Here is a 144,179-nt window from a genome sequence, read left to right as displayed (position 1 = left end):
AATTCTTTGGTCCTTAATTTCTCACTAATAATTCCTGCCTGGTTTCCTCCAACGCTGTTCTGAACATTTCAAAAGTTAGAGATCTTGAAGTCAGACATACTGACTTTGGTCTCTGGTGTTAGAACTGAAAGAACAGGGCCCCTGGAGTTCGCTAACCCCTGCAAGGTCACTGAGGCTCTGAGGTCATCGAAGTCCTGATCAATGACACAACCAGGGCCAAGCTTCAGGTCTTCCTGGAAGTTCCTTCACTGTTTAGCTTTGATAAATACCACAGAGACAGCACGCAATTATTTTATTAATTAATAGACTGTACTTTGAGTCAACAACACTAATGAAATATTTTTCATGCCTTGACAGGACTGTAGGTTGGTAGGAATTTCTGAAGACAGAAAAAAAATGTGTGTCAGAAGACAAATTCTTCCTCTTCCAGTAAATACAAGGGAAGCAGCAATTTTATCAAGAGCTGCTTAGGCTCAGCCTCCTCCAGCAACCATCTTATTGCTTTCTTTAAAGATTTGGTATTGAGATGTGTTTTACATAAGTTCCCCGTGTTCTGGCATACAGTTCAGTGGCATTTATATATAAGCAAGATTATGTTTCCGGCACCACTCTGTAACATGTTTACCATCTTGCTGCTTTCTGATGGCCATCCTTGCCAGGCTGAGGGTAATGTCACTCATGGATGGTACTTAATTCAGGCGATTGCGTCCCGTCCTTGTGTAGACTTCATCTTGTCTGAGATGATCAGCTATCTCAAGGGACTCTCTCCCATGGAAGGTCTAATTCCCTTGGCCCTGGGCTGGGAGTAGAGATAGCAAGGCCCTCGAAGTAATCCCTAAGCACATTTGTCTTGTTTTCCAAAGCAGATCGTAGCCATCAAAGAAGGCTGCCCTGCAAGGAGAAAAATTGCAGGCTGAGGATAAGTAGAGCTAGAAGTTAAAGGGATGGCTAGCGTCAGGACTGGGGGGGGGGGAGGGTAGCGTCAAGACTATGGGGGGGAGGGTAGCGTCAAGACTATGGAGGGGGGGTAGTGTCAAGACTATGGGGGGGTAGCGTCAAGACTATGGAGGGGTTCTCCAAGAGTTATTCTTTGAACAACACTGCTGCCTCCATTGTGGATCTCATGGATGCTGAAATCACCCCCTCCCCAGCACCATCTCATCTCATGTTTGTTTGATCTAAGTCTTCCGGGATTCATGAGTACACATTATGAGATGTCTCCACTGCCCCCATGCTGGCCTGTCTCACTCTGTGCCTATACGAATACCTACATGATTGTCTGCATTCCTTAACAAACCGCAAGTTTCAAAGAGGAAGAATTAGCTTTGCCTCTTTCTGTTGTTGTCCTGGTTAGTTTTTTGTCAACCTGATAAAAGCTAGAGTCATCTGGGAAGTAGGAGGGATTTTTTGGTTTTGTTTTTTTAAGAAAATGCTTTCATCAGATTGTCCTGTAGGCAACTCTGAGGGACATTCTCCTAATTAGGGATGAGGAGGGAGGACCCAGTCCACTGTGAACGGCACCATCCTTGAGCGTTTGGTCCAGGATTGTATAACAGAGAAGGATGAGAAAGGCGTGGAGGGAAACCGGTATGCAGGACTCCTGTATGACTTCTACTTCAGGTCCTGCCTCCAGGTCCTGCCCTTTTGTCCCTCAGTGATGGAGTGCGACCAGGACATGGAAGCCAAACAAGCCCTTCCCTTCTCCAGTTGTTTTTGGTTGTGTTGTCTTTATCACAGCAATGGAAAGTCAACTAAGACCAGCAGCCTGTCCACCCTCCTCTCAATGTCGTCTGGCATCAGGACCAGTAACAACTTCTTAACCAGGTAGCTAATTTGAGCACGTGCCCTCTTGCCTTTATTTGTTCCTCCAAAATTTCAAATCGGGTGCTGAGAATGTGCCCAATCTCCACAGTACTTTTCAAAGCAATAACAGTTCTGAGTAGGAGCCATGTTTCTGTGTCTTTCCCTAATCTAGTTCTATTCTGCACACCAGAGGATGAGAGGGCTCTGCCCGCTACTCTGTGATAATTCTTCAGGTGTTGAAACAGAGCTGCCTCATCTCTGTGTCTTGTTTACCTGTGCTAACCGTCCCTGCTACCGTCAAGAAGTACACATAAAGCACGGTTGTATACACACTCATTCTATTGCACAATGGGGTCAAGACACAGACCCTGTCCTGAAGTACCTAGGTTCATTTTGGTTGTGCTTCCCCATGCTCTGGCCTTTCTCTTAATTGATTAACATTCCTTTCCAAACATGGTTTCCAGAATTCGACAGTATATTCCCCAGGGGTCTGATGAGCGCGGGATTCAGGGAGAAGATGACTCAGGCCCTCATGCCACAGACCTCCTGCTTGTAAGAGCTTTCAGTCATTCTCCCTAGGGAGTGCTCAAGACTCATTGATATCTCTCTCTCTCTCTCTCTCTCTCTCTCTCTCTCTCTCTCTCTCTCTCTCTGTGTGTGTGTGTGTGTGTGCGCGCGCGCACGCGTGTGCATGTATGTTTCTGTAACAGAGAAAGAGAGATTATTAAAAGACATTTTGTGAAAATTTTATAAGCTCTTTGTGTGTGGCAGGATTTCTGGCGATCAACGTTTGGTGAATGTACATCCTCACCATGAGCCCCTTCTCTGCAGCACACAAAAACCTTTAAGAGGAATCAAATGGCACTGTTTTGTCAGATTGAAAACATAAGGATGGACAGATTAAAAAATAAAGACAAGCCAGGACATTTCACACTGTCGCTAATGGTTCTTTATGATATTTCTGAAAATGGAAGGGAAGCCCAGACATCTGGCATGTGACTAAAGCTGTTTCTAATTATGGGGGGATGTTTGTCTTCAAAGCAGAACAGACACTGGGGTGTCCTTGCATGTGCTTTTCTTTAATGATACTTGCTCAGGACCTGGCAACCTCCAACAGCCTGTTCAAAGCACAGCAATCGACTCCCCTCCCCCCATTTTCACCTCTGACCTGAACAATTTGGTTCTTAACTTCTTTAGAGTTTGAGTTTTTTTTCTTTTTTTTCGGGGGGGGGGGAGTGTTACTTTGAAGCTGAAAATTGGAGGGGGTGGTTGTGCTGTTTTTGGGTACTTTCCGTCCATTTGGGACACAGCATCATCTGGGGCCAGCAGGTCAGCGGAAGAGAAAGTGCTCCTCCTCAAACAGACTTGGATGAATGTCGGAGAAGTCTGCACACTTGGGTGGGCAGTGACCAAGGAATGGTTCCAGAAGAAGGCATGATGTACTCTGACAAAGTTTAGAGATGGCTTTGTGTGGAGTAGATATAGAAGGGCTATTTCACTAGTTAATATGTTGTCTCTATTTTTTATATCTATCTATCTATCTATCTATCTATCTATCTATCTATCTATCTATCATCTATCTATCATCTATCTATCTGTCTGTCTATCTATCTATCTATCTATCTATCTATCTATCTATCTATCTATCTACCTACCTACCTACCTACCTATCTATCCATCTATCTTTCTGTATCTATCTATCTATCTATCTATCTATCTATCTATCTATCTATCTATCTATCTATCTTTCTATCTTGTGTGTATGCGTGTGTGTACCCTACAAGTGTCAAAGGACAACGTGCAGGAGTTGGTTCTCTCTATTTACCATGTAGTCTCCAGTGATCAAACTCAGGTTTAGTGACAAGTGTTTTTACGCACCCAGCCATCTTGCTGACCCTAATCAATATTTTAAAATAATTTTTCTTGATTCGATATGTTTCTACTTGGCAATTATCTATTAGGTACTGAATATGTGCCAGGAACTTGAGCCTCCAGGGGAAAAACTTCCAAAAACGATTTTCACAAAGGTGGCTTTATGAAGAACCTGTAGCTTCCAGTCCTGTGCATCACCCCGCAGTGCACCAAGAACCTCAGTCGTTACCATGGAGACTTCTGGGGACAGATGAGGCGGAGGTCTCGGAACTCTCCCATGGGGTAGTCTTGTTACAGGATTTCACTGATGTGTGAAAGACGGCAGGGGAGGCTCTCATAATCCCCAACTCTCTTTCAGAAATTACTCCTGGGCTTTTGAGGTACATCTAGCTATGCCCGAAAGGGGGATGGTTGGATTTATAAAATTTTAAACAGACTTTGTCCTGATTATAATGTTCTCACCAAATTCATTCTTCATTAGATATTCTAATAAAATAGTGATAAATAAGGAGGCAGCATTGTCTTCCTCCTCCCGTCCTTGCTTTCTAACTTCTTATATTGTACTTTATTGTCAGTATGTGTCTAGACTGCCATTTTATCTCCACTAATAGCAATGATTCTCTTTTTGTGGGTCACTGTCCCTTTGGGGAGGTCACATATCACATATCCTGCATGGCAGATATTTACATTGTGATTCATAACAGTAACAAAATTACAGTTATGAAGTGGCAACAAAATAATTTTATGGCTGGGGGTTGTCACAACATGAGGAGCTGTATTAAAAGGTCGCAGCATCAGGAAGGTTGAGAACCGCTGCTGTATAACGTTAGTTCTGGCCACCAGCTTCTTTGTGTTCTTTCTCAGTAATATGAAATGTTTTAAGTCCCTTACAGATTTTTTTAAAGTCTTGTATCCTGTTCTTTCCCATTTTTTTTAAAGTCTCAAATGAATACTTAAGTGGAAAGGAGAGTACTCATATCACCTGTCCAGAAATGTCTCAGTTTATATGCAAAGTAATTAAATATTTACTAAACCCAAAGGGCCCCAACTGGGCCTTCCAATTTGGACATAGAATCAGTAGAGTTTTCAAGTTGGAAGAAAATTTGGTGCCCCGAAATTCTGATCTCTGTTTGTAGATGAGGAAACTGAGGTTCAGAGAGACACAGTACAAAGCCGTGTGCTCCCCAGGCAGCAGCTGCAGGAAACCTTCATGGCACCCCAGCGTGTCTACTGCTGTTTCCGTGGGAATATGCACGCCAGAACACATCACAGCTGGTCCTTTCAATCTTGTTTTCCGGTAAAAACCAATAAATAAATCTACCCTTTAGGACTGGAGAGATGGCTCAGTGGTTTAGAGCATGGGCTGCTCTTCCAGAGGATCCAGGTTCAATTCCCAGCACCCCCATGACAGCTTACAACTGTCTGTAACTCCAGTTCTAGAAAATCTGACACTTCCACGGCAATGCACATAAAATAAAGTTAAACAACTAAAAGAAAATCTGCCCTCCGTAGCAAGAATGTAGAGAGCAATACTTCTGCCTGCTACACTAGAAGTCCAAGCTGTTCTCTTGCTCCTCTCTGAGTCTTTCTGGAAGTCCTTGTCCCGCTGTCAATGGCCCCACAGCCATACAGGTGCCATCCACATTCAGAGGGTGACAGTCCTGTGAAGGTTCTCCTGCTGTCATTCTGGAGTCACTGGGTTCCCACTAGCTCAGGTCAGCTGTTTTAGTGGGTATCCATCATGGTCTTGACCCCTTTGCTCATATTATCGCTCCTCCCTCTCTTTGACTGGACTTTGGGAGCTCAGCCCTTCTAGAATAATTTCTATAGGAATATTAAACACAGGTTAGAAGATCAGTGGCCCCAGGAGAAATTTAACTCTTAGAGGGACTTTAAGTCAAGAAAACATGTAAAATGATGTTTGTGGGAGCCCTGTGCCCCCTTCATCTGTTTCACTCTACCTATGAATTCTGTTGAGATAAGAAAGGTCTTTCCATTACACAATGGCACATGATACTTAAGATGTAAATACCATAAGAGCCTTATTTGCAGACCAAGGAATAAAGTCTGAGGATGAAGAATTCACCAACTGTAGACGCTGACAGAGACCATGAATCACCTAGCAACGTCTCTATCTTATGGATGAAGAAACTGGGTTCAAACATGTACTCGTGGAGAATCCAGAGTCTTGTACATGTTAGGCAAGGGTTCTACTATCGAATTCGTCCTGGATTCTTATGAGAAGTGTGGTTAGATTGCAAACTGGAAAGCCATAGAGACTTCCCAGAGGATAGTGGCGCTGGGGTAAGACCTTCCTCTCCTGTCCCTACGCTCTTGTCCTTTGTATGGGTCAGTGTCTGTAGGGGAAATGGCTTAAACCAGTTGTCTCTCTGCTACTTTCTGCCTATTGAAGGCAGAAGTTTCCCCCATGTGTTGTGCAACTATATAAGTAAAGATGTTTCTGGATCATTCTCAATTATTTATGATAGAGCCCATGCTGAGGAGAAAGTTGGAAGATCCGTTCAAAGCCACTGTCAAGAGGGGGACCGTTTAGATGAAGAAAGAATTTGGGGGAAGTACCTGGTGCCCAAGGGAAGAAAGAGTCAGTCGGAGGGATGAAAGAGGAAGGTTAGGACTAACTGAAGAAGGTCCACTGTGAGCAGAGAGCAGAGAAGGCTCCCTGCTGAACTGAACCATCCATTGGGGGCTGAAGAGAGCAGACAAAAGCTGGAGGAGCTCACAGCAAGAACTGTAACGGCTCCTGTGGAGAAAGGTAGGCATGAGGCATCAGAAGAGGTATATGATGCCAGGAAGAATTCGAATGGGAAACCATGAGCCCCGCTGGGCAAAATTCACCTTCTGCTTGGAACCCAGGGAAGCTGCTCAGTGTGGCTGAATGAATGTGGTCTCTGGGAATCGCTGCAGACACCTCACTATTGAGAAACCACTTTCTCCCAACCTTTCCGTGGCATTCTTCATTGAGCCCATGGCCAACCATTGAGCCCCAAGTTTTGATTGAAAAAGGATGCTCCCTCTAGGGAAATGAGGAGGTGAAGAGAGTCATAACAACAAGGAGGACTCACAGGGTCTTGGGAGGTGACAACAGAGTTGATATTTGTATGAGTCAAGGACATCCCACTGGGGGTGCGTGTGTATGAACCTGCATACCCTAAAACCCCCTTACACTCTATTTTGTTGTTGTTGTTGTTGTTATTTTTTCAGCTTGGTCACATCTGGCAGCATTTAGTCTCCCTCTCTAAGCTAATGCTTTGAAACACTGAGACAACCTGGTGTCACTAATTGTCACCAGCTGTATCTAGATTTTGAAATCTGTTATTAATCTCAGAGCTGGATGTTGCTTATTAACCAAACACGGCTTATTAATTATTTACAGGTATGTGGCGATGATCAGACTTGGGCCGCCAGAGACACTGCCTTGGTGGCTAAGGATATGCAGGCTTTTTACCAAAAAAAAAAAAAAAAAAAAGTACTAGAATGTGAGAAAGGACCTCCCAGACGCAAAAGGAAAGGAGTATGGGAAAACATATACCGTATACTGAAGTCCAACACTCTGTCCTGCTGAACTGTCTTAGAAAAGGCATAAGAAAAGAAAGGAGAGAATGCTGCTAATGCCAGAAGAAACCCAAACCTCAGATAGTAACTCTAGAACAGGGAGTCCCGCTCCCTACACTGAGTCTGAGGGTGCCCACGCTGTAGTATGTCTCAGAGTACCCTTGAAGCTGGGCAGTTTTAGGGTTTCACTCTCTTGGAGTGTCCTCTTTATATTCTAAAAATGTAGGAATCACTTTTAAACACCCCTGTTAAAGGGTTTATGAGCCAAGCTGTAGGCTAGCTTCCCAGAAAGTAACCCTGGGACTCAAAAGCAGGGTCCATGATGATCCTATCCAAGCTGAGTTTGGGAATGGCCACCTTCTAGAAACCTTCACAAGAAGGCAGGAGTTTCAGTCCTTGGAGTTCATCTTTCCAGAAAAGTGGTCTGAGTGTGTGGAGGATTGGAGAGTTGACAAGAGGCCAAGAGGATTCTTGTAGAAATGGAAGGTGGAATCCAGAACTTTGGAACATGCAGACACATGAACACCACATACATGTGAGCACCTCATACATATGAGCACAGCATACATGTATATGCACACATATAGTGTGTATTACCATGTCAGAATATTAATGGATAGTGGAGAAATAAACATAATCATGAAATCATTCATCTAACCAAAAATTTCTCAAGTTTGACTTCTCAGATTACAGTAGAAACATATGGTTATTTAGGGGAAATAGTAAAAGTACAAAGAAGAAAACAATCCCATCACCAAGAGAAACATTTCCCACTTTGTATTTGGCAAATAGAGAGTTCTTTATTTTTCAGGATTGGAATCCTACTGAATACATTGTTTTACTTGCATTATGGATGTGCTCTTCCCCTGTTTTAAGTTAAGAATGCATAGCAAATGTTTCCCTACATTTCCATATATCCAACTGGACCATCATCGGATGAACACATTTCCTCATAGGTTAGCTTGACGATATTAGTAAAAATGATTCTATCTCTAGTTAGGTTGATGGGGTCCTAATCTAGAGGCCTGACCCCGGGGTTTCCAGTGTCAGAGTTAGCCACTCATGACAAGCAGAAACAATGGTGAAAAGGCAGGAAAGGGTTTTAATCAGCAGAGCTATGTGGGGAATATGATTAAGAGTAAGAAGCGAGTCTGGTCTCAAATGGAGGCCATAACCCAATGGAACCAGAACAGTTGAGGGAGCTGTTTATTGGGGATCTGAGCTTTGGAACCACAGATAGCAACAGTTTAAGAGGACATTCTGAGAAATGGAGCATGCTTGCAGACTATGTGATAATGAGAGATCCCCAAACACAACGTCCCAGGGACTTTGGTTTGTGACTTACTCATGTATTGAAGAGGTGGTTGCTGTGAAGTGTGCTTGGTCACACAGGTTGATGGGCGTGTGCTGGAACCAAAGACAGCCTTTTCTAGGAGGGGTGTTCTGTAAAGCCCCGTGCCCTTCCAACAGTAAAGAAAATGTTTGTTAGTGGTATTCAAGAAGATACAGAAGAATAGAATCTGAGAGACTACTTTGAAAAGTATGGCGAGATTGAAACCATAGAAGTTCCGGAAGACAGGCCCAGTGGAAAAAAGAGGGTTTGCTTTTGTAACTTTGGATGATCATGGCACAGCTGATAATGTTGTTTAAAATGCCAGAGAGGTCAGTGGGCAAAATTGTTAAGTGAAAAAGGCCCTTTCTAAATAAGAAATGTAGTCTGCTGGATTATGGAAGCTGTCTTTGGAGTTCAGGAGAAGACACTGGATCCCCCAGAGCTAGAATTACAGGCCATCGTAAATGGAACTATGTGGGTGCTGGGGATTGAACTTGGGTCCTCTGCAGGAGCAGCAAGTGATATTTACCACTGAGCCATTTCTTTAACCCCCTTCATTTTTTTTCTTGATTATTGGTTGATAGCTACACTTGCAAGGTCTCCCTACAGATCCTTCTGATAATATAAACAGACTTGGTGTTTTTAAATGGTTACATAAATTACAACAGAGGTCTTCCAAAGATCCTGGCTCTTTAACATTCCTTGTATTTCTTCTTATCTGATCTGATGGAATTTTAAATTTCCTTGTCAAAATAATGAAAGAAAGAAAGAAAGAAAGAGAGGAAGGAAGAGAGGAAAGAAGGAAGGAAGGGAGGGGGAAAGGGAGGAGGGAGGGAGGGAGAAAGGAAGGAAAGAAAGAAGGAAGGAAGGTCACCTTCAAACAAAGGAAAGAAATGGTTTATTCCCAGAATAGACCAACAGAACTCTAATGACAAAGAAACAAGAAGCTGACTACAATTCCTACAAATTTTCAAGTTTTTATTTTTAAAAAGCATATGCCTAGAATACGCTCCAAGGAGCTCAGACAACAAAAAGTCAAAAGAACAAAGCCCCAAGTGTGTGTTTAGGAAAGACAACTCAGCAGGGGTCTTATGTTAAAGGTCTCTGAATTCAAACACTCTCTTCCTGACTTCACCGGGTAATGGGATTTAGATAATGCCAGCCAAAGTGGAAAGATAAAACAGAAGTCTCTGGAATGACAGAAATCCTAGCAGCTGTGTGGGTTCATTCAGCGTTTCCATTCAGTGTCAACTTTCTGCAAGTGGTCAGTGCTCAAAGGTTTGCTTTCTTCTACCTGGCTCAACAGAGTGTTATTGGAATATGGGAGCAAAAGTTGCAGCTCTTTTGGGAGCCCCAGGAACTAGGCTTGGTCTCTGATTCCAATGTGCCAAGTAAAAGGATAAGGAGTGTTGAGAGGCAGAGAAAAGAGATGTAATCAATGTGGCCATGTTCAGAGTAATGGATAAAGGGGTCTAATGGCCCCAAGTTTCTTTAAGGGACAAATGAGATCACTGAGTTTTTTTTACAGGAAAGGGAAACAGGAGGGCTTTTTGGAGGGTATGTTCAGTGGATGGAGAGGTGATCTTTTGGGGTACAGTGTCTAACTGATGGTTAACTCTCTGCTAGTTCTATAAGGACCTTGGTCATCTCTCAAAGGGAACAATTTCAATCCCACAAAATGATTCCATCTGCTCCAGGACACAGCTTCACCACCATGGGTAATCAATCACCCTTATTTGGAGGGTGGTCTGTCCTGTTAGTTGCTGTTGTTTGACAAGGCCCCTTGTCATGAAGAAGCTAATTGCTCAGTCCTATAATTCCTGGGATTCAAGGTTACTTCAGGAGAGGTAACTCAAGGAGAAATTTTTAAAATTAAGCTAGAGAGGAACAAAGTCAGGAACTCTTCAGGCCAATCACTGGGATGCTCTTTCAGTCGGGCAGTTTAACCTCTGAAGTCCCAGGACTCCTGTGTGTGTATACAGACATAAGTGCAGAAAAGCAATAATACACACAAAATTTAAAATAATAAGACTTTCAATGCCACCCTAAACCCACCACCCCTTTATACACCAAGTAGATAGTCTTTCAGCTCCGGTTGTTGGTGGAAGGCCAGCATCTCTGGCCCTGCATAAGCGTTGTGGCTGGCCTTTCAGAGCCCCCAGAACACTGAGCTAATGGATTCAATGAATAAGGCAGAGAATAAACCGAAGAAGGAAGGAGAGAGCACCAAGTAGGCGAATATGTCCCTCCTTCCACATATTTTCTTTAAAATGTCTGCTGTGGAGTGTGTCAGCCCACCCGAGAGAAGAGAACGAGAGATTCAGGTGGATTTCTTTCCTTATCTTTCTCTGTGCTGAAGCTCAGAGACATAAGCAGTGATGGAAGCACGCGAGTGTTACTCTATGCCCTTCTTGGAAGCTGCATTCTCTTTGGCTCCATAGCTCATTACAGTTGTCTATCCTTATCGATAAATATGAAGCATCTTTCGTAGCTGCAAATGATCCCGTCTTATTGATATCTCTAATTTATTGCTCGTATGCCTGGATGGTTAGGTGTTACACTAGCTGCTTTTCTTACTCCCATGACAAAGGATCTGACAAAAGCCCTCTAAGGAAGGAGGGTTTATTTGGTCATAGTTTGAGGATATTGTCCACCATGGCAGGGAAGTCTTGGGGCCGAGAGTGTGGGGGCAGCTAATCACAAGCAACCACAGTCAGGATGCAGAGACAACATGGCTGATCAGCTCACTCTCTTCCTTTTGTTCAGTCTGAGACCACTGCCCATCAACAGTGCCTCCCACATTCAGGGTGGGTCCTCCCACTTTGGTTAAGCCTTTCTGAGAAAAACCATATGGACAAACCATAAGTGTGTGTGTCTCCATGGAGATTCTAAATTCAGTTATGATTGACAGTGAAGATTAGCCATCACAGGTGCTTTACAGCTATTTGTTACCAATTATAAATACTTTATTAAATATCTTTGTTTATGTATCTTAAACATGGCCAGTTCTCTGTAGGCTAAATTCCTAGTAAAGCTACTGAGTCAAAGGCACGGCCTTCCAGAAAAGAGGTAATCATATTGGGTCCCATCTCAAGTATTGGGGAACGGTCCTCCATTATTGCTGTCTCATGCATGATGTGCGGCTTAAATGGAAACATTTACTCTTACAGCACACATCACATTCTTTCTTAATATTTGCAGCAATTCTTTTAGCCCTTTTCATTTCGAATTAATTCTATTGTATCCTTTCCTCTTTTCACATGCTTAGCTGATGTTTTGATTTCAAACTTTAACAAAACAATTTTTACACATATTTTGTATTTCTTTTTTTATTCAACAGGGACATCCAAGTGTACAGAGGGAACAATCTCAGAAACACAAAACATTTCCTAATCCATCATATCGTGCACAGTGTAGACACTGGAGCAGCCACGGCATTAAGTCAGGTGACGTCTTGGCTCTGATGGAATTATATGTTCATTCATGGTAGGGGAGAATATCTCAGGTTCCCACCATTTATTAGCAGCAAACTGTGAAGGAAAAACAGACTGGTATGTTGACCCTGTGAAAGCAGTAACAGTTTCTAATTTCCATGTGCCCTCTGTGGCGTGTGAAACGTTTCAGAAACTCACTTAAAATTGAGAAAATAAGCAGTTCCTTAAGTAACACAAAACAGCTCATTTATGAATCTGAGAACTATAGAGAACATTAACCTTGTCTGTCTAACACACATACACACATACAAACACACAGATACCACATACAGACACAGTCACACATCACCCCACATCCACCACACAATCATACCATACCATACCATACATGCATACACCACAACACACACACCACACTACACACACACACACACACCACACACCATACTACACCACACACACACACACCACACTACACACACACACACACACACCACACCACACACACACCATACTACACCACACACACACACACCATAGCATACCACATATGTTTTCTCTGACTTCACCATGGAAGAATCTACATGGAAGACATTGATTGACACCTTTCTTGAACCACATTTGTTCCATGAGTCATGGATTTCTACTTGGTAGTTGCCATGTAAATTTGATAGCATAGTTGAACAAGAAGCCCACTGATATTTAGGGGTGGAGGGAGAGGAGGTCCAAGAGTGAAGCACAGTTTCTGCTCAGCTCTCATGAAGCCCATTGGTGAATGGCGTTACAATGCCCAGGATCATGTGTGGAACAAGGCTATCTCGGGGTAGATGAGGGCAAGCCAGACTTCCCTCTATAATGACCTACTGTCAAGGGAGTGAACAAGAGTCCCCCAAGAATGACTAATCCTTCCAGAGGACAATCCCCAGTGATCTATGTAACTCCCACAGGGCGCCCCCTCTGAACAGTCCAGTACTTTTTAATTCTTATAGAACCCCGGGCTACTGACACAAACCTTTGAGAAACCTGCTTGTAAGATATCCAAACCCACAGATATAAACCAATCAAGAAAGATGCGACCATGGTAATGGGTGCCAGGTAATGAGAGAAGGACAGGACAGATAACAATGGGGAGGATGTGGGACACCTCTTCAGAAAGAAAGGACAGGAAATAAGTGATGAAGGCAGCCGTGAAAGGACCAGGGAGGCATGTTCTAGACAAACAAGAGGAAGTCTGGCTGAGGATGTTCCAGGCACTGTAAGGGGGCACAAGGCTAGCTAGACAGCAGTTCACAGTAAAGAGTGGTCAGAGTCCCGGTGCTGTGGGCCCAGATAAGAAGGCTGTGCTTCCTTACAAACCCAGTGGGAACTCATTGCAAAATTCCAAGCAACAAGGTTGAAATTTAATTTTTTAAAAGGAATTCTTGTGGAAATTAAATCATATGAGAGGATAAACAACTAGCTGCAGAATGCTCTCATTTTTATATTAAATCATACAGAACTCTAATAATCCAATGATGTAATCATAAAAATCAACCCTAAAGATATATATATATGTATATATTTATATATATACATATATATATATAATCCCACTCTCAAAACTAAGGTGAATTACTTGTGAAGATCTCTGAGTGTTACAGTCTATAAAACCTCTCTCTCTCTCTTTTTAAATACTTGGTTAAAGGCCTTTCTTTCTTTCTAGAAAAGAAAAATCAGATTTGTCCTTCTGAGAGGAAAAAGTTTGGCACAGGTTCTAAACAAACACAGTAAAACCATATTCTTTAATCTTCTTAGACTCATAAATGAGCTGTTTTGTGTTACTTAAGGAACGGCTTATTTTCTCAATTTTAAGTGAGTTTCTGAAACGTATCACATGCCACAGAGAGCACGTGGAAATTAGAAACTGTTACTGCTTTCACAGGGTCAACACATTGGCCTATTTTTCCTCCACAATTTGCTGCTAATAAATGGTTGTGGTTGGAACCTGAGATATTCCCCCCACCATGAATGAACATATAATTCCATCAGAGCCAAGACATCACCTGACTTAATGCCGTGGCTGCTCCAGTGTCTACACTGTGCATGATATGATGGATTAGGAAATGTTTTGTGTTTCTGAGACTGTTCTCTCTGTACACTTTGGATGTCCCTGTTGGATGAAAAGAGAAATATAAAGAGAGGACTTGATTGCTCCTAGATATGCTGGAGAAGAGGGTTTATTATAGATGAAAGGGAGAGCATTGTCAGAGTTCAGAGTGAGAGTTCAGGAGAAGGGGAAGGGGAGAAGGAAGAGGGGAGAGGAGAGCCTGGGCAAAGAAACTAGCCAAGAAAGGGGCATAGCCAAAATGGCTGAGTTACATAGGGGCTAGAGGAGCTGGTGGGGTGGGTGAGAAGGAAGCCCAACCCAATATCTGAGCTGGAGAGTTTAGGGTAGGGGGGCAGGGTAAACCAGCCAGAAGAACCTTCCTGTGACAGGAAGACATTGACCGAGATTTCTGTCCCGCCTGGTTTCACAGCCGTTCAGTCCCAAAGAAACACACAGAGGTCTACATTAATCATAAACTGGTTGGCCTATTAGCTCAGGCTTCTTATTAACTCTTATAACTTAACTCATAATTCTTGTCTGTGTTAGCCACATGGCTTGGTACCTTTCATCAGTGAGGCATTCTCATCTTGTTTCCTTTGTGTCTGGCTTCCTCTGTGATGACTGCAGACTGACTCTTTCCTCTTCCCAGAATTCTCCTGTTCTCCTCGCTCCGCCTCTACTTCCTGCCTGGTTACTGGCCAATCAGTGTTTTATTAAAATACAAATAACAAATCTTTACAAGGTACAAGACCATTGTCCCCCAGCAGGTAGAGATTGAGGGAGGCTGGAAGAACCAGCATCCACTTTGATATGTTAATGGATACCTGGGTTACCCATTTGTCCATGAGTTAGAGAAACCTGTAACCTTGCTTTAAGTAAAAATAAGATGGGTGGTGTGCGAGCAGGTCTGGAGTTGCTTTCAGCCAACACACATTTGACTAAGTATATAGAAATGGAGTTATTTTCTTTACAAGTCACTGTTTCTCGGTGCGAACCACTGGCGGTAGAGTTTTCGCATGCAGGAAGGCTGAATTCCCTTGCTCCCAAGGCTCTCATATGTGGCTCGCATCCCTGCAGACTCAGTGTGGCCATCTTTGGTCATGAGTTTTCAAGGCTAAATTTTCCAGCAGTCGGAGCCTTGATAAGGGTTTTGGGTTTCTGTGACTCTCTGAGATAAACGTTCCCGCCTCCTCTTTATTTAGGTTCCAGATCTTCATGGGCGATCAGAAACTTTCCATCTCTTAGAACCTCACAGATTTGGAGGTGTCGTTGTTCCTGTGTCACCTAGGTCCACCTTGGCAGCCTTCCGTTACCACAGGCGCCTGTGAAATTCTGCAAACAAAGCTAATTTCCCGGCCCTGGAAAGGCAACCATTTATCTAATGAAGGTGAAGGGACACTGTCACAGACCGTCAGTCACTGTAGAAATTCTTGTGGGGGATTTTAAGTCAGGTAATTAGAAACCTTCCAGGCATGGGGGTAGGGCCATCCCCCACCCATTCCTAAAATAATTCTCAGCACAAATTTCCCTTTCGGGTTAGAAAGAAAAACTGCACCCCCACCCCCACCACCCCCACCAGGTCACATGTCTCTGACTCTAGCAAACTTGTTCTGGGGTTTACATCCCTCTGCTCTGGCCCATCCACATCCCCAGAATCCTGCCCGCTCCAGCCAGGGCACACTCTTCTACAGGTCATGGTGGTCTCCAGCTTCCCCCTGCCATTACCCTCCCCCTCACTTCCTTGCCTTCTATAGACAGCTTTGCCACATTTATGAACATTTCTGAAATGTTAAGGTTAAGACCGTATTCCAGAACTGAGCCTTTCCCTTCCTTTAAGCCTTAATCGCAGTCAGCCATGGGGGAAAGAGCAGGGTGGAGTGGTTTCTCCCTGCTAGGACCTCTCCCGATAGGTAACTTCAAGCCTCCTCTGTACCCTGTGAACCTGGGAGAAGCGAGATGCACAGTTCTCTTGGCCACTGCGCAGGAACCATCACACAGACTCTTGTTAAGCACCACTTATTGGTAAGAAAGCTCATATTTCTTTAAGGAAATGAAAGGGTCCTCCAAGGACATGCACTATTTATCTCCACACTTCCTTCGGTGGTCACATGTTTATCAAGCTGACCACTGTAATCCTTTCCTGAAGAAATGGTCAAAGCTGGCTATTGTGACCTCACCATTCCCGCTGGCCAGCCTGAAAGAGCATCCTTGGAGAATGGGGCTTGTGCTCTCTGCCCAACGTGGCGCACTTCTATCCCAGCCCCGTGGAGCTTCCTCTCTCTGCCGTGATGAAATCCGCAGGGTTCAGCAGTCAACTCATCAACAATGGATGTGCGGGAGGGGGGGTGGGGGGGGTGGGGGTGGGGGAAGAGACAAAGACGGAGGAGGAGACCACACAGAAAACTCAGTCCCCGAGGCTGAGGAGATACACTGGAATCACATGAGACAGAATGAAATCAGTGGAGCGGCAGGCCAAGGCTGCTCTGGTGTTGAAATGGTTCTACATGGAGGAAGGGAGGATGGGGGCAAGAGTTTTCCCAGTGGAGGGTTTTGAGGAAAAGTACAGCCTCAGGCAGGCCGTGGAGCCTGTATTGTTGCAGATACAGAGTAAACTGAAAGAGGGTGAGGGGGGGCTCTTACTAAATCAGAGTACTATACTCTTCCTCACCTCGAGTCACTAGAGAGAACACTTTAAACTAAGAATCTTAAAGGAATGGCATGGATGGTGAGGTCCTTGGAAATGATCATAATAATAACGGTCATGATAACGTGATTCGTGTTTGTGAAACAGCAAACGACAGCACTGTAGCGGAGGACCAGCTCACCCATCGTGCAGATGAGCTCACTGGAGCGCTGAGGTCCTTGTCTCATTAGCGGCAAAGCAGTGCTGAGCTTCTTCTGCACCTGACCTCTTAAGTGAGATCGCTGCCACTGACGTATGTCCCCTGCAGGGCCAACATGTCCTGTATCTCAGAGGAGGCTAGACAGTGCTTGGAGGTGTGATGTCCTCTCAGGTAGAGCTCAAAGCTGGGGTGTTGGGGGGTGGCACAGCGCACACCGTTCTGCAAACTTTCTCAGCCAAAGAAAAGCCAGTTGCGAGTGATGGGGTATGAGCCAGACGCATAAGGCCTGTGTTTAGAGCCTTCTGTCTCCGAATCCCCAGTCACGACCTGATTACCAAGCACAGGGGGCTGGGTGGGGGTCTGTTGTGCCTCAGCTGTCATCCGTCCAGCCACACACCAGCTAAGCTTCGCTCCGGAGCTTACCAGCAATCTGGTTCCAATCAGATATGTTCTGCCTGAGTAGAATAAATCACTTAGGTGATATGCTGACAAAAAAAAAAAAAAAAAAAAAAAAAGGAACAGTCTGCATGCTTGGAAAGCTTAGGAGGATTTAAATTATGTGCTGTCACTTCAGAGAGGCTCCTCTGTCCCCCACACCACCACCTCGGAATCGCCTGTGGGAGGGAGCCACGGAGCCTTGCGTGCAAGCTCTGCCATAACCCAAGGCTTAACATAAACTTCAGGCTCTCAGGTCATTGGGAAAGAACAGGTATATCCGGTTAGGTCTTTTGTGCTTGTCTGCACGCAAATTGAAAAGCGCAAGCGCGTGCAAAGCTAAACTCCTCGGAGCCTCTGGTTCCGGAGAAGGGAGGATGCCTTGGAATGGAATTTGTTCACAATCTCCCCCTCTTTTTTTTTTCATGGAGTGAGGGCGATAGAGCTTGTTTACGGGACATTCTTGCGCCTCTGAGAGGCTGAGGTCAGAACGGGTGGGATGTGAAAGTGGGCCTGGTGCCAGACAGCCTTGCTGGGCAGGAGGCTGCAGAGAACCAGGGGCCAGGGCTTCGAAGGGGCATGGTTTTATGGGGGAGGAGGCAGGGGTGCCGGACTTCAGCTGGTGCCCACACTGCCAAGTTGGCTTGGTCCTGAATGGAATTCACAGATGGAGGTGGGTTGGGAAGAGTGTGAAAGGACTCCCGAACCTTGGGGAACCACGGCCTTCAGCTCCCCACTTCTCTACCTCCCCTAAGTCTGTCCTGTCCCTAAAGCCGTTGGTCTCTGAGCCCTCCAGGAGGATGTCTACACTAGGAGCAGAATCCACTCTGTCTTCATGCTCTCTCCAACGGGAAGCAGGAACACTGCTCTAGCGGCGACAATAGCCTTCCGTTTCAACAGCGTGCATTTGGCCCTCTCTTAGTGACATTTCCACTGTCATCAATTTTCCCACTTGGTATGGCAGAGCAGCAAGAGAGCTCTTAGAACCTGGTAGATGAAGCCAAATTCCAGGTCAGCCATAATAGAGACTTGTGATTTTGATGGATAACTTCACATTTTCCTGCCTTGTTCTGTTTCTCTATAAAAGGGGGATTAGGATAGTAGCTATTTCCAGTGGTTGATTGTGAGGGATTAAAGTAAAAGATTTATATCAAGCGCTTGGCACACCACCTGCCTCAAAGTGCTCAGTCTATAGTAGCACCTAATATATTATTAGTAATATATTATTATTGTCACCCTTAGTATTATTGGCCTCACTGCCAACCAAGATGCCACTGCAGTTTTAGGCTTTGGCTCAATGCCTGCTGGCCCCAATCTGAGAGTACCCCCTTCTTCTCCAGCCCACCTGACTCAGGTACCTCCGGGCTCAGAGCAACTTGGATTTGCGGACTAGATCTCTCTATTTCCTTCCTCGCCCTTCCTGGGCTTACAGGCCATCAATCAGGTGAGTGGTTGCCATGGGAAGGTGTCATCTTTCTGGTCAGACCCCTGCTGAGACCCCTCTTGAGGTGCTGCCTGAATGTACCCACACTTGTCTTAGGAGCTTGTCTCAGAACATCAGTATTTGGGACATCACTCCTTTGAGAGCCACCATGTGCCTGGCAACTTTCTACATCACAAGAAAATGAGACTGCTTGAGGCGGGGGTCCCCAAAGGGTGGTCCAGGAGCCCCGTGTCTCTGAGGCCCTCTTTTTGAGGGACCCATCAGGTTGAAACTCTGATCATATCTTTTGCCTATCTTACTCTTACCTCGAGGTTCCCCAGGGATCTCTGGAATATTTGACATCATTAGCAACTGGATGCAGAAACAGGAGAATCCAGCTGTTTTCTGTTAAATTGGAAATTAAAGAGATTTGTAAAAACACAAAGCGATGTCCTTCTGACTAAATATTTTGGTTTTGGAAAATATAATCATTTCCTTAAAAGATTTGTATTACCATGCACTATCTTTATTGTTTTTAATGGACTAATGTGTAAATATTTTTTAAATTTTTTAAGCCTTCATTTCTAAAACTGTAAATATTGATAGTTATAACTCAAGATAAACAATAGTTCCTTGGACTCTAGTAATTTTTCAGAGTATGAAGAGGTCATGAAAGAAAAATGTTAGAGAAATATTGAGCTAAGCTTTTGGCACCATGACCCATGAAGTCATGGTTTTGCTCGTCTCCTCCTGAATAAACCTGTCACCTCTGGGGACTGGAAGAGTGTGAACTTTATGAGGCTTTCAATATAATGGGTTTGAGTGTAGCAGATCTAGCTACAAAGCCTTCGTTTTTAAGTTCACACCAACCCTCTCATCTTTCTAGCCACTGTTTTAAAGGAAGCTTTGTAATGCTCACTCAAGATTTGTCCAGAAATTACAGACTTTAAGTTGTACCAGCAAAAGATTAAAGCTATCCCAGGTCGGGAGAGGAGGGGAGAGCTCGATTCACGTTCACCACTGGAACAAAGATGGTTCCTGTTTGGAGTCTTAAGCTCCTGTAGGGAGTCACCTTATCTGACCATGGAGGGCACTTGTATGGCCCAGATCCTTAATAGACTTATGAGAGAAGCCTATACGTGGTGTGAGGTTGGAAGGGAGAGGCTTGCCAAGTCTTGGTGATGAACAGTAAGTCAATGATTGCTTGCTTACTGGTATAGTAGTGGTGGCCTTTGGAGTCGGCTCACCTGAGTTCAAGCCTCATCCCCTGCTACGATGTGACTGTGGATTGTACTTTGAAAGTTCACCCTCTCAAAGCTTGATCCCAAGGGTGGTGATGTTAGTGTGGTGGAACCTTTGAGGGGTGGGGCTTAGGGAAAGGTAATTTGGTCATAGCAGCTCTATTTTCATGGACAGGTTAATGGCACCCTGAAGAAGTGAACCAAGTCCCACAAGTTTGATTTGCAGATCAAAGTTGCCCCCAGCCAATCCTTCTGAATGTTGCCTTTCTGCTACACGCTGCTCTCCCATGTTGTGATGAAGTTAGAGGACCTTTGCCGGGGTACTTCACTGTGTTATTGGGATCCTCCAGTCTCCCGACCTGCAAGTCAAAGAAACCTCTTTATGTTTCCCCACGTTGTGTATTTTGTGCTAGCAACACAAAGTGGACTCATTGCCACCTTCCTTTGCAACCCACACGACTCTAGACAAACACAAAAAACAAAACAAAACAAAACAAACCCTTTATGTATGAAATAGGCTAACATACCAATCTCTTGAGGGTGCTTTGGAGAAATATGAAGCAAGATTTAAACACAGAGGATAATGTCCATCACTTGGGGGTGCAGTGGGAATCTAGTTCCTTTCCTTTCTCTGTCTCCAACTAGTTTTGTTGTTTGGGGGGGATGCTAAGGGAGTAGCTAGAGGAATGCAAGCCACAGGCCCTGTCTTATGATTATGATTATGACATGAGAGGAACAGTTTCATCCTTGGGCATAGTGGCCTGTATGTAGAGCTCAAAATGTTGGTGTGTGCCTTTCTTGTTCAATGATGTATGCAATTTGATTTTGACCTCTTTAATTTTCTGGAAGGAAACCCAGGGTAGTACTCACATAGCCTGGCAGTAAACGAGTAGAGAAATAAGTCCTCTGCTAGTGGAGAGTCCCTTACACGTCCCTGTGGTAGCTCATACCCCAGAGAGTCCACTGGGATGTGGCTGGACCTCAGAGGACGCCAGGCACAGGCACATCCCTACTGCATGAGGCGTCCCTGAAACAGGAGAGTAAGAATCGAAAGGACATGACTGCTGGCTGGAGGCCCCAGCCAGCCCCAAGCAGGTCACAGTGCCAGGTTGTCAAAACTTGGATGCTAACAAACCCATCCCTCTTCACTTAAATTCTTAAAACGGATGACCCAGCGGGGACTGACTCAGCACAAGGGGGAAAAGAAAATTGGAGGTTAGTCAGTGCCAAAGTACAGACTGTTGCTTGTAATTTTTCCAGTTTGGACTGGGAAGGCTTCTGGCCACTTTCCTCCCTGGCATTCAGGAGGGAGAGCTGAAGATCTCCATGCCCTGTTTTCTGCTGCAGGCGCCCGTGACAGGATCATGGTATGGCTGTCATATGGGTCATACGTCCCATGTCTCAAATCATGTGCATTTCTTCCCAGGGCTGGAAGAGAGGCAAGCGGATGAACCTTCTAGAAAGCAGCTCAGTACTGCTCCTTGGTGTCCATCCTCAGGATGGCTCCACAACACATCCTTGAGTTTTCACCCAGTCTAGCTCCCTTATCTTTGCTGCCAGGGACTGTTGAGTACTACCCTGGAGCTTTCTTTAAGCTCTAGGCTGCAAAACACACCCATCAAAGTCAACAGAGAGCCTGGACAAGAGCCTCAGAAGGAGGAAGCCAGCACGGTCCCTCCAGGGGCTTTTGGGAGCGAGCACACAGCTCCCACAGAGGCAAGCCCGGGTCAGGTAAGATGGGACAAGATAGGGTGAGGAAGAAGTGCCGCAGAGCCACCAGCTGGAGTTGGTGGAAATCACAGGTTGGCCCCTGCTGCTGAGCCTGTCTGCCAAGAGTAGACGGTTGAGCGAGAGCCTTTGAAAGGCTGCAGCAAATGGCCTCCCACAGGACAGCGACAACGGATGCTGTCTGAGTGGCTGCCACGGGACAGACACCAGTCTAGAAGCTTGGCATGAGCTCGCTCGTTCGTCCTCACACAGCTCTGGGAACCAGTTCCTGCTGTCATTGCCATTTTACAGACATCTAAACTGGGCTTAGAGGAATGACGTAAAGCAGGGGAGCCACTCAGCTCTACATGAAGAGCAGCATTCAGACCCTGGGATTCTGGCTGGCACTCAGTGCAGTACCTAAGAAAGATACTACCCAGAAACTCAGGGTTCTGAGTCTGGGCTGGCAGAGCTGACAGATTAGGTGCTTATTCCTGTGACAGAGAATAAAGCACTCCTTCAAGACCATGGTCGGCAGCTCAAAAGTAAAGACGTCGTAAGAGTAGGCATAATACTGATACCACTACCGCTACTGGTTGATTTTTTTATTGAGAGTTCATTTTGTCATGCACTATAATAATTGACTTTCTCATTCACTCCTCATGACCACTTATCGTGGTTGGGATCTTTTTTTTTTTTTTAGACCCTAACCTTAACCCTAAACTGGGGAAACTCAGGCTCAGGAGTGCTTAACAGACCTAAAGCCACTATTTATATAAAGAACCCAGCCTTAGACCCACGAGTGTCAACCTCCTGATGAGTGGCGTGTTGGATGCATGGCTTCTAGTGTCCTGTAAAGCTTTAGAAGATCTTGAAAGGCATCTGGGCCTGGGCCAGTGGGGGGCATGTGAAGAACTGTAATTATTTTAGAGTGGGTCTGTGCGGGGTGCTGATGTTTCTCTCCCCAGACTCCGGGAAGCCTCCCTTTGGGATGAGGAGATCTGGAATCCCCCCTTCTATTGTTTCACCATCTTGAACCTGGGGTTTTCCTCATTTGTCAGGAGGGAAAGATCTTCTGAACCCAGGCACACATCTCCTTTGAAATAAGAACGAGTTTGGAAGACAGCTGATATTTGTAACTTTGTGTCCTGTGTTTGCAGAGCTAATTTAAAGTAACAGGGCTCTGTAGGGGAAGCAGTGAGTGCTCTGGCCACAAGCTACCTGGGACAGAACTCAAGAGTTGTGGGCATGCACCTAGCAGGCCTTTGCAGGAGGTAATCGGGTGAAGTTATTCTATATGTCTGGGTAAGCTTCAACACTTGCAGATACCTACAGAAGCAGAAGGAGAAGCGAACTCACTGAAGTGGAGTCAATAGTATCAGAGTCAAGGACAGCACAAATTATTACCTAAGTCATTACTTAGGGTTAGATCATGTCAGAACTGTTCTCCAGGGTCGTCTAAAAGCAGCAGCTCTACATCTTCCTTTGAAGTCAACACTGCTCAGCGGGAAAAGGTCACCAAATAGTAATAATCTGAATAAGATCTATTCATATATATATATATATATATGTGTGTGTGTGTGTGTGTGTGTGTGTGTGTGTGTGTGTGTGTATGCAAATAGCTAGAAGGTCCAGGGTTTCTACTCCTGGGGTCTGGGAAGCAGTGAGAGCGATGCATCTTTCCAGTTGTTCTGTGTCATCTACTGGTTGGCTCTTGCAGCAGGAATCTACTTATGGACTGTGCAGGCATGCTTTAAGAATGTGTTTCTGGGGCTGGGGTGATGCTTACAACCAGCTGGATGTCCAGGTCCCCGTGGTCCAATGCCCTCTTCTGACACACATGCATATATGCATAAATAAAAAGCTTTAAATGTCTTATCTCATCAAAACAGAAAATAAGAAAATGTGTATAACATTGTGATTATAGGATATTGTAAGAGCAGAGCACAGTGCAAACCACGGCCCAAAGCTCATTGTCTTGAAAAAATCAAGAGGAGGCCACAGTCACCTGGACATAGACAGGTTCTTCAAATGCTTTTACTGTCCTGAGCTAGTCTCCATTTTTCAGGGTTGACAAAAGCATAAATATGGTTTTTCTAAACAGATGCAATGACAGGTTTCCTTCTAAATATTTATCTTAATAACCATGGCTCCATGCAGCCTCTCGGGCCTCATCAGGGCTGCTTCATTTTGCAGGAGATAGTAAATATTACTATTATTAATATTACTGTCGTAAGTGGTAGAGGGCAGAGAATAAGTGTCCTTGCAGTGTTCAGCCCTAAATGCCCGCAGCACACCAGCTCCCTCCAAGGCTCAGGGAACCAGAGAAGGGGTAGGGAGAGTGTAAGAATTAGAGCTTACTAGTTCTTACTAGGAAGGCTGTTGCAAAACAACGTGTCTGGTTAGAACAGCGGCTGTTGGACTTTTGTTGAAATCACAGCAGCTGTGGTTTGCCTGGACAAGACCTACACAAGATGAAGCCAAGTACTATCACAGCACGGACGTGGCTGGGACTCTGGCTCTCTCTCTCTCTCTCTCTCTCTCTCTCTTTAAACTTGCATTGATTCCTTGTGGATTTCACATCATGCATTCTGATTTCACTCATCTCCCCATCCCCTCTCATCATCCCTCTGCCCTTGCAACACTCCTAAACAAAAAGAAATTTAAAAGAAAAACAAAAAAAGCAAAGAAACAAAACAGAAAGAAAAACTAAACAGAGAGGGAGAGAAGGAGAGAGAGAGAGAGAAGACTCGTGTACTGAAAGCTGTAGTGTGGCCCGTTGAGTCACAGTTAACCCTTTAGCCCGTTCATCTCTTCTTGGAAGTGTTCATTGCCACAAGCCATTGGTCTGTCTTGAAGCCCCTGGCTTCTGGCTTCCGACACACCACCATCAATGAGCTCTCACTGGGGCCCCTCTTGAATATTCTGTTGTCCCGTGTCATGGAGATCCTGCTGTTTTGAATCTGTAGGCTCATCCCCTTACATGCTCCAACATTCATAGATTCGGTGGATGTTGGGGTGGGTCAACTCATAGCCCTGGTTCTGGGCTAGGTCAGCCTGCCAGCTTTCCCTCATTGTCACTAATGGTGGGGCAAGCTCTCCATCACTGCCTGGCTCTGGGGTCACAAGAGTGGGAGAGCTGGCCCTGAGCCTCACTAGCTGTAGCCCACAAGACAGTGGGCTCTGTGCCCATCTGAACATCTGGACTGCACACTAGAACTGACCCTGCTGTTGGGGACATGGGTAAGCCAGCCCTGGGGGCATGAGAGCAACAGAGCTGACCTCCCCATTTGGGCACGGATAAGGGGATGATGCCCTCCCTCTTTGCCCCTTGTTTCCTGTGGCAGGCCAAAGGACTGGTTGGAAAGTTCTCACAAGAATGAGAGAACCAGCCCTGCCTGTCACCAGCTGCAGCCCCGGGCACAGGAGAATGGTCCTGCAACCCACCTGGGCCAAAAGGTAGAGCTGGCCATGGTGATGTGTGTAGTATGGATGACCTGAATCTGGAGACGTGAGAGCAGGACAACGGGCCCAGTTCCTTGCTTCAGGCTGCATTGGGTGAGGTAGGGGATGCAGTGAGTGGGGACTCTTGATGTCCAAGCCCGAGCTGAGCAGCTATTGGTAGCCTATGGCTGCTTTAGGATGAGCAGCCAGTATTCTTCAGGAGAGTGGCCCTTAGTACGCTGCCCATACTCCTGTGGGTGGCTCTGTGATCATGCACAACCAGACAGCACTAATTGGCCTCAGTGGGTTATTCAGAGAGAGAGAGGGAGGAAGGGACAGAGGGAGGGAGGGAGGGAGGAAGGGAGGGAGGAAGAGAAGGAGGGAAGGAGGGAGGGAGCGAGGGGGAGAAAGGGAGAGAGAGACAGAGAGAAAGTTGGGAAGGTATTGTGAAGGATTTCAGACCAAGTTGGAGGAATGGAGTTGGGGGTTGTAGATGATAAAAATACATTGTAATCGTGTATGAATTTCTTAAAGGACAAATAAAAAATAGTACACGCTTAAAAAAACCAAACAGAGCAAAACAAAACCAAAAACCCCAAGAGTATCAACATGGCCTCCAGGGCTAGAAAATTATCCTCAAGCTGTAAGATGTGTTTGGGAAGAATAAAGGTAAAGTTTATATTGAGAAAAATAAAACATTGGTTGAAAAATGGGCAATTCAAGGCTGCGCCAGCTCTCAGGTGCGGTCTCACAAGGTGAGGGTGCTTCTCGATCGCAACCTCAGCCAAGTGTAACTATTCTAACTGGAGGCACTTAGATAGGTCAGGACAGCAGACCTGGGATGTGTTCAGTTCCAGGCATTTGCTTCAACAGGAATATTAAAAACTCACATTGTCCAGGAGACCCAGACACTGGACACAATGCTGGAAACCAGGTTATTCAAATGTTGACTAAGGGACCAGGACATTGTGTCAGTGACGGGAGAATAGTTCAGAGGCAACATGGTGGCTCTCCTCAGGCATGTCACTTGAAAGGTATGTTCGTTCAGATGGATGTCAAAGAGTAGCTCAAGGTTTATTATACTTTAACAAAGTTCATTCTGGAACTTTCTTGCTTCTGAAAAGAGCCTCTTAGTATCCAGAACTTTCTCACTAAAGAAATGGAAAGGCAGTAGCGTCTTTAATAGCAGAAGGGGTGAATTCCATTGAGGTCAAGGCCAAAAAATGCTAACATGTAATTATCCAGCTCTTATGTTCTCTCTGGGATTATGAAGGAAAAGCAGCCACTTAGGTTATTTAACTACCAATTATTTTTTTTCAAACCTTGGGCATGAGTACAACTTTTTTTTTTTCAAGCCTGAATTTTTATCTCATTGTGGTAAAAGAAGAAAACTTGGGAGAAAAAAGACAAATATAATATCAAAATTAAGAGGCTAAAGGAACAAAAATAAAAGCCTGGCCCTGAGGCTGGGATCTGCTGTTCGCTTTCCCGGAACCAAGTGTACATTCTCTCTCTCTTTTTTTTTTAAATGGGAACTTTGTCGAAATATATATTTTCTTAGTAACCTAGTAAGCACTTAACTTTTGAAAAGGAAAACGAAAAACAATATCCCCCGTTTGTCTACAGAGTTTCATGTGAAGTCAAAGGATCAGGGGGAACAGGAACACTTCAGAACTGGACCAGGCTGTGGCAGAACCCCAGAGGATAGATGCGCAAAATCAACCATAGACCATGGCATCCTTTCTTTTCCCATGGCCCCATTGCTGTGCCCAGTTGTTCTAGTCAATGGCTGGAACACTAGATGAAATGATCACAAAGTTTAATATTTAGACCGACTAGTTTGCATTCCGCTCCCTTTCTTTTTTCTTAGTCCCTCTTTCCCCTACTCCTCCTCTTATTTGCTTTGTTCCCACTTTTCTGCCCCCATCCTGGTCTGCTCTTTACTCTTCCATGAGAAAGAAAAGGGTTCAAAGAAAGTAGAAAGTATGTGGGCATGGGTTTGTATGGGGTGTGGGGTGGGCAGAGAGGCCAGGGTGTGTGTAGCTCAGTGATAGGACACTTGTATGGCAATGTGTAAGGTGCTGGCTTCCGCCCTTCAAATGGAGGGGGAAAGGAAGAAAGAAGAGAAGGGGAAAGGAAGGAAGGGAAGGAGGGAGGGAGGGAAGGAGGGAGAGAGGAAAGGAGGGGAGGAAGGAGGGAGGGAGGGTGAAAGGGAGATAGAGTTACAGAGAGAAAGAACTGCAAGGTAGGGAAATTGGAGAAAAGTTTGCCTTAGAGGAAAGAAGACACGGAAGCTGGAAATGGACCCAGGGAAAGGGAAAATGAGACCGCAAGAACAAAGGAGAAGAAAAAGGGCCCTAAAGGAAGGCAGCCAAGAAAAAAGGAGGAAGTGAAGTGGCTGGGGAGGCTGTTGTTGGTACAGGCAGCTACAGGGTCACTGCACCAACTGCTGTGTCTATGTCTTGGAACCTTGAATGGGAGATGTGAGAAGGATTCTGAGAACAGAGTCAGGATTCTGTGCATGGATGGAGAGATGGGGTGGATTGTGGTGGCTCCTTATCTTCCTGGTGTTTTGCCCATCTTTCTTTTTCTGATTATAAAACAAGTTCTTAACTATAGTGTGAAACCCAAATACCAGCCTGGCCTTTCAGAGTCCTTCTAGGACCTTGGAAGAGATGCTTTCCTTCTCTCAGGGTTTCCAATGGAAGGCTGCCTGTGGCCAGCTTCCCCACCAAGCATGTGAAGGAATTAGAAGAACGAAAATCAGCAGAAGTAGAGGCAAGAAAGAGCCACTTTGCCTGGGTTGTTCCAGTATGTGAGCTGTCTTAACTAATCCTCTGAGCTGGTGCATTTTTGCCCTGTGTAAACTTCAGCTGGGTCTTGGAGTCAATACACTATAAAGCATTTTAAAAAAACTCCACTTTAAACCGGGCGGTGGTGGCGCACGCCTTTAATCCCAGCACTCGGGAGTGAGAGGCAAATGGATCTCTGTGAGTTCGAGGCCAGCCTGGTCTACAAGAGCTAGTTCCAGGACAGGAACCAAAAGCTATGGAGAAACCCTGTTTTGAAAAATAAAAAAACAAAAAACAAACAAACAAAACCAAACAACAACAACAAAAACCCACAAAAATCCCCACTTTAAACCATTCTCTAACTTAACTGCTCTTTCTGAAAGTTAGTTTCAGGAAAGAAAAGAAAGGCAAAAAGAAAATAAATCAAGTTTGAGATTTCAGAGGGCAAAATCCTTCACCCTTTCTGTTTTGTTGACGGAGAGGGGATTTCTAAGCTAGGATCCACAGGTTGGCTGAGAAATTCTGATGGTTATCCCAAAGCCCCAACACGGATGCTTGGCTAAGAGAGAACAGAACCCCATTTTGAGATGGATTAGGAATATATATATCAGTACTTTGGATGGATCTATCTATATACTTATCTACATTTATGCTAAAGTTTTAATTGAGGACTGAGTAGTCAGCCCCTACGGTGACATTTGTACTAAAAAAAGCCTGGAAGAGACTGAGACCTGATGACGGTGCACTCTGGCCAGTCACATCAGTGTCTACGTCTTCTTTGGTAAGAACCTGTCTCCCTGACAGCATTGGTCCACCTGGTTCCTCTACTTTTTGAGACCCTGTTCTAGCAGAGGAGCTGTGCTCAAGAACAACATTTTGCTGTGGCAGGCAGGCGTGCACACGGTGATCAAAAAGCTACCCAGCATTTGTAAAACAGGAGTTCTAGCCTTGCTTTATATTTTAAAACAGCAGTTGACTTGGCTTGAAGGCAGCTTCCACCTTCTCTACTTCTGGCAGAGATGCTGTGAGATGCACTCGGAATGTGCACCAGCCGGTTGTAGATTCTTATCTCCTAACCTAGTGCTTTGGTGGGAGCCGAGTCCCAGGTCACTAGTCAGGGTCCTGCAAAGCTGATCAAAAGTTGCCACAAACCTTCTTTGGAAGTAAGGTTTGCACGTGTCTCCAAAGAGTGCATGGGTGCCCCTTTAATTCCTCAGTGTAGTGCTGGTGTCTCCTGGGAACTTCTAGGCACTGGGAGCAAAGAACATGCTGCATTGTGGCCGCTCCTGGTGCGTTCTGCTCTAAGGGACTGTGGCCGTGGCTGCCCCCTTCCTTCTCCCTCTTCTCAGGAGCTGGGATAATGCTCTTGGAGGGCTGGCGTTCCTGCTAACTGAACTGTGATCCCAAATAAACCTATTTTCTTCTGTAAATGGGCCAGTCTCGAGCCTTTTGTTACAACATGAGAAAAGCAAGCTAAGACACACATTGGAGGAGTGCAGCTCTGAGAAACCAAGGCTTACTATTAAACTAATGCTCTTGCCCCGCAGGCCAACTTCATCTCTGGTCTGAGTACTTGACCATGGTGTCTATAAAATCCCATTCAGAAAATAGCAGAAGTTACCGAAAACACTTATAAAAAGGCATTTTCTTAGCAGGCCAGGCATTTCATTCACAGATGTTAGACACTTTTCCAGACACCTTCGTTAAGTTTCTTTAGAATGTACTCAGTTATCCCAGCGTCAGCTGTGAGGCACCGCCCACTGGCCTCTCTCATAAATGCCAATTTAAGTGTAGTAAGCATACCTTTTCTTTGTGAGTCTTTCAACCCTCGGCCATGAACAAAGAACATCAGATTCTTCCCTCTGATCGAAAAGGTATTGCATTTATTATGTGTGTGTCTGTGTGTTCTGGCACAGGTGGGGAGGTCTAAGGATCACTTGTTTACGTTGGCTCTCTCCTCTCACCTTGTGAGAGCCAGGCATCCAGTTCAGGTGGTCAGGCTTGTTGGTCAGGGCGCTTTGCTGTTGAGCCTCTGGCTAGCTCTTGGCTGATTAAAAAACTATCTATATTTATATATTATATAAATTATATATGATATATTATTTATTTTTAGCAAGAAAGACAATTTTGGGCCTCTTAAGTATGCTTTTACTCCGTATAAACCTGTATGAGGAATTTGGAGTGGGACTTTGGGAGTTCAAATCCTGTCTCCACTTCTAGAGAACTGTGTGACTTAAGTGCCATAATCTCTCTGGATCTGTTTTTTGTAAGAGACAATAACACAGCATTGGGAGTGGGTTGTCCGGGGATCACACCAATGGCCTGGAGCTACAATTCCTGCTTGATTAACAAGAAGCAATCTATCTCTTCTACGGCTGGCCCTTTCCAGAGCCTGACAGAAACCTTGTTCTCACAGGTGTTTTGAAAGCACGATTCTATGCCTTAACCGGTAGGAACAGGAGCAACTGCTTCCAGGACCTTGAGTCACCCTGGGAAGCGTCCCTATGGTCCGCAGCCACGCATTTGGCAACCAGGCTGCGGGAACGAGGGTCGAGAAGCCAGCTGCGATCAAGCATCCTTCGGGCAGGCCCTGCGGGCACAGCTGTGCGTGCGTCGCCAAGGGTGGTGGCGGCAGGCACCCCGCCCTTGGCCGCCGCCTCGGCGTGTCAGGTGGCGTGAGAAGCGCGGGAGGGGCGGCCAGGAGCAGCGCCCAGGGAGATGACTGGAGCCCTATTTCCCAGAAGCGGCGCACGCAAGGCACAGCTCCGCACGCAAGGGGGAGGTGACAGCAGAAACTTTTCAACCCGAACGTTCGCAGGCTTGCAGAGCTGCCTCCTCCTCCCACTCACCGCCCCCTCTTAGGTCTCGCACTCCAGAACTGCCTCAAGCTTGGCTCAGAGCCTGAGTGCGACCAGAGCGCGTCCAGCAGGTGGCGTGGCCCTTATCTTTTCAAAACCGGAACCCTCCAGGCCTGCTGTGCTTTGTGTGCCGCCGAAAGGTGGTCCGCGCCTGGAGCGGTAGGGCAGCCGCTTTCAGGGTTTCCTGATCTCGCCAGCAGAGGTGGAAAGAGATCTGTGCACACAAAGGGCCACGACTGTAGGGCCAAATGGTTTGCAAAACCTTCAGATAAAAATAAATGCCAGACAAACCGTCTCAAACCAAGCTACCCCGGTACCTAAAAAATGACAAGTTTCCTTTTCTGGCTTGGTGCCTAAGGATCATGAGCAAGGCACCAAGCTCGAGTCACCTGGAGAAGGAAGGCGTGCTCTTGGGTGCTTTCTGCTCAAGCGCGCAGAAGCGTGGGAAATTCTGTCCCAAGCTCGGTTCTGGGGAAATCGTGGGGTCTTGACTGGGGGGATAACTGATGACAAGCTCTTATCGCCACGGGAAAAGTTTTCAAGGAGGCTTCCAACGAAACTGCCAGCTACATTTTTTCAGAACGGTCCGAGCACGCGGAGCGGACTTCCCATTGAACCATCCTTGGGTCACCCTGAGCGTGGACATGAGACCTGAGAATCCGAGTCCAAGTCCCAGACTTTCACGGCGCCCCGCCCCTCACGCCCCACCCCTCAGGGTCCCGTTTCCTCTCTACCCAGCCCTTAAAACCCCGGGTAGAGGGATGGCGCGTGTCACCTCTGGGGCGCGTTGCAGATACCTCTGCGACGCCAGCTTGAAAGTCTCCCTCAGCCTAGGATTTGACTCCAGTTTACCAACTCCTAGCCCTCGCCCATCTCAAGCGCAGCTCCAATTCCGTGAGAAAGCCCCAGGTGCAGTGGAGCTCGGCAAACTTGAGACACTTTTTCCTTCCTTTCCTCCAACCCATTCCAAGTTTAGTTTCTGACTGAGCCAAGAGTGGGTGCTAAAGCAGCGGGCATCAGGTGTCTAGGGCGGGCCTCCAGGTCCCTGGGGGGGGACTCTCAGGTTGAAGTCTTGCCGTGGGCAGAGGCTTCAGGGCTTCTTTCAGAGCCGGTTGCTCTGCACCGCTGGAAAACCACGCTTCATCGCAGGTCAGTCTGTCGGCGGAGCCACCTTCCTGGGGCCTCTTTAGACCAGTTCTTGAAAGTCAGGGGTCCGGGGTGTTAGGCACTTTAAAAGAAACCTTCCTCTGTGTCTGCCACTGGCCTTGTGTCGAAATTCCGGGAACCGTTAGGCGGCTGGGGATTCAGAAGTTGGCGTGTTTCTGCCGGAGGCTGGGTTGGGTATGGAAGGGTATCTTAAGCATCTTGTCCAGAAAGCCATCCTTGACCGAGGTAGGCACCGCCTCCTCTCTATTCAACAGGGTTCTATAGTCCCATGCTGATGCTGGGACCCATTCTTCTCTCTCTCTCTCTCTCTCTCTCTCTCTCTCTCTCTCTCTCTCTCTCTCTCTCTCTCTCTCTGCACATCTGAGTGTCACGTTTTGCCTTTGTGTCCCCAGCATGGCCACCAGCCTTAGCGCAGACAGCCCGCAGCAGCTGAACCCGTTGTCTACCCAGCAGACCACACTTCTGCTACTCCTCTCTGTCCTGGCCGCTGTGCACTTGGGACAGTGGCTGCTGCGACAGTGGCGGCGGAAACCGTGGTCCTCGCCCCCGGGTCCTTTCCCATGGCCACTGATCGGAAACGCGGCGTCTGTGGGCCGGGCGTCGCACCTGTACTTCGCTCGCCTTGCGAGGCGCTATGGTGACGTTTTCCAGATCCGTCTCGGCAGCTGTCCCGTGGTGGTGCTGAATGGTGAGAATGCCATCCACGAAGCCCTGGTGCAGCAGAGCAGCATCTTCGCCGACCGGCCGCCCTTCGCCTCTTTCCGCGTGGTGTCTGGCGGCCGCAGCCTGGCGTTCGGCCCCTACTGCGAGCGCTGGAAGGCGCAGCGACGCGCGGCCTATGGCACGATGCGCGCCTTCTCCACGCGCCACCCGCGCAGCCGCCGCCTCCTTGAGGGCCACGCGCTGTGCGAGGCGCGAGAGTTGATTGCGGTCCTGGTGCGACGCTGCTCAGGCGGTGCCGTCCTGGATCCGACGCAACCGATCATCGTGGCCGTGGCCAATGTCATGAGCGCCGTGTGCTTCGGCTGCCGCTACAAGCACGACGATGCCGAGTTCCTGGAGCTGCTCAGCCATAACGAAGAGTTCGGGCGCACGGTGGGCGCGGGCAGCCTGGTGGATGTGCTGCCCTGGCTGCAGCTCTTCCCTAACCCGGTGCGCACCACCTTCCGCGAGTTCGAACAGCTCAACCGCAACTTCACCAACTTTGTCCTGGACAAGTTCTTCAGGCACCGAAAGCCTGGTACCCGGAGCTGCTCCCCGTGACATGATGGACGCCTTCATCCTCTCCGCAGAAAAGAAAGAGGCCGGGGGAGCTGGCGACGGTCCCTTTGGGTTGGACTTGGAGAACGTGCCGGCCACTATTACGGACATCTTCGGAGCCAGCCAGGACACCCTCTCCACCGCGCTGCTCTGGTTGCTCATCCTTTTCACCAGGTAAAGCCTCCAGGAGGGATGGGTCAGTCCTTGCGCTTTTCGCCTTTGAAAAGGGGCGTGTGGCTAAAAGGTCACTAGCTGGGCGCGGGGTTTGAGGTTTCACCCTGCCCCACCCCCTATTCCTTAAACCTGAGATCTCAGGGAAGATAAGTCCCGATCAACGGGGCCAATGGCGATGCCTTCCCCACCTAGCGTTGCCAGCCAGCTTCTTTAGCGTTGTCTCTGTCCCTCCCCCCTCCTCTTGTGACTGGGAACAAATTTATGAAGAGCCCTTGCCCGCAAAAACAAGATCTTTTTGTCATTTGCGGCAGATCAATCTTGATTCTTCTGTGGCTCAATAGAAACAGAATTGGACCCGTTCCAAGGTTAAGGAGGCGCAGTAGAATGTTAACTAAACACGGCGGCGCACGGCTGGCACTTCCGAGGCTGTCCAGCCCCGGTCTTAACACCCAGCTACCGGGCAGGGTTTTGTTACCAGGTAAAGGAAGCCAGCATAGGCAGGCCCTCAGAGGACAACCTGAGAATAAGGTTTACCCGAAGGCTGACGCAAAGAAAGTCGGAGCAGGCACTTCTGTGACTGCGACAGCCTCTAGAGAGGAGTCTCTGGCACCGGGGCCATCCTAATCTCTGGACCAGGGCCCAGACCTCTACAGTCCTGCAAGGCTGCCTGCAAGGATTAAGAAGTCTCCCCCACCTCCGCTGTCAGGTGATCTAAGCAAATGAATCCTTTGTGAGAATTTGAAGATCACCTATTGTTTACCTGAAATTCTGATTTAGCCTGTATTTTATCTGGAAACCCTACTGCGTTTCTTAGCACTTAAGGGATACTGAATATGCGTGGCCCTCGGAGTTTAGCAGGAAGAGTCCGTTTCCTGTTGGGATTTACACAATTCGTATTTCTTTAGATGTTCTACGTCACATTTTTATTATATTTAAAATAACTTTTTAGTAGTAAAGTCAAATTGTGAAAACATATATTGGAAATATTGCGACCTAGGGGCAAGGGAGGCCGAAAGAGAAGAAAGGGAATTCAACCCAAGATCAAGAAAAAGGCCTTGGAGTTTAAACTCCCCATTCCAAAATAACTGTGTACCCTTTTTTTGGGGGGGGGGGAATCTGTATTGAGCTGTATAAGCAGCTTTTCACGTGTTCCGAAGAAATAAAAATAATTTTGGGGTCGTTGCCAGTTAAAGATGACATTATTTTTTTCTTTTTCGTGAAGAGGCAATATAATCAGTGGGCAAATTACAACGCCTGTTTAGAGTGTAAATTTCACTGACGCAGCGGGTTGATCCACTCCTATAATAGTGTCTGCGTTCACACTACAGGGTGGACTAGTAGCTGTTGGTGGGAGGGTTTGGTCCATGCGGTCAAAATGCTTACCATTTGGCCCTTCGTGGGAAGCTTTGGGAAGTTCTGATTTTAGCATCTCTCAGTATTTAAACACCACTTAAAGGGTTGCTGCAGCTGTTCTCCTCCACCCCCGTTCCTTCGGAGCCTTCCGTTTAAACTTCCTGGGCGGTTAGCATTGATTTTAGTATGTTTTTTTTCTTTCAAAACGATTTTTAAACTTTGTTTTGACATATATGAAGGTTTTGCCCGAGTGTATGTCTGAATATCCAGCGCATGCCTGTTGCCTGAAGAGGCCAGGAGGGCGGATCCCTTGGGACTGAAGTTACAAACTCCAGTTAGTGGTCACGTGTGTGCTGGAAATTATCTCAGGAAGTCTGCAAGATCAGCTGGCACCCTTAACCACCAAGGCATCTCTCCAGCCTGGATTTTAGTGAATTTGAAGGCTACCTAATATCTTGTACTAATATTGTACATATGTAAAATCAGTTTTGAGCTTTAGTATTAATTGTGGGTTTTGACTGCATTTTAAGTATTGTTATGATTATATATATATTATACCAATAAGTTATTTTCTGAAAGGAGGCCCCTAGGGATAAATAATTGGGCTTAAAAATGAAGGACCAAGGGATTGTTGCCTTATATAGAGTTTACTGTGCTTTGTCTTCCAAAAGAACTGTCCCAGTTTCTATCAGCAACACTGCAGAAGTAAAACGTGTACCCCCATCTGAAAAACTGGAGCCCTGCTCTTTAAATTGAAGAAATATGTAGCTTTATCTATCAAGAGACCAAAATTGCTTAATAACATAGGAATGATGGGGAGGGAGAAGGAAGGATGGGGGACAGAGAAAATAAATAGCTTAATAAAAACAATAAAAAATAAAGTAAAAAAGAATTAATTAAAATTAAAAAAGAAACAGCTACCTGTGAAATTTTCAATTTAATTTTATATGCCTTAGTGCCTTTAACTATTAAATAAACTGCACATGTTTTCATGAAAAAAAAAGACAATGAATTGCCTAAAGATCTAAGGGAAGGAAAAGAGTCTGCTTTCAGGGCAGCATTTTAACTTTTGTTGGGGGGGGGGCCTTTAGCTATAAACACACTGAAAAATACCTTATGACTACATTGGTGTAAAATGAATATGTGAAAAGTGTGTTATGTGGGCTTCTACTCATAAGTCCATTTGTTTAGGTCTACAGGCTTTACAAGAGAGACAGATATTTTCCTGGTGTCTAAAATGTATTGTGGGCCTAGGCGCTGTGCCCAGCCAGGACATAAGTAGGTCTGGCCACTAATGTGCATCTTTAGACTGTAAAAACTTAAAGGTTTTATCTTCTCACAATGGGAAATAAATCCTAGGCCATAAGAGGCTTATTACAGAAAAAATAAGATTGTTGTTGTTTAACTTGCAATATTGAGAGAGCGAAATTAGCCTGTTTTTTTATTTCTTTCAGAAATTGTAATTCAGTCACAGACCTAGATAGTTTGTGTAATTACAGTAGAATTGCGGTGTGCTGTAGGTGAAAGGTAAATTAAACTAATTTCTCTCTCTCTCTCTCTCTCTCTCTCTCTCTCTCTCTCTCTCTCTCTCTCTCTCTCTCTCTCTCTCTCTCTCTTTCTCTCTCTCTCTCCATTTTTCATACTGGAATCCAAACAGATACCCTGATGTACAGGCCCGGGTGCAGGCTGAGCTGGACCAGGTTGTCGGCAGGGATCGTCTGCCCTGCATGGATGACCAGCCCAACCTGCCTTATGTCATGGCTTTTCTTTATGAATCGATGCGATTCACCAGCTTCTTGCCTGTCACCATTCCTCACGCCACCACTGCCAACACCTTTGTCTTAGGCTACTACATCCCCAAGAACACGGTGGTTTTTGTTAACCAGTGGTCTGTGAATCATGACCCAGCCAAGTGGCCCAACCCAGAGGACTTCGATCCAGCCCGATTCCTGGACAAGGACGGCTTCATCAACAAGGAACTAGCCAACAGCGTGATGATTTTTTCGGTGGGCAAACGGCGGTGCATCGGCGAAGAGCTCTCTAAGATGCTGTTGTTTCTCTTTATCTCCATCCTTGCTCACCAGTGCGACTTCAAGGCTAATCCAAACGAGCCCTCAAACATGAGTTTCAATTACGGCCTGACCATTAAGCCCAAGTCGTTTAAAACCCACGTGTCTCTCAGAGAGTCCATGGAACTCCTTGATAGTGCTGTTCAAAAGCTGCAAACTGAGGAGGCTCGCCAGTGAGAAGCCAGGGTAGCAGAGATGTTACAAGAAGATCTGACTCATTACCTGGGGAGGGAAATACGGGTTTTTTTTTCCCCCCAGCTCCATTTTTGGTATCACTTCTCTAAGTGAGCAGAGGCCAAGTGGCCTGAAGGTGAGGCATGTTTACCAGTTCATGGCTCCTCATGTGTATCGGCGTAAATGAATTTAGACAGATTGTAATAATATATACAGCTTTAATGGGGAAACAGACTTACAGAACCACCGGTTCCCACGGAGAACAGGGAAGCAGAGAGCGGTGGGGCTCATGCTTGCTAGATTTATAAGTAAACATTAGCCCGAGGTGAACACGCCCCCTAATGGGCTGGGCTTATCCCTACACTCATGGGCTCATGCTGCCCTTCCTGGAAGTATTTTTGAGTCAGAGTAAAAGGGTCTAAGGATTTTTATTTTTTACAATTAAACATATGCACATATACCAATAGATGTGTACAACTATCTAACAAAGTATTTCAGTAATTCTGCCCTTGTAGGTGGATTTGAAATGGAACCTCTATGTGCAGAAATTTACGCTTTCAGAACCTACACTAAACAAAGGTTTAGGATATACTCAAGATTCAAAGATGAGTGATTTCAATGAAAAACTGTGAAGACCAGAAATTCTCCACCAAGAACCAACTTACTTGAGAAACTACTTTAATTCCTTTGTAGTGGCCTGGCTGAGGTTTGCTTTCTGCCTGAAGACGTTCCTGCCACTTTAGGATGGACCATAAAGTCAGTTACTCAAAAAGAAATTCGTAGTTAATTCAATAACTGTAGCAGGTTTCAGAGATTAATTAAAGGTAAATTTTTTAGATGGTAAAATTTTTTTTTTTTTACAAGTTAAAGTTACATGCCATTTGGCTGCTAAAGTGAACTGTTCCAGTTGGGAAGAGAAAAAAGATTTGGCAGGCCAGCTTACACTGTCAAATATGGGACTGTAATAAAGTGGTCTCAGTAGTTAAGTCTCATAAATAAAAACAAACAACAAAAAAAACCCCTAATGTCACCAGACAGTAGTCAATGCCTATAAATTTGTTATGTAGTAATTCATAAACATCATATGAATATGATTTGATCAGAAAAATATTTGAATAGTATATTTCTTATGTCATATTATAAACCAAAAAGTATAATCATTTGAAATCTGTCCAAGGTCAGGGAATGAGCTTGACTAAATCAATCTGTTTTGACATCAGGAAACCAAGTAACAGATTTTTTTTTTTCCTCATTCAAGGTTCAGACAAGGGACAAATCTCAAAACCTAAATTAGCAAAATATGTTCTTATCTGGTAATTGTTATAATACAGATACTTCTTTTGGGATTGGCCCCATTAATTTGTTAAAATTCCAAACTCTTGACATACTTCAATTTTAAGTGAGCTTAAAATCCACCTTGATTATTTCATTTCAGTTGAAGCTAGAGGAAATACAGTCATTATTTCATCGAAGGTGAGACACCTAACCTTTGTCTGAGAACAAATGCTGAAAAAGGTGGGAGGGGGGCGTGAAATTTCTAGATGTTCTTTATATTCGACAACTGAGAAGATTCTCTTTAAATGTTATTATTATTGGTAGTGTTTTTAAAATTGAGTATTAAGGTCTGTGATTTTGTTTGTTTTGTCTTTGGAGGCTGTTTAAGTGATTGCATTGTGAGCCGGTAGAGATAGCTAAAATCAATCCTTTTATTTAGGATGGTACACTATGAGCAGTTAATTTTTGGTAGCTGGGAAAGAAGAAATCTGAGGTTTTGGATTATGTAAACAAGTCGGAAAAACCTCAGGAAGGGCTAGAAGAATGGGCAAGGAGGCCCACGGCTGATGGGGGGGGGTGTCCCATTTCCGTTTTCACTGCAATTAGAAGGTAACAAAAGAAGCCTGCAGCACTCCAGAGAGCATGCTGCTTGCTTGGTTTCCTTGGGCTTTTTGGAATTTTCAAATCAAAACGACAAAGGAAGGAGTGTGTGGAGACCGCCGGAGCTGCAAGACAGAGAAAGAATGAGTACGAGGAAAGATGTGTAAACCGCTCCCATTCGCTCCAAGTTAATTTACTGAACTATAAAGTTTGAAGCATGAACGTTGAGGAAAAAGTATGTTTGGAGTGGCAGTCCTTAAATTTCAAGGGTATCTCTAGAATCGCCCTAGTCCTCCTCTACCTGCCCTCTCCGCATCTATTTTGTAGTTGGAAATTGAACTATAAAAATGTAAACTTTATTCAACAATTTTCATAACAGAACCCCTTGAATTTGGAACACAGATTGTGTCAATATTTCAAAGGCCTTAATTTCAACTACAAAAGTCAGGTCTTTCAAACATTTTTTTTTTTTAGATATCTTAAAAACATGTGCCTCAGCAGGGCTGGGACAGTGATTTGGGCCCCCGTGGCCTCTTTACTCTAAGAAATTCCTAATGGTGAAAGTCGTCGTGTACCACTCTGGACCCCTCATTACGTTAACCAGACCCAGATGTTTGTTTTGTGAATGTAGGCACCGTTTCCATCTAAGGCTCTCAGTGAACGGGAAAGAGGCAGTGTGTATGTGCGTGTGTGTGTGTGTGTGTGTGTGTGTGAGTGAGTGTGTGTGTGTGCATGCCTGAGAGAGAGAGAGAGAGAGAGAGAGAGAGAGAGAGAGAGAGAGAGAGAGAGAGCTTTGTCGAATATACTTAGAACTCAGTGAAAGGAAGGAGGTTGCAAACCAGAAACAAGTAATAATTACCAAATCTGGAGGCTATCGAGATAGATTCCTGGTTTCATCAGAAAGCCTGATTTTTTTTCTGCCACAGACGGCTTCATTTGCTGATCCCCACATAAGTCAGAATGTCCACTTCAGCTCAGCGCAGCAAAAGTGTGTTTTTGTTAAATGCGTATTAGAGCTCAGACTTCGTCAGAACATTCCTCCCCCACCCCCCACCCCGCCCCAAAACAAAAGAAGATGCCTTGGGTATGTTTTGTGGATTAATCAACAGAGTTCATGCCCCAGAACTTAGCCTTTACCTGTGAAATGTTACCACACCCTTAATATTTTCACACTTGGGCTGTGCTAGATCAACTCGATACTCCACCATGTGTGTTAATTGGTATGTTTTCAGCCGTGACGTGATTGTGTGATAATGAGTATATATTATGTGATGACTAGAACCCAAGGATAACTTCCTGTTTAGCCTTTTCCTATGTTTTTGTACTTTAACATATATATTCTTAGTATGTATATAGCTGATACAGTGCACAGTCATAACCAAGACAGATCCTACGCACACAGCATTAACCGATGTATAGCCTTTACTTTTGATGTACTAAAATGTAAAGAGTTCTATTGGTCATTATCTATTACCAAACACCATTACCTAAACAATAAAGTTCACTTTCATAATTCTGTGACGTTCCTTTTTATGTTACAGCAAGGTCTCATTGGTCATGTATTTCTGCTCTTATGTGCTCTTGCATTGAAACACTGAGGCGTGTGGTCCTCGCAGCCCCTGCGGGTGTCACTTCACACCTCTCTGCGGCGTGTGCCCGCCTTCAACTTTGCTATACACCCGTGCTCTACTCCCTAAAGAAAATGCAGCATAAACATTTTGTTTGATCATTCATACTTTAGCCTGTTTGATTATTTTTTCCAATTTATTTTTTATTTAATACTTTTTTTTTTTTTTTTGGTTTTTCGAGACAGGGTTTCTCTGTAGCTTTGGTGCCTGTCCCGGAACTAGCTCTTGTAGACCAGGCTGGCCTCGAACTCACAGAGATCCGCCAGCCTCTGCCTCCCGAGTGCTGGGATTAAAGGCGTGTGCCACCACCGCCCGGCTATTTAATACTTTTTCAACATCCAATTTTCTTGAGCAAATCCATGGTCTTTATATTGTTGAATTTATAAAGACCAACAAAGAGTTAATTATTCCTGGTGATCAGCCAAGCAAAATAAGAATTAACTTGCAAATTTGAACGGATTGGATTGAGGTCTTATCATGCTGACCTAATATTTCTTCTTTGCCTGGGAAATGTAGGATATGCTTATCCCCTCTTGGCAGCAAGCTGACCCCTTCTCTGAGCACGCCATCCATTCATTTGCGAGATTTATGTCCCTTGATTAGTAAGAGAAGCTGATGTCCAGTAAAATAGATTGGATGAAAAAAATTCTGCAATGTGCTGTGTGGAAATATTTTTCTGCTGTTTATTTGATAAGCTACATGGTGTCACAGACACAGCCAGGGCCTCACTGTTCCTCACACACAGGTGGTAGGGCCATGCAATGCCAGGGGTCCTCATTTCTTCCAGACAACCGCTCCTGTTACTGTGAAAACAGGAAGGGAAGCAGGAAAGCCAAAGTGGCGCTCTATGTCACCGATGCTTTGCCTGGGAACATCAGTTTAGCAGCCCGGAAGCAACGGCTGTGAGTTGGTCTTAAGGAATATTCATTTATTTTCCAGATATATGCAAAAAAAAAAGTGCCTGGAAAATGGTCATATCCATTCAGGACAAGGGAAAAATACTTTCCGGGGGAAAATTAAAATCCCAGTGGGGTCAGGTTTTTTGTTTGTTTGTTTGGGGGAGTAAGCTCAACTAATCCAATAGAGTCCAGGCTAGGTGCAGGCGGGGAAACCAAGGCAGCTTTGGGTGTCATCCAGGTGTGCTCACCAGAGGCTTCTAAAAGTCACCCTGGCACTTAAATCCAGTCCACTCTGCCGTATACATCTTCCAGAAACCAACTGGCTTTTCGCTTTCTGTTATTTTAGCTCAGGCATCTGGCTTTCTTCTCTTAGTTATCCTCAGAAAAGGAGGAAGAAGAAGGAAAACTAAACATGTTCAGATACAGAAACCATTCTCAGTTGGCATTTTGAATTAAGGCGCTTGGGGGGATAAGGAGATGGTTCAGTGTGCAGAGTGCTTGCTATGCTAACATGAAGACTGACTTTGGATCCCAGTCCACCCACAAAAGCCAGGTGAGGCAGTGCCCATTGTATAACCTTGGTGCTGGGGGACAGAGATCAGCATAACTCTGGGGACTCATGGAACCAGTGCAGCTGGAACACTGAGCTCCGGGTTCAGTGAGAGACCTTGTCTCAAAAAGTAGGGTGGAAAGGTGATTGAAGACATCCCAGTGTCATCCCCTGGCCTCCAAATCATACACATACTTGCACATGCATGACAAAACGCACGGAAAAACTGTCCATTTTGGACATCTATGGGCAACCTTGAAGTATCAGCTTGTGTCTCACTCCTTTATTCGCCAAGTACCAACTTTAAGAAAACAAAAAAGGTCATTACTGCTTTTCTACATGTGTCAGGTAAGAGAGTAAGAAAGAGAAGGAAGGAACATTAAACACTTAGGAGTTTTGGGTCAGAATATTTAAATAATCTCTTAAACACATTCGAGTGTGGCAGCCTTACAAGGGGGTGGAAATATACAAAAATAAATTAGCAGCATCCTCATGTGGACTGTCTCTGAAAGCTGACTTCCTTGCCTTGGTGCCATCACTGCGGTCTCTTCCCAGCTGGCCTATGATTAGAAGCACAGGGTAGTTTGCTAGTTTTTGAGAGCCGCGATCTTCAGTAGTTTCACAAGCAATTTCCTTCCTTCTGGGAGACACACTGTTGCAAATTCATTCTAGTGGCTTAATTAATTAGCTAATTAATTAATTTTGAGGCAGAGTCTCTCTGTGTAGCCCTGGCTATCGTGGAACTCTATGTAGATCAGGTTGGTCTCGAAGTCAGGAAGCTGTCTGCCAAGTGCTGTAAAGGCGTGTAACATGACTGCTTGGCTGCTATACACACACACACACACACACACACACACACACACACACACACACACACACATATATACCTGGTAATAGTAAGAGCTAGGGAATATGTGAAGCTCCTGGAATTCTCACAGTCCTGAGAGGAATGTAAAATGGTGTGGTCTGAGCCGACTCCGAGATGTTTATTCTCTATAGGGGAAATAAGTGCATACAGAAACGACCTGAGTGTTTGCGGTGGCTCCACTCACAATCACCCAAACTGGAAATGACTGTTTTTCAAGGATGATTAGCTAAAGTGAATGTGGTACAGTCACATAATAGGATACGAGTCAGCAAGAAAAGGAGTAATTGTACATAAACCCCAAAATGTGGACACTTGTCAAGGGAGTTATGTTGGTTTAAAAAAAAAAAAGTTAGCTTCAAAAGACTATACACTGCATGTTCCCAACAGTTCAGCGGGGAGAAAGCTGTATTCAGTTCTGTACCAGACTTTTTCCTTTAGACCACCAACCAGTTCCCAAATCACGACACGGAGACTTATTCTTAGTTGTGAACACCCAGTCTTAGTTTAGCTCTTATTTTAATCTGTTTCTCTTTATCTACATTTTGCCCCAGGGCTTTTTACTGTCTTTCTGGATTGCTTCCTTTCACTGTTTCTCTTGTCTGCCTGGCAGCTCCCTGACGTCTGGCCCCAGGCCTCTACTTCTCCCTCATCCTCTCTTCTCGCTCTCTCTTTCTCTCTTCTGTGCCTAGGTTTCTGCTCCTTATGCCCCTCTGCCCCGCCTACCCTGCTCTCTGCCTAGCTAGTGGCTCTTATTAGACCAATCAGGTGCCTTAGGCAGGCAAGGTGAAACAAATGTAACACATCTGTACATAGTTAAACAAAGGCAGCAGAAACAAATGTCACACATCTTAACATGGCTCAATACTATTCCACAGCATAGTTCTTCATGATGAAAATAGTTACTTGGACATATAGTTTTATGGAAATAAAATGATAACAAACAAAATTGTAAAAGTTTTAAAGGGTAATCGGTGTAAATGACTCCATTGACTGAGGTAGGTTTCCGGAGCTCATGACAACCATTTTTGTTAAGCAACAAGATGGAAGCTCTGAGGGAGGAGGGCAAGCCAAGGTTTGTAAAGAAGGATCGAGGCCTGTGCTGACACTATTGCTGTTTGCCGGAATCTCCAAGTTCAGCAGGAAATGGACTGGTGGTCTTTGGAGTAAAACCACCACAAGTCAGAGAAATTTTACTTTGATGCCTTTGGGTGTTAATTGTCTATCAACCAGGCACTGCTGTAGGAATTGAGATAGAACGATGACCCCCAGACCCTGAGCTCATGGAGTCAATATTCTTAGTGGGATGGATGGGTGGGTGAAGGGAAATAACATTTCAGTTAATTCTGCTATAAAAACAGAGTGGTGTATGTGTGTGTGTTTGTGTATGTGTATTCATGTAAGGGTGGTGTGTGTATAGTGTGTGTGCATGCATGTATGTGTATAGTGTGTGTGTGTTTATGAGTGTGCACGTGTGTGAGTGTGTTGGGAGACTGTTTACAATGAGTAGTCAGGAAAGGCTCTCTATGGGAAGCAATACCAAGGGGTGAGCATTGAGGATGGCAATTTCTGCCTAAGCTCCTCACACACAAAGGAAATTCAGAAAGGGAGGTATCAGACAACACATTAATTACCTCAGCACTAACAGAAAGTCTGGTTCCACCCATTAAGTTGATTTCACAGTCACTTAAAATCTGGGCAATCAGAAATAAAACAGTCAGATCACACCCTGTGACAGATGTTGTGGGTAAGTCCTTAATCTGCCAACTTCTGCTTTGCCAAACGGCATTGCTGTGGTCCAGACCATTCCCTGACATCAGTTCACTGGCTCATTCTAGAAATGAAGAACCAGACAGCAGGCTTTTGGAACTATACCTTTAAAATACAAGTTACAGTGGATTTTAGTGGTGCATGCCTGCAATCCTAGCACTCAGAAGTAGAGGCATGAGTTTGAGGCCATTCTCCCACTCACAGTGAGTTTGAGGCTGCATGAAACCTCAGGAACAAAAATAGAATAAAAACAAAAAGTGTGTTCTAATGATCTGTGGGATCCTTTAATGTGGCGTGTACTGAATTGATTCTGTGTGTCCCAGGAGTTCCTCTGGTCTTCTTCATACTGTGCCATATAAACACACTTTTATTATATATGATTGAAAAGATAGTCACCCATCCCCATAGAGTTGGGTCTCCTGGAGAGAGACTGGATGCGGGATCACACACCCTCTGGTGGTGAGTAGCCTGTGGAGGGGGGACCACACACCCTCTGGTGGTGAACAGCTTGTGGATCGGAGATCACACACCTTCTGGTGAGCAGCCTGTGGATGGGGGATCACACATTCTCTGGTGAGCAGTCTGTCGATGGGGGACCACACATCTGGGAGTAAGCAGTCTGTGCTGGGCCTTCTCCTCAGGCATTGCTTTATTGTTTTGCCCACACAGTCTTTGGGACACCAGGCATCAGGTTACATCCACCTCAGAGAAGCCTCAGGGAAATCTGTGTTGATAAAGGGCATGACATTCTGCCCTCTCTCTCAGCCTCCGTCCATTCTGTTCTCTTGGCTCATGACTCACAGCTATCCTCACGCAGTCAGGCTAAAGGGCCACCTTTGTTCTCTTCCCATCTCAGGCCTCATCATGTTAATTTAAGGCTCTCTTTCCTCAGTGTCCACAGGCCCACAGCAAATCCAGCTGCACTCAGATTGGCCCTTACACTGGAAGAAGAGGTGGAAGAAAGGGGTTGACATTTCACTGTGTTTTGCAATGTGGCTTCCAGGAACCAGTTGCTATAGAAATAAGGTGAGCCCATTTGTCCCCTCTTCCAAGCTCTTTCAAATCCCCAGCCTTGCTCTATTGTATCTCTGTCTGGCAATCCCGGTGTGTATCTCAAGACAGAATAAAGGTAACATAATTTAGTTTGGGTTTGTTGTCTGTCTCTAGTTCCATCGCACTCCTCAGAATGTAGATCTGGGGATCCAGTGCCCCACTAGAACAGAGCTGGGGGAAACAGATGGGATCGCCAGAGTCTTTATGATCACTCCTCCTGTCCTTCTCCTGATAGGAAGAGAACCGCCATCCTGGGAGGGATGTCTCTAGATGGCTTCTTCTTCCAAGACTAAGCATGAAGCCTTGACCTAAAGGTATGTGGGAGGATGATGAGCAGTTGAGTGTAGTTTCTCATCTACTTGGGATCCTCCACCCTGCGTTTCTCCACCCCTTCCCCTATTCCATCTGGTTGACTCATCTTGACCTGGCCTTCACCTACAGGCAGACAAGTCAACACCCCCATGGGAAAACAGACTCAAGCTCAAAGAACAAAGCACGGGAGAAGTATAGGTATGTTGAAGCTGAATTTGCAAGAGCTAAGGTCTCTCAAATACTGCCATCACAAGGGGAGCATTTTCCCGAGTTGTTCCTCTGATATGGTGATTCCACTGGCTCCCAGCCATCTTATATAACGTCAGGGGTCAACAAACTACAGCCAATGAACTAAATCTGATCTACCACCTGTGTTTATACAGCTTGCGAGCTAGGAGCAGCTTTGGATTTTTAAATGGTTGAAAGAAATCAAGGGACGAATAGTATTTCACAATGCAAGAACGTGTTATGAAATTCCAGTTCTTATATCTGTGAAAAAAACTAGCTGGACCACTGCCACATTCATTTGCTCTCTTATTGGTCATGACTGCTTTCATGGTACAACGGCAGAGCTCAGTAGCTATGACAGATACCACATGGCTTTCAACGCCTAAAATATCTACTATCTGGCCATTTACAGAAAAAAAAATGTCAATCCTGGTCTACACGATCAGCTTCTCAAGGCACCGACTCCTCACAAGGATAGCAACCTCTTCACGCTTTAGAGCACTTTTGGGCTGACAAAGCACTTCCATATGATTGCTTCTGCCTGGGTCTTGGCTGGCCTTGGACTGTGCTAGCATCCTGATGCGACTGACGCTGCTTCACAGAGACACACATCTGCAAAGCCAAGATCCCCAAAGGAGGCACCAGGCAAGAGAAACACATCAATTGTGGTTTTCACAAAGGCAATATTCAAGACTCTTTGAAAATGTCAGCCTCGTATCACAAATCCAGCAGCTAGAAGGCCCACATGTGATAACAGCATTAACGCAAGTTGAAGGAAGGTTGTGGCTTGGGATTTTGAAGGCTTTTTTTCTTTCTTATTGATTCTGACTTTCTGATTTTTAGGACTAAACTCTTACTTTATCCTATTTTTAACCACCCAATCATTTTATACGTATGATGAGTTTACAAGGTAATGTTTTGGCTCATTGTTTATTGGCTAAGGGTCAACTCTGTAACTAGCACATCCATCATCTTCAAACCCTTTTCATTCCTTTATGGTGAGTACATCCAAAGTCCTCATTTCTAATCTAAAATACTTGATGTTGCTTGAAGAAGCTGAGACTAGACTAGCAGTAGCCAGTGGCTGGGGAGAGTAGCAGAGAGAGAGAGTGATGGGAAGGGGCTGGCCAATAGGCACAGTGCTGAAGCTAGGGGACATAATTCCTGGTGTTCTATGGGCTTCATGATTTTATAGCTTCTGTGGCTGGCTATAGCTTCAGAACTCTTGTATGTAAACTAAAATATTTGATGGTACCTATCACATATGTTTAATCCTTTCCTCTGAACTGTAGTTTGGAGAATTTTCACATGTTTTTACAGTTGTCAAATACAATATAACTTTATATACAGTCAGGTCATCCAGCCCATACTTTATTCAGCATCTAAGTCATATTTCTAAATGTTGCTGGACACGATAATAAACTGTTATGGAAGGGAACCTTATAAAGATAACATAGACATTGACTCAGAGTTGCCTTTTCTACTTGAAGGAACACATTTAAACATCCCCAGCCCAGTTTGATGAGTGTTTAAAAGGAGATGTTTATTAAGAGATTTGGGAACAAAGATGAGGAAGTATCGAGAGCTTGTGGGGAGAGGACCATTAGGAAAGGCTCCAACAAGGAGGTGTTATGGTGTCACTTGAGTTGAAGAAGACACACACTCAGCAGTTGACCAGAGAGATACAATGTTGAGGTAAGAAGGAAGGTGGGAAGGCCATAGACAGCCCTAGAGAACCCACCGGCAGAACTCCAGAATCCTACTGTACAGTGAATACTCAGGAAATAGTTGCAAGGTGAGTGACCAGGCTGTGTTTAGGGGTGGTAACAGTCTAGGTACAGTGGGGGATTAGTGTATACATCTGTGTGCAATGTATGGGCGTGTTGGATTGAGAGAGTGTGGCAGGTCCTGTGGGTACTTGGGCTACTCAAACCATTCTTCCTACTTGCTAAGAGGGTCTTGGGTATAGGTCATATGGATTCGGTGTAACTTTAGCCATCTTGGAACTAGCTCTGTAGACCAGGGTGACCTTGAACTCAGAGAGATCCAGCTGCCTCTGCCTCCTGAGTGGTAGGATAAAAGGGCACCATGGCCCAGCTTCTGTATGGACATTTTCAGGCTCTTCAAATATGTCTGAGTCCTAAGGTTAATTGTCACAATCTATATGACTTGCTTTCTCAGAAACATGAAAAGAAAAATTGAAAAGTCGAGGCTGTATGTGGGGTTCTACAGAAGGAATCCACGGTTAAGGTGTCTTTAGGCATGTACACGTACTCATCCTAAAGGGAGCAAGGAAAGGATGAAGGAAATGTGTATATGAGAAAAGTCCCTGGGAAGAAGGAAGCCAAGAGGTCTCTTATTTCGGGACATGGTACCAGATCTCATGTAATGTGGGTTTAAGAACTTCCTTCGCATCTTGTGCTCAGATCCCACCCTTTCCAGGCTATGAAAGTGCGTGAGCATGCTATACCTGTAGCTGTTTAAAGTGAGTGTTTAATGTTAGGGAACGATGAACTTATCAAGCCTCGGGTTCCAAATAAAATCAGTGCATGCCAAAACCTTAGCACAGTAACTGCAGCAGAGAACCACAGAACAAAACACAGCTAGAGTAATCATCATTACTGGGAATGTTAGGCCTAGATGCTAGGGAAGACCACAAGATATCTAACCACAGTTTGCCAACAGAGATTTGAAAATTCAGCGTGGAAGGGAAATATGTGAGTCACGATACTGAGGATTAACCAACCCTTCTTTTCCACATCTTCCAAACTGCACTCTCAGACCCTCAGAAGGTATTTAGAGGCCCACGAGAAATCTGGGGATCATTTGGGATAAGAACAGGGCCCTAAGGAATCCATTTGCCCTTCCTCTTCCCGTTTCACAGCAGACTGTCATTGAGCTCATTTGCAATTCTCCAGCCTGATCATCTCAAGTGCTGGAATTACATTCATGAGCCACTGAATCCAATGCTTGGCTTGACCCGTTATTTTTCTTCTGTGGGAATTTTTAAAAGCATATATGGAGAAAATAACTAAAAGATTTGTAAGTATAATTGTACTTGCCATTATGTAAATGTCCAGGCATCCCTCAAGCCAACATAGTGCTAACTAAATACTTCCTCTTCATTTTCTTTCAGAAGCAAATTGAGACATGCATTACGTCATTCCTCTTCAAGTCCATTAGCATTCAGAGTCATGTAAATGTAACATGTGTCAAAATGAATGCCACAAACAATTATACTTTACTATTTGAAAGAATGAAACTGAACTTTTACACCCTAAAAATTCTAAGAATGAGTCAGAGCTTTATAATGGGACCATATCATTCCATAAACTTTTCTGGTACGAATGCCTATATGGCACCTGCCAAAGCAACAAGCAACCAGAATACCACTTCATGCCTCTACGTTAATAAAACTTAGGTTTTCTTGTTACTTCTAGACTATGACGGCATGGTCGAGAAACTTTATTTACACCTATGTAGCAGTCTTTAATGGAAAACCAGGTGACATGTAAGATAAGATTATTAACATAAGCAGAGAGAATAGAAAGCAATGAACATATATCACACGGTTGTGATATATATGAACATGGTTGATATGTATCCAACTATAACAACTGTCATCTTAAACAGGAAAATGTGGGTGATCTGTAATATCAACTAGCAAATGAATAAGAAAATCTTGGAGCCAGTGACTGGTAGGACCATAGGAGGCAGGCAACCGCCTGGAGCTGTGAGTGACCTCTGAAGCAGTAAATGACTTCCGGGAGTGGCAACAACAGCAGCTTCCAGCAGTGGCTTCCAGAAGCTATTGTAAGAAGCTCCTCTGGGAAAGAGCACCTGTGTCCTAGCCAGCAACCACTGCCATTCTCTGTACTAGGAACCCCATCTGTGCAGTGACCACTGCCATTCTCAGTACTAGGAACCCCGTCACTGCAGTGACCACTGGAACCTCAGCCCCTGCCTGCACCTAAGAAAGTGATCACGGGAACTGTGGCCCTGCCTGCACCTGGAGAAGCAACCACCAGAGCCCTGGCTGCACCTGCATCTTGAGGAGTGACCATCTAAGCCTTGGGCCCACCCACACGTGGAAGAGCGACCAATCTCCAGAGGCTCTGCTCTGCCTGCACCCAAAGGAACATTCAACAGAGCCACAGCCCCCAACTACACCAACTGGAGAAGAGGGACTCCCTGAAGCACAGGCTCCACCTATACTGACTAAATGGAGGAAGTGATGGGTAGACAACAAGATAGGAATACACCCAACATCATAAAGAGCAATACAGCGCCACCAGAAACTAGTGGCTCTACAACAGCAAGACCTGAACATCTCAGCACAGATGAAGAAAAAGAAAAAGACCTTAAAAATAACTTAGTGAATGATTGGGACCCTTAAAGAGGAAATAAAAAATACTTTTAAAGAAGTGGAAGAAAAGACAAAGAAAAACTTGAAGAAATCAACAAATCCCTTAAGAAAAAAAACAAGAAAAAGCAATAAAACATGTGAAGGGAACAGCTCAATAGTTGAAAACTGAAATAGAGGCAATAAAGAAAACACAGAGGGGAATTCTGGAAAAGAAAAATCTGAGTAAATGATCAGGAACCACAAATGCAAGCATAAAAAATAAAATACAAGAGATGGAAGATAGAATCTCAGGCGTTGAAGATACGATAGAGGAAATAGATACATCGGTCAAAAAAAATGTCAAATCCAAAAAGTTCTTAACACGAAACATCCAGGAATTCTGGGACACCATAAAAAGACAAAACCTAAGAATAATAGGAATAGAAGTCCAACTCAATGGCACAAAAATTTATATTCAACAAAATGATAGAAGAAAACTTTCCCAACCTGAAGAAGGACATCCCTATGAAAGTACAATAAACTTACAGAATACCAAATAGAAGACAAATAAGTCCCCTTGCCACATAATAATCAAAACACTAAACATACTGAATAAAGAAAGAATATTAAGAGTGGCAAAGGAAAAAGGCCAAGTAAAGTAAAGGTAGACCTATCAGAATTACACCTGACTTCTCAATGGAAACAATGAAATCTAGAAGGCCCTTGACAGATGTTATACAGACACTAAAAGTCCACAGATGCCAGCCCAGACTACTATGCCCAGCAAAGCTTTCAATCACCATCAATGGAGAAAACAAGATACTCCATGACAAAACCAGATTTAAACAATACCTATTCACAAATCCAGCCCTACAGAAAGTACTAGAAGGAAAACTCCATCCCAAGGAAGTTAGTTATATTCACAAAAACACAGGCAATATATGATGTCCCAGCAGCAAATTCCAAAGAAGAAAAACACACACATAGTGCCGCCAGCACCAAAGCCAAAAATAACAGGAGCTAGCAATCAATGACCATTAATATCTCTTAATATAAATGGACTCAATTCGTCAATTAAAAGACACAGGCTAACAGATTGGAAACAAAACCAGAATCCATCCTTCTGCTTCATACAAGAAAACACTTCAACTTCGAAGATAGATATTTCCTCAGAGTAAAGGGTTGGGAAAAGATTTATCAATAAAATGAACCTAAGAAACAAGTGGGTGTAGCTATTCTAACAGCCAACAAAATAGACTTCAAACTAAAATCAGTCAAAAGAGAAGAAGAAGGACATTTCATATTCATCACAGAAAAAAATCCATCATGATGAAGTCTCAGTTCTGAACATCTGCATCCTAAATACAAAAGCACCCTCATATGTAAAAGAAACACTACGAAAGTTTAAATCACACATTAAAATAAACCCTACACACTAATAGTGGGAGACTTCAACACCCCACTCTCACCGCTGGAAAGGTCTGCCAGACAGAAACTTAACAGAGAAATAAAAAACTAGCAGATGTTATGACTCAAACAGACTTAACAAGCATCTATAGAACACAAAAGTATACACCTTCTTCTCAGCACCGTATAGAACCTCCTCTAAAGTTGACACATAGTAGTTAACAAAGCAAACCTTAATAGATACCAAAAAATTAGAATAACCCCTGCATCGTATCAGATCACTGTGGCTTAAAGTTAGAATTCAACAACAACACTAATTTCAGAACACATGGAAATTGAACAATGCTCAACTGAATCACTACTGGGTCAAGGAAAAAATAAAGAAATTAAAGACTTCCTAAAATTCAATGAAAATGACTGCACAGCATCCCCAAACCTATGGGACTTCGTAAAAGCAGTGCTAAGAGGAAAGTTCATAGCACTAAATGCCTACATAAAGAAGCTGGAAAAGGGGCTGGAGAGATGGCTTAGAGGTTAAGAGCATTGGCTGTTCTTCCAGAAGTCCTGAGTTCAACTCCCAGCAACCACATGGTGGCTCACAACCATCTGTAATGAGATCTGATGCCCTCTTCCAGTATACAGGCAAAATGCAGACAACATTGTTTACACAATACATAGAGAAGAAGAAGAAGAAGAAGAAGAAGAAGAAGAAGAAGAAGAAGAAGAAGAAGAAGAAGAAGAAGAAGAAGAAACTCATCCAAGAGTGGTAGACAGCAGGAAATAATCAAATTGAAGACTGAAATCAATAAAATAGAAACAAAGAAAACAATACAAAGAATCAACGAGACAATGAGTTGGTTTTTCAAGAAAGTCAACAAGATTGATAAAACTTTATCCAAACTAACCAAAAGACAGAGAGAGAATATCTAAATTAACAAAATCAGAATGAAAAGAGGGACATAAAAACAGACACTGAGGAAATCCAGAAAATCATCAGTTCATACTTCAAAAACTTGTACTTCACAAAATTGGAAATTTTAAAGGAAATAGACAATTTTCTGGATAAGTACCACATACCAAAATTAATTCAAGACCAGATAAATAAATTAAATAGTCTTATAAAACACAAGGAAATAGAAATAGTCATCAAAATCCTCCCAACCAAAAGACAAAACAAAACAAAAAAAGCCCAGGACCAGATGGTTTCAGCACAGAATTCTACCAGAATTCCAAAGAACTAATACTGATACGCCTCAAATTGTCTCACACAATAGAAGCAGAAGGAACACTTCCAAACTTTTTTTTAACAAGGTTACAGTTACCCTGATATCCAAACCACACAAAAACATAACCAAGAAAGAGAATTATAGACCAAGCTCCCTCACTAAAATTGATGCAAAAACACTCAATACAATACTGGCAAACTGATTCCAAGAACACAACAGAAATATCATCCACCATGACCAATTAGGCTTCATCACAGAGATATGGGTATGGTTCAGTATATGAAAATCTGTCAATGTAATCCGCTGTATAAACAAACTGAAAGGAAAAAAAAGCTCATGCACATCTCATTAGATGCTGAAAAAGCCTTCTATAAAATACAACATCGCTTCATGATAAAGGTCTTGGAGAGTGCAGAGATACAAGGAACATACCTAAACATAATAAAGACAATATACAGCAAGACAACAGCCAACATCAAACTTTAATGGAGAGAAACTCAAAATCATCCCACTAAAATCAGGAACAACACAAGGCTGTTCATTCTCTCCATATCTATTCAATATAGTACTTGAAGTTCTAGCTAGAGCAATAAAACAATAAAAAGAGACCAAGAGGATACAAATTGGAAAGCAAGAAGTCAAACTTTTGCTATTTGCTGATGATATGATAGTATAAATAAGTGACCCCAAAAAATTCTACCAGGAAATTCTTATATCTGACAAACACCTTTAGTAATGTGGCAGGATACAAGATTAACTAAAAAAAAAATCAGTAGCTCTCCCATATACAGATAATAAATGGGTTGACAAAGAAATCAGAGAAACATCACCTTTCACAATAGCCACAAACAACATAAACTATTTTGGGGTAACTCTAACTGAACAAATAAAAGACCTGTATGACAAGAAGTTTAAATCTTTGAAAAAGGAAATTGAAGAGGCTATCAGAAGATGGAAAGATCTTCCATGCTCATGGATAGGTAGGATTAACATAGAAAAAATGGCAATCTTACCAAAAGTAATATACAAATTCAATGCAATGCCCATCAAAATCCTAGCAAAATTCTTCACAGACCTCGAAAGAACAATGCTAAGTTTTATATGGAAAAATTAAAAAAAAAAAACAGGATAGCCCCAAATTTCTTTACAATAAAGAAACATCTGGAGGCATCACCATCCCTGACGTCAAACCCTATTGCAGAGCTACAGTAATGAAAACAGCTTCGTATTGGCATTAAAACAGACAGATGAACCAAAAAATCTAATTGAAGACCCTATTATTAGCCCCTACTCCTATGAACACCTTATTTTTTGGCAAAGAAGCAAAAAATGTAAAATGGAAAAAAGAATCTTCAACAAATGGTGCTGGATGTCGACATGTAGAAGAATGCACAAAACTCAAGTCCAAATGGATCAAAGACCTCAACATAAAACCAACCATACTGAATCTCATAGACAAGAAAGTGAAAAATAGCCGTGAACACACTTGCACAGGGAACCACTTTCTAAATATAACCCCAGTAGAACAGACACCAAGAGAAATAATTAATAAATGGGACCTCCTAGAACTGAGAAGCTTTTGTAAAGCAAAGGATACAGTCAACAATATGCAATGGCAGCCTACAGAATGGGAAAATATCTTCACCAACCCCACATCTGACAGAGGGCTGATCTCCAAAGTTTACAAAGACCTCAATAAACTAGACATCAAAAGAACAAATAATCCAATTAAAAAATGGGGTACAGATCTAAACAGAGAATTCTTAACAGAAGAATCTAAAATGACTGAAAGACACTTAAAGAAATGGTCAACATCTTTATCCTTGAGAGAAATGCAGACCAAAACAACTCTGGGATTCATCTTTCACCTGCAAGAATGGCCAAGATCAAAACCACTGATGACAGCTTATGCTGGAGAAGATGTGGGGTAAAGGGAACACTCCTGCATTGCTGGTGGGAATGCAAACTTGTACAGCTGCTTTGGAAATCAATATGATGATTTCTCAGAAAATTAGAAAAAACTCTACCTCAAGACCCAACAGTAACACTTTTGGCATATACCCAAAGGTGCCACACTCATACCACACCACAAGAGTGTTTGTTCAATTATGTTCATAGTATTATTCGTAATATCCAGAATCTGGAAACAGCCTAGATGCCCCTTAACTGAAGAATGAATAAAGAAAATGTGGTACATTTACCCAATGGAGTACTACGCAGCAGTAAAAAATGACATTTTGAAATTTGCAGGCAAATGGACAGAATTTTAGAGAAGGCCGGAGAGATGGCTCAGTTGTCAAGAGCACTTAATGCTCTTGCAGAGGACTGGGTTTGGTTTCCAGCATCCATATTTGGGTTGCTCACAGATATCTGTAAATCCCAACCTAGGGGAATCTATTGGGGCACCAAACAAGCATATGGATACACAAAGACAAACACAAATAAAATAGACAAATCTAAATAAATTAGAAATTTAAAATTTTTGATGCATTCATTAGAAAAGAATAAAGACCCAAATCAATAGCTAGGTTCTACCTATAGTCTTGCAGACAGGAACTACAGTAAATCTAAATTCAGAAGGGGAAAGGAAGCAAAAGAAATTACGGCAGAAATCAATAAAGTTTCCACTTTGTAAATAGAGACAGTTTCAAATGGCTGAAGTCTTAAAGGACAACCTTAAACAAGAGATTGTCATTGCAGGACAAGAGCTAGGATTGAAATGACATCTACAAAGTGCTCCATGGCACTTGACTTTTAAGTGTTGTTCAAAATTACCTGTCATTTGTCAAACTCAAATTTGAGGCAAGGAAACTAACTGCACACTTTGGTTGTGTTCCAGTGGGACATGCTGGCCTGGAATACTCAGTGACAATAAGGAAAACCTCTCGGGGCACTGTTACCCTGAGAGATTCTGGGAAGTGATGCTGTGGTCCCCAGGTACAGGCTTTAGAATTGGGCTGACAAGACCAAGGTACCTCTGCCCCTACCTGTTCACAACCCACCCGTCATTCCCAAGCCCCTGTTTGTCAGAAGTGCTTACTGTAATGAAATCACTTTCTACTCTAACTCCAAAAGAAAGTTTTACCTGGCTCCTGCTCTGCGGCAGGTCTTAGTCTAGATGCTTTGGATGCAAGATTGAAGACGTGTGGTTTCCGTTTGGCTCTAGACTATCTCAGGAGATAAAAGAACACAGCCTGGTTCTGAACACTGAATTACTTGCTAAAGACTCAGTCAGCTCTGAGAGTTGGGATGCACACAGTGCTAACCAGCTTTGAATCATATGGGAGACAGTTCAAAATTTCCCAGAAAAGAGCTCACTCCGCAATGCCTATCAAGTTTCCCCTTGACTCGCTCCCCTGAGCACCAAGATAAACGAACTGGTAATGCTCAGCCTATTCAATTGTTGGGAAAATCCAAAAACACCCCAAGGGAGGCAAAGCCGGAGTGTTGCGCAGAGTCACAGTTAGCAGACTCCCCCCTGGACTGGATCCCCTTGCATCTTGGAGAGGCTGGGTTGGCCCTCTTCAAGGACTCCTATGTCCAAGGCAGAGGCCAGTCAGTAGAAAGTCCCTGTCCATGCTTCAGATTTCTGTGGGCTAAAATGAAGGTTTTCAATATCTAGATGGGAAAAAGAAAGGAAGCAAGAGAAGAGAGAAATGAGGAGAGTTAAGTGTTGTTGCAAAGGGGGAACGGTGGGTGCTGGGGAGGGTGCTCGGGGCCTGGTCTGTGAGTACAGAGAATGAACGCCAAGCCCCACAGGTTCTGCCAGGCACACAGACCCCGCAGAGCATTGCACTTTTATCTCAACCTTTCCCTCCCCATCTCATTGCAGGCTCTCTGCCTGTGGCTTCTGGTTCTGGCAGGCTCCAGCCCTGGTAGTGTGCGTGTGACTTATCTAACCTCAATTTGTTTCCCATCATCTGGACAATTGGGATCACGGCCCGTGGGGATTCAAAGAGCCTGGGGGTGCAAAGCATTTTGGGGGAGTTCCTTCTTTGAGTTTCCTCCAAGTTCCTCTGCGACTCAGTTACAAAAACTGGCAGCAGCTGACTGGCTTGGGAGTGTGCGGCACATTCCTGGGGCAGTGGTGTGCAAGAGGGCTCGTCTCCCGAGGCTTGTGAGGAGCCCTTGCTGTTACTAAGCCCTGCGGAGACACTGGGCAGTGAGCCCATTTGCTGAGTGTTTCCAAAGACATCTATGTAAACAAGCAGGATCTAGGGGACAGTCAATGTGTTTGGCTAAGTTCCTGTATGAGAGTCACGTTAGCAGGGGACCAGGGGCGTGGAGGTAGAAAGCAAGTGGGGGACATGTGGGGGGCCTAGGGAGCCCGAAGAATGTCTGTCCCTTGAGAAGGAAGGCTGGGAAGATGTCACATATTTGGAGGTGTCAATTCCTTTATGCGTATTTAGTTACCTTTCAACAAAATCCTTCATGCTGAAGATTTGTAGCCCCACTTTTTAAAGAGCTCAAGAGTCACTTACTCAAGTTCATCCAGGCATCACGTGCAAGGTGCAAGGTCTGGATCTGAATCGGGGTCCAGTCTAATGTGCTCCGTTCTCCTTTACACGGCGCTGCCATTCCCTAGAAGCCGGTAAGTCTCGGAGATGGATGGATGCTAGCCATGAAGTAGCTTTGTTCCTATGTTCTATGCTCTTGATCCTACCTACTTCCCCCACATAAATAGACAAGCTGCCTTCCCTAAGCAGCTCGGATTATCCTTGCCCTAGGCCGTACAGTAACATCTTGGCCAGGCTGCTATCTCATCAGACTTCAGCAGACAGCGCTGTGTGTACCAGCTCAGTGGTGCCCACCCTCGGCCCTGTTTCTCCACAACAGGGATGTGGGTACTTCATGCAGGAACACGGGCACCGTTGCCTGTTCTGTCTTGCTCTGTGCCTATCATCACTGTCTGGCAATTTGAACGCAAATGGAGCAGGAGGCTTGCAGGTGACGCTGCTTCCTTCACCTGTGCTTGGACAGAGCATCAAGAAGATGTCATTCGGCCAGTCTGTGGCTCCCAGCCTTAACTTTCTTTGACCAAAAGTATGGGAACTCTTACTGAGTCTGTCTGATCCGTGCCACCCAGGGCTCCCATGGGAGTAAAAGGTGGTCAGAGTGAAGTGAGTGCCCGTCACAAACAAGGCTCAGCTCAGAGAACAGTTATTGTTTGGACCCCTACCGGGGTTTGAAAAGTGTACTTCTGTTCCGCACTTGATGTTATGCGAACGCTGAGAGCTGGAGGCAAGAGGCACAAGTCTTGGTTGAGATCATGCAGAAACATGCCTATGCGCCCCTCAGTGATGCTACTGTAGGGACGCTCTGCCCCTCTCGGATGATCCGTCAGGTATCTCTGTGATGAGATCTCCGTCATTCTCTAGGATTGGCATTTCTGTATCTTCAAGTTGAGCCGTACCTAGAAGGTTCCTGTGAGTGTGTCAAGCCAGGCTGTTCTCTTCACCCCCACCCCCACATCCTCATTTCTCTAAAGTCTCGCTATCCTTCTTAGCTGTCACTTTTCAGAGCTAGTCTACGTACCTGCCGCCTCTGTTGATCAGCTCCTGTGCCGTATAAGCTGGCAACACATCATTGTTGCTGTGTCGTGATGCAGACGGGAGTGCTTGGTTGGATGTTATGAGCAGAGACACCACTACTGTTCCCCAGTGGACTATGAACATCACGGCGGTAGGGCCAAGTGTGAGCTGCTCCTGACTCTTGTGAAATCATCAGGATCTAACTCAGTTGCTTTCCATTCTTATAGCTCGCTCCAGCTCTCTTCTACCCCCCCCCCCCAAGATCTTATTCTTTGAACAACTCTCTTATATACCACTTTTACCATATGGTAAATTAGCACGTGCCTTTGAATGCATACACACAAATGAAGCCCTTTAAATCCCAGCTCATCAACGTATCTGTCCACTCACAGTGTCTTTGAGGACCACGGTTTCACACACATTTTATTTTCACTGTCTAGTCTTCGTAATTCGCCTCATTCTTTGACTTGACATTTTCAGTGTTGTCACAACTCTTCCTGTGTACTTTCCACCTGAAAATGAAAACAGAAACAGTCTTGGTTCTTGTTCTGAAATTGCAGGGCGTGCATCGTCTTTAGAACGCCGTCTTTCTTGTCAAAGTACAGCATGTCTTTCCGTTTGTTCAAAACTTTGGAGTCCTTCAGTTTTTGCTATCCTGTTGTTTATTCTTAGATAGTTGATTTTGCTTAGGTTATGCTAACTGAGGCATGATACACCAGGCTGCCTTCTAACCGGCTGGCATCTATCTGTGATGGCTACTATTTTATACATTATTAATGAATCCTGTTATAGTTGAAAATAGTTTTGCAGTTAGTCCCTCAGGTTCTCCCATGTATACTCTGATTCCAGCAGAATCAGAATGGCATTCACTGCACTCCATATACTGCTACCCAGTCTTCATTAGTTGTTTTGCGCATTAGAGCAAATACCGCTAGGATGTTATCAAATAACAGGAGGGACAGTATCGTCTGGTCTGCACCCGACTTCAGTGTGTTTCTCAAGGTCTTGTTCTTAGGCATGGTGAATTAGAGTAAGAAAATATCTGTTTATTTTCTCATGAAGAACTTTTAAAATCAAGATTAGGTTATTTTATTCTATAAGATGCTTTCCCCCTTTTTTTGCTCATGTGTATATACATGTTCACACACACACACACACACACGTGGAGGTCAGACGTTAATGGTGGGGGTCCTCCTCACACTCTCTATGTATTTTCAAGCAAGGTCTCTACTGAACCTGAAGCTTACTGATTCTTCTAGGCTAGCTGGGCAGAGCTTCAGGGATCCAGTCTTTCTCTGTCTCTCCTGGGCAAGAATTATAGGTGTGCACCTCCACCCCTGGCCTTTTATGTGGGAGCTGATCATCCCACACTTCACGTATCAACTGAGCTGTCTTCCGACCCCTAATATGTTTTATATCTGTGCACATTTTCTCAAGAACGTTTTAGTACAGTATTAATAGCCACAATTTATAAATAAACAAATCTAAATGCATTACGAAATGTTAGTGTTTTCAATTTAACATTGATAGATTTGGAAACTGGGGGACCAGCAAGGTGACTTGGTCTGTAAAAGCCCTTGTCATATTGCCACCACTCCAAAGGCAGTGGGACCTGGGACAAGGGAGCCAACACATGAGGCCCATGCAACAGCCCACTCAACTCAGAGTTACGAAAGGTCGTATGAGAAAGATCTCCTGCTTTCAAACTGTGTGCAATCACAAGGATAAGTGCCACGTGCTACGTGGCAAAAAGCCATGTCTTCCCATAGAGGCGTAGTTTAAACATTTAATTGAACAACAGCAGCAAGCAGTAAGGTGTCATCTGATATATACTCACTCCTATCTGTACCCCGGGGAGGGGCATGAAAACACATTCCAAGAGCAATTCTGTGTTTTTGAAGGAACTGAAGTCACAAGACTCTGGTCTTGTTCTCTTGGAGAGCTTCCACAAGCACTCACAATTCTCCTTGCGTGACTCCATCCCTGGACCATGTGCTGACACTGGGGAAGCCCCAAGACTTAAGTTTGATCCCTGAAATCCATGTGAAAGTGGAAGGAGAGAACCAACTCCACAAAGGTGCCCTCTGACTTACACACACACCCACACATGCACACACACACACACACGCACGCGCACACACACACACAATGGCATGCATACACCTGCACTTAAACATAATAATGATTAAAGTGCACATTAGAAATATTTGGGAACTGAGCTGATGTGGGAGGGTCATCTGTCTATGTGTTACTTTCATTGGTTAATAAAGAAACTGCCTTGACCTTTTAATAGGCCAGCCCTTAGGTGGGTGGAGTAGACAGAACAGAATTGTGGGAGAAAGAAGCAGACACCATGACCCCCCTTCCCGAGATGGACGCTGGTTAGACTCATGCCGGTAAGCCACAACCTCATGGTGGCATACAGGTTATTAGATATGGGCTAGTCAAGATGTGAGAGTTAGCCAATAAGAGGCTAGAACTAATGGGCCAGGCAGTGTTTAAATGAATACAGTTTGTGTGTTGTTATTTCGGGTGTAAAGCTAACGGTGCAGGACAAAAGCCAGGCCTGCTCGCCTCATCACTCACTGAGCATAGCAGCGCACCTCTACAGACCCAGTACTCAGGGGACCTAGGCAAGAGAAGCGCGAGTTTGAGGTCAGCTTGGACTACATTGTGTGACCTTGTCTCAAAAAAACATAACAAAACAAAGAACCAACCAAGCAAAAACAAAGCAAGTTTGGAGGATGTGGGTTTACAGCATTTCAATAGAATTATTACAGAGCACCATATTAAAATGTTTTAATTATCACCTATAATTTAATCTTTTTTGACAATGCAGAATATCTTTTGAGATTTTTGACTGCTTCTGAATAATTTATGGATGTTGATTATTTTATTGATTGATAGAAAGACTGTTGAGAATCAATCACTGGAAAGGCTAAATTCTCATCTAAAAAAGTCTGAGTTTTATACTCGAGCTTCCTTCCTCTCTCTTGGACAGTTCCAAGGAAGCAGCTAGAACTGAGCGTCCCAGAACTCATTACCCTTGCTATTTAGGCACCAGACTGGGGTGTTGTTAAGGGTGTAGGGTTGGGCACCCTGGCCTGGGTCCAGCCTTCATAAGTCATGTCTAGCACAAGTAGTGTGCTGGCTGAAGTGAGCTCTTTTTGGCAGAGACAGGGTAGGAACTGATGCATCTCTGGGCAGACCAGGCAAAGGGTGGAAGGCATCCAGACCTCATAGAGATCCACTGCCTAGCTTCAGCACAATGGTGACTTCCTGTCAGTACCCCTGCTGGAGCATCCCTGAGGACATTCTAAAAAGTGAACAAAAGTCAATATTCTTCACCATCATTAAAAGGAGAAAAAAAGAGAGCTGGAGGCATAAACATCTCAACTCAAGATTCCTTTTATCTGTGTTTCTATAAATCTTTACTGAACCAAGCCATGTGTTCTTTTAAAGTTAATAGATGCAGTGACAAACTCAAATAGTACACTGTTCTGTGGAGATAAGACGCAGGTCAAACGAGGTTTGTTTTACATCGGCAACAAGGGCAGGAGGTTGGGGGCGGAATCTCAGAATGTCCTAGGGATGAAATTTTGGATTCCCATGAAATGACTTCTCGGAAGTGTGGAACAAATTTCACCCAGACTGAATCTCTCAAAAGAAAAAAGGATAAGATCAGCTTTAAAAGTACTTTTTGGTCAGTGCAAGAACACAGGATCAAGGTAAACCAAGCTATTTTTTTTAATATCTAGGCAATGAATTCATGTCCCTATGGATGAACTAGCAATTCAGCAAAACATAGAATTGAATAACAAAATAAGAATTCTGGAGAGTGTCGTGAGAAGTCACAGGACAAACTGATGCATGGGATTGTATCAAATGGGCTCCTGTGCATTTTGTTGAACAGTAGTGTTTGGTGTCCCAGGTTCCATTTCCTTGTTTGGGAACAAGATGGGAGGGAAAGAAGAGTTGCTAGGTAACGTATGTCGGGAAAAACAAAAGGGTTTTCTAGTAACCGACAAGGATGCTTTGTAGCTCTCTTGGCTATAAGATTCATCAGAGTTGGTGACACTGAATTAGCCAGTCAACTTAACTGAGTCAAGGAGGAACGTACTTAGAGCACAGGGAAGGCATTCAACCTCAGCAACCAGGAACGTGTGCAGGAAAGGACACGGAGGCACAGGCACAGCCACCGTAGTGTGTAAAACTGAAGACTGCAGTAGGCGGCACCAAGAGGTGGTGAGCATGTGGAGGGATCAGAGCACACACCTTCCTGACTAGAGTGCGAGACGGTGCAAGGATTTGGTAAGTAGTTTGCTGGCTTTTGATGAAGTTAGAAGGCATACTCATTATGAGAAAGAACAGTACCACTTTTAGCTCTGCACTTTCTTCTGCTTACTCCCTCAATAAAAACATGCCTGTAAAAACAACAATAACATCAACAAACCAAAACCAAAGCCAAACCAACCAAGCAAACAAAACCCCAAATCTGCTGAAAGACCAGTGCACGAGAATTCAAGTCAGATTTCCATAACTCCAAACCACAAGTCACCCCACACGGGTGAAGCAAATTTGGTGTTTCAATGCCTCCAAAGTGGAATAAAAATCACACATCTCTCTGTTAAATATAAATATCAAAACATGCTCAGCAAAAGAGCCATGTTTAGCAGTATACACAAGATTCCATTTTTCTGGAGTTCTAGAAAACAATGGGCCTAGAGTGACAGAGGGCTGATCAGTGGGTCTGGGACGTAGGCGGGAGTGGGACAGGGTAAAAGGAACGTTTGGTGGGGATGTATATATTTTACATCTTAATTGTGGTGGGAATTTCATTGTAGGCATATTTGTTAGAATTCATCAAACAATATAATTAAACTATCAGTGTTTTTCTGCATACAATCTATAACTCAATACACTTAACATAAAAAATGAGACAGCTTTTGAATTTTGAGAAAATCAGAGACAGTACTCACTTGAGAGAACTTCTTGAGGTACTGGCCTGCAGTGTGCAACTGCTACCCAAAATGACTAGTAAAAGTGTTGAGCGAGGCATAGGCAGAGCCATTGTGGTGCACAAACTACTTTGTAGGATGATTCTTTTAGGAACTGACCCAACTCATCAGCTCTCTCTTGGACAAGACCTTGTGTGGTCCCTACATGCCTCATGGGTCCTGTGCATCCTGAAGAGGTTCTACTCTGAAAGGATGTCCAGTCTGGTAACCCAGAGGAAGCTCAGGGAATGGTGTGGAGTTACTGTATTCCATACCCCAGCAAACTGTTCTTTGCAAAGAAATGGGGTACAGTAACCCTTAGCTAAGTGGGTTTGGGAGAAGCCAGATAAACGTCTCCCTTGTTCCTAAGTTTCTCTGGCCAATTCCGGGCATGTTTCGGTGGGGATTTGCAAATGTTAGAACATAATCTCAACCATTCTATGAAGAATGAAGTATAGTTCTGTAGCAGTGAAAATTTACATGTTTATGCGAAATAAAAAGGGACACAAAGTAAAGCTGAGAAACATTGCGACAAATCATAACAATATACAGTAACAGCTCAGCCATCTTTTCATGAGTGACTTATCAGAGCCAGGGGTCCTGGTAAAGTTTAAACCAATAGGCAAGGCCTTTTGCCATTATTCTTTGTGAATAAAGTGGCTGTCTTTTGCTGTACATTTTTGCTGTAGCTGACTCCCCTTCTGTTACATATTTGGAAATTAATTCACACAGTGCAGAACTGTTTCCTATGCCTTTAGGCTCTGTGTGAAAACAGTTTCGCACTGCCAGGTAAACACAGAGATCTGCCTTTCTGTAATTATCTTTATCAGCAGGCATTTGGTCAGTGTTTAGGGTTCAGGCAGGAACACTCCATTTAACAAAGTCACAGATACCCATGGACATAGAATTACTACTTGTCCAAGCTGCTGACTCATAGCTGTTTACCCCAATTAAAAGATTCTTAACTCCTTATGCTCACCTTCACCTCAGTTTACTGATGATTTTAATTCGGGTAATTTATGGCTTATGTTTTACCCTCAAGGACAGCAGAAGAGATGATTAACTGCTACCAGAGAAAAACTTCCTTCCTGCTGGGCCTTGAGACACACAATCACCCACCAACCACAACAGCTGATAGCGGCATACCCCAGAATGGATCATTTAGAGGCCTGGATCTCCCCTTTGTCTTTACTGCTTAGAGCTTTAGGTGTGTACTCCAGACCTGGAGGCCCATAGAAACTGCAGCATCTGGTGCTATTTGATCAAGACCATGGCTTCTCCCTGATTATTTATGTAGGTTGCTTGATTATCTGATTCTATGCATGTTGGGAGCAGAGAAAAGCGGCGTGCTGAAAATAAACATTTCAGCACTTTACTAACCACCAAAAAATGTAGCATAGCATACTAACCTTCCCCTCTAGAATCCCCTGATGTTAATTTCTTTCTTAACTTTCTCCATTAAGGAGTTCACCAGACATGCACTAGCCACTCCCACCTTTGAGCTGACAACTGCGGATATGTGTGTGTGTGTGTGTATGTGTGTGTGTGTGTGTGTGTGTGTGTGTGTGTGTGTGAAAACTCTTATCTGATTTTAATGAGGAAAAAGATTTCCAGCCCTGGAACCTGGAGGGCTGGGGAATTGCTGATTTTAAGGGTATATATTACTGGGAATGTTTGTAAAAAGACAGAGAGAATAAAGAAACATGGATAAATGGACCCTGTTGTGAATAGATTTCTTAACTCCCAGACTTTAGTCTCCTTCGCTTATTGTGTCTTTGATTGTATCCAGGGAGGGGTTTCTTAACAGCTGGACTCTTAGGGACCCTATTAAAACATCTCATGGAGAAACTGACATTATCAGGGACAAATGAGTTGTTCCCTAAGAGGATACCTTCTGGGCCATTCTCACGACTTTTTCTTCTATGGCCACCAAGTTCTCTTTTCAAAGTTCCCCTTAAATTTCTGTTTCCTTTCTAGTGAACCAACTCCCCATTTCCTTCCACTCCCATGGGAGACACTTATTATATTCTTGGATAAGTTAACAATGATATAAATTTCGAGAATTTTATTTTTCTAACATTTTTAGCTGCTTTAATCAAGAAAAGTAGAAAAAAAGTAAAGGGAAATAGATTTAATAGCCAAGGATATTAAACTCACAGAGATCTGCCCACCTCTGCCTCCCAAGCGCTGGGATTAAAGGCATGCCCCCCCACCACCTGCATGGACTAGGCAATGGCATCATCAAATCTAATTTTTGGTCTAGCCTGTCCCCCCTCCCCGATAATTATTTTCTTAGCGCATCCCAGGGGCTAGCAGTTTCTCTATATTACCAGATGTGACAGGTTAAAAGCTTGCCTTGGCACCACCTCAGCTTTGCTGTCTCTGGCTTGGCCTCTGACTTTCTAGCTCTCTGTGTCCCTTTGTTCCTCCCTCTGTGCCTGTTCTCCGCCCCCTCTCCTGTCACACCACAGCAGAGGACAGCAATGGCTCTCCACTTCCCCTTCTAACAAATACCTGGCTTTGTTTTATGTGGTTTTACAAATGTTAAACGAGCACATATTGACAGGAGCTATGAAGGGAAATGACACAGGACCTTCGTTGTCACCTTGCTGAAGCTGGTTGGCCTTGAAGAAGGCATAGAAAAGTGTCCTGGTATTGTGGGGTGGGAGATATCACAACTGATTACATGGGTCCTGAAGTTTTTATGGAGGACCTTTCATCACTGGGTCAGGCTTTGATTTCTATGGGCAAATCTGGTGGGGGCAGGGCACTTATTCCCACAGGGAATAAAACCAAGCAGTTGGGCAGGAGTACCAGAAAGCTTTTGAGTAATGACCAGTCCAGTCTGTCTGACATGCAGACAGTGTGTGCACAGTGAGGCAACTTTGGAGGCTGTTGGAAGGACAGATGAGGCAGAAGCATGGGGTACAGTTGGACTGGCCTTTAAGTGGTCGACAACATGCAAAAGACCACAAGATATAGGTATTAGTTTTTGTCGTTCTTTGCTTCACTGTCCTCCCAAGAAGAGAGCTTTGGAGGAAGGCTTAGAGAGCCAAGGAGGATGGTGTGTGTATAGCGTTTCCTACACATCCTATAGGATTTGATATTTAAGATGGTCAATATGAAACTTCATCATCAGTGGTAGCAGACTATTTCTGGATATTTACATTGAGCTTCAGGTCCTGATTTGGCCTTCTAAAGACAAGATCTTGCTTCCTTGCTGAGGGTCCACCGTGACTCCGGCTTCAAGGATTTCTGGGACCCACCATCACTGCAGGTGAGATGGGGTTCTGGAAGTAGAGAGGCCCTGTAGAGCTGGTCCCATTGTTGTGACAGCCTAAGGTATTCAAGGGACTGGAGATCCCAGAGGGATCACTTGAGGAAGAAGGGACACTGAGGAGTTTGTTTGTCACTGCAAACATGAAGTGGGGCCGAGAGGAGCCTTCCTACATCATCTGCAACAAAACACAAATGCTACTCCATGATGCTAGGGAAAGACCACTGACATTTTAATTTAGCGTCATATGACAACATGAATGAAGAGTATATGGCGAAAGCTGAAATATGATAAGCTGTGTCATACAGTTACTAACAATAAAGAGCTATTTTTCTGGTTTTTTAATGATAGGTGTTATATTTTCAGCTTTTGTTGGAATATCTTTTGCATTGTAAATACATGATCATTTTCAAAGCTAATTTCGTATTTACATTTCTTGTATTTTTCTATTAAAAAGCATACAAATTAGCTGGGCGGTGGTGGCGCACGCCTTTAATCCCAGCACTTGGGAAGCAGAGGCAGGCGGATCTCTGTGAGTTCAAGGACAGCCTGGTCTACTACAAGAGCTAGTTCCAGGACAGGAACCAAAAAAGCTACGGAGAAATCCTGTCTCGAAAATAAAACAAAAAAAAAAATTATACAAATTGCATATGCTTCAGGTCCCCCTAAAATTTGGATCAGGATTTGGATGGTCTTTTCCTATTAGCTCAATAAATCTTTGATTAATTATAATGGAAAGGGACCCTGAGCTCCCAGAACTAAAGGAAACAGGGGATAAAATACATGTCAAACAAAGAAAGAAAACAATTAATGGCTTGGCTGTAAAATTGCTATCTTTATGACTGAGACCTTTAAAAGAAATTATGGCAGGCAATACTGCAAGCCAGATACATTCTGTAGCCAACAGGGCAGAGCCGTTCTCCCTGGCTGGAAGGGACTGTCCAATTAGGACTCTGCTGTAGCCACAGTTATATGGCATTTGTAAGTTATAACACAGTAATTTCCAGCACATTCTTTTCCTAGTATTAAATTAGATTTTCAAACTTTAAATTGGCTAAGATGAGCCAACACGAAAGGCTCAAGGAGGAGGGAAAGTAAAACTTAACTCCTCACAGGCAATTCATTTTATCACCAAGAGCAGGGACCCTGTTTAAAAAACAAGAGTTATCTCAGCTCTAACCAAAGTCCGACTTCATAGGTGATTTAGTTGTTTTATTTTATAAAGTAGACATATCTGAAACAGTACAGAATCTTGTCTACGTGGCACGTCTGAGTTTGCTGGCTAGAAAGATATTGAGTAGGTGAGTGTTTATATGCAATGTGCATCTTCCCAAGGCTCCACCGCGTGGCTCTCTACATGGACACAGCATGGGCAGCCATGGCTTTAAGACACCGGACAGAAGAGAAGGACAGAAGCAATTCCTGAGAGCTGGGCAGCAAGACGAACCCTACAGTCGCCCCAGCTCACTTCCTCGAGAGTTTCCAGGTCATGGATGGGAGCCTAATCCTGCTGACTTGACAAAGCAGTGGAGACCAAAGGAATTGAAAGATGGGGTGAAACTATTATCCAACTTGATGAGATAATTGATCTATAAAGACTATTTTCTGCCGGGCAGTGGTGGCACACGCCTCTAATCCCAGCACTCGGGAGGCAGAGGCAGGCAAATCTCTGTGAGTTCGAGGCCAGTTTGGTCTACAGGGTAAGTTCCAGGACAGGCTCCAAAGCTACAGAGAAACTGTGTCTAAAAAAACAAAAACAAAACCAAAACAAAGACTGTATTTTCTACCAGCAATGGTGGTCTATTTACTCTAGTTACTCAGGAGGCTGAGGTAGGAGGATTACTTAACTAGAGTTTAAGACTAGTCTGGACAGTACAGAGATTTGTCTCTTTCCAAAAAGGAGTGCATATTCTTTTTAAGCATATACTGACCATTAACCAAAATAGAGACTATTTGTACCATAGACTCTCAACAAGTTAAAAAATTCAACACAGACAAAATGGATTTTTTTTGATCACAGTGAAGTTGAAACCCACAGCAAACAGGCCTTTGCAAACTCCCAAAACAGATTAAAAAAAAAGAACAGTTTTCTAACTAACTTATGTGTCAAAGAAGAAATCAAAACGGAAATGAAAAGTTATCTTCCATTGAAATAAAGGTGGGAACACAATGTATCAAAACTTGTGTGATATGAGACCCTTGGAGAGGAACTAAAAGTCTATGTTATGATTATTCTAAGAAGAACTTGAAAGGAGCCCCACGTGGATAGACACTGCTCTCCCCAGAGATGGGAGTCATTAAACAAGAATCTCAGTGCCAGGCATGGGACATCTCCTGCAGCAACTACTCAGGCCCCAGAGGTCTCCAATCGACAGAAGTCATTGCCATTGATTGTCCCCCACAGCTAGACGAGCACTTACTGCTGAAGCCCTGACACTTTTTGGTTGCAGGACGTAGAAATCAATCTTGAGCTGACTGGGGAGCCTTCCTCCCCGCTGGCTAGCTTTCACTGTGCTAGAAGGCATCACCGTAGATCGAGTTCTGAAGAATCTTATGTAAACATACACTATGGATCTCTTTATACATCCATATGGATCTGTTGACTTCTTTAAGCATAGTTTGTTTGAGATTCACCCATTTTGGAGCCTGTGGTAGTTCATTCTTTGTCTACTTCTGAGTTACACTTTGTCACCGGACTCAAACTACAGCAACAGCAAGCAGCTTGACTGCGTGTGGCTGTAGCAGGGAGCAGGGCCAGAAGCTGGGAGCAAAGACCACAAAGGACAGGGACAATAGTTTGAGGTTATAGAAATGTTCTTGATTGTGCTCGAGATTTCCTTGGTATACACACATATTAAAATTTGTCAAATGATACATGTCAAGCACATGCCAATTAGTTGTAGGCCAGAAGTGTCTCAATATGGCTGAGTGATTTGGCTGCAGGAATCTAAAGCCAAATCTATGCTGGGGAGACCCAAGATCACAGAACATCAAGATATTAACCTTCCTTGTTTGTAAAACCTCCTTTGTCTTTGTGGAAGAAACCAGCCTTGTTCATCACAATTAATAAGCTATCAAGTCTACAGTGACACAGACAAAATAGGGCATGTCATTCAACTAGACTCCACTATCCTCTCCTCTTGTGTAGGGGAGGGGCTAAGGTAAGCATATGAGAAAGATTTAATGTATTAGAAGATTATATGATAGGTTGTCAGAAATCTATGATATAAAACTAGAAAAGACTTGTTATTATAAAAATTATTTTCTTTACATGTTCTCTTTACTCTTCCACCCCTACCTTACCCTTCCCTTTTTAGCATCTTTCTGTCTTTTGTCCCCTTCACTTCTGCTCCTGACCCCATCCCCCTCCCCGCCATTTGCCAACAGGAGTAAACTGTGGCTTAGATCATAGTATAGACCCTGGCACGTCCCCTGCTTCTAGTCTCCCCGACACTGTTCAGGGTACGGCAGTTTGTATCTGGTTTCCATGATGTAGGCAGGGGTAAAAATCAAATGCCCTTTCTTTATAGGGTTGGCGTATAACAGTTATTCTCAACCTGTGGGTTGCGACCCCTTTGGGGATTTGCATCATGTATTTATATTACAATTCATAACAGGAACAACATTTCAGTTCTGAAATGGCAAGGAAATAATTTTATGGCTGGGGGTCATCACAGCATGAAGAACTGTATTAAAGGGTCTCAGCAATGGTGTATAAAATGAGTTGATACAGGAAGAACAACTTGGGAGTAGCTATCAATCACCATGCAAGTTACTGTCCTCAGAACGCCCATTCTATGCCAGACACACTGGACTCCAATCCTGACATGTAAACAGCCCTAGGCGCAAGGCAGCTTTGAGAATACGTGAAATGCCAAGATCTGGATCCCAGTCCCGGCTTGGCCAGTAGGATTCCCTGGCCCCCACTGTGTTCCTCTTACATCAGAGCATAAGCTATGTATTGTTAAAATGGGAAGTTTGGTGTTGAAGATGTATTTATGACCCCTTTCAGCTTTAACTGGGGCATTTTCTAATTCAAAAGTATAAAACCATTACAAAATAAAAAGCTTAGCTATAACGTTTGGGCACAAATGAAGTGACCTCAGTTTTCCTATCACAGCGAAAGCCATCTGTCCCTCAGGGAGGAGAGCTAACAGCACAGCTAAAGGGACATCAAAGCATTAAAATGTCAGGGGAGTATTACGTTACTGCTTTAATGTTTTATGAGAAATTGTAACATACAGTTTTGATTCGTATCTTTAGGAAGTATTCAAGGTTCTGGATCTGAATTCCCTCTTCCCAGCACTGGACGTGAAGTCTCCCAAAAGGTCAGTGTGTGTGCACTTCATCTTTAAGGGGGGAGGGGGTCCTGTTAGCCTGGCCTCAGTGATGGTGAAGTGAAGTGGTTCTTACTTCATACATGCTGAATGTGTTCTAGCTTTTCCAAAGTCAGGCATTGTGAGTGGTGAGTGAAGTAACCACAGAAAACTAGCATCCATACACATGAGCTTGTGTGAAATTCCCTGGAGGAGGATGGCATATTCTCTATGCAACGTGGTTGGTTGTGCAAGAAAAATAGCTTTTACGAGGCAAAGAAATTTAATGCAGACACTTGAGTTGGTCTCATGACATGGTCTTGCATCACATGGTTTGGTGAGGGCAGCAGTCAGACATGAGTGTTCTGGAACAGGGGTGTGAGTGTGTGTGTATGTGTGTGTGTATGTATGTGTATGTGTGTGTGTTGTTTACATGAGCCTGAGGAGGCAGGCAGCCTGGATTTAGTGCCAATATCTGGAGGTGTTGACTATGGTGTGGACCTTCTTCTGCTAACACTCTGGGAGAAACTGCGACATGGATGGGAAATCGTCACTGCTCGGAAGACTAAAGTAAGAGCGTCACACTGTTGCTGGGTCAAGGACTTAGCCGCGAATGGCCACACTAATTGCCTGTGCGGTGGCCATCTATCAACTTGCCCATTGAAGACATATTGACATCAGGGACCAAATAGGACTTTTGCTAAAATAAATGAACATTAGGTCTTATGACTAGAGTCTCAAGTCTCTCCCGTCTGCCAGGACACTGTTTCTCCTTCTCAGGCCCTCCTTCTATTTACCAGGACACTGTTTCTATTTCTCATATTCCTTAGAGAAAAGTCTCCAACCGTTTCCTATTGGGAGGAGCTGCGGAGTTGCTTCCACGAGGCTTATGATATGACTAACACTAGGTCACTTGTTGCCAGCTGGAGCAGCCTGCCTCAGCTTGCAGATTATTATGAGTATTATTTATTATTTTTAGCTTTTTAGAGTTGCCAGCCGCTCTCAACAGCACTGTGGCCTTTGCAGAGTCTGTGAGGTGGCCGGCACGTTTTCTCCCCCATCCACAGTAGACCAGAGAGGAGGAAAGTGAATGACGTGGCTACTATCTGAGAAGAAACAGTTCCCTTTAATGAGCTGGTGTCTCTAAGTGAGGGGTTGGGTGTGTGTGTGTGTGTGTGTGTGCGCACGTGTGTGTGCATGCACACATGTGTGTGTTGGGAAGAGCAAACAGAAAATTTAAGTTTCACTCTGATTTCTTGGATGGTTAGAGGATACCAGAGAATCTTTACCAATCACTGACTAAGTTTAATTTTTAAAAATTTTATTAGTTTATTACTAAAAATTGAGAAATAAACAAATAAAATGCAGAGTCACAGATATAAAACTAGCATTAGTTTATTTTCTATTAATACTTTTCTGGCATATTTTCACACAGTTGACATCACATCTACATACTTATTTACAAGATATTCTATGCATTTCTCTATCACATACACACATTCACACAACACACATGAAACAAGAGTCTTGCTTTTATATCCATATTGGACTCATGATCTTCATATATCACATGATATCATATTACAGCACATCATATATCATATATCACACTATATTATATCATATTAGTTTGTATTTTTTTGAGACAGGGTCGGGTCCTGCTTTTTAGCCAGGCCCCCAAGAATCCATGATCATACACCTCCTTTTCCTGAGCCATGGATTAATGAGTGTGCCACCATGCCTAGCATATAATTATTTTTAATATCAAAATATTTCTACCATAGTGTTATCTTGTTATGTTGTTGGGAACACACATAAGTCACCGCACTTTCTCTTTAGGGTTATTTCTGTGAGGTGACATTGCAGGATCAAATAATATAGTTTTTAGTCCTTAGATATATTTTAACCCAAGGTTTATAGCAAAAATATCCCCCCACACTAACTAGTATTTCCTAGTTTATATACACTAGTATATAAAAATATTTCATCTTAAGGCAATACTGTTAATATTGACCATTTCCTGAAAATAAGGGAAAAAACTTCCAAGTTTGATAGTAAAACAGTATTTTATTGTAATTCTATTTACAATTCTCTGATTACTAGCTATACTTCTTTTGTTCTTCCTTTTCTAATAACTGTGCCCAGTGTCTACATTTTCATCCTTATGAGTGAAATTATTTTATTTTATAAATTCTATTGACACAATGATTATATTCACTGGGGTGCAGTTTATTAGACTGTTTAAGTATTTGTTACACAAATATTCTAAAGACTGTAGTTTATTGACATAAAAAAATGAAGCATACATGTTTAGGGATCGTGACATACTAACATTAAATACTGTTTCCAAACATCATGATTTGTTTTGCGGTGCAGCGGCTGCGGAAGGCAGTATTATACTTTCAAATCAAATAAGAACGCATAATCTTTACATTAAGGACAAACGGATTATAAAAATACAATTCTGATAAACTCTAGAAGACCGTATTGGGATGGCTGAAGAACAAATTCTTATATTTACCTCTTCAAAGAACAGATTATTTTTTTCACCTCTTTATGTGACTCCTTGTCCTATAAAGAAAACACAAATGCACAATGAAATGCCACACATTTATCTTGGTGCTCTAAGTACTTTGATACTGACTGTTTTTGATGTATGTGCATTTCCTGATAGACTTTTACAAACAGACTGCAGATTTCCTCGGACTACGCAGGATACATGTCTATGAGAAGGCAGTTGATGTAGGGAGGTGTTTCTCCGTGAAATCTGGAGTGGGATGTAGGAGGGAAAGTCTTCACGTAGGCCGACAGACTGCTTTCCCCAATGTTAACGTGGTGCCGTCCCCATTTCTAGGCAGTGTGAAGTCATAGCCCTAACGGCAGTACTTGAAGTTCCCCGAGATTACCCCAGAAGAGCCATATATACATAGTTTACATAGGCAAATATGTCACTTTATCATGTTTCATAAATGTTATACAATGCATTATTGACTTTATCAAGTAGCTTATATTGCAGGTAACTCTCCTATGAGTGATTAATGTCATCTGAAAATATAGCAATTTAAACCACAGCTTCTCCTTCAGATTAGTACGTCTGTCACTGTAAACCAAGAATTTCTTTCCCATCTGAGCCTCCTCAGAATGCTCCAGGGTGCTGGACTTGAATGTTATCACTAGGTGAGGCTATTGATGACGTCAGTATTTCATTCGGCAATCATCACATACTGCCTCAGATATAGGAATTCGTTTTATTTTCAGTTTGAAAGAATGTTTCTTAGGATCTGTGACTAGCCCCTTAAAGTGCAGAGATGCTCACGTAGGTCATAGAAATGTTGTAGTGTACTGCAAAGCTGTCTATACACATTAATTTGGGCTGACAGTCTGAGGAGCAGTTCCATGTGTGATGGGCTTAGAATATCCTGGTAGGAGCAAAGACACACTCGCGGAGAAGTGTAATTCAAAGAAGAAGTTAGAGGTGCCAGAAGGGAGATGAGGGATGCTATGACAGCTCGCAGGCAGGGGAAGAAACTAACGGAGAAGCATTTGCACTGCGTGGCGCTGTGAGTTTGGCAGCGAAGAACCTAGTTAACAAAATCACTAACTGGGTCTATGTGAGACGGAAAAAACTTTCAGAGACAGGTGGCTATACATATAAATCATTTTATCCTATGCTCTCAACAGAAAGGAAATTGAATTCCTGACAGGACACAACTTAGGAAAAAAGTTTAATAACACAAATGAAGGCTAGAAAAGATAGAGTTGGACCCCAGTGCTGCTGAGGCCCCCAGACTCACGCTCGCTGTCTGGACTCACCTCTTTGGTAACAATAGGCAGTAATAAGGCCAAGTTACAGAATTTCCATGCATCCTGAGATTCCTCGAGATCAACGTAACACTAGAAATGAAAAGAATCCATATTAAAGGTAACCTACATTTACTGTAAAGCACTCAAAGTGATCTTTAGCAGCCCCCTTCCTTACCTTGGCCACAAACATGTAGTTGGACACAGAATAGCCAGGTTGCAATTCTTCAGCCTGAATTAAGAGAAAGCAGACAGGAGGATAACATGGCCATGCTATAACAAGGATGCTGGTCATAACGAAAAAGGACATATTTCCATAAACCAGACACCAGGGGCCACACTGTCACAAGAATTTTGTTTTTTTTTCCATGTTTGAATGCTTTTATTGGTGTAAGTATCTTTGTGTAAAAACAAAGCTTTCAAGGGTAGTCATTAAAGTGGAGTGATGTTTCCATCATGATCATCATTAAGCTTTCCAAGACAACAAGAAGATTTCGTACATAATCATTGCCTTTATTTTTATTGTGCTCCCCTCTCTCCTCTTTTCCTTTGAGAACAAAGACATCTGGCAACACAGTCTCCCTGGGACAGGTCCTGTCCATGCCACAGTCTGTTTAGGAAATGAGAGTAGAGCAGAGCTGTTACCCCATGGCAAGCATTTTCTAATAGACTAAGGTTTGAAAGCTTAGGAACACATGTCACATGACTTCAATAACATGTGACCATCTATCACATGCAGCGCTTTGACAGGAAACAGGATCGTTGAAACAGCTGGTCCTACTAGTAAACAGAGTAGGTACTTTCAATGTGCCTGACTCTGCTCTTCCACCCACAATTCTTAATCTCTGGGGCCTAAGAATTCCTTTAGAGATAAGGTTCTAGAGAACTCTTGGAAGGACCCAAGTTGGTCTTTGCCCAGGAGCCAAAATTTGCCAAGGTGGAGAGGCATGCCAATCCCCAACCTGACACCAGTCCCCAGCCTGGAGGGACACAGAACCTAAGGGAAGAGACATACCTAAAGAACTCGAGAGTTCTTACTGCTTCCAGAGTAAGGCAAAGAGACCGGCTGAATAGGAAATTAATTTAACGGGTGGATACAGTACATGCTTAGATGCATACAATACTATATTTATTTGTTCAAAGTTGTATCAGCAAAGCAATTATATACTTTAAGGGGAAAAAAAAGCAACTGGTTTGATCTGATGCCTGAAGAATCTCCTCCAGAAGTGTCTGCAACTTAGAAGTGGTTGGTAAGATAATTGCTCACATCTCCTGGACGCTATTTGCTCCACCTGAAACATTGTTTCCTGGAGGGAAGAAGGAGGCTTGCAAGACTCAAGAAGCTAAGGAAACTCAGCAGACACACGAAACTCTGGGACCTTAGCCAGATTTGAGGAAACCCAGAGAGTTACGAGACTCACAAGGCAGGAAATAAGACTGCTCAGTGGAGCAGCCTGAGCTGGAGAGGCGCTCAGGAGGCAGCTTCTGCAGGCTCCACCCACGCTGGGATGGTCTTTTCAGTGCAGCTGCCGTGGGTCACCTGTGCCCCATAAGTAGCCACCCACCCAGCTATGCTTGGGCAGAATCCGTTTGTTGTCTGTGTCCTGTCTGGTCCCAGTGAACATTTGTTCGCATCTCCCCAGAAAAGTCACACAACAGAATCCTTTAATATTATACTGGTTCCATGTCAAACTCATGAGGAATGCTGGGAGCAAGTCCAATAATTTGCTCTCAGACTTAGTAGTAAAGGGTTGCTCTACCAACAGGTTTATTCAGGCTACCGAATTTCTTTTAAAAAGTAGTTTGTCAGCAGTGTGTGGTGCCCCACGCCTTTAATCCCAGCACTCAGGAGGCAGAGGCAGGTGGATCTCTTGAGTTTGCAGACAGCCTGGTCTATGGAGTGAGTTCCTGGACAGCCAGGGTTACACAGAGAAACTCTGTCTCAAAAAACCAACCAGTCAACAAGCAAAACGAAACAAAAAGTTAGTGTGACGTTCCTAGGACCAAGAGTGCAATCTCAGATGCCAAAAGTTTAGATTTGAAGCATTACTCAAATCTCGAGAGACTTAAAGGCAACACCAGTTCAACCCGGGGCTGCGATGAGAGCTCTGCACATGGCTAGAACTATTTCCTTGCCAACAGGACAGCTGACGCTGGTGTGGATGAGGCGTCATGACACGGAAAGAACAGACAAACACACCTTAAGGAAGTTATGCAAAGCCTCATGAACCGTCGAAGATGGTATTTCCCCAAACAGAGTAGCAGCCATTTTTTTCTCAATCCAGCTGAGTTTTGAGACCTACACATACAAAGGAACACCACGTTTAGGAAGCTAGTCACCTGTGAATGATCACCTCTCTCCAGTTACATGTGTATGCATATATGTATCTGTGTGTATATCCATAATGCATGTTAATAAACACACTCATAACTCATATATCACAGTATGTGGTAGTGACAGGACCTACTTCATGCCATCAACTAGCCTTCTTCTGCGTCAGCCACTTCCTTAGAGAAAGTCTAGGGTGTGTAGAGGGCTGAGAATCCTTACTTACTACTCAGAGCCCTGAAAGGCTCCTGGCAGATGCTCCAGTAGATGCCCCATACCCATGCACACACTCAGTGGGTTACAGACAAAGAGTAATTGAAGTTGGGAGGGAAGAGTGTCGGGGAGGGAAGGGGAGGTGCAGAGAAAGGGACAGGCTGAACAAAACAAACTATGTGCATGTATGGAGTGCTCGGACAATAAAAAAGTAATCAAATACAATTTCATATTGTTATTTATTTTTTCACTTCCCCCAAATATGAATATTGGGCATGTATTTCAGAAATGCTCCTTAAAGTCATTGATAGAGCTCCTGTCCTCTCAGTGACATCAAACATCTTCTCAACCTATTTTTTTTAAATTTCTAGGTAGTCATCTTCTGATATAAAGAAATACATAGCTGTGGACCTAGGAACGGAGTCCTGAGGCAGAGCACTTACCCAGCACGCATGTGGCTGTGGGTTCAATCCCCAGTGCTGACAAACCTATGTACATTTCTACATAATTTTATCCACAATTTATTCTACACAATTTTATTTATTTATTTGCTTAATTTTGTTATTCTAAGCTTTGTAAAAAGTATATCACATTATTTATTTCCTTTCGTGATTTTTTTTCACCTAACATTGCTTTTATCAGATTGCTGAGTATAGTTGAAGTTCAATGACTTCAATAAATTATTAGATATGGAATTTAATATTATTATGTGCTTTGCATATGAATAGTTTTTGTATTATTGATTTATAAGTTATCAAAAAAGGCAGTTTGGGGGAAAATGGTCAGCAATACAAACATAAGGACTTATGTCCGGTGGTCAGCACCCAAGTAAAGAGCATGGGGTAGGACACTTAACTGTAAGCCCAGCACTGGGGTAAGGAGTGAGATGGACAGACAGGTCTCTGACCCTTGTCGGCCAGCCAATCTTGTAGAATTGGTGAGCTCGATTCAGAGGGAGACAGGAGCATGTGAAGTCTGCCAGCATTTTGTTAATTTGCAATATATGTGTATTTGCATAATTTAGTCAATTTTTATTTTATGGTTTTGAGGCTGGTATTAGCAGGCATAATAACTTACAAATTCTTTCATGGTTAATACATCTTGTTATTTGTGCAGAGTTATAGCTATGGAAGTAACTGTACCTTAAAACAGATGAGATACAATAAGAAATATAAAGCATAAAATTCACACGTGGTCTTCAATAAAAGAGAGCCTCCTTCCCCATCCTCTTTCGGCCTTAATGAAAAGGTTCCTGCTTATGTGCAGTCTAATTTCCTTACTTATGAATTGTATCTTCAAGTCCTACACCTTCTTCATGCACCTTTTTGGATATACTTTTACATTTTGTAACTCTCCTGCAAGCTAACAGTGTTATTTAAGACACTAGGTCCTAGGTTGACCAGTTGCCCTTAGTCAAGCTATTTTGATATCTCATACCCCATTAAGTTAAGTTCTTTGAAGGGACCTGGCCTGTGTCATGCTTGGAGATAACTTTTGGGACTGTGGATTAGTGATTAATGTGGAAGGTAGTCCTGAGTTTGATCCCTAGCACTACAAAAAAGAAAAAGAAAAAAGTATTTATCTTCTTTCTACAGAACCATGGGCAGAATACTTGCATGTGTGTGGTAGCTGATCTCAACCTGAGACAGCCCGAAGTATGACTTCTGAAATCCCATGGAAAGATAAGAAAAAAATGTACACACAAACACACACATACCCCTAGATATAACACATAAAATGTAAGCTTATAAAAGATAAAATATATACATTATAATTTAAAATCGATATTCGATTTAAAAACATACAAGTCATACATTAAAAACTATTTTTACAATGCTCTCTAGTGTGCAATAGGTAAAACCAGAAAAGAATGAGTAAGTCACTGAGAATGCACTAAATAGCCACATTGTCTTCAAGAGCTCTAAGCAAAGGCTTAACTCACAGTGTAACAGTATCTTCCCTTGAGGTAGTACAGGAAGGGCTCTTCCGGTAAGAGCTGGATGGCTTTTTCCAGATGCTCCTGGAAACAATCACAGCCAAGTCAGCTCCCGCTTTCAGAGCAGCGCCCAGCCTAAGAACCCAGCAGGGTCTGACAGTGTCTCAGCCACTTCCCCATTCCTGACCACTCACACAACTACACCTTGGCAATAATTCCAAACTGAGATCCCCGCACCTGGAACCAAAGCAGCGCCTGTTCCTTAGGCACACCATGCTTAATCCCAAACCCAGGGCCGCGGTGAAACCAGAATGCACCCAAGTCAAATGTCTTTTGGTCCTGACTTTCCCAATGAAGACGCACCAACCTCAGCCCAGAAGCGAGTTTATTGGAACAAGACGGCATAAGGCAGGATTTAATTTAAGAGAAACAGCAGCACTGGAGAGGCCATGGATGGCTTCCTTCGGCGGCGCTGTCGGAGCGAGTACTGGGCACTGGGGCACAGGGAAGAGCCATTTTCTTCTACCACAATTACCCAGTCAGAGAGATTAGTTATTGGGTCACAAAAGCCAACAGCAAACAGGACATGGTATGTCAGCAAGTTGCTTAATTTATTCCCGCGTCATGGTAATTTTAAGCTTTATATCAGACCCTGCACCCCCCACCCCTGTCCCGGAAGTCAGTAGAGAGTGTTGACTGCCTAGCCCGTCATATGTTATGATGTCAGTGAGTTCATGGCCAAAATAAGTCAACACTCATCTACTATGTGGGTTCTTGTACCATCTTGGGTAATACTTAGCCACCAAATAGTTTGATTCTTTTTATTACAGTATTAACCACTTCATTTTCTGTTGTTTAAACATGAAACTAAATCCCTGGAGTTTAACATGCCAAGTAATCTCATGTCAGTTAGTAAAATGAAACATTTTGAACACCAAGAAATACCTTGAATAGATGTCCACAGTTAATCTTGTTTTGCAATCCCTCAAACTCAGACACATAACCACACAGAATTGCATACCTGAAAAGGAAAAAAAAAGTGTCCACCATGTAAAATTTGAAAAAAAATGCTATTATCATATAACACTTATAATATGCCTCTAAAGCATCATCAATGTTTTACAGAAGCAATAATATAGATGCAAAGGCCCTATAAATAGATATTTGACATTAATATGAAGCCACTTCTTCAGGAATAATGGGGCACAGGAATGTTGTCTATGCCACACACATGTGGTGAGGGCGAGTGAGTCATCCAAAGTGATGTGATTTGAACAATGCCTGGCAAGAAGGAGGTTTTAGCCAGTGCCAGAGGCCATCATCAGTGACATCATCAGACAAACTCATCATCAGACAAAGCTCCCTCTCAGTCCAATCATGTACTAAACTGGGCAACAATGTGTTAACAGATTTATAAATCTTAAAACATATTAAAACCAATCTTTAAAACTTTCCCAATCTCCTTAAATGTCACTGGAAACAAAACGACTATCCCGACTAAAACTAAATAAAACTAAAGATAATCTTACAGCATGCTTTGAAAAAAATTTCCATTTCTCCCAGTTCGAAACAGTGTGTATTAGTACAAGAGTGTATCCTGGGGATGTTTCCCCACTGGTAATACAAAATTAATAGCAGTGGTTATTTGACTATAGGTTGGATGCAACGCTTGTTCCGCAACTTGTGTGTTTACTTTAGAAACTGGTGATACATTGTTCTTCACACCTCTTTCTGTCTGTGCAAGTCTTCGGAGGATTTCAGAATGCTGCTGCCTGAGGCAAAACATACACGTTGAACTATTTTAGGATTATGGGATTGTTATTGCATTGCATTGTTAAACTGACTGAGATCAGGAATGTGGTTTTGTAGGCTATCTCAATCATTTCTCTGAATAAGCAAAATTTCTAAGTACAAAAATGAAGCGAGCGATTTCTCAATTTGGAACAGAATGACCATTCCGGGAAACAAAGGATGACAGAAGTCAACCAAGCATGCACAGCCAAGAGAATGACCTCTTTCAGCAGTGGCATTGTTCTCCATACAGCCAATGGAATCCATTACAGTAGAGGCAGGAGGAACAATCAATCCAGCCTACTAGACATGATCTGGGGATGGCGAGTAAGACACACGACTGCGCACACATTTTAAACGCGACTTCACTTTGTTCCTCTGCACCCTGAGGTTGGCTATGAGAACAGTGCTGTTCCATAGCACCCTTGGCCTCCTCTGTGGAATCTGTACCCTTTGCCTGCAGGCTCCGTGATCACTGCTGCTCCCGGGTTACTGTCTCAAGCCTTCAAGGCCAGGAATGATGCTCCTCAGCTCTGTCCCCTTCTCCAACACTGATGTGAGTCTTTTGTTTCTCCATAAAAAATATGTTCATGAGATCCCAAAATAAGTCGACGGGATTTTTGGCTGGTGGTGTGTTGAATCTCAGGGCCACCATGGGAAACTGACATCTTGACAATGCTGGGCTGTGCACTTACGACATGAGCTAGCTCTCCGCATCCTTTACCGGACTTTTGCAGTTTTTCCTCATATATTTTGTATGTTAAAAAAACCAAAGTATTTAAATTTGGGGGCATGCTATTGCAAACAGCAATGTGTTTTCATTTTAAATTTTAATTGCTAATTTCTAGTCTATATGAAAGCCACTGGGTTTTGCACATCAGTTTTGTAACCTACAGCCTTGCTTTGAGGACTAAATTCTAAGAGTAAAGGGTATCACATCTTCAGTCTGTATCTGTCGCATCCTTCTGTGCCTGAGCTGGAATGTAAAAAGGTGACATCCTGACGTCCCCTGGTGGTCTACACTCACACGGCAGGAAAGCAACTTTCCGACATTAGCAATGACAGTAACTGCAGCCAGTCTGGGGTCTGTTCTTTGCCAAGCTGAGGAAGTTCCCGTTCTCCTAGTTTTCTGAGAGGTTTTGTTTGTTTTACTTTCCACGAAGAAAAGCTGTCTGTCCAGCGTGTTTTTCTGCATCTACTGATGTCAGCAAATGCTTTCTTCTTCTTCTTCTCTTTGGTAATTTGCTAACTGCGCCGAACCAGCTTCCCAAAAGCCCAGGAAAGAATCCACATGGCTACTGTGTGTTCTTTCTGTACACTGTGGGGATTCAGTTTGCTGATGCTTTTTAAAACTGTTTCTATACCCATACTCATGAGATGCTGGCCTGCAGCTTTCTTGCAATATTTCCATCTTGTTCTAGAAGTACTCTACTGCTGGGAAAAAGAAGGGAATTCCGGAAGAACTTGGAGAAAGCTGGTGTGTTTCCTCCCTTAAATATGTGATAGAATTTACCAGTGGGTCCTAGTATTTCATCCTCCTCCTCCTATTATTATTATTATTATTATTATTATTACTATTACTATCATTTGGTCTTTCGAGACAGGGTTTCTCTGTGTAACAGCCCTGGCTGTCCTGGAACTCACTTATATAGACCAGGCTGGCCTTGAACTCACAGAGATACACGTGCCTCTGCCTCCTGAATACTGGGGTTAAAGGCACGCACCGCCACACCTGGCTCTACTTAACTTTTAATAAATAAAGGTCTGGGTTGATTGCTTATTCATATGTTCTTTTGAAATGCACTCTAAAGTTCTGCTGTATCATTGCCAAAGACTTCTCAGAGTGATTTCAACCCTAGAATTCCATGTAACTACCTCTGTTTTGGTTATGAGTATTACAATTTTTCAGCTTATTTGGACTCCAAACCTCGAGTTACTTTCTATTCAAGTATACTTTCCTTTCAGTTTTAAATGTATAAAAACTTTGCATATGGCACAGGCAGCAGCATATCCCACAGTTATTTCCTCATTATAGCATAATCTATTACTACAGTACAGTATTGTTATAGTACATTATTATTATAGTGCAGTATGAGTACTGATAACTGTTACAGTGAATCCATATTAATGTACTATTACTAGTTAAGCTTTATATTTTATTCAACTTTCTGTTTTCCCCTAATGTTGTCCAGGATTTTGGACACTTTAATTCACATATTATTAGGGATTTTTTAAACATGGTAAAACTTTTTGAATTATTATTGTCATCTTTCATAAATCCAGCACCCCTTATTTTGTTTTCTATAATTTTATAAAAATACCTCCTATATTTTCTGAAAATCAGCACTACTTATGCAGTCTCTGGGTTTTTAATCTGCTCTTATTGCAATTCTTTCCAAGTTACTTGAGTGAAGAGAAAAGACAAATAAAGTTTATGATTTATAAACATTGTAGGAATTATTCTTTTCCCTTTCAAATAATATGGCCCTAGAGACTTAGAATATTATAATTTTTGTCTTATTCTGTGCCATAAACTCCAAGGTCACTTGCTCACTTTTTTCTAAAATATCATTGCTTCATTTTGTCTAATCGACTTTATCTTTGTGTATGTTATTTTTGTAGTATTCATTTTAATATGTAATTTAATATTTGATTTCTCAAACTCAGTCTGATGGGAATTCTCAAGAAAGTTAGTTTACACTACGGTGAATTACCTCCATCTAGAGGTTATCTGAAGTATTGTTGCTTTCACAAGACTTCTGATTTTATAGATATAAGTATTTGCACTGGCATTGAATATACCCTTAATGGGTGACAGCCATATTATTTCAACAATTACAATAACTCCACTCATTTCTTGCACTATTTGTGATTCAACACTAGCACTTTGTACTTGTTAGGGACCAGAGACAGCCTCCTGCAATAAAGGGATGACTGAAAATATGAGAATATAATATCTTAAGTTTTGTTCTGCTTTCCTACATATAGTGTGGCCTTGCTTACTGATCAACACACACACACACACACACACACACACACACGTATGGGGCTTTGCTTCTATTTAGAAAATGGAAACAGACCTTCCTTCCTGTACACATATGCTATAAGGTGTGTAGCTATAGCTCACAAACTGTGGAGCACAGCTCCTATGGAAGACACAGTTAGACCTACAGCCAAACCTATTGCAAACATACTTTATTATTTCAATTCCAGAGTATTTTAGGTTGATATGATAAAGACAATAGGATCCTATAGAATGTTTAGGTAGCCTTAAAATTACAGCAGAGAAACTCTTTCCAGCTGATTTATAACCTCAGCTGTCCAATAAATATCTATTTTGCTGGATTTAGGCTTCAGATCCCAGTTTATCATTCATGTTGACTGAATGAGAAAAAAATGAAAAATAAAATTAATTTTATTAATGTCTTAATGTACTGTGAAAGACTCCAGAAGAATAAAGGTTTTTTTTCTCAACATTGAGAGAACCAGCTATGTAATCAGTTTATCTAAATTCCACCCATTCTTTCACAGGTCAAAGTTTAAGATTTTCTTTTGCCACCGCCTTTAATTTTACAATTTGGTTGAATGAAGTCTTTTCTACCGAGTACATAGAACACACTTTAAGAGTTATGGTTAAATTGGAATTCAAACTTATTAAATTTTCACTAACTGAATTGATTTTTAACATTTTTAAAGTTAAAAATTAATACCGAATTTAAAAACACTACGTGAAACATAACTGGATCACTACTTTGTGATGATAAAACTTAATCTGGGAATTTAAGTCCCATTGTCATAAACAAGGTATTTAATTTACAACAACAAAAAAAATGAAAGAGAGGGTGAAGGGGATGAAGGGAAGCCATAGCACAGATGCTTTTGGGGTCCCTGAAGAAGACTCGATATTGCTTCTGTGTGAAAACTGAAAACTTACATAGATGAAAGTCCTCACTGAAGACAAGGTATAATGTAATTCTTCATGGGTTCAGAGGAATGTTGGGTTGTGGAATAATCTTTCTGTACACTGTGAAGATGTGTCACTCTGATTGGTTTAATAAAAAGCTGAACAGCCAATAGCTAGGCAGGATTCTGGGAAGAAGGCATAGATGCCAGGAGATGCAGAGCCAACAGGATGGGCAAGATGGAGAGGAGGTAAAAAAGCCACAAAGCAGAAAGTAAATCAATAGAAATGAGTTAATTTAAGTTATAAGAGCTAGTTAGAAACAAGCCTAAGCTATCGGCTGAGTTTTCATAATTAATAAATCTCCGTGTCATTACTGGGGACCAGACAGTCTCAGTGGAAAATCTGACTACAGTGTTGGATAGAGGGAAGAGCAGCGGAAGACGAAGAGGAAGGGAGAGAGGCAGTGAAAGGAAGGGTATGGGGAGGGTAGTAGGGAGAAGGAGAGAAACTCAGAGTGAAGAAGGAAACAAGACGGCCTTTTCTACACTCAGATCTGGATAACCAGGTCCCAGATACCCAGTTTCCAGGGAGAAAAGACCTTGCTCAGTACAAACAAAGCCATTACCGTACTCCTCAGAGTGAAGGAGCAGAGCCCTTTAACACCCACGCTAATCTAGAAGCATACATTTATACTGTGGGATTAGATGACCTAGACAAACTAACTAGAGCTATAAACCAAGACGCTTACACACTACAGTGATCTTTTAAGTCCGCAGCGGAAAGTTAACTTCACGGTCACCCCTTTATAGGTTAGACAGAAGCACCAAGAGAAAGAAAAGGTTTCCCGTTCACTTTCTGTTCCAGGGGCGCGCTGGGAAGCGAGTCACATGTTCCAGCTCCTAAAGTTTATTCCTCATTTTGGGGTGTGTTTCTTAGATTTTAGATCACACAAAAACTGCTGGATTTTTGTTCGGGAAGTTAAAGCGAGTGTTTGTAAATGGGGCGCCCCCTGCTGACCACCGAATAAATAGACCGCTCTGCTCCTGGTTTGTCTGGTGAGCAGATCCTTAGGGGTAGGTAACAGGAACAGGGAAGAGGTAGATGTTTTGAAACAGATTTTGCCTAATGATGCCCCTAAAGACACAAAATAACCCCAGAGTGGGCATGTTTCTGAAAACCTGCACTGAACAAAGGGTCATAAGTTAACTTTTCACTGTAGAGCCTTAATGTCTGGGGAAACAGTATGAATAGCCCATGAGAAGAAAAGCAAAGCCAGCCTGCGCAGCAGTGACTAAAAATGTACAAAAGGAAGGCTAGTTTAAAACAATATGCTGCCTTTAGTTTTCCTTTCTATTTTTCACTATACAAGCAGTCACCACCCTCAAAACTGAAGCAAAATAAAAACCCCAAACAAACAAACAAAGCATGAAGTGTTTTCCCTCTTTTGTTCCACAGGTGCCCGTCCTCCGTCTGCCCAGCTAGTCACATTTCTTTGTGCCGTCGTATGCACAGACTGGATTTTCCTGACCTCAGGGTTCTGTTTCCCATAGCTTACCAGGTTAGAGAAAGCAACCTCTACGCTTTGCTTCTTTGGAGCACTTGTTCCGCATTTTGTTCAGACACAGGACGTAACTTCAGCCTATGTTTTCAGAAAACCTGGTGCATCTTATCAGACTTAACTATAGTTTACCTTCAAAGGCACGAGGCTTGTCAGAGTCTCATGAGATACTCTCATTTAGAACATATCTAGCGGGAAATATGTGAGAATAACCGTAATAACAATTGCTGCACTATCGCTATCCCCTTCTGGGTGGTGAGCGTGGCAGTCATAGCCTCCCAAACTCCCCAGAGTGTCGCGAGAGGTTGAGGCACAGGGATCCTGCGTGCTTACCACAGATGGCAATGTCCATTCATGGGTGCTCTCGTGATAGCTCTTTCTCCCAGTGTTTTCCCTGGAAGACAAAGAGAGCGAAGTCACTGTCGTTGCAGGAGTTGGGGGGAGGTGGAGTCTTCAGCAGAGTCGTGGCTCCTTCATAGGGTCCCAAGGTGGGGTAACTTCATAGGGTCCTGAGGTGGGGTAACTTCATAGAGTCCTGAGGTGGGGTAACTTCATAGGGTCCTGAGGTGGGGTAACTTCATAGGGTCCCAAGGTGGGGTAACTTCATAGGGTCCTGAGGTGGGGTAACTTTGGAAGAGAGCATTCACCAGCTGGGTCAATGCTTTACTCCGGGGGTCAGTCCTGATGATCTGTGCTTTACTCTGGGGGTCAGTCCTGATGATCTGTGCTTCACTGGCTTCCAAGGATTTTGTCGTGTGCTCAAATTTGAGACCCACTGGATTAATTGACTTAGGCAAGGCCAAGGAAAGTTTCTTATTCATTACTTTAAAGTAAAACACACTGCTTTCGTGTAATCAATTCAAACGACAACTGCTGAGTGCTCATTAGTTGTCATGTTGTGCGACCATCTGGGAATAAAACATCAATTAGAGAAGGCCTTTGCCTTCCAGGGCTCACAACCTTCAGTATACAGCAAGTGCACAGACAAGCTACTTGGTTCAAGAGTACGGTCAGGGTCTCTGTGAAGGGGTCGGGATGGCCCGTGGAGCTCAGCCTGCTCATTCACAACGGGAATGGGTCTAGGGAATAAATGATGCCCTTAAAATACTATGCTCAGTTTAGAACTGCTTTTAACTATGTGAGGACTATTTTTCACAGAGGTTCACTAATGGCTTGACGGTATTCTGAGACCCTCAAAGAGACTCTCTGGGCCTCTTTTATCCCTGCCCCCACCCCTCTGTGCCCTGAAGACACTATCCAGGGACTACAAAGGCCATGCTACAAAAGTGGCATGGTAATCTTAAATAGGGATCGTCTAAAATAAGTAATTTATTATTTGCTCAAGGTGCATGTTATAGTTTATCCACTGAAAGATATATTTTGTGTGGAAATCAACCTAGGATGGAGAAAGTTTTAAGCAAAGCATTTTAGTAATAACTGGTATTTCCTTCGGACAAACACCAAAGGGGTCAGGTATTTTTAAACATGCTCCCTTTCCCCAGGTAGAAACATACTTTTTTGTTTGTTTGTTTGTTTGTTTGAGACAGAGCATCATACTGTTGCTTAGATTGGTATGGAACTCACTATGTATCCCAGGCTTATTTTGAACTTATGGCTATCCTCCTGCCTCAGCCAGGCAAGTAATGAGATTACAGGCGTAAGTTACCACATCCAGCTAAAAATGTGCTCTTTAATGTGAGAAGCAAACTAAACTGAGTATGGTGGCTGCTGCAGACCCGCAGTTCTGGCACCTGAAGACTGAGGCAGGAGGATTGTGAGTTCAGCCACTCGCAGCACTTTCTCAAAGCAAGACTTTCTCAAAAGAGAAACTCAGATCTGAATCAATACTTCAGCTATTGAAAACTTGCGGTGCACCGCCACAGGCTAGGTAGGGTTGAACCCACCACTCTGAAGATAACAAGGAAGTAGGGTAGCATCCAGGCTGGCTGTAGCATCTTCTCTTCTCCCCCAAGAGCAGCTCCTTCCCTTACAGAACAGGATTCACACCTATCGTTGAAGTGCTATAGCAATGCCCCCTTAAGAATTAGAACGCTAGTTTACTTGGAATACGAGTGAACAGCCAACCACACTTGGAAAACATATTGCACAATGGCACACTGAGTTTTATAAAGGAGTTCCGGACGACACCCCACACAAGCTGATGAGGGAAAACACTTCAGCACCTCCCCTCATACTGAACCCAACATTCCACAAGAGCCGGCTGAATCCTTGCCCTTAGCCCCGGTGTACGCGATCTTGACCTTCCTAAGTGTACATTCCTTATACACTGAATCATGATGGCCATTTATCAGTCCTTTCTATAAGCTCTCAAGTGTGGCACTGTCATACACGCATGTGTCCCTTCTTGGGCCCCCTTTCACCCCCCTCCGAACTTTAACACTGTTCCCAATAACATTTTGAATTAACTTCTTACATGTACAAATAAAAGTGATTCTTTCTGCTTTACTTCAATAACTGAATAAATCCCTTCTGTGTGAGCGAGAGCGATGCTCTCTTTGCTGCGATACTGTTACATTTTCTTCTTAAAGATAAACCTCATTTCAACCCTATGCACTCCTGGCTTTACTCCTGGACTTCCTGCATCCTGTTTCCCATGTTGCCATCTCATAGGTTAACTCCTGCTCTCGTGTCATTCTGTTGCCGTGACAAACACCATGACCAAAAGCAGCTTAGGGGAGGAGATGGTCTATCAGCTCACAGATCGGAGACCACAGCTGAGGGAAGTCAGGGCAGGAACTCAAGCAGGGACTCAGCCCCAGGCCTGCTTGCTGTTCCACGCAGCATTGCTCTTCACCCAGGAACTCACAGCCACGAAGGCACAGCAGAAACCGAGGAGGAATGCTGCTTGCAGGCCCCTGCTTAGCTGGCTTTCTTGTTCGGTCCAGGACTACACGTCTGGGGAGTGGTACTGCCCACAGTGGGCTGGGTCTGCCTAAAGCAGTTATCAATCAAGACAACCCTCCACAGACATGACCACAAACCAGTCTGATCTAGGTCGCCCCTCAACCGAGATTCCCTTCTCAAGCAACTCTAAACTGAGTCAAGTTGACAGTTAAGGCTAAGACAACTCACTTGAGCTCCCATTGAATTTAAAAACAGATGAAAACGATCGTACCTATGGAAACTGGTTACCTCCCTACATGAACCGCTAGCTCCTGCTAGCGACTTTTGCTATACACTCCGAACTTGCTACACTCTTCTAAAACAACAGCCCATCTCTGCTAGTCTCTTTATCTACGGTGATTTGAACAAACCGCCTTCCCAGCAAAGTCAGAGGCCCCCCTGAGTCTATTCTGAGATCCCTTCTATTTTGTGCCCTTCGTCTCATCTGCAAACAGAACACCCAAGAGGAGGTGTTAAGAAAAATGTATTACTGCTGATGAATGTCAAACAGTTTTTACATCATATGCTTTATTCTCTCAGCCCCCCACAGATATGAGTATAAAACCTTCTAGACTCTGCTTGAAAATTTCTTTTCTTTGAAATTAATCTCTTTTCTAGAACTCCACCATGTATACTTCCTGCCAACTGGATCGCTATAGAACACTGACCCCCGGAAGGTGGAGGATAAATATGAACAGGACAAGAGGGGAAATCTCTCATCTTCCTCCAGTGAGGGGGAAATTAAAGTGCAGAGATGGAAATCTTCCAGAGGAAGAAAGACCAACACAAACTCTGGTGATAGGTCCTTCATGGAAATAAAAATGCCAGCACTAGACTTGGAGGGGTTCTCGCTTGCTATTTCTTTCTCATACGATCATAGAAAAGCCAGCAAAAGAGAAAGCTTTGGGACAGAAGGAGAGTAAAAACCAGCCATGACATCAACTATTCTGAAGCTCGGAGAGATGGGCGCTCAGGGGCTTCCGTGAGAAAGCATTCTGATGCCCAGTGAGACATCAACACAACCACCAACAGCAACCGTTTGACGGTCTCCTTGGTTTTTACCATGACTTGCTTTGTGGAAAATTTCAAATATATGCAAAAACGTACACGTGGCAACATCATGGTTGCCATACGCTTGTCTTAGCTAATCATCACATCAAGGCTGCCTTTGTTTCATGCAGACACATTGTGGAAATTCCTGACATGAGAGGTTATTTCTGTGTTCCTAGGCCTGCATGCCACAGGAAGTAGGTTGTGAGTGGAACTGTGAGCGGCCACAGCTGGAGACCATGGGCCTCCAGACCAGCACAGGTGTTTTAGCTTCCTGGGACATCACAAACTTTAAAAACTGAGGTCGGAGTTTTTCAGTTCCCTGCTCTAAATTATTAGCTCGATTATCTTAAAGGGACATAAACTTTAGTTCAGGAAGGCCATTTTGTTCTGAGACTGTGTACAGCTTTTGGTCACCAGAATATTTTGAAATAATTTGAGTTTTTAACTAAAATGACTTCACTTGAATTAAAATCTACTAATGATTTATTGTGGAAAACAACGCCATCTGAGAACAATCAGTCTTGACAAATGACTTACCGATATTAGCATAATGTTTCTTTTCTTGCGTATTGGTAGATAGGTCATACATGTCTCCATAGGCTCGGGCAAGCCGCCACAGAAACTCTATTTCCTCACTAAACTGGAAAGACAAAATCAAACACTAGATTAATACACGTATTTGTCCAGACTGACGTACCTGTTTTCATCATACCTTAAAAGATTTAGGTAGGTAAGATGGTATTTATAGATGACTGAATTTATACATACAGATATTTAACATTTAAACCCAAATGTTATGGCTAAGAAATGCGACCAGATATAGTGTTACATTTGGATCATAAATCAATTAATATTCAACAGAAACCGGACCCAGCTGTGTAGTGGACGGAACCGACACAGTCTCCCTAGACCAGGGCGCCCACTCTCTCAGTACCCTTTGCGAGTTTTCTACTGCAGTGTAATGAATAGGCTACTGAGCACTGTAGGCAGTATTTGTAAACTGAACTGCATATATTCAAAAAGACATTAGGATTTTTACTTAACTAATTATGAATGTAGATTTTTTTTAAATTTTAAAGCTTTTATTGACAATAAGTGTTGCAGATCCTTACGGAGCATAGACTGGTCTTTTGGTATGCTTATAGATTATGTGTTAATCAGTTAGGATTCATGGGTTTTACAGTGTGTTGGAGTTGCTAAACGCTCATACCCAGGTTAGGCTTATCTTGCTCATAGGCAAAAAAGATATTATTTCTCCTTGAGCTGTCATGAGCCCTTAGATCCCCTTTGTCATTGGTGATGGTAAGACAAATTAGTTCTTCAAGCCCATCATGAAACACTGCAGAATGACTATTGGTAGAAATAGCTTTAAAAATGCCGAGAGGTGTTACGTTGATAGCAATATAGAAAACTTCAAATACAATTTTATTCTCTCCAGAGGACATATATGACATGCCTGGGCACAACGTCTTATGCTTCATGTTATAACATAGGCATTACATATCAAAGTTAATAAACTCAACGCAACACCATATAAGGCTGGTCCCTATTTTTGTGACCTTAGGTAAAACTAATTAACTCAAATTCCATTTTAAAAAAATCATTCGTTTTATTAAAAACACATCAAACATTCTGTTCCTATGAACTGTGACATGGTATTGGCGTTGGATGTGAGCAGGGTAGTACTTAACAGTGCCACGCGGCACTTACCTTTTCTTTGTGGTCACACAGTAGCTCAAAACTCTCCACTTTGTTAGCCTCGTTTATCCGTAAATGGTCAACCTTCTGGAGGAGGACATCCAGCTTCAGCTCTTCAATGTGTGTGTTGAAAGCCTTAGCGACTGGGAAACTCTGCTCTTCTGTGTCAGTGTTAGCTGTAATATACCTAGGATGGCACAAACAACCACCAACTCCCTTTAGACTTGTGCACAATGACCCGGGCAAGCCTTTGAAAATGCAAGTCGAATTACTCCGCTCTGTGCTAGAAAATGTCGCATTGTTACCCAGAGAGAAGGCCAAAGAGCTGGCTATTTACAAGAACTTGAGCAATAAGCCAACCCTAATAGTTCTCCAATTTAATCTCTAACCCGTCTTCCCCGTCACTCAAGTCTACACTGGTCCTCTTCAGCCCGTCACCATGCTCCAGCCTCCTACCTCTATCTGCTGTGCTCTGATTGGATGTTCTTTCCCTAGACAGCAACGGAGTCTCTACTCTTGACTCAGTTACATCGGTGCAGAGACTTGTCTTAGTGATCCTTCGACCAGACCACTCGAATGCCACAGCACCAACTCTTCCTTCCTCTTCTCGATGTCTGATTCCCCCCCCCCCCACAGCACACATTCTCTTTAATATGCTATAAACAATAGCCCTACAGCATGTGTGTTTCTTTCAAGCATCAGCTCCACTAGAATATCTGCTTCTTAGTGGTAAGGTTCACTAACTGAAGAGCTAACTACCCAAAATGGTGTCGCAAAGTGTACATCACTGGGTGCTGCTGAAAACTGAATAGATTATACCAACTTAGCAGGCACTTAAAAATGTGTGTGTGTGTGTGTGTGTGTATTTACACATGGGTAGGTATTCAGCTCTAGGTGAACATGATGTGCTAACTGTGCGTGTGTGGTGTACGTGTGTGCTCATGTGCATGTACAGTGCGGTGCACATGAGTGGTGTGTGGAGGCCAGAAGCTGACATCAGCTGTCTCCCTGAGTCACTCTCCACCCTGTTTTTGGAGACAGCCTGGCTCATTTCACCTGGAGCTCACCTGGTAGCCACCTGTCTCCATTCTCTCAGTGCTGGGGTTCAGATGGGTGTGGCTGTGCCCAGCATTTACATGTGTGCTGGGGATCTAAACTCAGGTCCTCAGGTTTGTGTGGCAAGCACAAGCACTTTTCTGTCTCAGTTTTTTCTTTTCTTTTTTTTTTTTTTTTGCCTCCAATGTACCTGTCTCCATTCTCTCAGTGCTGGGGTTCAGATGGGTGTGGCTGTGCCCAGCATTTACATGTGTGCTGGGGATCTAAACTCAGGTCCTCAGGTTTGTGTGGCAAGCACAAGCACTTTTCTGTCTCAGTTTTTTCTTTTCTTTTTTTTTTTTTTTTGCCTCCAATGTTCTAACTTTAGTTTAGTTTCAGAAATGAACACTACTTTCCATGCTGGTTAGTTTTATGATAACTTGACAAGTCAGAGTCACTTGAAAGGCGAGAACATCAGTGAGAAGTAGTCCCGACAGAATAGCCTGTAGGGTATTTCTTGATGGATGATTGACATGGGAAGGCCCAGCTCACTGTGGGAGGTGGTGCCACCCTTGAGCTGATGGTCCTAGATGGTATAAGAAAGGAAGTTGAGCACTTACTGGCCTCTGCATTAGCTCCTGTCTCCAGATTCCTGCCCTGCCTGAGTCCTGTCCTGACTTCCTTTCATGGTAGGCGGTGATATGGGAGTATAAGAAAAATTAACTCTTTCCTCCCTAAGTTGCCGATGGCATGGCGTTTTATCACAGCAATAAAAACCTTAACCAAAACAGAAATTGGTACCAAAGAGTAAACTGTTTCTGTGACAGACCCGAACATGTGTTTGCGGTAGGCTATGGAAGGACTTTGGGCTGGAAAAGGTTGAAAAATGAAAGCAGTAATGAGCACTGTGGCAGAAAAGGTCTAAAAGGCAGACTTCAGACTCATGGGTACCTAGGAATAAGAGGCAATGGGCAGAGGAACACAACAGAACATTGAAGTTTCCAAGAAAACTCTTAGAAAAAATTAAGGAATGTTAGAAGAGTTGTGTATATGGCAGGAAGTGGAAAATTGTGAGTACATAAGCAAACAGATCTGTAAGAAATGCATGCTTTATGCCACTCAGCTTAATCACTGAGGGTCTTCTACATGGAGCCAGTGTACAGGTCTGGATATTCTTTCAAATTCTCAGTTTTCAACAAAAACCCACAAGCATACAAGGAAATGAGGTTCATTCAAAGAAAGAGACTGCATCTCTGGACAAGGACAAGAGTTCCCAGGCAGTGATTTTAAAATCATAACCTTAAACCTGCTTTAAAAGCCAGGAAAAGAAGGAGAGACTAAAAAAACATTAAAAATAGGTACATAACAAATGAACAAAATGGGAAAGTCAACAAAGAAACAAAAATTATGAAAAAGAACCAAATTACAGGGCTAAGATTATGTTAAGTGAACTGAAGTTTGATGGGTGAGAGCAACAGAGAATTTTAACATGGAAAACAAAGAACAGGCAAACTTAAACATTTGAAAGTATGGTGAGGAGTAAAAAGAATGAAGAATGAATAAAAATAGATACAGATACAACCTAAAGGGCTTGAGAGGTACCATTATGGTGACCAAACACACGTGATGAGGGCTCATGAAGATGAGAAGAAGGGACAGTGAGTTTGCATGAAAAAATTCTTCAGATCTGAGAAAGAACAAGTGCACAAAAGCTCAGCTGATGCAAGCAGAACAAACCCAAGGATGTCCACCCAAGGACCTCCACATGAGCTGCTGAAAAACAAAACCAAAGCATCTTGAAAGGGGCAAAGGGCAAAAGAAACTCAGCATATGTCAAGGATTGTCTCCTTTAGCAAACTTCTCAGCAGAAACCTTGTTGACCAGATCGTGATGAAACACCGCAATGCCACAAGGAAGAAAGGAATAACAAAATAATTCTACATCCAGCTAAAACTGCCCTTCAGACATGCAGGAGAAATCAAATACTTACAGCAAAAAAAAAAAATTAAAAACCATGTTTATTATCTGCCCTACAAGAAGTGCTAAAAGGAGTCCTCCAGACTGGCCTTATACAATAACCTGAAGACAAATAAAAATGTAGATTTCTCAGGCTGGCGAAGTATTTATCTAACTATTCTTTATCAACAAATACTCAGAGGCCGGGCGGTGGTGGCGCACGCCTTTAATCCCAGCACTAGGGAGGCAGAGGCAGGCGGATCTCTGTGAGTTCGAGACCAGCCTGGTCTACAGAGCTAGTTCCAGGACAGGCTCCAAAGCCACAGAGAAACTCTGTCTCGAAAAACCAAAAAAAAAAAAAACAAAACAAAACAAATACTCAGAAATCAGATATCGGGGCAAGAACCTGAATGATCAGAGAAGTGGCAGAGAAGCAACCAGTGACCTCCTCTCTTTCTTGTTCAAATCAAAAAGGGCCAAGACCCTCTCTAAGCCCCACCCTACCACTTCTTGTGTCTCTCTATCTGTCCTCAGTCCTCCAAAACCTCTATGGCTAATTTTGGTCAGCTAGTAGCTAGCTCTGCCCTCTGACTTAAAGCAAATTTTATTGGCAGTCTTGGGAACATCAGAATACAACCAAAATATCACATAAATTTCCCCCTTGTTGTCTAAATGAAAAGGGAATGTTTAACTATGACAGATAAAAGCTATATACAATAAGAACAATTATCAGGAAAGAGCTAAATTTACAAGGTCCACTCCATTTTTATTTGGCATATTTGGAGAAAATACTCCATCTATTCTATCTTGGCAATTCCAAAGTTTTGTACCTAATTCACTTTCTATGCTAACTTGTATTATCAATCCATAAATAATTTTTCTTAGACCTCAAACATTTTCTTAGATAAACAATTTAAGCTTTTATGTCTTTCAACCTTATACATTTTACACCTCTTTAGTGAGTTTCTTTTCTGAATTTGGTAACAAGGAAAACTGTAACTTTAATTATCTAATCTTCAATCCCATTAAGGACCTGAGGATATAACATTACCTCAGTAAATGGGAAGTGCATAGCAAACATCTTCTAAAACTATAGAAATGACAGAAACAGCTGGCTGTCTGGACAGTCACCCAAGGTTCCTCTGTAATGTTGGGCATCCATCTTCAGCCTACAGGCCTAGAATACCTGACAGATTTTTTTTGTGATGTAGGAATTTTGAAGGACTGTCCCACTTTGTCTTGGTTAAGTTCAGCAGTCACTTTATTTTGTGTCCTGCTTGTCCAATTCAGATAGCATACTGTCAGCAGTCAAAGCAAGAGCAGTTTCTTGCCCAATGACTAACTTTGCCACAAAGCAAGCAAACTCTATATGGAGTTTTTTCGATGCCCATCATCTTCTCTGAAGTAGACTATTGGGAGCAGATGTGTCTCACTGTCATAAAAAGCTTATGTTATCAAAATATTTTATATGCCATATTCTGTAGATCTCTGAAGTGTCTGAAGACCACTTGTCTATCTAAAATATATCTGTTTGACCTTGAAAACATACCTAACATGAATACAAGCTTGTTTTAGGTGAATAACTACTAACATGCATTTCTTTATTATCCTAAGACTAGAAATTTACATTACATTGTTAAATGAGCTGCATATGTATAATACCTTAAACAAGAGGAGAAACATAGGCACAGTATGTTCTAGCAAAAATAACCTTAAATTTGTATCAATGTGCAAAAATATGTTAAACAAGAGTAGAAACATTCTCCTTTGTTCTGCTTTTTTCCTGACCATTACCAAAAACAACTTGTAACCAATCCCCTAAATAATGACAAATATCCATAACCCACTAAATAACCCAAACCACCCACCCAGTCTCTTGGGAATATGGGTATTGTTTCTGTGACTGCTTTTTATTATCTGGGGCAGGCAATGGCATCTCTAGGGGACCCTGAGAAAACTGAGATAATGGTCAAGTCCTGGGAGAGCTAGCTGTATCATTTGATGCCAGTCTCTGTTTAATGGGAAAATGTAGGACTTATCTGAAGTCCTAGCTGGAGTAGTCTGTGAGGCTGAACCATCTCAGTTAGCTACCTTGAAACTGTCCTGAGTAGTTTGTAGTCCAGAATTGATCTCTGGGTGGTGTTTGTCAGCTTAGTGGTGTTACCACAATCCAGGTGGAATTGTTGTGGAGCTCCATCATCCTTTTGAATACTTCAAAGGTCTCTGTTAGGAATGGTGATGCTATGTGCCATGAATATATTTTATTGCCATTGGTTAATAAAGAAGTTGCTTTGCCTATGGCAGGGCAGTATATAGCAAGACAGAAAATCCAAGCAGAGATAGAGGAGGAGAGAAGGCAGAGTCAGGCAGATGCCACATAGCTGCCCATGAAGCAAGATGCAACAAACCACAAGCCTGTGGTAAGATATAAATAAAAATGGGTCAATTTATAATGTAAGAGTTAGTTAATAAGAAGCCTGAGCTAATAGGTCAAACAGTGTTGTAATTAATATAGTTTTGTGTGATAATTCAAGTCTGGGAAGCTAGAAAACAGAAGTGGTCTTTGTTTACATAATGGTGCCCAACATTCAGCACCGTACATGTACACAAAGCCTAAGAAAGCTTAAAGAAAAGGCTTCCGGATGCACGAAAATGGCAGTCAATTTCAGTGTCTTGGCAGCCACAGTTTTTCTGATAGACTCTGTTTGCTGGTGGAGAGCAGAGGTGTGACTCCAGGCTTCCTGGTTCGTACTGGTGGCAGAAACAGCTCTGGCTCTTTCAGGAGGTCTTGCTACAGAGCACTTACGGGGTTTGTGAGAAGCATGTGGCAAGTTGCTTACTGGCGGCAACGCAGACCTGCTGCATAGCTGGAGCTGGGGCAGAGAGCATGGCTGACAGAGCTGGCAGTGAACGTTCCTCTGCCACGGTGGACTTGGCAGAGCCACAGCCTTAGTCCTAGCCATGCCACTTAGCATTTTAAGAGGAGCACCTGGTCAGAAAAGAATTACAGATATACAATAAAGATAGATCCAGACCAGAAAAAAAAGACCTCTAAATGGGTCACAGTATTGGATAAATGTATATGGGCTTATGAGAGTGGGGAGGGGAGAGATGAAAGAATACAGACAGTCATTGATTGAAGAAGTAAACATAATAAAATAAATATTAAAAAGTAATAGAGAAAAAAATAAGGCACAGAAAGATGGAATATACACAGGAGTCTGGAGTATGTATATTATTGTGTTTTATTTATTTATTAATGTGTATATTACATGTGTTCACATGGATGAATACTAAACTGAGTATTATCATAATTTTGTTTCGAAACGCTACCTTTTCTTTAGGATTTAAAAGAAAAATATAAAATTGTGAATATATATTAACGATTATATAATACAGATGCAAATTGTGACAACATAAAACAGGGAAGCTGAAAAGGAATAGAAGTGTTTTACACTGTTGAAATTTAGGCCATTTTAGAACCAACTGTTACAACCTTCTTTAAAAATTGGAAACCACAAAAGAACCATCCAGAGAGTGTACTTAAAAGGAAATAAGAACATATCATAAAACATACAATTTTAGCACAAAGGAAAGAAAGAATTAATTGAAGAAATGAGGGGCAAAACCCTACAACACAGAGAGAAAAATAATAAAATAGCACCTATAAGTTCTCTCCTATTAGTTGTTATTGTATCAAATATAAACGGAGTAATTACTCAATGAAAATATATATATCGGCGAAACATTAAAAGTCAGGATCCAGTTTTGGGATGCTTACAAAACACTTTTACTCTAAAGAAAAACACAGGTTGAGGGTCCAAGATGGAAAAAGATGCTCCAGATGTACGGTGACTAAAACAGGTTAAAAGTACTATACCAACAACACACAATATAGACCCAAAGTCAAAATCTGGGATCTAAGGCAAAGAACACTGGGGCTGGGTTCCTTGACTCTGCATTTTGATTGGTTGTGGTTTTATGTGATGGTCTCCATCTGTTACCAGAAGTCTCCTTGGTGAGGGGTGGGGTCTACCCTTATCTATGGGTGTAAAGTGATGGCTGTAGGTTCTTCTCCAGATCCATGACTTCACTAGTCCTGGGGAGCTGGAATGTTTTCAAAAGGCTTCCCTTTTGTTGAATAGCACTAAGCCTAATAAGCAATCTGCTGGTTACCATCAAGTTATGAGGGCCACTTACTGCCCAGTGGATACATCTATAAAACAACTCTTGTACCTAAGGCTCAGGGAGCATTGCAGAAAAGGGAGGGAGAAGATTGCAAGAGCCCGAGGACCAGGGAGTGTGTTATACCCACAAACTCTCACCAGTATGACTGTCTAAACATGAGCTAACCAAGGACAACAACCACAACAGACATGCCAAAGTAGATGGGGGCAAGAGCACGAGGCCTCAACTCTACCCAAAGATTTACAAGCCACTAAGGAATGCCAAGAGTGACAAATAGTCCTACCAGGGATTATCTAATACCAAATGGTCAGCCCAAAAAGCATACATGCAAATAACAGGATATAAACTGAGCAGGCTGCACTTAGGAATATATACACATAGATTTATATGACAATAATTAATGAAAAAAGAGGCCAGAAATTTGAAGGATATTAAGGAGGAACATATAGGAGAGTATGGAGGAAAGAAAGGGAAAGGGGAAGTGATGTAATCATATTATAATTTCAAAAATAATAATTAAAAAATAAAGAATATGTCAAAATGACCAATTTATTAGGAATAAATAATATTTATTTACAAGACATTAGAGCTTCTGAACATATGAAATATCTGATTAATATTTGACAGAACTGAAGGGAAAAGTGATAGAGGAATAGTAAAAAGCCTCCAGTGTCATGTTTTCTTCAGGTGGCACTAGGTATTGAACCCAGGGCCTTGTATATGCTGTGCAAATGCTCTACCAACAGGCTACGCTCCTAGCCTTCATGTCCGGTTTTCAGTAACGAATAAAACAAGAATATCAGGCAGAAAACTGATTGGAAAATGATGTAAATATTACTGTAGATGATGGACCCAATAATGCCTCTAGACAACAGCAGAATACACATTTTCCTCAAGATAAAGAACACAAAATAAGTTAAACCACAAAATAAGTCTTATACATTTAAAAAAATACTTGAGATGCATAGACTTTCTTTCCTGCCTCTTGGGATTCATAGAAGTGCACCACCACACCTGGAAAGGATTCTCTTTTTTTTAATTTTTAATTAATTAATTTACTTATTTATTAATTAAAGATTTCTGTCTCTTCCCCGCCACCGCCTCCCATTTCCCTTCCCCTCCCCCAGTCAAGTCCCCCTCCCTCATTATCCCAAAGAGCAATCAGGGTTCCCTGACCTGTGGGAAGTCCAAGGACCACCCACCTCCATCCAGGTCTAGTAAGGTGAGCATCCAAACTGCCTAGGCTCCCACAAAGCCAGTACGTGCAGTAGGATCAAAAACCATTGCCATTGTTCTTGAGTTCTCAGGAGCAGAAGGAGAGAGAGCACGAGCAAGGAACTCAGGACCGCGAGGGGTGCACCCACACACTGAGACAATGGGGATATTCTATCGGGAACTCGCCAAGGCCAGCTGGCCTGGGTCTGAAAAAGCCTGAGATAAAACCGGACTCGCTGAACATAACGGACAATGAGGACTACTGAGAACTTCAGGATTCTCTTTTCTGATCACAACAGATGAAGCTAGAATCCAACAGAAAGAAGACTGGAGGATTCACGTATAGGCAGCATTTAAACAATATGCTCTTAGTGTGTGTATACGTGTGGGTGGGGCAGTGTGTGTTCATGTGTGTGCACATGCATGTGAGCCCACAAGACAAACTTGGGTGTCATTCCCCAACAGTCCACCTTGGGGTTCTTTAGTTTGTTAATTGACTGTAACTATTATGTGTGTCTATGGTGTTACTGCGCCTACACCATGGCATTATGTGGCAGGTGGAGGGAAACCCTGCGGGGTCAGCTCTTTCCTTTCACATTTCTGTAGTTTTTGTAGATCAATCTCAGGGTTGTTAACCTAGAATGGCAAGCACTTTTGCTCATGGAGTCATCTGGCTGGCACCACCTTGTTCTTTAAGAGAGGGTCTCTCACTGGGAACTGGGGGTTCACTGATTAGGTAAGGCTAATGGCTAGCAAGCTCCCAGGGATGTTGGGGTGATAACCGCTGCTTGTGTTTGTGTGCCCTTTACTTACTGAGCTATTTTTTTTAGTCCCTAATTAATATTCTTAAACAACAAATAGGCCAAAAAGAAACCATAAAGACAATTACAAAATATCTTGAGTCGAAAGCAAATGAAAATATATCAAATTATATAAGCGCATCAGGGATAAAAGGAAAATTTATAGCTACAAATTCTTATATTGATGACGAAGGTTCCAAAACAATAATCTCAATTTACACATTGGGAAATCAACTCACCAAACAAAACAAAGCAAACAATAGTTATTAGAATAGAAATAAATAATTAAAGTAGAAAAATGATAGGAGAAAACCATAAATAGCAAAAGTGTATGCTCTTTAGAAAGATCAGCAAAACTGATAAGTATTTAACTAGATTGACTGGAAACAAAAGGGAAACTCAAAATGGAAGATGCGATATTACTTCTGGTTTTATAGAAACAGGATTACGAGAGGAACTGATGTGAAAACATCAAATAAACTAGTGGAAATTGGCAAATTTCTCAAAACACACAGTGCCTGGCTGATTAAGGAAGACATAGGAAACATTAGCATTTAAAATGAGCAAAGGGTTTGTGAATGCATAATCAAGAGCTCCCAACATGTTTAATGTCTAGGGTCAGATGGCTTCCGTGAATGCCACCAAATGTTTTGTTTGTTTGGGACAGGGTCTCACTGTGCATCCCTGGCTGACCTGAAACTCACCGTAGACCAGGCTGACCTCAAACTCAGAGAGGGATTCACCTGACTCTACCTTTTGAGTTAGGGATTAAAAGCATATGTCACCAGGCCCAGCTCTCCCACACATTTAAAGCAGAATTGATAGCAACACTCTTGAGTCACCCCACTGCCCCAATAACTGAAGAGGGGAAAACAATTCAAATGGATTCTATGAGGTCAGCATTGTCCAGATGGGAACACCAGACGAAGACACTACCAGAAAAGAAAATGATAGACTAATATTTCTGATGAATATTTACACAAAAATTCTCAAGTACAAGCGAACAGGATTTACAGGATTTAACAACACAGTGTGAAAGACTATACCCTTCAACGGGGTAGGATTTATTCTTGGCTGCAAGGGTAACTTAATACATGAAATAACCAGCGTAGTATACTATAGCAACAAAATGCAAAGAAAAATTCAAGATTATCTCCACTAATGTAAAAAACAAACAAAAAAACCCTTGGCAAAATTTAGCACTCTTTTCTGATAAAAATGGAAGAAAAGTGTGTCAATGTACCAAAGATTGCATATGAAAAGCACAAGGGTAACAGGCCCAGCGATGAAAGGCGGAGAGCTGCTCCTTTAGACCTGGAATGCACAAAGCTGCCTACTTTCACTAGTTCAGTTCAACATATCCCTTAAGGTTCAACCCAGAGCAATTAGGCAAAATGAAGAAATAAAAGGTATCCATATGAAAAATGTAGAAGAAAAGTGATGGGGAAGCTCAGCCAATCACATTTGGCTAGGGTGCATTTATTTATAAATATATAGAGCTGGTTTTGGAGTTGGACTCTGGCTCAGTCCCTCTCCAATTCCAAACCTGTTGGTAAGAGATATCCCAGAGTTTCTGTCTCCTGTCAAGAGCCATGATATGGGACATAGTAATAATAATAATAATAATAATAATAATAATAATAATAATAATAATAATTTATAAACTTTCTTTGCTGATGTGGAGGGTCTTCTATCTATCTGTCGCTTTCATTGGTTAATTAATAAAGAAACTGCTTGGCCTGATACGTCAGAACATAGGTAGGCAGGGAAGACAGAACAGAATTCTGGGAGGAAGAAGGGAAGTGAGGCAGACGCCATGATTCTTCCACCCGAGAAGGATGTAGGCTAGAATCTTTCCCGGTATGCCACCACCTCGTGGTGCTACACAGATTATTAGATATGGGTTAATCAGATGTGAGAGTTAGCCAGTAAGAGGCTAGAGCTAATGGGCCAGGCAGTGTTTAAAAGAATACAATTTGTATGTTGTTATTTTGTGTGTAAAGCTAGCTGTGCGGGAGCAGGGTGGGATGAAAAGCAGGCCTGCTCGCTGCATCACTACACTTTGCTTTTCCTCATATCTGTTTCTGTCTTTAGTATACCTTTCATTAAATATATATGTCTGTATATGTCTTTATAGATAATGCTTAAGTTTCCCATAAGTAACAATAAATTTTCTTGCAGTAATCTTTGAAGCTTCCAGGAAGAAGATGGGGCCCCACAACATCGACTTTACCTGGTTAATATGATGTCATGATGTTGATATCGCTACTACAACACCTGTTTTCTGGTACCAGCTGGACAAGACAGTTCCAAATGGTTCACATCTCTTACAACACTCTGGTCAGACATCCTCAAAACACTCAGAGACTATTTAAAATTTTCCCAGACCAAATATTAATCTTGTAATTTTACCATTATTTACTTTCACAGGACCCCCTAAGAAGAACGTCGCCCCCATGACAGCTGAAGCAATTTTAGAGGACAACGTCCCCTCTCCCAGCAGAGTTTGCCCTCAGGTTTAGGGACATCCTTTAGGGGTTGATTATAATTGGTATGTGGTTGAGGGATGGGGGAAGTATTTTATAGGCTCATGGATGTTCTAATAAAAAAAAAGAGGGATAATTGGTGATAGGATAATAGATTGGTATTTGTGAATTATTGTTTTTAGAAAATTATATTGGTATCGATTCTTATATTTTGATACAAAGTTAAATTATATTGACTATTGTATGAGAGTATGCTTCTACCTCTGTTTAAAATATTTTTATGTATATATATATGTATAGTATTGACATATATATTTACCATGTTGCACTGTACATTTCTACCTCTGATTAAGATACTTACATAGTGTTTATGTAATGATATACATTGTTTACATTTGGAGGTCGAATTGCTGTGCAGATGCCGAGAGAGAACTGCCATTAGGAGTTTTACTCAGCTATGAGCCCTCCAGTGCAATAGTAACTATGGCCAGCAAGACATACTTCTAGTGCAAGAACGGCAAGTCTATCTGGAGAGTAACCGATATGCTTTCTGATTGGATTGGAGGCCTGGCTCCACAGGAGGGAATTCACATCTGGTACTAAAACGCCAGCCAAAAGCCCGTGGCTGGGAAGGTGATAGTCCTTCGTGAGGAGGTTACTCCTGTCGTTTTGCTAACTGGACATGACATGGCTGTCAAACTGCCCTCTTTGTTTAAGCGAGTGGATTAGTGGCATTGTTGGCTTCGGTCAGAGAAGCCTCTTTTTGAAACGGCCAGCACTAACTTCAGAGACACGACTGTTTGAGTGGGAGAATAATAAGCGACTGCTGAATGCTCAGCAAGAAACAGGGCGTCTGCACGGCTCCCCGTCCCCACAAAGTCCTGCACGTATCACAGACACGGTGGGCAAGAACGTAAGAGCCGGAAGACGGGATGTATGGTGTGGAATGCTGACTACCAGGCATTGCACGGCTGTTGCACTCGAGAATTCACAGGTGCTGCTCAAGGCCTGCACCAGAGGCCTGCAACATCCTGTCGTGGGGTAGGGAGCAGTTCTTCAGGCCCTTTCCTCCCTGAGAATTTACACATTGTTGTTGTCTGGTGGGGAAATGTTTTCTTCAACTGGATAGCACTGGTAAGGTGTCCATGCTCCTGCTAATAAGCCGAGAAATAGAATGGGGTGCTAGTTGAGAAAAGGGGATCAGAGGGAGTGAGAGGGAAACTAGAAGGCAAGAGTGAATAGGATTGAAATACATTGTGTGCATGTATGAAAATGTCACGGTGAAACCCATTATTATGTATAATTGATACATGCTAGTAAGAATTAAAAAGCGGTATCTCAAAGAGCATTTGCCCTCGTGTTCATAGTGAAATTACTCGGAACAATTCAAATACAGAAAAAACCCAAATTACCCAAGGACAGATGAACGTTTAGGTGAAATGTGATTCGTATATAAAACGGGGTGTTATTCAGCCTTAAGAAATAAGAAAGGACATTTTGATATATGCGACACAGACCTTTGATGACATAACGCTAAGTGAAATAAGCCAGTTGAAAAAGACAAATACTAATAATTCTACTTATATGAGCCACTTAATTAGTCAAAATCATGGAAAGCAGAAAGCTAGCAGACAGGGTACAGGAGGAAAAAGAACTAGAGAGCTATTATTTAATGGGTATAGAACTTCAGTTTTACTAGATGAAAAGAACCATGGAAATGATGGTGATGTTAGTCCTATAATGCTGTGGATATTTTTAATACCTCTGAACTACACACCATAAAATGGTTTCAACGATACACGAATTTCATGTTCATTGCAAGTAATAAATTTAAAATTAAAAATAAAATTTTAATATATTAAGATAAGTAGAAACACTCGCATTTAAAAATAACATTTCAACCTAATGATGGGGTTTGGGGTTTCATTTTACTATGATAAATAACTGGAAAATACCGTAAGTACCCTTTTATGAACAAAGTCTAATTATATTCAAACAAATCTTCTTTAGTTGCTTACATATCTCTCTACTCATTACTTTTTGAGAATACTTATGTAACTTTTGTCTACTGAGAAAGAATAAAAAATACTCTAAAAATACAGTATTGAGAGACATTTCATGACTCTTTGAGTTCCAAGATTTGTGCATATACAAACACAGAATTAGATTATTAATCAAAATTTCAGGGTTATGAGCCAATGAGATGGCTCAACAGATGAAGGCACTTACCACCAAGCCTGACGACATGAGACTGACATCTGGAACCTAGATGGTAGCGAGAATCATCTCCTAAAGGCTGTCACCTGGCCTCCTCACATACACCGCGGCATGTATATGCACCCCAAATAAATGAATTTAATTAAAAATCTGGGTTCTAAATAAGCTATATTTCCCATTACATCACTGTTTACTTAATTCTTGTGTTAATGAAAACTTTGTCAGTGTGGTATCTGTGTGGGAAGTATGACGAGTAAAAGGTGATGTGAATGAAAATGTATGACTCAATCACCATAACCACAGATTATAGAGAGTTACCATCTCTAGTGATCAGGACCAAAGGAAGCACTGTCTCCAAGGAAGCATTTTGTTCAGGTAAGTTACATGTAGACTACAATCCAGAAACCTCGTCCCCCTACTGCGGTAGAGCCATGAGCACAGATTTCCAAGTGGAGTGAGTACTGGTTTCAAGTGACTTTGGAGACGGAAGGGTGGGAAATTCTGATTTGAGCTGCCCTACTCAGAGTAAGGAAAATCTAAGTGACCTTATTTGAGCCATTTCAATAGGTGAAGCTGTATCTTCATCTGGAGGCGAGGCAGGAAAACCTTCTTCTTCAAAGGGGCCTGAGGTAACTTCGACAATTAAGCTGTTGACATCATTATAGAGTGAAGGACGTCCATCACGGGGGAGGCTGGTGGAAGCATTATTCTGAGACAGATGTTTGGTGTCACCTGGAGAGTAATTTGTACTCTGAGACCTATGATGAAAGGCATCTTCCGAATCCTTATTTAGTTGGCCATGTTCTCGGCCATCAGCAATTGATAAAGTTACTTGACTGGAAGAAGACATAACAGTTGGAAGAGAAAAGGGAGATGCTGTTAGGCTTGGTGAGTGAGATGTCCTTTCAAGAGTCCGAAGGCCTGGAGAAACGGCTTTTGTTTCCCAGTTTGTAAAGTACTTAATGCCAACGTAGTCAGGATCAGAGAAGCTTATATGTTTTTGAGCTTCACTATTATTTGATTTTTTAGAAAATCCTTGAATTTCCTTTGCATGAGGCAGGTTCAGACTATCTTGTGGAGTATCATAGCTAATGCTACTCCCGTAACAGGAAACTACACTTAGGTGAGGGGATAAAAAACATCTTCGAGATTTAATGGCACCAATGATATCTGAAGATCTTGCGACATTAGAAGTTACATCTTCCTGAGAATCAAAGTTAACTCTACTTTGCTGTCTCCGTCTCCTTCGAAGTCTTGCCAGTAAATTATGTTGTCGTCTAGAGGGAAAAAAGCGACTGGATGCACTTGATGGAGAAGAGAAATTTTTACTTAACTTACTTGTTGAAGAAGGACGACAAGTTATTAAACCCAGAGCTGCTTTTGGTCGTAAAATACAAGAGGATCCAAGACTCTTGTGGGGTGGAGTAACTAGGTCCTCAGGATAATTTTGTTGGAAGCTCTGGTCATCTTTCTGGCAGCTAGAGTGAAAAGAAGGCCAAATGAGGAAGAAAAAAGCGAATAGGGAGCTGAGTGGAGACCTAGCGAGCCTCCTGGAGAATAATTTCTACCATACCAATGGGAAACAACAGCTACTTAGAAAAACGGGGTGACTCAGATTAATGGACACACAGATGAGCCCAAGAATGTGTAGATAGGTAGATTTATCTCCTGACAAGAGCCTGCCCACTCTGTTAAAGCTCAGGGATGGGGAGAGTGAAAGACTCCGGGAAGTAGGCAGAAGGAAAGAAAAATGAAGGGAAACATAAGATGACATCATGCATAAGTCCCCAGAGAGTTAGAACTTACACACACACACACACACACACACACACACACACACACACACACACACACACTTTGAGACTACTGAACTACCATATTTAAGGGAATTAACTGAAACAAACCTATATCCCATTGACTAATTACATTTTAACATATCTGCCATGGATGAAGCAAAAATCTCGGCAGGTTTGAGGATGCTTCAAACACACACATCTCCAGTTGCTATGGGAACCCGAGGGCAGCGCTACAGTGGGTTTCTGAACACTTTCAACATTCTTTAGCGCACCAAATAGGAAACACATGAAGTGCTTGTGGTTTTCGTTTGCTTTGTCTGTAAGGCATACCTTAAGCATTTTCCCATACTGAATTTAATCCAAAGTAAGTCTTTCCCTTCTAGGCCATCATTCATAAGACGTAAAATGCCCTGTGTAGGTGGAACAGGTCAGAAAACTGAATACTTAAGCTGCATGTAGGACTACCATGGCAACAACATAGTCTGTGATGGCGGGAGACTCTAGAATCTAGTGACATAGGTGTCAGACGCCTGAGTAGTAAGCTGCGCGAGAGACTACCATGGCAACCACCCAGAATGTGATGATAGGAGACTCTTTGGGGCTCTTCTGAGGCTGGAGTTCCTATGGCTATGGAATGTGGATTTCGGTACGTGCAAGGAGTCCGCTGACAAGAGGTAAAAATGCAGTTGAATGAAGGCGCTAACACACACGATTTCTGCACAGTTCTTTCCTTGGGATGGCCTCTCACCAGCAATCTTATGTATAAGACTGGTGTCTGGATCCTTCCTTCTTTCTCTGGAATATCCGTTGCCCAGTGTCGTTACATCTTGTGCAGTGGGTTACTCCTAAACACTTGAACTGATGATATATGAAATGGGGAAGGAAGGTTTAAAAAGTGGCAAATATTTATCTATCCACAATGACAGGGAAGCGCCCCATCTGATACTTGGACTACAGGCACAGATGAAGGAGATCTGCTATGTGTATTATCCTTTATGCTTTATCAGTCTCTGAACAACTGACATCCATCAACCGTAAGTTTAGCAGAGCTATTAAAAAAGAGTCCTTTCTCCATCTCAGTTTAGAGTATTGTCTCTAAAGCATGTGTAAACCCACTTAGTAAAGCTCCCCACAAACACTTTTATTTGCTGCTCAATGTCCTTCTATGCTCCTTTGTCCTTTGTCACTCTTCCTTCCTTAAGATTCTGCTCCAGGAAACCCTTGAACAGATTCCTTACAAGAGGCCTACAGCTCTCAGTTTCCAACACAGCACTGTCAGATCTGGGATATGACTTTATTCGACAAGCAATCGAATCGGTAAACCTCTTACAGAAGATGTGGAGTCCCAGGTCAGCAACAAGAGACATAATACTCATGACACAGCAAGTGGTGTAATTGCCAGAATCTTCGGGCTGGCCCTCCTGGGCCCACTGCCCTAGGGCAACGCAGAGGGGCTCAAGACACACAGATTATGTTACAGGAAAGAAACATAGCTTAAGTAGCTCACCATCTTTAATCGACTTGCCACCTGTTTTTGTAAGAACTTTTTTTTGGAGTCACATGTCGTCTGTGGTTACTTCCACGCCCCAGTGGAAGAGCTTTATAGATGAGACAGACCCTATATGTCTTCGATTCCTAAAATCTTTGCAGAAAGAAAAAAATCCTGCCTCCATTTAAGTGCATTTGAGACATTTATCCCGTTCCTTCATGGTGCTAGGTGTCCAACCCTGGACCTTGCAATTACTAGGCAGGTGCTTCACAAACACTAAGCTGCATCCCCAGGCCCATTTCCCTTCTAACTGATAAAATAACGGTGTTTTACAGAATTCACTATGGATCAGACTGGGGGCAAAGCACCTGCCTGCAGCATCTCAATTAAGGCTAAAAACGACAAGACACATACATTATTAACCACATTTTAAGGAAAATTATTTTGCTTGTTATTTTTTGTTTGTTTGTTATTTTGTTTTACTGGGGATGGGGTGTGCAAATCATGGCATCATGGAAGGCATGTGGAAGTCACAGGTCAACTTTTGGGAGTCAGTTCTCTCCTTTGACCTTGGGCTCCAGGGACTGAACACAGGTTGTCAGGCTTGTGTGGCAAAGGTTCTGACCCTCTGAGCCACCTCACTGGCCTCAACTCCATCTTAAGAAAAGAATTCAGGTCTGAGGAACTGATGCCATCTATGTTGTTAATGCTGCGCCGGGGTGTATTCTTGTGTGGGAATGAGAAGAGCACAGGGTCTCACTGATGTCCTGCAAACCGCGTTCTTCCTTGGCTTCTCTGTCCTCTGCTGCTTTGTTCTGGGGTGGGGTTGTTTGGTTTTCTTCTTCCACCTCAGCACACACTTGCTCGACCAGTTCTCCGGGTCCTTTTCAGGCTCATTTGCCTCCACCCACTCCAGCAGCACTGGTCCCAGAAGCCTGTACACATTACCCTTCAGTCTCCTTCCAGAGCTGCACGTGCGTGAGCGCCCAACAGGAAACGGCTTCAGTCTCCTTCTAGAGCCGCACATGCGTGAAGAGTCACACAGGCAATGGCTTCAGTCTCCTTCCAGAGCTGCACATGCGTGAGCGCTCAACAGGAAACTGCTTCAGTCTCCTTGCAGAGCCCACACATGCGTGAAGAGTCACACAGGCAATGGCTTCAGTCTCCTTCCAGAGCTGTACATGCGTGAGCGCTCACACAGGCGATGGCTTCAGTCTCCTTCCAGAGCCGCACATGCGTGAAGAGTCACACAGGCGATGGCTTCCGTCTCCTTCCAGAGCTGTACATGCGTGAGCGCTCACACAGGCAATGGCTTCAGTCTCTTAGCGCGTCCTTGTCCTTGCCAGGAGGGTCTAGCACCTGATTACACAGGATGCTAAGCACTTGAAAGGTTTTGTGTGGTTCTTCACCTTTGGGGCTCTGGTTAAAATGACTGGAAGCATTCCTCTTCAACATCCTGCCTGCTTCATCTTAAAGAAAAGTGGGTGGGCGGTGGTGGCACAAGCCTTTAATCCCAGCACTCAGTGGCAGATCTCTGTGAGTTCGAGGCCAGCCTGGTCTACAAGAGCTAGTTCCAGGACAGGAACCAAAAGCTACGGAGAAACTCTGTCGAAAATCCAAAAAAAAAAAAAAAAAAAAAAAAAGAAAGAAAGAAAAGAAAAGAAAAGTGGTAGGATTTACAGGACTGTTTAGTTCTCTGTTGCATCCCCAGAGTCCAAATAGTGCCTGGTACAGGAGTGGACACAGTCAGTGAATAAGAGGGACTTCAGCTGTATTATTTTTTTCTCTCCAGCCCCCTTCCCTCTCCCTCTCTCTTTCTCCCTTCCCCCTTCATGGAAGTGAAGATCTGTTTGCAAACGTATTATGAGAATATGCTCAACATTACTAATGTTCAGGCAAATACAAATTTGAAAATTATTAGTTAACATTTCATCTTCACATTTGTCTAAAATTTAAAAGTCTGACACTACAAGTATTAATATGAGACAATAAGCATTCTCATACAGTCAGGTTTGTGAGCCGGGAGTACTTTAAAGACTTGTTAATAGGCACATGAGTTATTAATACGCATTAAAGATTTATTAATACGCATATAAGCAATACAAGCTTATATGCTCTACGTCAGTACTTCCAGCACATGCTTCATAGAACTCCATCCACATGTGCCTAAGGAACTATGAGGGCATTCACTGAAGCATTATTTATAGGAACAAACAAATGGTGACTTAAACATTCACTAATAAGGCATACCTATATCCTGTTGTGAGATACTCTGATCGCACTCTGACACTCCCTGGACTGCAAGTAAAGTTCACCTTGAATTAGAGGGCAGAGCTAGCTACTAATTAGCCAAAATTAGCCATAGAGGTTTTGGAGGACCCAGAACATATAGAGGAAGTAGTAGGGAGGGACTTAGAAAGATTCAGGGGTCCTTTTGGATAGAAGAAGGAAAGAGAGGGAAGGTCACTGTTGTCTAGTAGCCGCTTCTCTGATCAATCAGATTTCTATCCTGATATCTGACTCTTGAGTTTTATTTAATAATAGAACAATGTAAGTAATCACTTGAAGATCCCATCAATGGAATGCAATACCACATTTAAAAAAGAAACATATTTGCATGGCATCACCATGGAAAAGCCTCAAAAGAGAAAAAAGTATTAAAGCAAAAACAGCTACAAAAACAATACATCAATAATGTCATTTCTGTACATTTTAGGAACAATTTACCATTTGTTTTTCATATGCAGGAACACATACATGTAGGAAAAAACACTGAAATCGTCAAAGATTGCATGCAGATTAAGGTAATGGCTGTCTCCTAAAGAAAAGATTTCAATTACAATATTTCATTTTTAATTGATCTGAAAAAAACCATTTTCTAACTCTAACAACTTTGAGGGCTACAAAGTCACCATTACAATCAGCATCTGTGTCTGTTTGCCTGGAAGCCTAGACCTGAATTTCAACACCAACAGAAGGAAGTAACTATAAGAGCAAAAACAAACAAACAAAAACCAAATACCGCCCCCCCCCCCATACACACAAAGACAGTCTCTAGCTCTAACGTGTCCCTTCTGTGAAGGGACGGCTCAAACCTCACCCAACATTCCTGATGAAGTATGTCCAAGCAGACACGATAACCACTGGTTATCTCTGCCTTTCAATGATGCCCCATATTGTGGTAGATATCTGAAAACTATTAGAGTCCTTAGAGGCTCTTACCCACTCTCATGAAAATTCCCAGGTCTCTCTTCTGATTCACACTTCCCAATGTACTCAGAGCTTTCTAAACATTCCACTTACCCATCTTAAAACTAGTCTAGGGCATTTTGTTTCTGTTCAGGAACACCGAGTTCTTAGACCTGACCATTTACTCTGGCATCTGTGGCTTTTTCCTATCTAAAAAACTTCATAGTCATTCTCCCAATGCACAAAAAGATGCTTGGCAATTCTGGACCTGGCACTGATGTCTAAGACTTGAGTACAAGCGTCTGTCTTCCGATGCCACCTCCCAGTTCCACAGAAGGTGTACAGCTCACTCATTTGGCTAAGACACTCTTACTGGCACCTACTCTGTGAAAGCACTGAGGTAAGTTGTCACAAGGACAAGGTCCCCACCCTCAAGGAGGCCAGTTCTATCACATTCAGTACAAATCCTTAAGAAACAAATGACAAAACCCTGGATATTTTGTTCTTCAGAAACACTACCCAAGGCCAAGGTTTTAAGGCACAATCTGACTGGCATACGCCACTTATGGTTCCCAACTAAGAGAATACTTATTCTTAGTGCTAAGATAATGTAGGGATAAAACAGAATCCCTTATATATCCTCTGAGCTTTCTAGATCTGCAGTAAAATTCAGTAGCTATTAGTTCCTAGTGGTTCATTTAATTACATGAAATAAAATTATAATTGCAATGAGTTAAAAAAAATGTAAGTTCTTTCCTCGTTCATACCAGTCCACATTTAAGTGCTAAAGGATCACACATGGTTAGTGGCTGCTGTGTCAGGCAGCACAGATACAGTCAGCTTCTAACATCACAGGAAGGTCTATTGGACCACATTGGTCTACGGAGTTTGTATATAAAAGCCACATAGTGATCGCATTATAAAATAGGTTATCCATCTTGGCAAATGATGATTATCTTCCCCAGCTCTTACATGATGCAACTTACTACTGGTTATTTTTAATAACCACATTAGAAAATAAGTTATCTATTCTGGAAAATAATGACTGCCTTCCTCAACTCTAACAGGATGACATTTCTATCTATCTATCTATCTATCTATCTATCTATCTATCTATCTATCTATCTATCATCTATCTATCTATCTATCATCTATCTATCTCATCCTTTTTTTCAATGTGATCTAAGCTATCTAAAATATCAACAATATTTAACATTTTTAATTAAATTTAATTAAATATAATCTACGGCAAAACAATCGTTTTCTTTTTTTTTAAATATTTATTTATTATGTATACATTATTCTGTCTGTGTGTATGTCTGCAGGCCAGAAGAAAGCACCAGATCTCATTACAGATGGTTGCTGTGCTGGAGAGATGGCTCAGTGGTTAAGAGCATTGCCTGCTCTTCCAAAGGTTCTGAGTTCAACTCCCAGCAACCACATGGTGGCTCACAATCGTTGTTTTCCATATCCATTCAGAGCAGAGCACACGAGTGAATAGCGACCTACACAACAATACCATGAGAAGTAACCAGTTTGCCACAGGAGGCATCACGGCCACTTACCCTCCTTCACTTTCTGCTTCCTCTGAACTATTGTTTGTTGCTGTGCTTGGAGCAGTCGTCAGCCGTTTCTTTCTAGCTCTGTGCTGAGGACTGATCTTATGAACTGTTACTTTCCCTCCAAGTTCATCCTGCAGATATTCCTCCAGCTTCGGAATCGTCTCTTTAAGAAATTTGATTTCCTCCTTAAGTTCTTCCATGTTGGTCAGTAATTCATTCAACTTTTCCAGGATCTGAAGTTGCCTTCTTTGAAAGACCGCTGATGCTCCTTGTTCACTGTGAGTTTCGTCTTGCAAAGTTAGTGAATTGAATTTCTTACCCAGGGAAAGAAATTTCGGCAAGTTCATTGTTATTCTTGTTTTGCGGATCTTGTGGTACCATAAGGCCAGCAAGCTGATTCCGGCAGTTCCCACCATGACGCCAAGGATCAGTTCTTTCTTTGTGGAATGAGGCATTTCTTGGCTTTTAATTTCTAAAATTAAAAAAGTAAAAATGCAAATGAATGTTTTTCTATCCAGAACAAACATATTGACGCTTGCAGGGTGGTGGTGGTGGTGGCACACACCTTTAATCCCAGCACTAGGGAGGCAGAGGCAGGTGGATATTTGTGAGTTCAAGGCCAGCCTGGTCTACAGAGTGAATTCCAGGACAGGTTCCGGTGCTACAGAGAAACTTGAAAAACAAAACAAACAAACAATCAGTCAAAGATAAGCTTTTGTCACCAAATGTTATCAAAAAGCCCGACAAATCATTTGTAATTGTGAGTTACTGTTTTTAGACAAATATATTGGTATAGATTCTTGTATATTGATACAAAGTTAAATTATATTGATTATTGTATGCATGCATGTTTCTACCTTGTTTAAAACATTCTTATGTATTGACATATATTGTATTGATATATATATTGTATATATTTACCATATTGCAGTGTACATTTCTACCTCTGATTAAGATACTTATATATTGTTTGTGTATTGATATATATTTACCTACTGCAATGTATATTTGTACATTGTTTATATTTGGAGGTCATTGTCCTCATTTGTTTCACAGTCGTTTATTGTCTTAGTCTTTAAGTTAGATAGATATTGAGAATTATATAGACTAATAGTCATCTAAGTTTGTCATTTATAATTAGACTAATCAGGTTCTTTAGATATATAGAGATTATACTCAGTATAGATAGATAATTTTCAACTTCTTCAAAGAGCTGTAGAAAATGGCCTTTAATCTAACTCAGAGTTTTGTGGTAGTGAGACACAATTGCTCCTGGCAACACCACTCTATTCCTGAGAGAATGTTGAGCACCAAAGACACTCCACCTGGAGCCTTTCCTTTTGGCAGAACTGGCCTTGGGGCAAAGAAATGCCCATACCTCAACCACTGACAAAGATACAGAGCGTGCATCAATGGATAAAACAGGGCTGTCTTATCCTGCCAAGACAGGGTAAGATAGTAAGTAAGCTAAACTACACCGTGAGCAAGTGTGTCTTTAACTCATACCTCAAGAGAGATAATTGCTTAAGGCTATTACTGAAGTACGGTGTGAAATACTGACTTCAATTCTGAATTCATACCTGCTACAATCAATCTGCAACTTACCCTTTAATTGTACTTTAAAGAGCTAGCTAGAGAGAAGTAGAGGTACCATCAACTCGAGAGAAGTAGTTGAGAGTTCAAGTTGCCCTAATTTTCTCTGCTATTCTGTGTGCAATTAATGTGCTGGGTCTCTTGGTCTTCGCTCATCATTAAAGCCTGAGAGCGGCTCTTTCTGGACATCTTGCTCACACTGGGACTTAATTACAGAGATTAATTACAGAGATTAATGGTGCTTTCTTTAAAAGCTCGGGGCTTAGAGATATAAAATACAAATGGCAGCTTTGCTAAGTTCATAATTCACATCATCTCCGTTTCGTTCAGCCAGGAAGCCAGTAAGGCACACGCACGTTTCCTCTTTCTTCTGACCCAGAATTCCTTTGCTTCTTACACTTCCACTCATATCTGAGATCTTAGTGCTTTTATTTTAATTTTTCACTTTTTAAAAATAACTTTTGAAAGCCGTTTCTTTGAATCTGTTTTTTTCTTCATCTTTCACTTTTTTTTTCATTGAAAGCACAAAACAGAGCCTACCTCATTCCGTATCAACTCAGCTACTCTGATGAAATGGACCAAAATTTCTCTTTAGCAAATCTCATTTCTACTAATATCTTTGTTTATCTAAATACAGAAAATGATTTAATGAAAACATTGGTGTATTCCCCTTCCCCTCCGAGATGGTGAAACAGAAATAAGTCGATAAATATTGCAATAGCTTTTGTAACTATGTATACTGAAGCTTTAAAATATATGCTTCGAAGTCCCCAAACTTGATTTCACTTCAGTTTTCTCTATCAGACATATATTTGTGTTAAAGTTTGCTAACAACTTGGGAGAAATAGTCATAAGCTAGCCACGTAAGGAGCAGATCACTAAAGCACTGCTAACTATAAAAACAGAAAGAAATAAATTCTGTAGGAACTCTTGGATCCTAGCTGGAAAGTAACTTCTAGACTATGGGAAAAGGAAAAATAAGATGAAAATCAAACAACTAGGTAGTCACTGAACTGAATGGATAACTAAAGTATCTAGAATTTATGTGCCAGAGATAGAGGCTAAGGGAAGTCTGTCTAGAGGAGAGACATTTAAACTCCATGGGACTGGCAAAGAATAACCTCAAGGGAAATCACGACTACTAGGACGCTATAGGATGAATGGGTCCCAAAGATTTCACACAAGTGATTCACGTTCAAGTTTCCAGGAAGGCTTCCAGGCTATGTGAGGCTTTCAGCAGAGACCTCAAAAGGACAATGTGTTGGTAGGAAGGCTAAAGGAATCTTAGAGGTAAGGCTGCTTAGGCTCCCTCCGAAATAGATTAAAAGTAAGACTCCCAAGTATTATTGATTCACAGTGATTGAACTGGAATGAAGATGAAGGTGTCTAATCCTATAAATAAACAGAAAAAAAATGCAGAATTCAACAACGTATAACCAGATTGTCCAACACTTAGCAACAAATTTTCAAACATGCACACAAGCCAGAGATGATGTAATTAGCAAACAGAGGCCTTAAAACAATCATTTAAAATGTTTCAAAATATTTGCCATTTATTACAAGTAAATTAAGATATTGTCATATTATAAATGTCCAAATACATTCAAGAGGAGAGAAAAAAGAAAGCTTTAAGCCAGATTGTTTGGAATTTCTAGGAATGAAAAAAAAATCTCTGAAAAAAAGTTTTCTGAAATGAGATTGACAGTGAAAAAACATAACATGGAACAACAAAAGCAGTGCACTTGAAGAAACAGCAAGAAACAGCATCCCTAAATGAAGAGCAGCAAAGAGGGAACACAAAGAAGCCAAGTGGAACTCCCAGAACAGTCAACAACAGACAGGGCTGTAGGAGAGAAAAACGGGAGCAAACAATCCCCAAATTAAACAATAGTCAACTCAATCAAGCACAATTAAAAAAACAACAACAACAAAAACCCAAGGTGTACTATTATTGTGTTGATAAAAATCAGTGGGGAAGCCCAGCAGAGGTGTTTCAATCCCAGCACTTCGGAGCCAGAGGCAGTTGGATTTTTTTTTTTTTTTTTTTTTTTTGAGTTAGAGACCAGAATCTTTTAGATTTGAGGCCAGCCTGGTCTACAGAGCAAGTTCCAGACAGCCAAGGCTACACATAGAGACTATCAGGAAAAACAAAGAGAAAGAGAGAGAGAGAGAGAGAGAGAGAGAGAGAGAGAGAGAGAGAGAGAGAGAGAGAGGGAGGGAGGGAGGGAGGGAGGGAGGGAGGGAGGGGAGAGAAGGGGAAAGGAGAAGAAGAGAAGAAGAGAAGAGAAGGGGAAAGGAGAAGAAGAGAAGAAGAGGAGAGGAGAGGAGAGGAGAGGAGAGGAGAGGAGAGGAGAGGAGAGGAGAAGAGAAGAGAAGAGAAGAGAAGAGAAGAGAAGAGAAGAGAAGAGAAGAGAAGAGAAGAGAAAAAACAGTGGGGGGGGGGTGAGCCAGAAGAAGAAGGGAAGAGCAGAGAGAGAGGAAGGAAAAGGAGAGTGGTTGCCATTCTTGTGTCCTCAGGAGTCATTTAAATAAGAACATGATGAAATGACATCTTTAAAATGCTTGGGTGGGGGACTGCCCTGCCAACTGAACTTTCTATATCCAGTAAAATATCTTTCAACACAAAGGTAAAAGGTTGATGTTGTGGGTTAACAAAAGCTGAGACTATTTTTACCAAGCGAAAAGTGCTAGAAGAAATGCTAAGGAAGTTCTTCAAGAAGGCAAACAGAAAGAGTTAACACGCACAAAGGACACCAAAGGAAGGCTTACTGGGCTAAGGGATGGGTAACTAGAAAAGCGAATAAGGAGAGAGGATACCAGTTATATAGAGAAACGGCGGCAAAAGGTCAAGGAAAACTTTATTTTCCAATATGAAAGATCCAATTGAAAATCGAAGCTGGTGAAGTAGAAGAAACGGCGGAGAATTGTACAACCACAGAGTGAGCAAAGGAGATGATCTCTAGAGCATGAGCACAAGCTTGACCTTGAGTGGGTGCACAAGCCTCCATTCATAGCGATGAAAGAAAAGACAGATTTCATCAGCAAAAATCCAGGTTAAATGGGTAGATATACAAGTCTATGAAAGTTCTCTTTGATTGCTTCTTCTCCAAAACAGCCAGGCGTGAAAGCCAAGACAGGAATACTAGACAGACATCATTCCTGAATTAGGTGGTATACGTGAAGCCTTGGGTCCTGTGTCTAGAACACTATTTGACACATTCTAGTGAGGCATTATTGTTTCCTGTGTACTACATGGCCAACTAAACATAATCTTCTGATGACCTATGGGGGGGGGGTGGGGAGCAGCAGGAACCTATTCCCAAGGAGCTGCTTAAAAAAATATTTCTTTTCAGATTCCTATTAGAGTTGAGATGGCTCAGGGGTTAAGGGCATCTGCCATCAAGTTCAAGGGCCTGAGTTTAATCCCCAGGACCCTCCTGGCGAAGGGAAAGAAACAAGGGCTGTACACACACACACACACACACACACACACACACACACACACACACTAAATAAAAGTAAAAAAGAATTAAAAGTCATATTATATTATTGTTAAAATTTTAGCCAAACCAGCATGGCTGGCACTTCTGGGTTCCAGGGCCATGCCTATGCAGACAAGCCCTCAGGCAAAAAATACCTACTCACCCTGGGGACCTTGAAAGGCCCTGTGTGACCCCCGTGCGGCGTGATTGCATCACCTACATATGACGCAGCTCCGTGAGTCCTTGTGCGCATGCGTGAGCTCCGTCATCTGTGTATGACATAGTCACGTCATTCCCCCTGTGCGCATGCGCTAGGCAGTCTTTAAAAGCTGGATGCGCCTTCTTCTGCTTTCTCCTTCTGCACATTGACTTTGCCAGGTCTGTACACGTCTTCTCTAATAAACTCCTAAGTGAGTTTGTTTTGTGTTTCATGCTTCCTTCTCACTCACGTCAGGTAATTTCAATTATACTATATGCATGGACAATAGTTACTACCTAATTTGGATGCTCTATCTCATTAAAAAAAATAAAGGTTGGGGAGGTCTTTCAGAAATTACCTCAGATTGTGATCTCTAAGAGACTGACTTTAAATCTCTCTCTTAACCAATTCCAGAGATGACCTTGGTACTTAATCTGGCCTGTCTGATGGCAGAGCATTTGCCAATTTTTCTTTTTTTTTCTCTCTTTTAAACCCAAATATCCTCTGAACTAACATAAAGAACTGTAAATCTAACCAAATGCTCGCTCCTACTCATCCAGAAGACACGATAGCAGAATCTAAAGGCCTTGTAACAGGTGAGCTGTTTACTATTATTTAGCTCCGTCAGACATTATAGCATAAGAAAAAACAGCCTACATTTCCCAATCCCAGAGAACCTAGACAACAAAGAGGACCCTAAGAGCGACATACATGGATCTAATCTACATGGGAAGTAGAAAAGACAAAGATCTCCTGAGTAAATTAGGAGTATGGGGACCATGGGACAGGGTAGGAGGGGAGAGGAAGGGAGGAAGGAATATATAGCTCAATAAAAATAATTTTTTTAAAGATTTATTTATTTATTATGTATACAGCATTCTGCCTGCATGTATGCCTGCACACCAGAAGAGGGCACCAGATTTCATCATAGATGGTTGTGAGCCACCATGTGGTTGCTGGGAATTGAACTCAGGACCTCTGGAAGAGCAGCCAGTGCTCTTAACCTCTGAGCCATCTCTCCAGCCCAATAAAAATAATTTTTAAAACCACATCATATCATAAAACTAAATTACCTTTTTAAATTACCATAAAAAGCAATAGAACTAAAGCTACTACATACCTATGATATACATTTATATTCCAGGTAAATCATGCATCCAACTAACTTGATCATCTTGAAGCTATACTTTGTTCTTTACTGATTAATAACAATACTAGGGTCGGGGAGCAGTTCAATAGTACAGCTCTTGCTTAGCATACACGAGGTCCAGCATCAGATCCCTAACGACACTCATTCTCTGCGCTCTTCTACACACACACACACACACACACACACACACACACACACACACAAAGAACGTCCACATGCCCATCTAAAAGTCCAGCACAAGGAATTTTCCTATGATGACTTAATTCTTTGGCCCAGGTCTGTCAGGCCAGCCTTGAACTTTACATTATGAAACACACACATCTGAAAGTTTTCTTTTTCGTTTAACAATTAAATAAAAAGAAGTGAAAGTCTGAAGGCAGACCCAGGTTTAAACACATGAGAAACAGTTAAACTTTTACCTTTCTTTAGGTACTATGTGCGGTCCAAATTATCTCCTTCAAGGAGTTCAAAACAATAATGCCATTATCATTTTTCAGACAATAGGGCTGCTGTCATTTGCCCAGGGGTTATCCGACTAAAGAAGTGAGAAAGGTTACCCGTGAGCTCCTGTTTCCTAATCCGAGGGCCATCTAGCTGCATGCGGAATCGGCTTCAGGCAAGGACAGGAAGGAGAATGCTGACTGAAGCCGAGGTGTTCAGAGGTGAAAGAAGACATGAAAACCAGGAAAACCACCAGAGAAGAACGAGGATCAATAGAGTCAGCATTTGTTAGTAATCTCACCATTAGAAACGTATAGGTCTCTGTTTGAATTTATGCTAAAATGTGCTTCTATGTCAATAATTTGAAAAATAACACTGAAGAAAAATAGTGAGGTCCAAGCAAGAAATACAACAGTGTGTGTTTTTGGACCAATAGTCTGAAAATGATGCTGACGAGAGGGAGAAGTGCCAAAGTTGTCAATCAGAATCCATGCTTGCCTACGGTCTAACTTAGAAGGTAGCATAAAATTATATTGTTTTTGTATTTTTGCTGATAGTAGTATATTCCTATACTAAGTATGGATTAAATAATCAAAATTTATTGAGCAGACCTTACACCTCATTTTAACCCACGGAATTTGCATTTCAGATGCAAAAGATAATTACAAACTCCTAGTTTTAAATCACTTATGATGGAAAGTGAGCGACATTGTTGGTATCAGTTACCTAAAATTAGTATGGCACACGATCAATGGTTACTAGCCGAGAACTAGATCGCCTACTGGCACAGTGAGTGAAACGGTTCAATATTAACTTCCAGGTAAACTAGGAGATGGACTGCCTCCTTGAAAAGGAAAACCTCACGGTGCTGGTCTAGTGTTCATACAAAAATTATGTTCTCAATATAACAAGAATGTGTAGGGTGAGGTCCTAAGTAGCATCCACACCAGTCATCAGCTGGTCCTTGGGATTGGGGGAGGACATAAAATGCTGTAACCCATAAAAACCCGAGGAACGAAAAACTTTACCAAGAGGGTCAAGAAACACTATAGGTTACAAAATCAGCTGCAGGTTTCCAAAGAGAACGTTCTGACCCCTTGGTGGGGGGATAAGGTTAGCCAGACTGTGTACAGTAATGCCGAAAAATCAGTACTTTCCAATAGAAATTCAAGTCTTGCCTTATCTATAACATAAATTTGTGACCCCCTTAGAATTCAGCTTATTTGCAAATGCTAGTAGTGCGGTTAGTCTGGTTTCCATGTTTGCATAAAATAGGCAGAGCCTCCAAATTTTTTTAGCACGAGGACACGAAGTACGCAAGGACACGAAGGCTGGGCGAGGCTGCGCCAGGTGCAGGGGCGCGGTGCCCGCTCGGGTGGTCGCCCAGCCCAGGGGTCACGCTGACAGCCCCCCGCGACACCGGCCCCGCCAGCACCGCGCCAGGACAGTCCGCCGCCGCAGGGTCAGCAGGCGGCCGGCCACGACCCGGAAGTGGAGCCGCCGCCGGAAGTGCCGCCGCCTTCTTCCACACGCCCCCGGGCCGACGGAGCCATCCGGGCTCGTCGCCCCCTCCCCGGCTGTTACTCACCTGGGTTCGCGACGAGGGCTTCTCTGGCCGGAGCCGGAGGAACCGGGGCCCGCGGGCGGACGAGCGGGAAGGGACAGCCGACTGGAGCCCCGGAGCCCGCGGGTCCCAAGGTCCGGCGGCGCGGCCTTCGCGTCTGACCCAAATAGCAGAGGCGCCGGGGGAGGAGCCGCTAGCGGCCCGGGGCTCCCGCCTCCTCCCGCCGGCGCTTCTCAGCCTCGGGCTCCCCGCCTGCTTTTCACCGCCCGCGGAAAGCTGAGCCTCGCGGTGCGTCCCGCAGGCCGGCCCGGAGGCCGCTGTCCGCCTCCACCCTACGTGTGCCCTGGCCCATCTCTGCCACCGATCACTTAAATGTCCTCAGGGCGCCCTTAGGTAATCCTCCTTGTTGGCCGAGTTTGAACCTTCCGTCAGTCGGACGCAGACATCACACCTTGCACTAATTTCTAGGTCTTCCTTTCTTCAACTCACATTGCTCTTTTTAATGATCGAAATTACTAGCCGCTTCGTCTCCCCACTGCTTCTGAGTTGCCTTTAGTTCGGAAACCCGTCTTCTTAGATTGAAGGTTTTGGCTAGCATGTCATTCTGCAGTCCGTATAATAATTCTGTCTGACTTTTTAAGAACAGCTCACAAGTCCCTCTCACTTGGAACGTGATTGGCTTAAACGTTTGCTTATTGAGGATAGTCTTAATTACTAAAGTCCCCACCACGTACTAAAGAGAATTAAAAATGGATGCACTCCTGCTGTACAAAGAATCAAGGCTGATTTTACACACACACCACACCACACACACACACACACTTTTTTAAAAAGTAGACAACAGATTAATATTTTACCCTTCGGGTCCAGAGCAGTTAAGAACTACTTTTACCCCATTGTCGTTTGTAGAGATATTGCAATCTAACGCTAATTGCCTCATTTAACCATACTATGATACGATGTACACCTGTCTTACAGGGCGTTGTTTCTTCTTTAAGAAGATGTGGATACAAGAGAAACTTTACTCTCAAAAACACAAAAAAACTTTCCCAGGAACCATTGAGTTCATGGCTGCATCCTGGTACACAGCTCAAACTAGGCTTTATAAAATCGAGGGCTGTGGGTTGAGATTTACCAAGTCAGCTATAAGAGGATGGTGGGGCTGGGGTAGGGTGCTAGCTTGATCCTTTCTGAACTGGGATACTGCAACTAAACTAGCCTGTGTTCCTAAAGCCTGATCCCACTAGCCTGCAATGCCTTTGATTTAGGCCGTAAAGCAGTTAAAATGGTCTAAGATGTAGAAGCTCATAGATAATAACTATGAATCTGACAGTTACATTTAAATATCAAAATGAGAACGACAATGTTAAGGATAACAATAAGAAGAAGATACTTCCTCCATGCCTTCTAGGACTGTTTGATTTTTCAACAAGCATCTGAAGAAAAACCAACAAACTCTGAATGCCATAGCTGCTGCCACCCACAGTCAGTGCCGCAGTTCTGGTCACTTGGCATCAGTGTTTCATTCTCTTCCTAACGTGTCTCCACCTACTCTGCCGGTGCTCTTCCTAACATTCTCTGCTGGTGTTCCCACTCTTCTCCCACCAGCCAGTGTCCTCTGGAGACAAACCACCCCATCATCTCTCCATAAGCTGTGTGCTTTTCATACTGGAGCACCTTGTTCCTTGCCACTCGGGTAAAACAAATCAATAGACTTTAATCTCATTCCCCTGAGACGCATTCTCCTTGTCCCTGAGGATTCATTCCTGCATTGAAACTCCCGTGAAAGGATGAAGAGTTGAAGGGAACAGAAGACACCTTCTGCTGTCTTTCAGCATCCCTCTGTGCCTAGCACGTAACTACTGCTTGCCGGTGGCCGTTGTGTTCCCAGCTGTGCACATCCTCCAGACACAGAAGGCAGCGCTCACCTTTGTTCCCAGGGTCTGGCACAGCATGCACTTTATTTACTTATTTATTTTTGAAAATATTTTTGAAACACTTCTTTGAAAATATATACATTGGAGGGAAAAGCATTTACAAACTTTCTAGTTCTTCCTATAGTGGTGGTTTATAGATTATATAGTTCATATAGTCGGTGGCTTATGGTTTTGTTTCTGAGGTTTTACCTTAGTTTTATTTTTTGAAACAACTGAAATGACAAAGTTTTAATCCTGTAACATCAGTATATCATATGGATTACTGTTCTATGGTTCTTGATCAATTAGTCCCAGTTCCCTAATCACCCGCGGCATTATTCAGCGAATAGACCATCGAGGGAAATGAACTGTTCGGTTAAAAGAGAATTAAGTGCCCTGACTCTGTTACCTTGACCTGACACACTTTTCATTTTGTTAGAAATTTGGTAGGAATTTTTCTGTCAAACTCAAGGACGTAGCAGTCAACTGTGATAACTCACATCCGTGGTTCTTCCCTTACACGTTTACCAGTCTCGCCGTCTGAACGTCACAGTAACCAGTACTGAACTGCAGCCGTGAAAATCACAATTATGAAGTCCCCAGCTTCCATTTTAAACAGCGATTCTGCCTTTATTCCTAGGCTAGTTTGAAGAGAACTTAACCTCAAGGGAAACATCTATTGACTCTTATGCCCTGTTTTCTGGCTTCATTCATTTAAAGATTTACTGATTTTTAATTTATGATTATGGATATTGTATGTATGTATGTGTATAGCGTTGTGCATTGCCCATGAGGCTAGAAGAGGGAGCTGGATCCCCTTGAGACAGGAGTTACCCACTTTAGCTATTTAGGGTTCAGTCTTCACTGCTTTTGTTGGAAGAGGAACTGAACTTAGCTCTGAACATTTAACTCATGAAGGAGAGCCCTCCAGGCTTAGCACTGTAAGCCACAGGATGTAAAACTATTCTGCTTGCCGTGTTAGATTCTATTAGAAATGAAACTGGGGGGGGGGGGGCGTATTGTAATACGTCCAATTAAATTGTTGTTTTAAAACTGTTTAGGGTGTCTCTAAGACACCAGGAAATTACAAAGAAAAATCCCTGGAACTATGACTGATTAAATGGAACTCCAAGGCAAGAGTTCTTTAAATATGTGTGCATGGTTACCTTTCTTAAATATTATCATATGGCAGCTTGATTATGCAAGAAATTATTATTTACTCAAATACAGAAAAATGGTTGTCCACTATTCCTGTACTGAAAAAATACAAATTAGCATTTTAAGTAAACATGAATGTCAAGTTTCAAATATAAATACATACATACATAATACATGTATACATTGCTTAGCAATTGAAAACTGAGTCCATTTATTGAAAAATGTAACTGCCTTACTAAGAAACTGAGCTCTTATTAGAAACTTTTTATTTTCACATGGAAAAATGCTTTCACTCCATTAAAACCAAAAGTGTTCTCAGAAAGCCATGAACCTGGCTGGATTGATGCTAACCTTACCCGGTGACTGACCTGAGTTTTTCTAGGTTACTCCATGAAGTTTCTTCACAGACTGAAGAAGAGTTTCCAAGTCCTATCCTTACATGGATTCAGAGCGCTCTAAAGGAGAATGAAATAGATCCTAGGAGAGTAGCTCAGCCCCCTCCGTTCTTTCAGCCTGAGAGATCATGTTGAAGGACGTCCTTGATAAGCCAAGGTCAGTTTCAACATCTGGCTAGAATGAAATACAGTTGAATAATCATCAGGAAAAAATGATGCTAATACTACATGTAAATGAAACCAATGAAAATGTTTACGCAATAAGTAGAACAAAAGATTTTTTTTTTTCCCGAAACAGTGTTTCTCTGTAGAGTTTTTTTAGAGCCTGTCCTGGAACTAGCTCTTTTAGACCAGGCTGGCCTCTGCCTTCCGAGTGCTGGGATTAAAGGCCTGTACCACCACCACCCAGCCAAAAGATTTCTTTTTATTAAGCCTTGACTAGTGAAGAGGCTACTTGATATTCTGCTTCAGGATGCTGGGCCCCACAGGTTTTGTGGCTCTCCTTTCCTCAGTTTATGCAAAGAAAAGTGACTTCCCCTTTAGGAGCAGATGTCCCTCAAAGGTTTAGAAGATGGGGAAAAACTTTGTAATGTTAATCTATTGGTAGAACAGATCAACAAGGTTAGAATAGAGACTCATTAGTCAGCCATTGTTCAAGCTTTCTGTTTTAACAACATACAATATAACATGCAGTAAAGGGAACAAGAAAGGTTAAATATCAGGGATGCAAAGGACTGAATACAGGTAAAGGACGTGAGTTATGAGAAAGGATATAAAGCTAATTGTTTCTTCAGTTCTGTCATGGCGGTTTTGTTGGTACTGGTGGATAAGTTCATAAACACATGTTTGGCAGCAAAGCAGCAAAGGCCTGTGTTGAGTGCCACAGCTTCAGAAGGACAGTCCTAACTGTGTAGAAGTTGAGAGATGTACAGACTTCAGGTCTGGTTAATTTCAGTTGTGTAATCGTTTTCCAGTGCTTTTTAAATAATAAAATCAAAAACTTTAATTTATAAAATGTCATTTCTATCATTATAATTAATATGCATATTTGGACTCACATCCAGAGACGTGAATCTAGAAAATAATGAAAACTGAAACCTAGTAGTGCGACAATTTCAGCAGGAAGTCTGCATCCCAACCCAATACAACTAGAGTTTGTTTACAGCAGGAGACATAAATTATGAAAATTATGCCGCGAGTGATGATTAGTTTCCTAAACAAACTCATGAAATCTTTTATAATCTATAAGATAACATCCCGCATGGTTTTTGCTGTGTTCTAACTGAGTACTGACGTCAGGAAATCACTTATCTGTGTGCAATGGCCTTGGCTGATCCCAATTGCAAAAAACATTAGGTGGTGTGTCAGGAGCTGGAGGCTGTCCTGTGACCGAGGAAAAGACAACTGCACTCTGTCTGTGGCAACGACTTACCAGCTAGTGCGGAAGAGGTCTTCCTCGTGCCAGCCACAGGCTCTGCCGGGTGTCCAGCAAAGAATCTCATTGAGCCGGAGGATGCTTCAACTTTCTCTCATGCAACAAAACAGCCTTCAGTCCTCCTTAAAAATAAAAGCAAGGCAGTTCTGATAGTAATGGCTTCACATTGACCCCGTCGTTTGTGGTAAGCTTTTCATTTCCCCAGCTGGAGCAGCCAGGGCAAACTTTTCTGCTGTACATAGTGGAGAGCTGTCTGTCACTCCTAGAGCAGGAAGACACTCAATAAGTGTCTCATTCAATAATGGAATACGGTCAATAAACTGGTGTGGATAATTTGGATATTAACATAGAAATACAGCAAGGCTTTACTAAGCAAGCCACAATACAGTCACGTAAAAGATGTCGATTACACATTTAGCTTTGAAACTTTATGTAGATGTTAAGATGCTTTATTCTTTTCCTTTGCTAAATGTTTACAGTTATAAAGCATAACCACTTTTATTCCCATTTAAAATGCTGAAATTCTAAAATCATACAATGGCTCAGCTTGCTGTGTGGAAGATATCGTACTTCTAAATGAAAACTGGAATTTTCATTCGACTCAAATATATTTAAATACTTTGTTATCACAAGTGATCAAAATTTCCACTTAAGCCTCCCCCTTAAGCAATAACTTTGTTTAACATCCTTAACTTTTGAAACTAGAAAATTGTTCTCTCCCAGCCTTTCCTGGCTGACACCCCTCCCCCGCAGAAACCACCAAAGCTGCTCTCTACCACGCTGAACAAAGCACTCCCCACTTCCCAAGCCCGGGGCTTTGATCTTTTGGAGCAGTTTCTCAATACAAGTACTGTTGACTTTTGGGGCCAGAGAAATACCGCAGGAGAGTTCTTTCCCAGTGTTTCTCGGCACTCCTGACCTCTGCACACCAGTGGCACATAGATCTATTGATTAACGGGTAACTTCATATCCTTTAATAACAGCAAACAGCACCGACACGGACACACTCTGCTAGAGAATTAAATGATGCTCAGATAGGGTTAAACAATGCCCTAGTTTTGAGAGAATATGCTAGAAGTTCTTAATTTTTTAAGTTATGGATAACTTTCTTTTCTTTTTTAAAGTTGTTTTTATTGAACTATATATTTTCTCCCCTCTCTGCCTCCCTCCCTCCCTCCCTCCCTCCCTCCCTCCCTCCCTCCCTCTATCTCTTCCTCCCTCCTTCCCTCCCTCCCTCCTTCCCTCCCTCCTCTCCTTCTACTCTCTTCCATGATCCTCACAGTCCCTATCTACTTAGTAAATTTTGTCTTTTTCTACTTCTCATGTAGATTAGATCCATGTATGTCTCTCTTAGGGTCCTCATTGTTGTCTAGGTTCTCTGGGATTGTGGATTGTAGGCTGGTTTTTCTTTGCTTTATGTCTAAAAGCCACTTATGAGTGATTACATATTATATTTGACTTTCTGGGTCTGGGTTACCTCACTCAATATATGATGTTTTCTAGATCCATCCATTTACCTACAAATTTCAAGATGTAATTTTTTTTCCCGCTGTGTAGTACTCCAGTGTGTAATTGTACCACATCTTCATCCATTCTTTGGTCAAAGGGCATTTAGGTTGTTTCCAGGTTCAAACTAGGACAAATGCTGCTATGAACATAGTTGAGCACATGTCCTTGTTGAGAATTCTTTGGGTATATAGCCAAAAGTGGTATTGCTGGGTCTTGAGGAAGGTTGTTTCCTAATTTTATGAGAAATCACCATAGTGATTTCCAAAGCAGCTGTACCAGTTTGCATTCCCAGCAGCAATGGAGGAGTGTTCCCTTTAACCCACTTCCTCTCCAGCATAAGTTGTCATCATGGTTTTTTTTTATCTTGGCCATTCTTACAGATATAAGATAGAATCTCAGAGTTGTTTTGTTTTGCATTTCTCTGATGGATAAGGATGTTGAGCACTTCCTTAAGTGTCTAAAAGCCATTTTAGATTCATCTGTTGAGAGTTCTCTGTTTAGGTCTGTACCCCAATTTTTAATTGCATTATTTGTTCTTTTGATGATCAATTTCTTGAGTTTTTTGTATATTTTGGAGATCAGCCCTCTGTCCGATGTGGAGCCTATTCTGTAGGCTAATGTTTTGTCTTGTTGATTATATTCTTTGCTTTAAAGAAGCTTTCCAGTTTCAGGAGGTCTCATTTATTAATTGTTTCTCTCAGTGTCTGTGCTACTGGGATTATATTTAAGAAGCAGTCTTCTGTGCCAATGCATTCAAGTGTACTTCTTCTTGTACCGCTTTCTCTTCTATGAGGTTCAGTGTGGTTGGTTTTATGTTGAGGTCTTTGATCCATTTGTACTTTAGTTTTGTGCATGGTGATAAGTATGGATCTATTTTCATTCTTCTACATGTTGATATCCAGTTATGTCAGCACCATTCGTTGAATATGCTTTCTTTTTTCCATTTTTTTGCTTCTTTGTCAAAAATTAGGTATTCTTAGGTGTATGGATTTATGCCTGTTTGTTTTATGCCAATACCAGGCTGTTTTCAGTACTGTAGCAGAGTTTGAAGTTAGGGGTTGTGATGCCTCCAGAAGTTTCTTTATTATACAGGACAGTTTTGGCTATCCTGGGTTTTATGTTTTTCCATATGAAGTTGAGAATTGTTCTTTCGAGGTCTGTGAAGAATTTTTCTGGGATTTTGATGGGCATTGCATTGAATCTGTAGATCACTTTTGATAAGATTGCCATTTTTGATTCTACCTATGGAAGAGCATGGGCGATCTTTCCATTTTCTGATGTCTTTTCCGATTTTTTCTACAAAGATTTAAAGTTCTTGTCATATAGGTCTTCCACTTGTTTGGTTAGAGTTACTCCAAGATATTTTATGTTATTTGTGGTTGTTTGTGAAGGGTGGTGTTTCTCTGATTTCTTTCTCAGCCCATTTATCATCTGTGTAAAGGAGGATCTGTGTATCATCTGATTTTTTTCGAGTTAATCTTGTATTCTCTTATATTACTGAAGGTGTTTATGAGTTGTAGAAGTCCTTGGTAGAATTTTTGGGGTCACTCATGTAAACTGTCATATCATCAACAAATAGTGAGAGTTTGACTTCTTTTCTGATTTATATCCCCTTGATCTTCTTTTGTTGTCTTATTGCTCTAGCTAGAACTTCCAGTATTATATTGAAATAGATATGGAGAGATTGGACAACCTTGTCTTGTTCCTGATTTCAGTGGGATCGTTTTGAGTTTCTCTCTATTTAGTTTGATGTTAGCTGTTGGCTTGCTGTACCTTGCCTTTACTATGTCTTTATTATGTTTAGGTATGTTCCTTTTATCCCTGCTCTCTTCAAGACCTACATCATGAAGGGATATTGTATTTTGTCAAAGGCTTTTTCAACATCTAATGAGATCATCATCTGTTTTTTTTCTTTCAGTTTGTTTATGTGGTAGATTACACTGACAGATTTTTGTATGTTGAACCATCTCTGCATCTCTGGGATGAAGCTGACTTGATCATGGCAAATGATTTTTCTGATGTGTTCTTGGATTTGGTTTGCCAGTATTTTATTGTGGTTCATGAGTGAGATTTGTTTGTAATTCTTTCTTAGTAATGTCTTTGTGTAGTTTGGGTATCAGGGTAATTGTAGCCTCATGAAAAGAGTTTGGTAATGTTCCTTTTGTTTCTATTGTGTGGAACAATTTGAGGAGTATTGGTATTAGTTCTTTGAAAATCTTGTAGAATTCTGAGCTGAAACCATCTGGTCCTGTGCTTTTTATGGTTGGGAGACTTTTGATGACTGTTTCTATTTCTTTAGCAGTTATAGGTCTATTTAATTTGCTTATCCGGTCTTGATTTAATTTTGATAAGTGATATTTATCCAGAAAATTGTCCATTTCCTTTAAGTTTTCCAGTTTTGTGGAGTAGAGTGTTTTGAAATATGATTTAATGATTCTCTGGACTTTCTCTATGTCATTTTGTCCCCCATTTTATTTCTGATTTTGTTAATTTGGATATTCTCTCTCTGCCTTTCGGTTAGTTTGGATAAAGGTTTTTTTTTATTATTATTTTGTTGATTTTCTCAAAGAACCAACTCTTTGTTTCATTGTTTCTTTCTATTATTTTCTTTGTTTCTATTTTGTTGATTTCAACTCTGAAATTGATTATTTCCTACTGTCTACTTCTCCTGGGTAAGCTTGCTTCTTTTTGTTCTAGAGTTTTCAGGTGTTCTGTTAACTCGCTAGTGTAGGATTTTTGCAGCGTCTTTATATAGGCATTTAGTGCTATGAACTTCCCTCTTAACATTGTTTTCATTGTGTTTCATAAATTTGGGTATGTTGTGTGGTCATTTTTATTGAATTTTAGGAAGTCTTTAATCTCTTCCTTGACACATTGGTGATTCAGGTAAGCATTGTTTAATCTCCATGTGTTTGTGGGTTTTCTGAAGTTAGTGTTGCTATTGAATTCTAATTTTAAGCCATGTGATCTGATAGGATACATGGGGTTATTACAATTTTTTTTGTATCTGTGGAGGTTTGCTTTGTTACCTAGTATGTGATCAATTTTTGAGAAGGTTCCATGAGGTGCTGAAAAGAAGGTATATTCTTTTATATTTGGATGGAATGTTCTGTAGACATCTGTTAAGACCATTTGAGTCATTTCATCTGTTAGCTCCCTTATTTCTCTGTTAATTTCCTATGTGGCAGACCTGTCCAGTGTTGAGAGTGGGGTGTTGAAGTCTCCCCCTATTAGTGTGTGGGATTTAATGTGACATTTAAGCTTTAGTAGTGTTTCTTTTACATATGAGGGTAGCCTTGTATTTGGGGCATAAATGTTCAGTTTTGAGATTTCTCTTGTTGGTCAGATACAAGAATACAAGTCTTTCAGTTGAAAAGTGAAGAATTTAGATACATGGATATTTCTACTTATCCATCTTATTGGTTCATTAATTCAAGGTGTATTACTACTAAACGTCAAGAGTTTGAGATAGAAAAATAAGTTCGGTACATAATACAATATATTCATAAGAAAAATTTATCCTAATGTATAACAAAATAGACGTCAAACAACAATCAATCAAAAGAGACAAAGAAGGACACACACACACAATTGTCTAATGGCAGGTAGGGAAACTTTCAGAGGAGAGAGACCTCCTGACTGTGAAACATGGACTTGTAGAAAAACTGAAATAGTAGAAATCAGCTTCTAAAGCCAAACAGAAGCTTTGCATTGGAATCTAAAATTGTGTTTAAAGCTGGTCATGTTTATCACACTAACTCTCCTCATCAGAATTTGCTATCTAGTGTTTGAAAATCTCTCTAAATTTATGTATACTATACTTTGAAAGTGTTTTAGTATATGACTTCTGCTTTGCAGGCCTACTAAATCTTTTAGATAGTATTTGTAATTAAGATGGCAAATTGAAAAATGGGGTATTTAAGAACATATAAAGCAGCTGGATTGGTTGTTGATAGGTAGACCCATTGACCACTGTGCATTTGGGCTCTTAGTTCTGACGCAAAGGTCAAGAATTTCCAGGTCAAAGTTGATGCTGCATGGAGCACCCTCAAAGAAGCTTTGCGTGTTTCTAAGTGATGGTCTCTGACGCATTTCTACAGTGAAACAGACCAGACATCATCTGTAGAGACCACTGTGAGCCTGCTCTTGCACGTTTAGTCTTTTACAAAAAGTCGACTTAAAAAGCAATATTGAAATTGAAATATTGAGGAAGAAATAAAACTTTATTTGGGAATGTTGCCTATGAAAATGCTTCATGGTTTGAAGGTTCTCCCCAGTATCCACAATGAAATTTAATCCTCATGGCAAAGTGTAAACACTGGTACCTGTGAGAGATCTAAGAGGTGTCATCAATTAATCCATCCACAGTGTTCATTTAATTTCTGATATTCAAGGTAGCAAGCTCAGTCAGTGAGAGAACAGAGAGAGAATATAATGCTAATTAATTTTGATTAACAAAATGAGTATTTCATTTTCAGTTTCTCACTTGTGCCTTAGAAGATAAAAACTTAAAAATATTAAAGAATAGGAATGTTACTCTTCATTAATAAATGGCTGCCCATAGAGGTATCACATTAGTTTGGAAATGTCCTTTACTTTTGACCTGAACTACTAAAGTACTTTGGTTATCTCCCAGTATTGATTTAAGTTGCTTCCAAATTAGGTTCAGTCCAGTTCTCTTCTGGAAGACACAGTTGTTTGCATCTTTGCTGTAAGGTTCTGTAGTGTGTTTATAAGTTCATGCCCTTTGAAAGGATCTGGGAAGGGCACTTATTTTAAACATTTTCAAGTGATATTTTGAGTTTTTAAGGTTCTGCAAACACAGTGAAAGACTTTGTAGAGGGCACATGGACTTGTGAACTTATAATGAAACTTGGGGGAAAACTTTGCAGTGCCAAGTGAAAGCTTGTAGCTACTGGCAGGGAACTTGGAAGTTTGCAGGTTCAAAACACTTGCGCAAGTAGGAATTTACTTACGGTAGTGTCTCAATTCCTAACAATTAGCTTCCCTGAGAATAAAAGCTTTTTGGAGCGTATCTTGAGACTAGAAGAATGATAAGATTTGGCAGTGTTTGAACCTATTACATAATGACCTCACATCAGAAAGGGCCACATTCACGGTATGACTTACTGGGAATACATTCTGCTCAAAGGAAATGTACCTCTCTGCCTTTTGTTTACCCAGAATACCAGAAGATGGGCGCTTTTCTGAGGTCATCAGATGGAGCATCGAAGTAAATCACGTCGGGAGTAATTATTGGGAATTATGGTAGAAAGAGTCAAATGTTGGGAGGAATTGCAGAAGAAGTGCAGATGTTACTCACCCAGTTCATGAACACAATCCCTAAGAACACAGAATACTAAGTACGTCCTTTCTTTGGGGTGTCACGGTACTAGGCAAATGCATGATGGATACACAGCATCAGAAGTCGTGGCAGTACACAGAGAGGACGGGAACACATAGGGCTCGTGAACCCCCAGAAAGAGTAAAGATGCCAAATGAGATTGTTTCTCCTGAGGTGGGTGCTAAATCCCTTTACTGAAAACAAGAAATACTGAGTAACCTCTACTCTGAAGTAAAGAAACATGTCTTTATTGTGGTGTGAAGAGGCAGAGTTCCACTTCCCATCTTGGCTCTGGGTTTTCTTCAGGAAGAGTGCATGGCTGCTAATGAGGCTAGGTGCTCCATGCTCTTCTTATACCCAGGGGCCTTGGGAAGGGGCGGGACCTCACCCCAAGAATCACCGTGATGCACACCAGCCTGGGATATGGCTTCTTCGGCTCTAGTTGGAGGTCAACTTGAGTTAGGGATTATTATTAGGCTCCGAATGCCATCGAGTCTAAGAAGTGTCCTGGTTCCCCAGTGGTAGTAAAATCTAGCAGAGAGAGTATTTCCACGGAATATTAGAGATGCTGCCCAGCTCAACAGTAGATGTGATGGGAGGCTGGACGCACTATGATCACGGATACAGGGAAGCAGAAAAGGCATGAGCATCACAAAACCTGTGGTACTCTCTTTAGCAGGATATACTTGAGCTTAAACTCCCCAAGGAAGCCGTTTTGGATTGCTCTCCTATGGGCAGGGTCACTTGTACACTTCATCTGCCCATACCCAGCCTACCATGATCCTACAAATTGGATCAATGGCAATGACTAAGAGAAAGGGGACCCTTAATGACAACTGTCACCACAGGCTGTTCCAGTGGAGGGAACATCACAAGCCATCAGAAAGAGGCCACACAACTTCATGAGAAAGCCTTGTTTTAACCTTATGTGTTCTGAATGCAGAGAGCAGGAAGGAGACATGGGTTAAGAGAATGTGATTGGAGAAAGAGGGCGAGTCCTGTCTGCTGGAGGCTGAGGGAGAGCCACCAAGTGAAGGCTGAAGTGCTGCCTACAGTTCCACACAAAGTGGTGGGGACCAGGGTCCCACTCTGCAGTGGAGAAGGGAATTCAGTGGAGCACATGGTTGATAGACATTTAGGGAAATAAGTCCATTCCATATGTATATGCAGATAAATAGGTACTAGAAGAGCCTACTTCTGTTAGCCACTGTGCAAGACAGGAACCTTTAGGGTCAAAGTCCCATGTCGATATATCTTCAAGTTCTTTATCTTTAACTAAACTTTTATTTTTCAAGCCAAGCATGCTTACATTCTCATTCCTCTCTTCAATATTTTAAACATGTGTCTCATGATGTTGAGATAAGCCAAGCCACAAGGTGTAGCTACCCTTTTTTTCTTCATAGTCTAAAACTGAGCATTCTTGGGAAGGGGCAGCCCTTTTATAGAATCCCTGGATAAAATCCCTGTGCTGCTTCTGCTCAAAGAGGCCATGGTTTTGGAAACAGTTCTTGTAATCTCCTTTTGTGGTGCAGGCAATAGACCAATCTCTGCACTTCCTGCCGCAGCCGTGCCTGTGTGGTTCTGCACTTGCTAACGTGAACACTGTGTCCCGTTGCACAGCCGAGCTACTCAGAACTCACTGCATGCCTGGGTTGACTCTTCCTCACCTTGCTTTAGGCCTGACAAAACTCTAATGTCCTGGTTCTCATCCCATAGGACTATTGCTAGTCCTTCATGGGAGGAACGAATGGGCCTTCATTCATACTTAACCACCTTAATGATCCTTAGACACTCCAATGCTAATGCTAGAACTAAAGGAAAGACGAGAGACAGTGTTGCTCAGGAGACAGTCTCTAATAAGTATTATTTGAATCAAATATTCCCTGGAGAAATTGACAAATTAAATTACCTTATCTTCACAGTGTAGTATCCTTAGTGAGCAAGCTCCAGGGTTGCTCGCATTTCTAATGAGGTCAAGAATTACTGAAAATTGAAGACAACCTAATTTGAATTCTAATTAAAGTCATTTCATTAACAGTTCAACATTTAGAAGCATTGTTTATTATGAATGTCTTGTCCTTTCTAGATCATATCTCACTCTTCAAAAGTAAATATGATTTATGATACACATTTTGTATATTTCCCATGAATATGTAGACATGCTTTTTGTTATATGTACCATTCAAAGCATGCATAATAATTAATATAGATGTAATTTCATTTATGCCTTTTTCTTTCTAATTACTCATTAGTACCTTGTGAGATATCTAACTAGGCTCTGAACTAGCAGATATTTAGGTTATCTTCATTATTTTCTATTAAGTATTATTCAGTGCAAGTGTATTATGAGATAGTGGGATGATTAATATTGTCAGTTCTGGTCAGGCAGTGGTGGTAAATGCTTTTAATCCCAGCACTCAGGAGCTAGAGGAGGGCAGATCTCAGAGAGTTTAAAGCCAGCCTGGTCTACAAAGCAAGTACCAACCAAGACAGCCAGGGCTACATAGAGAAACCCTGTCAAGAAAAGCAAAAAAAAAAAAGAAAAAAGAAAAAGCCAGGTGGTGGTCGTGCACGCCTTTAATATCAGCACCCAGGAGGCAGAGGCAGGCAGATCTCTGTGAGTTCAAGGCCAGACTGATCTACAAGAGCTAGTTCCCAGGAGAGGCTCCAAAACTACAGAGAAACCCTGTATAAAAAAAAATTAAAAATAAAAATATTGTCAACTTTAAGGACCTGAAATCATTTAGGAGACAAGTCTCTGGGCACAACTTTGAGGGATTACTTATATCAAGTAGACCCCTGGGCAGGCTTTTGTGGGATAATCTTGATCAGGTTCGTTTAGGTGGGAGACCCACCCTAAAGAAGAGAGTCACCATGCCCTGGACTTGGAGTCCCATCCTGGACTGTATAAAGGGGGGGGGAGTGCTGGCTGACCCCCCTTTCACTCTGCTTCTCTGCTTCTCAGCTCCAGGGGTTCCCAGCATAATGGACTGTACCCTCGAGCTGAGAGCTACAACAGCCTCTTTTCCTTAAGTTGTTTCTGTGAAGACTTTTACCAATTCACTGCAGCAAGAAATAAACAGAAAAATGAAATCAGCCCCTGTCTAGAGACAGATTTGAAGCAGTAGAATCAATATTTTTTTCTTTTTTTAAAAAAATATTTATTTATTTATTATGTATACAATATTCTGTCTGTGTATACGCCTGCAGGCCAGAAGAGGCCAGCAGACCCCATTACAGATGGTTGTGAGCCACCATGTGGTTGCTGGGAATTGAACTCAGGACCTTTGGAAGAGCAGGCAATGCTCTTAACCAATGAGCCATCTCTCCAGCCCTAGAATCAATATTTTTATCAACTGCTCCCACGTTCACAGCTAACCCATCCCGCTTTCCAAAGACACCTTAAAGAACAGCTGGTTCAAACAAGAATGCTGTGCGGCCCCCAATGGCAAGAACCTGCTCCCCTAAGTGACTGAAGGCCAGCTATTTACCAGGGCCAGCGCTGACCTCGCTGCAGGTAAGGTTTATTGAGGTAAACGGTTGAAGAACTTCTGCCTCTTTGTGACAGTGAGCTCTACAGAGCACAGTCCCCAAACTGTTCCACCGCAAATCAAATCCTGGGTTGTATTCACGCTAGTGTCTCCCTCCCAGGTAAAGAATGTATTTAAAACTAGAATTCCCTGGTCAAAGGGATAAATGTACACAAGGGAACAGGTATTTCTTATTTATCCTCCAAATGTTGTATAATTGAACACTTCTAACAGTTTCTCTGTTGGTTATTACCCTTTGGTTATGGTTGGGAAGTTCTTCCTGGGTTGTAATGATCGCACTGTTGTTACAGCCTCTTTCTTTCCTTTTGTTTGTTTGTTTGTTTTTTGAGACTGTCTCGCCACGAAGCTCAGAATGACCTTTAATCCACGTTGGCCTCCGATGTGCAAAGCGCAAGTTGGGCGATGCCTAGCTCAAACCAAGTGCTCTTAAAACAAGCGATTTCCATAAATAGTCTCTTTAAATCCTCACAAGAAAGCTGGTTAGTTTTCCCCACCAGGCTGTAACGTAAATCCTGTCACTTCTGTTTTAATTCATCAGAGGAACTGGGAACCGAACCCAGGGTCTCGCGGGTGCCAAGGGAGCACTTCACCAACTGAGACAGATCCCCTAGCCCGTCATTTCCATCTCAAAGATTAAACAGTGAGGTGATTTGTGTGGTCACGTGACCAGGAAGTCCTGGAGGTGTCAGCCGAGCAGTCTGGCTCCAGAGCCTCTGCTTGTGAACATTGCGCCATGGTGTCTCCTTATAATCAGTTGGCCGTGTTCGAGGTCTACAAGAGAAGAGGATAAAAGCCTTATTCACAGGCACAGAAGAAAGTTAGACTAAGTGAAAAGTCATCCTGTGTTCTCGCACACAAAGGCTCACTGTTTTACAAATCTCTGTTTGCAGAAACTAATTCACAAAATTCCTACCCAAACCAGGCCACTTTCAGACTTGATTTGAATATTCAGGTAGAGGAATAAACATGTGAACATAATCAGGAAGAGTTTGAATAATAATAATAATAATAAATAAATAAATTAGCTCTCTTGCTTATTAAATTTTCCTATAAAAATAGTATAACCTCACATAACCAGTGTGGGGAATCACAAAATTAATGGAAGAGACAACAGCCCAGTAGAGACTTAGTCAATGGACAATGGACTCTCCTTTTTTGAGTCATGAATAAAGCTACTACAAAGTTCATTTTTATGTGAATGGGAAAATTTGTGACAGTCTGTTTTATTTTTAAACTTTATTTAAAGGAAAATTTATTAAGGCACAAGTTATACACCTTGAAATCCAGCCACTTAAGTTAAAAAGTAAAAAATTTTTAATAAACTTTGTAAAGTGGCTTGGCAAGATGGCCCAGGGTTTTAAAGGCACTCGCTGCCTCGTCTTGTGACCCGGTTCCTGGGTTCCATCTGCTAGAAGGACAGAACTGGTTCCCACAAGCTGTCCTCTGACCTCCACATGCACGCTGTGCCATACGTGGCCCCCCCCATAAATAAATAAATTTAATACCAATCAAACAAATCAGTTTATAGAGTTGTATAACAAGACAGCTCTTCAAAGAGGGACGCTCATTCATTGTTCCTAGGAAGGTAAACTACTCAGTCATTATGGGGAAAGTATGAGGCTAGAAATATTACTGCCGTTTGATCCAGCAATCTCCCTACTACGTGCATTCCCAAAGGGAAGGACATTGGTCTGCAGAAGTGCTCTATGCCATGTTTACTGTGGCGCTCGCCAAAATAACCAGGCTGTGGCTCACCACTGCTGTCCACGAACGGGTGAGGGGTGAGTTGAAATGGGATGTGTGGATCCAACACAACACCATTCAGCCAGCTAGAGCAGAAGATTCTGATGAACGTAGAATATTACAGTAGGTGAGATAAGCCAGGTTCAGAAGGCAAACACTTAAGAACAGTTCTCACTTAAAACAGTTGAATCCTGTAGAAGCGCCAAATAGAGCAATGGTTAGCAGAGGCTAGCGGAGGTGAAGGCAATGGTGGAGACAAGCTGCTTAATGGATACAGGGGTGCAGGTGGCCAGGAGTGGTAACTTCTACTGTTCCATGGCATAGTAGGTAAATAGATTAGACTTTTGGATGTTCCTAACGCAAAGAAATGACAGATATTTGAAATGATTGCTATGGTTTGAATTTAAAATTACTGCCCCAAGTCAATGTTTAAACACTTGCTCCTGGGCTGGTAACTATTAGGAAGCCGTGAAACCTTTGAGAGGCAGGAGGAGGAGCAGGCCTGGGAGATGCAGCCAGCTCCTGATTCTTCTTTGCTTTCTCTGCTTCCTGGCCCATGCCATGTGAGCAGATGTCTGCCATATACTCCCACTGTCCTGGACTCTGCTGGCCTTCCCTGTTGTGAAGGACTGAAATCTCTCTGAAACCATCAGCCTGAAGAAATTCCTTCTTCCAGAACCTCTTCCTATTTTGTCAATATCCTGGTTAGTTTTATGTCAACTCGACACAAGCTTAGAGTCACCAGAAAGGTGACTCAATTGAGACAATGCCTTTGGAAGATCCGGCTGTAGGGCATTTTCTTAGTGATCACTGTTGGGGGGCTGAGCCCACTGTGGGTGGTGCCATCCCTGGGCTGGTGGTCTGGGTTCTGTAAAAATACAGGCGGAGCAAGCCATGAGGAGCAAGCAAGTAAATAGAACCCCTCCATGGCCTCTGCATCAGCTCCTGCGTTTAGGTTCCTGCCCTGTGTGAGTTGCTACCCTTCCTGCTTTTGATGATGAACTGTTAAAAGGAACTCTTTCCTCCCCCAAGTGAAAGAAACCCTTTCCTCCCCAAGTTGCTTTGGTCATGGTGTTTTATCAAAGCAAGAGTAACCCTAACTAAGACAGTCACAGTGACTCAAAAGTACCTCACACACTGATGGGTATGCAGATTACCTTTGTAATCTCACTGTGTTGAAATGTCACACAATATCCCCCTAAGCATGCAAAATTTGTTAATTAAAAATGCTAGAATTCTCAACAAGTGTTTTTTTTCTATACTTTTATTTTTTTAGGTTAAACATTATTGCTTTCACTGTCAAAAAACCCAAGTTTTAATATTTTTCCCTCCCAAGACAGGGTATGATTTAAACCAGGAAAGAAAAAAATGGGGACAAATGTAGCAAGGGTCTACAGAATTCACTGGGTACTTTTCTGGACTTTAAGGTGTAAAATATCCTGCCCTGATCCTTTGGGAAATTCTCTTTGATTTACTTTACAAATTATAGTCATTTCAGCTTTCTGAGGATTCATTTATCTTGTGCTGGGTATCAGAAGATTAATTACATATTATTTTAAGCTCAGTGAGCTGAGAAGAAAAGAGGAAAATATAGTGGGTGGAGGAATTTAAGTGGAAAACTTAAAATCTCTCAATGTTCTGTGTTTAATTAGTGTGATGATATAGTCATGTCCTCAACCTCATCCTTTGCTACCTCTAGGGATGACAAGGAAATCCCTGCCTGTAGAACGTTCTAGACAAATCACACACTGCCCTGTTGTGAACCTTGACCCCAATGCCTGTGTCTGCTCTGTCCTTCCCAAGAGCCAGAGCTCAACCCTGTACAAATCATACTTGCTCCAAAAAGAGTGTGTTTGTTAAAAGGTAGAAGTGATGTGTTTAGAAAGACATATAAAGCTCTTCAGGGTTGTCAATAATGCTTGAAATATCTTTTTTTTTTTTTTTTGGTTTTTCGAGACAGGGTTTCTCTGTGGCTTTGGAGCCTGTCCTGGAACTAGCTCTGTATGCTTGAAATATCTTAATGTTAAGGGAATCTGATGTGTTAGCAACCTGTGATGAGGAGCATCAAATGAGAAGTGATACTAATGATTTAGGTGATCTTGATGAAATTTAGGTCACACCTAGATTATTATGTTGAGTCAATAGACCCATTTCATTGCCAAATGGACTTGCATGTTTGCTCATTGTTTCAAAATCCAGGGAATTTTCTGTCTCCCCAGTCTATGGGATTTACAATGCTGTAGTTAGAGTCTTTTCTACTGCTAAATTCTATGTCACAGGAAAGTTCACTGGTTAAAGAGGCATGTTCGTTACTAGCAGTTGTGAGTCTTTAGACAAAGGGTGGTGACATCATCACCATGATCTAGGTCTACCTACTCTTTATCTCTCTGATCTTTGTTATTTTTGTTGAAGAGTTTAGATGAAACACAAAGACTATTGCATAAAAGATAATTTGTTGCAAAGTAAAGGAGATCTTATTGTTTAGATGTAAAATGTCTAGAATGTCCTGCCCTGCCTCTGACAGGTTCTTATGTTTAAACACTCAATCCCCTGCTTGGTATGCTGGTTTGGGAGGTTGTGGGAACTTTAGGAGGTGGGGCCTAGCTGGAGGAGGCAGAGTCAGGTCTTGATGTTTATGCCGCTCCTCGCTCCTCTTTCCTTTTTCCTGCCTGTGCTTCTGGATCCTCTGGGATGGAAGTAAACAGCTGCTATGGCTGCTTTCACTGCTATGCTGCGGCGCTACCTGCCGATGCCTGTCCCAATATTATGGACTGTATTTTAGAGTCTCTAGAATAAGGTGGGTTGGCGATATATACCATAAGATGATACGTCTTTCTTTTTCCCAGCAATGGGTCACCCTGCTATACAACAATCTTATGAGATTTAGGGCTTCATGGAGCTCAGTTTTAATAGCTCTCCAATAATAGCCCTCTGGGAAGCACACACTAGCATATCTCCCTGAGCCAGCAGCGTGACTCAGGGCCTGGAAGCCTATGGCTCTAGCCCTTTGCTCTACAGGCTTCTGACGAGGAAGCGGGGAGTCCAGTTTCTGGGCCTGCCTATCTGGTAATTTCTAACTAGCTGCCTGGCACCCTCTGCTCCCACTTAAGAGTTGAGACCTCAACTTGTTAGGAGAGGGGGTTTTCAGGTCACAAAAAGAAGGTCTCTTAAACCCCATGTGAGTATCAGTGAAGACCTATATTTAAACCTCCGACAATAAGGCACTTACATCAATTCTGTTTGTCATTCTTCGTGAGTATATGGCCCATGTCACTGGTCTGGAGCCACAAAGGAGGAGGTTTTAGATTCCGAGGGGTTAGTAACAGCACAGAGAACGTAGGTTTTGAAATCTGATCATTAGTTTTATAAAGTTCTTTACTACAGAACATCTGTTTATAAATTTGGTATAATCGGTCTTGGTTTAGACGGCAGAAATCATGTAATTTCTTACTGGTTCTCTATAGATTGGGGAAAGTGAAAGGGGTCTTCTGATCGAAGTCACCCATCTTGTTCTGGTTTACACCCTTAGGATAAGGCCCTGGTTGTTTCTTTTGGTCTATAAGTTGGAGAAGGAAGAAGATGGGAGCTAAATGTGGCATAACTAAACTAGGAGATCTAGCCGCCCATTTGGCTGTTGTGTCTGATCGTTGATTTCCCTTTGCATCCCTGTTTGATGGCCCCTACAATAGACTACTGCTGTTTCAGCTGGCAAGTGTATTGCTTTCCATAAGACTAGCACCGGAGGCCTGCCTTCGATGGAACTGTCAACATTACTGCAGTGTCTCACCAGATGGCAACAGCAAGTGCAGTACCAGGATGCCATCCTTAGAGTTGGTGTGTGTTGTGTCCTGTTTCCCTTGGCTAAGTTTCAAAACTTAGTTAAGACTACCAAGTCAGCTAGCTGTTCTGAGGTGCTGGGAGGCAGGGATTATGTCTTTAGTGTGTGGGTTTTTTAATTAATAATTAATTAATTAACACAATATCCTGTCTGTAGGTCAGAAGAGGGCACCAGATCTCATTATAGGTGGTTGTGAGCCACCATGGGGTTGCTGGGAATTGAACTCAGGACCTCTGGAAGAGCAGTCAGTGCTCTTAACCGCTGAGCCATCTCCCCAGCCCTCTTTAGTTTGTTTTTAAGGGAAGCAGTAGAATAGCTAACTCATTTGTCTGCCATTTTCCCCATAGGAAAGGCCACCAGTGAGTCAAATACATTTGAATTCTTAAAGAAAGCTTATCTTGCAAGTCTTCTTTACTATAGT

The 144,179-nt window shown here is 42.5% G+C and overlaps 2 protein-coding genes across 3 annotated transcripts; one reads left to right on the top strand and one right to left on the bottom strand.

Moving 5' to 3' along the window:
- The first annotated feature begins 31,583 nt into the window (after window positions 1-31,583).
- On the top strand, window positions 31,584-39,717 carry Cyp1b1 (cytochrome P450 family 1 subfamily B member 1). The gene is given in 4 exon segments (XM_075955318.1): window positions 31,584-31,993; window positions 32,404-33,240; window positions 33,242-33,445; window positions 36,456-39,717. Coding segments are annotated over 3 exon segments (1,629 nt in total). The 5' UTR covers window positions 31,584-31,993; window position 32,404; the 3' UTR covers window positions 37,045-39,717.
- Window positions 39,718-59,134: 19,417 nt separating this feature from the next.
- Rmdn2 (regulator of microtubule dynamics 2) lies at window positions 59,135-123,401 on the bottom strand. Of its 2 annotated transcripts, none has more exons than XM_075955485.1 (12): window positions 122,894-123,379; window positions 114,444-114,912; window positions 92,520-92,694; window positions 91,347-91,449; window positions 87,186-87,246; window positions 80,545-80,620; window positions 79,606-79,683; window positions 77,322-77,420; window positions 75,300-75,353; window positions 75,134-75,214; window positions 73,842-73,891; window positions 59,135-59,242 (listed from the first exon to the last, which is right to left on the bottom strand). In XM_075955485.1, exons 2-12 carry the CDS (start codon window positions 114,893-114,895, stop codon window positions 59,167-59,169), a joined length of 1,305 nt encoding a protein of 434 aa, XP_075811600.1. In that variant the 5' UTR covers window positions 114,896-114,912; window positions 122,894-123,379; the 3' UTR covers window positions 59,135-59,166. The 2 variants fall into 2 exon arrangements, with proteins under 2 accessions (XP_075811600.1, XP_075811599.1); XM_075955484.1 differs by lacking the exon at window positions 59,135-59,242 and adding an exon at window positions 106,950-107,882 and having other exon boundaries at window positions 73,529-73,891; window positions 122,894-123,401.
- Window positions 123,402-144,179: the final 20,778 nt, after the last annotated feature.

The sequence above is a fragment of the Microtus pennsylvanicus genome, chromosome 21, assembly GCF_037038515.1.
Source record: "Microtus pennsylvanicus isolate mMicPen1 chromosome 21, mMicPen1.hap1, whole genome shotgun sequence".
In the NCBI taxonomy this organism is placed as follows: Eukaryota; Metazoa; Chordata; class Mammalia; order Rodentia; family Cricetidae; genus Microtus; species Microtus pennsylvanicus.
The sequence above is the reverse complement of the archived record's forward strand: the minus strand, read 5'-3'. Positions and strand labels throughout refer to the sequence as shown.

Excerpts from the sequence above, each read along its gene's own strand:
- Rmdn2 (XM_075955484.1), bottom strand. The coding sequence starts at position 114,895 with ATGCCTCATTCCACAAAGAAAGAACTGATCCTTGGCGTCATGGTGGGA. Across the intron at positions 107,883-114,443 it reads GAAGCAGAAAGTGAAGGAGG|CTGCCAGAAAGATGACCAGA; the intron begins GTAAGTGGCCGT and ends TTTTCACTCTAG. Across the intron at positions 80,621-87,185 it reads AATGGACATTGCCATCTGTG|GTATGCAATTCTGTGTGGTT; the intron begins GTAAGCACGCAG and ends TTTCCTTTTCAG.